This window comes from Mytilus galloprovincialis, chromosome 10 (genome assembly GCF_965363235.1).
Source record: "Mytilus galloprovincialis chromosome 10, xbMytGall1.hap1.1, whole genome shotgun sequence".
NCBI lineage: Eukaryota > Metazoa > Mollusca > Bivalvia > Mytilida > Mytilidae > Mytilus > Mytilus galloprovincialis.
Window position 1 is genome coordinate 12220903 of NC_134847.1, and position 126858 is coordinate 12347760.

The 126858-nt window shown below is 31.8% G+C and overlaps 3 protein-coding genes across 4 annotated transcripts; 1 reads left to right on the forward strand and 2 right to left on the reverse strand.

The window, feature by feature from the left end:
* Window positions 1–1607: 1607 nt before the first annotated feature.
* LOC143048973 (uncharacterized) lies at window positions 1608–18697 on the reverse strand. Of its 2 annotated transcripts, XM_076222811.1 has the most exons (9): window positions 18574–18697; window positions 14771–15269; window positions 10328–10366; window positions 9406–9515; window positions 8022–8297; window positions 5162–5266; window positions 4469–4504; window positions 3634–3768; window positions 1608–1926 (listed from the first exon to the last, which is right to left on the reverse strand). In XM_076222811.1, the coding sequence occupies exons 2-9, from the start codon at window positions 15258–15260 to the stop codon at window positions 1741–1743; spliced, it is 1377 nt and encodes a 458-aa protein (XP_076078926.1). In that variant the 5' UTR covers window positions 15261–15269; window positions 18574–18697; the 3' UTR covers window positions 1608–1740. The 2 variants fall into 2 exon arrangements, with proteins under 2 accessions (XP_076078926.1, XP_076078927.1); XM_076222812.1 differs by lacking the exon at window positions 4469–4504 and having other exon boundaries at window positions 5168–5266.
* A 3121-nt stretch (window positions 18698–21818) lies between these two features.
* On the reverse strand, window positions 21819–60596 carry LOC143049857 (uncharacterized). The gene is made up of 12 exons (XM_076223620.1): window positions 60474–60596; window positions 44538–44895; window positions 43037–43112; window positions 41233–41282; window positions 39909–40559; window positions 38422–38522; window positions 38075–38101; window positions 29636–29789; window positions 28106–28213; window positions 27114–27170; window positions 26625–26735; window positions 21819–25995 (listed from the first exon to the last, which is right to left on the reverse strand). Exons 2-12 carry the CDS (start codon window positions 44842–44844, stop codon window positions 23537–23539), a joined length of 4101 nt encoding a protein of 1366 aa, XP_076079735.1. The 5' UTR covers window positions 44845–44895; window positions 60474–60596; the 3' UTR covers window positions 21819–23536.
* A 15919-nt stretch (window positions 60597–76515) lies between these two features.
* On the forward strand, window positions 76516–111695 carry LOC143048974 (acid-sensing ion channel 4-A-like). Its single transcript, XM_076222813.1, has 8 exons — window positions 76516–76769; window positions 98934–99309; window positions 100659–100757; window positions 101806–101953; window positions 105836–105895; window positions 110293–110383; window positions 110631–110737; window positions 111543–111695. The coding sequence occupies exons 1-8, from the start codon at window positions 76651–76653 to the stop codon at window positions 111692–111694; spliced, it is 1152 nt and encodes a 383-aa protein (XP_076078928.1). The 5' UTR covers window positions 76516–76650; the 3' UTR covers window position 111695.
* The last annotated feature ends 15163 nt before the right edge of the window (window positions 111696–126858 follow it).

Consider the following 126858-nt stretch of genomic DNA (forward strand, 5'->3'; position numbering starts at 1 on the left):
TTAAACTGACATTATCAAGAAGCTTGATTTCTTGATTGACAACATATTTGTTTCGTTCGGAGGACGTGTTTTTCAACAGACTGTCGGCATTCCAATGGGAGGAAATTGTGCCCAATCGACTTGTTTCTTTATTATTATGAGTCTGACTTCTTACAGGAACTGCTTAGGAAGAAATGTAAGAAGTTAGCAATATCCATTAACTCTACTTTCCGCTATATAGATGATGTTCTTTCACTAAATAATTTAAAATTTGGTGACTATGTTGAGCGCATCTATCCCATCGAACTAGAGATAAAGGATACTACAATAACAGTTAAGTCGATCTCATATTTTGACTTAAATCTAGAAATTGACAATGAGGGTCAGTTGAAAACAAAACTTTACGACAAAAGAGATGATTTCAGCTTTCCAATTGTGAACTTTCCATTTCAAAGTAGCAACATTCCAGTCGCACCTGCATACGGGGTGTATATCTCCCAATTGATACAATATTCCCGTGCTTGCATTTCCTATCATGATTTTCTTGATAGAGGCTTGCTGCCCACAAGGAAGCTATTAAAGCAAGAATTTCCAAAAGTTGAAATCATCCCTTCGTAAATTTTACGGACGCCATCACGAGTTGGTTGACCGTTATGGAATAACCGTTTCACAAATGATATCGACTGTTCCTTACGTCGTAACTACAATCCCCTTCCCTTTCATGAATGTGAACTACGGAATTGGACTATTTATCGGATTTGTTATCACATAAGCAACACGACGGGTGCCACATGTGGAGCAGGATCTGCTTACCCTTCCGGAGCAACTGAGATCACCCCTAGTTTTTGGTGGGGTTCGTGTTGCTTATATTTTAGTTTTCTATATGGTGTCACGTGTACTATTGCTTGTCTGTTTGTCTTTTTCATTTTTAGCCCTGGCATTGTCAGTTTATTTTCGATTTATGAGTTTGACTGTCCCTCTGGTATCACTCTTCTATAGACTCATCAGTTACGCTCGAATGAAAAACGGCCAAATAAAGCACTTCACTTTTTTGATTAATAGATCAAGACAGAATTCCAAAGTATTCTTTAAATGAAGCGGACATATATATAAAATCAGAATCTATATTTCCAAATACTTTACTCAAGGCCTTTATATTCAAAAGGAAAGACATTTTCTCATAGAAGATTTTTTCAGTTCTTTTTCACCTTATTTGATCTCAATCATTTTAATACCCCGCTCCAAAGGAGGTGATATACTGTTATACTGTTTGTGTACTTTTACACACTTAGAAAGGGGGAAGGGTCCGGGGGTTGCAACCTCTTTTTTTTCTGGACGATCAATGCATTTGAATTGAGACATATGGTTGATACCCCCTTTCTCCTTGGCAGGGAACCCCTCTTTTTGAAATGGCTGGATCCGCCCCTGCACTTGCATTTAATAAATACAATCGTTAAATTATTCAAAATGTGACAGTTTAACTTTTTAACCCGCATGATTTTCACGTTACCAAAATCTCATGCAGTTCTGCACTTGCATAAAAGTTTGTAATATAGTTTGAAGACACTCTACCAAGGCTCAGGCATTTACCAGGGTAAAAAATGCCACAAATTGAATCGTATCACGTATATGCAAATGTGTGGCATTTAACTCTGTGAAATCAAATAACAAGTTATCAGTTAATTTCAATCTAGTTAATCACAAAAAACAGAATTGAATTGAAAGCTATATATAAGTGAGATTCATTATCAATGCCGACTGTTACACTTCAATAATGTTATGTTGTGTATTATGTCCTATGCAAGATTTGTTCATTTCCTCAAAAAACTGACATAAACAGATTGCCCGACGTGAATGTCTGGTGTTCCTTGGATGGCGTAGTTTTCCAGACAAAAACTTGTCAAAGTAGCTAACAGATATATCTAAAATCTTGTCCAAAGCTTCTTCCTGTAAGTAAAAAATAAAAGATGGCGAGGTATAAGAGAAACAAAAGGAACCAACGTGACATGCAAACTCATAAGTCGAAAATAAAATGATACCGACATGGCCAAAAGAAAAAGACGATAAGACAAACAATACATGACATAGAAAACTAAAGTCCTATCAACACGAACCCCACCAAAATATAGGGGTAAACTTGGATGCACAGGAAGGTAAGCATGTCCTGCTCCACATGTTTCTCATGTTAGCACAAACCAGTACATTAGCAATACAGTCTGTGGATAGATATACGAAGATGTGGTATTGGTGCTAGTGAGACAACTCTCAATACAAGTCACAATTTGTAAAAGGTTAACCATTATAGGCCAAAATACGACCTTCTAGACAATGTCTTGGATCACATGTAACAGCAAGCTATAAAGGACCCTAAAATGTCTTGTAAAACAATTCAAACAGGAAAACCAACTGTGTAATCTATACAAAAAACAAAAAATGAGAAACCATAAGAACCACATAAACTAACGACAACAACTGGACAACATGTTCTTGACTTAAGACAGATGAAAACAAATACAGCTGGTTTAAAGTATAAAGTATGACGATGTATGTCGGTCATATTTTTCTAAAAAGCATAAAAGTTGTAAGATAAGTTAGAATATTTCGTACTATTATAAGTCCAGAATACAAACAATAAGCAATGCTAAACATACTGTCTTTGTGGAAAATTTGAAATTTATAGCTGTAGCTAACTGGACGAATCAAATGCATTTACCTCTCCATTTAAAAATATATAAACAAACAAATAAAACAATAAGTAAGAGTAAGTTCAGTAACTTGCAGGTTGGGGAAAATTAAAAATTCTTTAGTTTTCTACATGTTCTAACATATAAAAGAATAAAGGTTATAACTTAAAAACTAATGCAGGAATAAAAAAATGTACTATATTAGGGACACACGGGCAAACAGTGGCGACACAAAAAAAGGTAAACTCAGACTTGTTTTCGCAAGGAGATTGAAATCTACTACTTCAAATTATTGAAGATGTAAACTATTTTATCTAAGAGTGATATATATATATATATATATATATATATATATATATATATATATATATATATATATATATATATATATATATATATATATATATGTTTTATACAAGTCGTCTAAACATCAACCCAACACTGTTAGATCTGTAAATTAACTTTCGCAAATTGTTTGTTCTTCCCTCGTCGGGATTCGAACCCATGCTACTGAGATATCGCGACACCTAATCGCCTGCACTGTAACCGGTGCGCTAAACCACAAGACCACCTGGGCTTCATAAAAATGAAGCTTTCGGTGGCCGGGTGTTACCTTTCCAGGTCAGTTTCAATCTATCGTCGTACTACAGTACATCCTATATAAGGCATGGAGATGTTATATTTACAGATCAGCTAAATTATCTATAGTAAAGGATCCTACAAACTAATGTCAGATACAGTCACAGAAAATAATTATATTTATAAGTACGTCTGAACCAGTGACAACTCTACAACAGATTTGTCCATCGGATCACCAGCAGTTATGGTGAAACATGGTTGTGTACATTATGTATATACATGGTATCACACATATATTGAGCACGTCATTCCAATTTCATTTCATGAGAAGCAAGTACCCTAATACGAGATTAAAAGAGTTCTGAGATTAAGTAACTAAGATATGTTTTACTTCAACATCAATAGCCCTGGTATTTACGCCAATCAGCGAAGTTCGTTCATTTGCTTCAGTGATGTCATCTTCATCAATAATTTTCATCCTAGTTTCATCAGCATTTCTTCTTACGTGGTGTTCGTTGATGTAATCCTGTAAAATATTTAACTTTAAAGGTGAAGATATGTTTTTTTCTCGAGGTAATTTATTGTTGACATACAACCATTTTTTTTACAAAGAGCACATGCCCTTTTATTACGTTAACTGATTGCTCAAGCAAATAGGTGAAAACACACATTTGGAAAAGATGTTCATCGTATCACACCAAGTTCGTGTCTTATAGGTTAATTCCTAAACGTAAACGACAATTATATCTATGATATATATGTATTTCAGTAGTTTTTGTTTGGTTCGATAGATGCATCATGATAAGTACAATTGATCACTTGTAGGTATTATTTGTTTATTAAGCTAACAACCTGATTGGTCGATGTCTTGGAAATTGTGTGTCTTTCTTTTCGTAATTTTTCGTTTATTGTCATTATTTTGTTTTTCTCTCTTCCTTTCATAATTTAAATTATCGATATCCCTGAAGTAACTTTCGCCTTTTTTTTTACGCGTTTGCAAGATTTTTTATATGCTTAAAATCAAGAATCACTTCACTCTATTTGAAGGATGACAACCGTCAGCTGATGATTTCATGATCGCACATAATTGATGGCAGACAATCGCAATATCCAATGAAAAGTGGCGTTACATAACAAGTTGGATTACAATTTCTTATTTCAATGTAGTTATCCGATTGTTTAGATGATCTTTTGTGGCTAACCTTCCATAAAGGCAAAAAACTTACCATACATTGACGACAGTTGTAATAAATAAAATATATCTTTTTACTGTTAAGTTGAAATTCTTAAAACAAATGTATTTGAACAGGACTTCGTGAATTTAAGTGCTATCCCATACTGATATTCATATTAAATGGAATGGTTATTCCTTGATTTTTTCATGCCGTGTGCAACATACAATGATGGATATTTTTGTTTTAAAAAAGAGCAATGTATAAACAGATGGAGAAAGCTGTTATGGTAAATTACTTTTATGAAATATGCAGTGCAGACTTGTGACCAGCATCAAATCATTGACATAAATAGACCGAAGATTTTTTTTTGATAAAAAATCAAAATGCGCATGCGCTTTGTAAAATAGTCTAAAAAATCTTTAACATCCGTTCTATTCTTTTCATTTGATCGCTTTTGTATCCCTCATTTTTACTTTGTTAACCGGAATTGGTTTTTTTCTCATTCGATTTATGACTTTTGAACACCGGTATACTACTGCTGCCTTAAAGTTTATTGTTTCTTTAAAAGAGAGACATCCAATCGATAAATACTGTTTAGATCATAAACACGAATTTTTACTATTGTCTGTGGATATTTTTGTAAGTTTTATTGGGGAATGTGATTTCTGAAAGGAAATCTGATCTTAGCACATTGAAATGTAGGTGCACTCTTAAAATTATCTGAAAATATTTTTTGAAGGATACAGTTACTTTTGCTGTCATTCTAGTTATTTTGTAGGTCATGAATATATTGGATGGCACTAAAACTCTGTTTACTTCATCTAAATGTAATTTCATTTCAACTTCTCCCTGGAAAAGAAATAAGTAAGTATGTTGTTAAGCGTATTGCCTTATGTATTCCTTGACAACATCAAAGTAAGATTTCGTGCAATGATATTCAAAACTATCAAATGAATCATTTTAAAATAGATAATGTTAATTACTTGTAGTTTTTCAAGGAGTTTGTGCCTCAGCATTGTTAGTGAATTAAAGCCTATATTTCGTTTACAGTTATTTTGAAATTTTGAAATGTCACCAATATTTGGGACAATATGGAAAATCAACTATGATCAATAATTCTGTCAGGAGTTCTGTCCCTGGGAAATGTAAATTTTAAAGAAAATTGTACTGTACGCGCTCTCGCGTGTACATATCTTGCCAGATATTTAAATAATTAAAGGTTTATTTTAATTTTAAAATTTCAATCCTGGTATCTTAGTTTAAAGATATTTATCGATAGTGGATTGGGAAACAAGTAATTACAGCTTATATTAATCCCTTTCAACTTTTCGGGTGCCATTTGCAGGGGTCAGCCATTTATCCGACGGACTATCATAGTTTCTCAAGACCATACTCGCAAATGGTGTTATGGTAGAGCCGGACGTTTTTAGAAATTTTGGTCCTCAATGCTCTTCAACAGGTTGGGAACAAACACCCTATATGGTGATTATACCTGTATAGAGGGGTATTTTTGTTTGCACTGGATTTAAAGCAAATTAGGGCAGAATAGCATTTTCTAGTTATATTTGCTATAATCTCTAGCATTATATGCATCAACATATGCACTTTACTAAAAATTGGGATAACCAGTTTTCTGCTAAAGTGACAAAACTTGCAATCTATTGTATTCCTATCTGAATATCTGATCAACAACAAAAGGAATAGTTGACCTTCAAATTTCATGTTAAATCGAACAATAGAAATTCTGTTCAGTGAGGCATAAGTGAGTAGAATTTACCTGATCATCACAGCTTTCAATCATGGTGAACAATAGATTTTATAGTTAGTCAGACAAGCATCAAACTGGGCATGTACATATTAAATTAAGTACATCAATTGGTGCATCAACTGTTCAAGGTTACTGCCATAATAAGTAGAGAATGCCATTCTGCCCTATTTTGATTTAAATCCAGTCTAAACAAAAATACCCCTCTATAGAGGGATAATTTTACCCCTCTATAGAAGGATTATCCCTCTATACAGGTATAATCACTATATAGAGGGTTTGTTCCAAACCTGTTCAACTTCGTACTTTATTTGGCCTTTTTAACTTTTTTGAATTCGAGCGTCATTGATGAGTCTTTTGTAGACGAAACGCGTGTCTGGCGTATATACAAAAGTGAGTCCTGGTATCTATGATGAGTTTATTTAGTTCCTAAGATTTTCTCCCTGGACAGAATTCGAGTCAGAAACCTTTGTGTAGTCCGATGTGCTAACTATTACACCAAGGCTGTCCTGGTATCTATGATGAGTTTATTTATATCAGCAAGTTCTAAAATCAGTGCTGATCAATTTTTTTTAAAGAGTAATGCCCCTTGGATATATTCTTTTTTTCTTTTCTTTTTTATGGAAAACTGCATTGTACGTACTCTATAACCTACATTTCTGAACGATATCTATGTACACAAAAAAATAAGGAGAAACCGAAATCATTAGTTTTACACATTTTTTTTATTTAATTCCCATGGACAGATACATTATGTGCAATTTGTGGGTACCTTTGCACTCTGTATCTAAAACTATTATGTCTTTTGGAAATACAGATTAAATGGAAACTTGCATTGTTAAGGTAGATGGGGTGTCTAAATTATAATCCATAGAATTTTTTAGTAATTTGCCAAAATGTAGTTAATGTCCTGCTGGTTTAAAAAACATTTATAATAAAAAGAATGGGTCACGGGACTTATTTTCACACAACAGGTTGTGCACAATTATCAGGTTTGGTATAGATTGTGCATGGAAAACCCAATTTTCCGCTATAAACGAAAACTACACCATAGAATTTTGAGATGAAATAAGAGAAGATAGCTCCAATATTATGCTTTCAGATAAGAAAAAGAAACAACGGGGTCACCAGACTCGTTTTCTTGCTACATAATAAAATGGGTAAGTTCCTAACACATTCTACTGTAAAAGTAACATTATCTGAATTATCTGCCCTTGCATTTGAGTTGCCTCCCCTTATTTGGCAAAGTAGGAAAAAAATGAATCAAACAATAGCATTCGTTTTTTTGTAAAATACAACTATAGATATGATTAAACATGGCATTTTCTATATTATAATGAAAATTCTTACATGAGTAATCTACTACTCTCAAAATTTGCACATTGTATCAAAGATCTAAACCTTGTTCTCTAGTATTTCAAAATCTAAGATGGAGGAAGACACCCTATCTACCTAGCTAGTACTTAGTTGCTTTCAAGGTAACATGTATTTTCCATACGATACTAATAAGAATAAAAAGTATTAAAAACTAAATATTTTTTTTTACTACACTTTGACCGATAAAGTGAGAACAGCACTTGCAACATTTGAATGTCGTTGATTTTATTTTTGGCGTTGCATCCGGGGCATGCAAACCCATCATGGGTAGTTAAGGTCGGTAAATACCCACGCGTCGTTTGTCCGCATGTCTTCATGTACTGTAAATGAAATAATCTTAGTTCAAGAAGCGATAGAAACATTGTGTTTTGAATTTTTTTCACATGATAATAAACTTGACAAAATAACTACTAATAGTAGTTTTAACTTGTGTTTATTTTAAAACTGATCAAATTTATATACCTTTCGCTTTGAAGAGTAACAATAACATGGCCAGGCGACGCCGAGTATTCCAGATATCAATGCAAACGGGATTCCAGCGAACAACATCCAGTAATCATCGTAATAAGGGACAATCGCATTGATTAACATCATTCCCAGTCCTCCAAGGAAAAAATCAATGATAAAATAGTATGCTATCACACATATTAAGCGTGTAGGGTTGATACACACACGCTGTCTAACCAGTCGAGTGGACGACACGTTAGAAACATGTTCGGTCAAAACTTCTGGATTAAACTGTAAATATATTCATAAAAATAAGATATGATAAATGCTGTACTATTTATATTTCTTTTCAAATTATTGATATAAAAACGGTATACAGTTTCACCAAAAATGAAAGAGCACAATTATTTTTTTTTCATATTTCTTCAATTCCCTACTTTATATATTTTATAATCAAACATTTTGCTAAAAATATTAACAGGCTTATAAGAATTAACCTAGCGACGAAAAGGTATGCCTTGCTATGCGTTCCATGTCTGGTGTCATTAAACGAAAAGGGAAAATGAAGGCAACGGTTGTATAGCGCTGTTCGAAATTCATAAATCGATCAAGAAAAAAAAACAAAATCCGGGTTACAATCTTTAACTGAGGGAAACACATCAAATATAAGATAACTACGACACAACAGAAACACAACATTAAAATGTAACACACACACAGAAACAAACTATAACAAAACAGTGGCCATTTCCCTGAATTGGTACAGAACATTTCAAGAAAAAAAATGGTGGGTTGAACCTGGTTTTGTGGCATGCCAAACCTCCCGCTTTTATGGCAATGTTAAATATAACATTAAAATGAGAATACTACATGACAGGAATACAATACAAATAAATAGGAGAACATATAGGACAGAAAAACACACGAATAATAGCTAACAAAAAGTACCAGGTTAAAATGTAATACGCCAGACGCGTGTTTTGTCAACACAAGACTTACCAGTGACGCTCTGTATAAAAAAAGTTCGAAAGCTAAAATAAGTACAAAGTTGAAGAGCATTGGGGACCAAAAAATCCAAAAAGTTGTGCCGGATACGGCTAGGGTTTTCTGTCTGGAATATTATTTAGAACAATTCATACTTTTGCAAACAGTACTGTAATTTTTTTAATAAAATGACTATATAATAGATATACATGATAAAACCAATAAAACACCATTCCTGAGAACCATGGTTCACCCAATACTTTTGCTCACTTTAAACTAATATAGACACATACACAACCGACACTTGGGCGTGTACCTAGAGAACAGGACATTGGTTTGCTTATCTATCAGTTATTGTAAATATAGACACATTTTTTATTATCCTAAATGTATTATTTTCCAACAGAATATTTACATCTATTCCACTTCTTCTGAGATAGTCAGGGATATACCGGGTTTGGAATGCCTCTCCACAACACGAACTCGTACTGGTTTCTTCGAAAATGGTATCAAAATTTTCGTATTCTGAAAAAATAACAAATATTACATGCACTTGTGTAGAGGTAATCGACATATGACATCCTTTTAGACACGATTTTAACAAAGGGATAAAAGGTCCAAGTATGTTAAGGTAAATATGAGGATTCATAACTTATATGTAGTTTACGCCTTTATTAAGAGAAACCGCTGCGATGGTCTCGTCAGAGCGTGCTCGTCTACAGTTCAAGCAAGAGGTTGCTAGTTTGATCTCAGGTCTGTTAAAACCAAGGATCATCCATACTGTTTATCGCAAGTGTAAAATATGCTTTATTCATTTCTTCTGTTTCTGTTTTGAAAGCTTTTTTTTTAGTGTCGGTGCTCCTTTTGCCCCTAAAATTTAATCTTAAAAATTCCTGAAAGTGTGAAGCAGAATAATAACTGTTTAAAACCTCTCGTTGTAAAAGAAGAGGCGAAAGATACCAAATATACACCAAAACTCGCAAGTACAAAATAAAATGATAACGTCATGGCTAAAAAAATAAAAAGATAAGCATACAAACAAAAGAACACAAAACACAACAAAGCAAACTAAAAATTAAGGAATACGAAATTGCAAAAATCTAGAAGATTTTAAATTATATATTGCAGATTGTTTTATCTGCTTTCCCCACTGTACACATCTGCTGTGGATTAAAAATAAAGTTTTCTCCATCAGCTGTAGGATTCGTCAATTAAATTAAATGCTTTTGAAATCTTTTAGTTTTAATCTACACATGCATTGATTTTTCTATAGAAAACTAGAAATACCTTTTTGGTTCATCTTGAAAATGAAAAAAAAATGATAAAATTATACATACTATGAAATTGTAAGAATGGTTGTGTGAAACCTGCGTCCACTGTAAATACATAAAAAAACATATTAAACATACAACTCGTCTAAAGATCAACCAAACAATGTTAGATCTGTAAATTTGCGTTCACAAATATTTGGTTCTTCCCTCGCCGGGATTCGAACCCATGCTACTGAGATATCGTGACACCTAATCGCCTGTACTGTAACCGGTGCACTAGACCACACGACCACCTGGGCTTCATACAAATGAAGCTTTTGGTGGCCGGGTGTTACCTTTCTACGTCAGTTTTAATCTAGCGTCGTACTACAGTACATGATATATAAGGCATGAATATGTTATTTTTACAGGTCAGCTAAATTATCTATAGTAAAGGAAGGATATGTCCTTGTAAATATTGTTGTGAGTACGTTAGTGACACATCTCTATTAATTCGCACTGGGAGTATACACTGATTCCACTGTATCGTCTAAGCTCTTGATAGGTGCTCCGAATAACGGAGGGATATACGTACGTTCATACATACATACATGTACACATTATGTGTTAGAATATATAAGTAATCTATGGCAAGCCATTTCACTATTTATTCGAATTTCAAGATATCTGCTATAATATATGTATATATATCTCCTTTAAGATATAAGATATTTTATATAATTTCCTTTTTATAAGATATCTCATATATTATATAAGATATCTTTAATGTTATATGAGATATTTTTAATGTTATATAAGATATCTTTTTAAAATGTTATATAAGATATCTCATAAAGTGTATATGATATCTTATACACTTTATAATATATCTTCTAAAGTTTAAAAGATATCTTATTAAGTTTATGAGATATCTTTTAAACAATTTTTATATAAGATATCTCATATATAATTTACTATTTATTCGAATTTCAAGATATCTCCTACAATATATCAGATATCTTATATAATTTTCTTTTTATAAGATATCTCATATTTTAAATAAGATATCTGTAATGTTATATGAGATATCTTTAATGTTATATAAGATATTTTTTTAAATGTTCTATAAGATATCTCATAAAGTTTATATGATATCTTAATCTACTTTATAATATGTCTTCTAAAGTTTATAAGATATCTTATTAAGTTTATGAGATATCTTATAAACAATTTTTATATAAGATATTTCATATATAATTTATAAGATATCTCATATAGTTTATAAGATATCTCATATAGTTTATAAGATATCTTATATGGTTTATGAGATATCTTATAAAGACAATTATATAAGATATCTAATAAATTATATGAGATATCTTATAGAACATTTAAAAAAAATATCTTATATAACATTAAAGATATCTCATATAACATTACAGATATCTTATTTAAAATTTAACGTTCGGAGGACGTGTTTTTCAACAGACTGTCGGCATCCCAATGGGAACAAACTGTGCCCCTCTACTTGCTGACTTGTTTCTTTATTATTATGAGGCTGACTTCATGCAGGAACTTCTTAGGAAGAAAGATAAGAAGTTAGCAATATCCTTTAACTCTACTTTCCGCTATATAGATGACGTTCTTTCACTAAACAATTCAAAATTTGGTGACTATGTGGATCGCATCTATCCCATCGAATTGGAGATAAAGGATACTACAGATACAGTTAAGTCGGCTTCATATCTTGACTTACATCTAGAAATTGACAATGAGGGTCGGTTGAAGACAAAACTTTACGACAAAAGAGATGATTTCAGCTTTCCAATTGTGAACTTTCCATTTCTAAGTAGCAACATTCCAGCAGCACCTGCATACGGGGTATATATCTCCCAATTGATACGATATTCCCGTGCTTGCATTTCCTATCATGATTTTCTTGATAGAGGGTTACCGGTCACAAGGAAGCTATTAAACCAAGAGTTCCAAATGGTGAAGTTGAAATCATCCCTTCGTAAATTTTACGGACGCCATCACGAGTTGGTTGACCGTTATGGAATAACCGTTTCACAAATGATATCGGATATGTTCCTTACGTCGTAACTACAATCCCCTTCCCTTTCATGAATTTGACCTACCGAATTAGACTATTTACCGGATTTGTAATCACATAAGCAACACGACGGGTGCCGCATGTGGAGCAGGATCTGCTTACCCTTCCGGAGCACCTGAGATCACCCCTAGTTTTTGGTGGGGTTCGTGTTGTTTATTCTTTAGTTTTCTATGTTGTGTCATGTGTACTATTGTTTTTCTGTTTGTCTTTTTCATTTTTAGCCATGGCGTTGTCAGTTTGTTTTAGATTTACGAGTTTGACTGTCCCTTTGGTGTCTTTCGTCCCTCTTTTATAAACTTTAGGAGATATCATATAAACTATATAAGATATCTTATAAACTTTATGAGATATCTTATAAACTAAATAAGATATCTTCTATAATATATAAGATATCTCATATAATATATAAGATATCTCATATAATATATAAGATATCTCCTATAATCAGTCAGGGGCATTACTTAAACTAGTAACATTTAAAATAACCTATACAAGTTATATTGAAAACGAGGCTATTTTAAATATTACTTATATAAGTAACTTTTCTAAATATTATTTTTATAGGTATCCAACTATACAGATTTTACTAGCTTTAACAAATTTTCGCAGTCATCTGGTTATTTTCCCCATGAAATATGAAATCTAATCTTTCTAAAACACTAATTGCCTTTCTGACGCACTTATCTTTCATATCGACGCTTTTTGGTCATAGTTTGGTCTCTTGGGACTATTAAAATATCATTTTCCTCAAAAATCTTGAAGGTAGACAGATATAAATAGATAGAAACTTGTGAATTAATTAAGACTTGAAGTTATTTATAATTTGTTACCCAAAACAATTACATATGTTCCTTAAATAAGTGTTATTACTAATTCTTTCAAAGATGTATAAAATAACTTATTCAAGTAATATTTTTGTCATTATTTTTAAAGTAACCCTTAATCTCTATACTCCTCTAAAATTTTAATAAATTCTTCATTTTATGATATAAAATGCTGTAAAATTTCATGAAAACTACATTTAGTCCATGCTTCTATTGGAATTTAAAATAACTCTATTGAGTTATTTTATCTTTTTTTTAAAACAAAAATTTACCTATATAAGTAACTAAAAAAATTACTTGTTCAAGTAATGCCCCTGACTGATAATATATAAGATATCTTATATAATTTCATTTTCATGAGATAGCTTATATATTATATGAGATATCTTATATCTTATATATTAGTTAAGATATCTTTAATGTAATATAAGATATCTCCTAAAATTTATAAGGTATCTTATATCTTATTAAGTATATGAGATATCTTATAAACAATTTTTATATAAGATATCTTATAAACAATTTTTATATAAGATATCTTATATAATTTATAATTAGTTATCAAAAGTACCAGGATTATAATTTTATACGCCAGACGCGCGTTTCGTCTACATAAGACTCATCAGTGACGCTCAGATCAAAATAGTTAAAAAGCCAAATAAATACAAAGTTGAAGAGCATTGAGTATCCAAAATTCCAAAAAGTTGTGCCAAATACGGCTAAGGTAATCTACTCCTGGGGTAAGAAAATCCTTAGTTTTTCGAAAAATTCAGTTTTGTAAACAGAAAATTTATAAAAATGACCATATAATTGATATTCATGTCAACACCGAAGTGCTGACTACTGGGCTGGTGATACCCTCGGGGACGAAACGTCCACCAGCAGTGGCATCGACCTTATAAGATATCCTATATAGTTTATAAGATATCTCATATAGTTTATAAGATGTCTTATATAGTTTATGAGATATCTTATAAAGACAATTATATAAGATATCTGATAAATTATATGAGATATCTTATAAACTATATAAGATATCTTATAAACTATATTAGATATCTTATAAACTATATAAGATATTTTATAAAGTTTATGAGATATCTTGAAGTAAGAATAAATAGCAAAACGGCTTGCCATAGTAATCGTTGAAGAGCCATAAATATAAAATGCATCATACGGTATATATATATGCTGACATGATGAATACATTTGACTCCGCAAACTACAGACTGAATTTAAATGTTGAAACCCGACGCAGACAAAGACACACACAATCGAAATAAACATTGCAGGCTCGATAAATATAAAGACTTATAATTTTTTTAATTTATGTATATTTGGTGAAAGAAAGGAGAAAACATTAAACTTCAATATCATACTTCATTCAATATGAATTATAGCCCATTGAGGCGTACCAATTTTAAAGTAGTTTCTATTCAAGTATTGACCACAAAATATCCTATGGTTATCATCGTCTGCTTTTATCCTATTTCGGTTTAGTAATCATATTTACCTCGGGCTTTGATCGCTGCAAGGAATTGTGGAAACCATACGACTATGTCTTGTGTGGATCGGTTTAGTAATCATATTTACCTGGGGCTTTGATCGCTGCAAGGAATTGTGGAAACCATAGGACTATGTCTTGTCGGGCATCAATCCATGTAAAGAATTCTAAATCTTCGGGAATTTCACAATCCTCCCTTTTAACAGGAATAAGTATATGTTTGTGTTCGCTGAGAGACATATGCAAGGAATAATGAACTTCAATTTTACAATACAAACTTTCGTTGTATTCTTTTGAAAATACAAGCACCGTTTTAACGGAACGTTTAATGTATTCTTTAATATTTTGAATAATTTCTTTTCCCGGAAGGAAATCAAGTTCGTGATCACAGCATTTAAATCCTCTGTTTTCTAACTCAGTAATTACATTTCTCGTCCATTTTCGATCTTCCTCGGTATTTCTGTATGAGAAAAACACATGATAGTCCTTTCCCTCCGGTAGAGGGAGTCTCTCTGGAAGAGGTGGAGGTCGTGGCTCATTAAAGGCAATCTCCGAAGAAGCTGTACTTCCATAATCCATTCTATAACACTAATCAAGGAAAACATAATAACATTTATTCTGTTTTTCGCTTTGTTATCGAATAAATAATAAATTAGTCGTTTAAATGTATGTTCTGGTGTTATAACTAAAACTGATAGATTTATTTGTACTTTGACAAAAATGGAAATTATTGATATTCCAAACTATCTTTCGGACAAAATTTTGTCTTTGACAATTTGTAATTTTACTATGTACAGTAGCTTGAATTGCAAAAGACAATATACAATTATTGACTTTTGATTAGGTTGATACAATGATTTATCAAACTTAGAAACATGATATTCACCGAGGCGAAAGGCGAGGGTGAATGTCATATCTCTGGCGTTGATAAATCATTGTATCAAATGAAATCAAAAGTAAAGAACTGTTTTATTATATGACTTTTTATCCTTTTCCAATTTTCTAGTTTTTGCTCAAGAAACTTTTAAAATTGCTCCCTGTTTTTATAATAAATGTATCATGTGCTTTTGCATTTGCTTTTGATTGCAATTGATACAATGCTATATCAACGCCAGAAATATGACATTCAACCTCGGCCGTTGGCCTTGGTGAATATCATATCTCTGGGGTTTGGCAAATCATTCTATCAACCTCATCAAAAGTCAATATTATTAAAACAAATATCATAAAAAAAAGTACTAAACAATGAATATATCATAGATCAAATTTATTCGTTCAGTGTATGTTCACTTGTGTTAATATATCTTTTGATTGAGTTAAGCCATTTTAATTGATATTTTATAGTATGTCTTTCTATGTTGTGATATTACCCTATTGTTTCAGATAAGGGTGACGGTTTGGTAGCATTAAAATGTTTCAACTTAAACCCGCTGCAATGGTTTGCACCTATCCTAAGTCAGGAATCTGATGTTCAGTAGTTGTCGTTTGTTGATGTGGTTGATAAGTGTTTCTCGTTTCTCGTTTTCTAATAGATTAGACCGTTGGTTTTCTCGTTTGAATAATTTTTTGATCTGAGCGTCACTGATGAGTCTTAAGTAGACGAAAAAATTAAATTATAATCCTGGTACCTTTGACAACTATTTACATCACTGGGTCAATGTCACTGCTGGTGGACGTTTCGTCCCCGAGGGTATCACCAGCCCAGGAGTTAGCACTTCGATGTTGACATGAATATCAACTATATGGTCATTTTTATAAATTTCCTGTTTACAAAACTTTGAATTTTTCGAAAAACTAAGGATTTTCTTATCCCAGGCATAGAATACCTTAGCCGTATTTGGCACAACTTTTTGGAATTCTGGGGCCTCAATGCTCTTCAACTTTGTACTTGTTTGGCATTATAACTATTTTGATCTGAGCGTCACTGATGAGTCTTACGTAGACGAAACGCGCGTCTAACGTGTTAATTATAATCCTGGTACCTTTAACAACTATTTACACTAGTAATTTTTGGGGACCTTTATAGCTTGCTGTTTGGTGTGGGCCAAGCCTCTGTGTTGCAGACCGTACTTTGACATATAATGGTTTACTTTTATAAATTGTGACTTGGATGGAGAGTTGTCACATTGGCACTCATACCACATCTTCTTATATCTATATATTATATAATCCACCAAGAATGTTATGAAGCTACATGAACGTGCAAAATTGTCATAATTTGTAAGGAATATATGAGGGGAAAACACGGTTAGGTAACCGGGTAACAACAAATAAATATAAAGGAGATAATGTTGATGTTTCTATAAATAAAGGCAACAGTAGTATACCGTTGTTCGAAAGTCATAAATCGATTGAGAGAAAACAAATCCGGGTTTCAAACTAAAACTGAGGTAAATACATCAACTATAAGAGGAAAACAACGAAACAACTGAAACACTGAAGTGCAACAAAAAACCAAAACGACAATGCAACACACATAGAAACGAACTATAAGATAACATATTAAAAGGGCATGGTACTTTGGCAGCTCATAGTGCCTAATAATGAAATAACACCTTCTTTACGAAAAAGTATGACCAGAGTTGTCAGATACCCTGCAAAGTCTTGATTATCACTTGAAACTGCTTTGAAACGCCCAGAGCATCATCATTTGAATTATTTTGGGAAAACCTTTCTGAAAATCAGAGGATAAGTGTTTAAAATTGTCCTATCAGAATCATATATTTCTATTGCGGACAATTTGTTTGTCTGATTGGAACAAAATGAGAATCTTCTGAAGTTTTTCATACATCATTCAAGTGTTTAAAGATATAGGATAGTAGTACAGTTACGTGAAGGACAAGGATGATATTCGTGTTACATTGCGACGCATGTTTTAATACTTGAATTTCTTTTGTCTTAAACAGTTATAAGATTATGTGATAACAAGACATCATTAATATTTAGAATAATGATTGCATTTTTTAATACGTGTGTATTCAATACATGTTTTACTTACAATAGGAATCAGTTTGAGTGGTGATACGGGGATGCTCAATTATCAAATCCCATTACTTTTGTAATCTCTTTCCAATTCCTATGTTTGTCTATCTTTTTCCCCAGACTCATTTTTTACCCCTTATATCCTCAATGCCCACTTTGTTACCCACTTCAGCCAACAACCAAAACGCGTGTCGTCTCTCTCCCAGTTTTGGTATTTTGATATAGTGAGTATGTGATTGCGAACTTTATATTGTGTTTAATTATGTCATTTCAAGATATATTTTTCTAGATTAGGGACCAATGTTTGGAATGAAGACTTTCAGTTCTCAGTGACAGACCAATCCCGCCCATCGTCCCACCTTACTAGATTTACTTATTGAAATGACCTGAGTATGCATAAAAGATTTGCAACTGGACGTTATATGCAACGCACAACCTATCAACACTTCGGGCATGCCCCTATATTCTACGTCTCATCAAACTTCATACCAACATACTTTTCAATTTAAATTTCGAAGCTCTTTATTTATGAGCCACAACTTTACCATTTCGGAAATTGAGAATACGGGAAGCAATTCGGCACTGCTTTCCAATGAATTTCTTGTTGGTTAAAACAATGACATGGGAATAAAAGTTGAAATGTTAACAGGCATTTTATGAAATTTTTTGTGTCCACAACCCCCCATATATAAGGATTTATGCACAAACATGCACGAAGTGATTTGACGATTAATATTAACAGAAAGTAAAGATAATATGGTTTAGATATATACGATTTTGTTACTAAGTATATATATATATATACACCAACAGCTAATTAAAAGTCAGTGTGTGTAAGTCTTATAAATGTTATATAAATGTCATTCAAATAGTTTAGCCTATAAAATATAATATCTAGTTTTGTACTTACATTACTTCCGTATTCTTTGGTTAGCTTCTAAATATATCCTATATGTATAGGCACTTATGTATATTATATTATGCATATATTTTTGAATTTCCGGAAATGAATGTATAGGTAAATATTGCAATGAAAACGAAAGTAAAAGGAAACAATATTCCTAATATATCGGATAATAAAACTTTTAATAATCAAATTGTATAACATTACTACACCATACACCAATAAAGTATTATTAACTAAAAAATCCAGTCAAAGGTTCGATAAGTGCAAGTAGACATGTAGACATACAAATAACAAATAAAATACATATTCTTCAGGGGCGGATCTAAAAGTTTTGAAGGTTCGTTATTCAGAAATCAGAATAAATAATATCGAGCAGATCGAGGTTAAATTTATTTGTCAAATGTTATCCTTAACTCCAAGGCAAAATTTAAAGGAGTGAGTCCACAAAACATGAAAAAATCAAACGTTTAACTACACCAACTAACCGAAATAAATAGATGGTCTAGAAGTATAGATTTTAGGTTATCAACTAAATTACGTGTTATAGTGTTCTTTTTATTTGTGTTTTTAGAAGTCAACATTTCGGTGTTGACATGAATACCAACAATGTTGTCATTTTTATAAATTTCCTGTTTACAAAACTTTGAATTTTCGACAAACTAAGGATTTTCCTATCCCAGGCATAGATTACCTTAGCCGTATTTGGCACAACTTTTTTGAATTTTGGATCCTCAATGCTCTTCAACTTTGTACTAGTTTGGCTTTATAAATATTTTGATATGAGCGTCATTGTTAAGTCTTATGTAGACGAAACGCGCGTCTGGCGTACTAAATTATAATCCTAGTACCTTTGATAACTATTTACACCACTGGGTTGATGCCACTGCTGGTGGACGTTTCGTCCCCGAGGGTATCACCAGCCATGCAGTAGTCAACATTTCGGTGTTGACATGAATATCAATAATGTGGTACCTTTGATAACTATTTATATATATTTTGAACTTTACTGTTTATTCCAATTTCAGTAATATCCTTTTGGTGTGGCTCGGTATTTTGACATCCCGCCATTGTATTATTGTGCTATGATGATTTGTTGTATTCTTTTCTTCATTTTAGCTTATGTGCTTTTTCCATACTGTTAATAGTCTTCATATGCCATTTGGTTTTCATTGTTGACATAGTTGTTTGTTTGTACAGTGATTAAGATATAAAATAATGGTGATTGCTGTACCACAGTTTTTGACATTTTTACCTCTTACTAGTATGTCCGTAATTCCGTCCCATTATGGGTATTAAGTTATTTAAATATATAAAACTCCTCCTTCAGTTTGAAAGCTAGGAAATGTTCATTTTGAAGGCTGTTTTAACATACATTGAAGATGTGCATGTGGTCAGGCTTTTTATTTTCATTTATATTTAATCTTTTGGGATATAGTCTTTTTTGGTAATTTACTCGCATAACATGTGTCTAAGGTTTCCGGATAGCCCATCCTACAGTTTGAATCAGAATGCTAGAAAGTTTTCATTTTACTGGCTGTTTGCAAATATATTGAAAGTATGTATGTGGTTAGAAGCTTGATTTTAATTAACATTTGCTCTTTTGGGAGATAGTTGAACTTTGTCATTTTTGGAGTAAATGCTTGTATAAGAGGTGCATAGTGTTTCCGAAAAAAAACCTCCTCCTATAGTGATCGATAGCCCTATGTGCTACAGTGCTAAACTTTGTGTATTTTAAAATACACTTTGCATCTGCGGGGGCATCAATTGTGTCTCCCAGGCACAATAATTATATCTCAAAGAAAGTTCTCCATTGACTTTGTTATAATACAGTTACTTCAGAGTGGAGTCCGAAGGCATCACTTTGTCAAGTTATAGCTTGTTCTTATGTCGTACTGTAATTCATATCTTCTATATTATGTTAGGTTTGGAGCCAGCAAACATGTTACCCCGCCATATTCTGTATGTGCCTGTCCAAAGTAAATAGACTGTAATTCGGAGGTTGTCGTTTGCTGTTGTACATCTCATTTGTTTTTCGTTGTGTACATTAACCAGAATGGAGTTTTCTCGTTTTAATTGTTTACATTTGACATTGCGGGGCCTTTGTTAGATTTCTATGTGGTATGGGTTTTTTATAATTTTTGAAGGCCATACAATGACCTATAGTTGTTATCTCCGATGTGATTTTGTCTCTGGTGATATTTTGTCTCCTTGCAATCATATGACAACTTCTTATTTTATATACATTCAAAATGAATTTCCAAATGCATGTGCAGAAAGTTTAAGTTTAGCTATAGTATAAATAACAGTGCGAGAATAATTTGTTTAATTCGAACTATAAGTGGAAACCAACCGTGTATCTCCAAAAACGACAAAATTGTTCATTTTGTTCAAAATCGAAAGAAAACATCAACCTTTACGGTCTTCAGGTGGCCTTAGTTGTATAAATGAAAATCCAAGCTGAGGGACATTTCTGAAGTAATCCAAGCGCAGAACAACCAGGAGAACCCCCTTGACCTGATATTTATAAAAAATGGCCGAGTGGTTTAAGAAGCTCAATTAATGTATCACCAGCCTGTCAACACGTGGCAGGTGGGATTGACTCCAATCTCAATGTACTAGGGTCATCAGTTTCCTACCAAAAGTTGGTGGTTGCCTCTGGTAAATCCAGCTTCCTCCACTAAGAAAAACTGACCACTACGAAATAGTACAATAGTGGTTAAAGTGACGTTAAACAGTTGATTGATAAGTGTTGAACGCTACTTATTTCCAATTCGATTCAATAAAAATGGAAAAAAAAAACATCAAAAAGATGTTTTTAATATTTGAAACAAAATAAGATCAAGTACTCAAACACTGGTTGCGCTGATTGCTTCTTACAATTGATAAGTGTCTTTACTATGAATTTAAATATATATTGAAGCATGAAAAATATATATTGTAAAACTATGACAAAACAGCTCCTTACTGGGTTTTTTCAGAGATGGTAACTATTTTTGCATGCAATTCAATTATATAGAACTCAACAGAGAGTTATAAAACCTAATAAGGTTATACACACTCTTTCAAAATTTTTGCAGAAACATTACTCAAGTACGAAAAAATGAGAAAAATTTACCAGGTGAACAACTTCAACAAATGAGTTATCTTCCTGTGAAGCTTCGAGGATCTTGGGTAAAAACTGCAGGAGGTGCTGGTTACACAAATTAGGTTCTCTATTTCAAACAATTTGCTTAAAAATTACTATCAAATGCTATCTTAAGTTTTTATTATTGCAAATTCACCATCTAACAAAGCGTTTTATGGATAATACATTTTGTACTATTTCTTAAAACCCTGACGCATATTGCTAAAGACATAGAACACAAAGCCACATGCAGACTATACAGGGTAAGTTGTAAGCAATATAATTAATACAATTGAACAAATCATCATATTCAGTAGAATAAAACATAAATCAAAATCATTATCTTTATAGATCAAATTGGCTTTGAAATTCTTTCTAGTTAATTACGTGATTTTCCTAACAATGTTGGTATCTATTACGGCATCTTTTAGAAATATTTATCTGGACAAAAAAAACTTTGACAGACAACTTTAAAGTTCTTCGTCCGGTCAAGAAACGTTTGACAGACAACTTTAAAAATCTTCATCTGGTCAAGAAAACTTTGACAGACCACTAAACAAATCTTTATCTGGTCAAGAAAACATTGACAGACCACGAAACAAATCTTTATCTTGACAGGCAAACTTTGACAGACCACTAAACAAATCTTTATCTGGTCATGAAAACTTTGACAGACCACTTAACAAATCTTTATCTGGACATGAAAACATTGACAGACCACTTTAAAAATCTTCATCTGGACAAGAAAACTTTGACAGGCAACTTTAAAAATCTTCATCTGGTCAAGAAACTTTGACAGGCAACTTAAAAAATCTTCATCTGGTCAAGGAACTTTGACATGCAACTTAAAAAATATTCATCTGTTCAGGAAAACTTTGACAGACCACCTAATCTTCATCTGGACGCCAAAACTTTGATATACAACTTTAAAATTCTTTATCGGGTCAAGAAAAACTTTGACAGACAATTGTAAAAATCTGCGTCCGTACACGCAAACTTATGTACAAAAATTCTATTAACAAAGTTAACGTTGACGATATAGATACTGACTGAAACGAGAGATAAAGTAAGTGCACATATGCAAAGTAATGTCTTACTGTACAGATTGAGTAATAACACTGTTGTGAACATTAAGCAAATAAAAATAAACATAAATGAAGTATGTTTATATAATAACCTATATTATAACATGTAACAACAAAATAATGATCTTGTTTTTTTGTTTTTTTGTTTTTGTTTTATATATGTCAGTTATACATGGTATATCTACAATGAAAACATCTGACTCTATTCATTATATTAAACATGATAAAAAATTGTTTTATTTCTATTTGTATTAATGCAAAACATTTATTCTTTAGAAAAAACTTAAATATTCGCTGTCCAACAAAATCATCCATAAGGAAATAAACAACCTTGTATTTTTTTTTATGAAAAATAATGAAAGCGTTCAAAATGAAGAATTGCAAATGCAATGTACCCTTCTTTTATTAAATATGATAAAATCAATGTTTGTTACGGAAACTATTCAACAAAATGGATAAAACTGAAAAATCACTTAGAAAAAGTTCTCTTATAATGTTTCACTGAATTCCAAATTATATAATGCAAACATAGCTATTAATGAAATAATGTTCACTTCATTACAAACAAATATCTGAATATGATAGTGTATCATAACAGCAACAACATATATAGCTGTGTCATTAACTATTGTTCAAACTAAATCTATAGCTTTTATCATGGAAAACATGCATTTTATTACATGATTTAGATATTAAGTAACAAGTCCCCACTTCTTTCTATTTGGATGAACATCCAGCGGAAAATTAATATGCATATTCAGGACGATTCGCTACATACACCTTGTAACCTTCCTTTGAGTTGGACTTCCATTTCTTCCAAGCATTTGAGCTTAATTTCATTTCTTTGCAAAAGTAATTTATAAGCTTCCAATCTTTTTAACGTATCTGCATCAAAATGTTGCTCCTGATCGCTTGACCTGTTAATTCGACATCTGATAAAAGAAACGCACGCTTCCCGTTCATACCATTTCAAAGAGATTTCAGAAGTTTGACTTATGTCTTCTACTTTGGCATATTTTGGAAGTATTTCTTCAAAACACTTTTCTGACTTCAATATTTGATCTGTGACATAATAAAGATCGCCCAGTACGCATACAAGGCTAGGGTAGCAAGTGTTGTTCTCCATACTTTTCATCTTCACAGAAAGATCTTCACCCCATTTCAATGCTTCGTTGCGTACTTTGTCAGTTTTCTCGATTTTTATCAAATTTCGGTAACATCTCAGTATCAGCCTTACCCATATCGTCGCAGTGAAATGATCGCTTTCATCATGCAAAACTTTAAAAACACCAAATTCAAAGTAGTTTACTACTTCGATAAGCCTACTTTTGCAAATTGAAATGCAATTATTCAAAGTGGAGGTACCCCCGGTATCTATTTCTCTTTCCTTACAAAACCAGTGTAATACGGACTGAATTACACTCCTCTCAGTGAGGACGGAAGAAAGCCTATCGGTGTTACTTTTCCCATTATCAGAACCAAAATTCTGCAATTGATTCTCTTTGATAAACATTTTTGACAAATCATTGGCAACAGCCAGATATGAGAAAAATATTTTTGCCGTTTTTATATCTCTATTATCTGAAAAATAAAGGAGCCTTCTGCCATAAGTATGTAAAACAGAAATAACCAGCTCAAACAAAAATTCTGTATTGAGCCATTCTAATGGTACTGCATATCCTCTGCGTGACAACTGAACATACTCATCTTTGACCAAATGAGTGGTTTCTGCTAGTTTCTGTTTTTCTAGTAACCTTGACAGAACTTCTACATCCTCGGCATTCCGATATCTATTGATCACATAATCCTCACTCAAATGTTTAACGGACGGCAGATGATTTGCTTTTTTGATAAATTCATCAATTACTGAATAGAGTTGTCTAGTCTTTTCAGTTAGACAACTATGTTTGCAAACGATATCCCATTTAGCTACCATTAACTTTTCAAAGTCCAATATGAATGACTTTTCTACGTTTAGTAGTTCAAACAAATTGTTTTTTGCATCTTCGAAATATTCACTTGCCTCGCTGAACATCTCATTAAAGCTGTATGTGTATCCTATTATATCTTTTAAGTATATAAGCTGTAAGACATACCCTGGTTCAACTTCTAATTTGTCCTTCATTTCTGCTTTAAGTTTTTCCAGAACGGCACGTGCATGAGGAACAAGTAAAGTGTGACGCTGAAGATCTGACTTCTGTTTATTGTCTTTGTCCATCAACAAGAAGAAAGCTCTTAACAGCTTTCGCAAGAGCTGTTCATGTGTTATTTGAAAAGACTCCATATCTGTCATATATATCTCTAAGGCTGATTTCACTAAATCATGAGTGTTAATTTGTCTGTTATCATCATGTCCATATATTGTTCCAAATGAGGAATTCTTTATTTCATAAATAAATTCGTCAATGCAGAAATTCGATGCTACGTCTGATGTTTTTGTAAACAGAACTATAGGTATCTTTTCGACTTCAAGATATTGTAGGAGAAGTATCATTTCAAATATATGCTCTTTTCCATCTTGTTTGTATTTCTTGTGCATATCCCTTATTATACTAACTAGAGAACTGAAAAGTGTTTCGTCAATGGTTTCTATTACGGCATTTGTTTTTTCAAAATTTAGCATATCCAGAGGAAAAGTAAGCTTTTCTGTGAGAGCTTTTGCTGACAAATGTTGTTCCTTCATATAAGATGTTGCAATATGCAACCCTTTCAGATTATAGCTAAACTTCTTGGCAAGCTCTAAGTAATACTTTTTATCTTCATTTTGGATACTTGAAATATTTGCTATAAACTCTACTGCTTCATCTTCTGAAAATCCATCAACTTCTACTACTTCTGTGAAAGCATCTAATTCTAATGACACTGAGGTTGTCACAATTAGCTTTATGTTTTCAACACGCATACATTTCTTCAAAAAGCCATTCGTAGCACGTTTTGAATTTGGCTTTACATCATCTAGAAGCAAGAACTGATATCCGTCTCTATCCCTGATCTCTCTTATTATGGCATCTTCTAGTTTGTTTAGTGTTTCTTTTTGAGTGTCTTCTTTTTCAATTATATTTATGTTAGGGAGGCATTTACAAAGCTCACGCAATGATTTTTCAAACATATTTGTATCTGTACATCGTAACTTATAAACGATGATGTTAGGGTTGTATTTCCTTACATTGTAGCAGTACTGTAGAGCAAGCTCAGATTTACCTGTTCCTATCAAACCTAAAATGATAATTTATAAAAACAATTAATACATTATAAGTTTAACTGATGTTCTTATCTCATAATTCGATTAAGAAGTCAAATCAAGGTGGCATAACATGAGAGTGTGAAAATACAATTCATCAGTAATATTACGCTGCACAAAATGATATTTAACTACCTTGTATCATTCATTTGTATGCTGATGTTGTATATATGTTGATGTTGACCGCACCTCGGGCAAATAAGTGACGTTGTGATCGGCTTCACGCTGTCACATAATGACCCCTATAAATTTGCAGAGTTCGAAGACTTCAAAAGGTTTCATCACGTCAAGTCAACTATTAATGGTGACGTCATCTATAAATGTTATCGTATTTCATAGTCTATTTTGAAGAAAGTTCTTGTGTGCGATAACTCGTTATACTGTTCACTACTTATCCCTACGGATCCATGGAGGGTTAGTAAAATCAATAAAATTACAATTGACGTCATTCTTTTCCTTTGAATTTGTAATGATAAGCCGCCATTTTCTAACCTTTAGAATATACGTTTTACCCTCACTACAAGGGGAAACATATGTTTTATTCATTATTCCCTTTCAGAATAATACGGATTTCTGTGTTTTCAATATAACAAGTTGTACTCACCTTTCAGAATTACACATCTTTTCGTTTCCATACATTTTTTTAATTTCTGATAATATCTTTCGGTATAGATGTAATTTTCCACTAAATGCCATTCTTCAATATTGCTACACACTGAAACAAAACAAAATTCTAACATAGAAAATGTTCATTTGTACGAATGCTGCTTCACAACGAGAAACTGTTTCAATAAACTGGACGATTCATTCAGTCTGACATGAGTATATAGTTTGAACATTCTTGGATCTCCAGACATGTTAAAATAATATAGTAAAATATGATAAGTTGATCTGTTTATTCAAATTTTGCACAAATCATCATGCTGTCAGAACATTTTTATTTGCCTTTTGAGTTCACAAACAAAAACAAATGAACGTTGTTTAGCGATTTTTTTTTCGCGTCATACTAATATGATGGAGAAAAGATTAGGAACCCACATGATAAATAAAACATTCCTGACATAAAATATTGCTTGTTTTTAAGTCTACTTACTTTCACCTACTACAGTTCTGCCTACAACAATGGAGTCATTTACCGTAGAATTGTCACCTAAAAAAAACATGAAAATCAACACATTGATGTCATAGTCCAATTTACATATGTTTTAGAGATGTTTGTAATCAGCATCAAGAAAATTATCCCACCTTATTCTAAACAGAAGAAATATTTGAAAAAGCAGTTTTTAAATAACTATTGGCTATTGCTTTTTTTCCAACTATGTTATATAAGAATGACAATTTCTGTTAAAGTACCATATACATTACAGCCTTTGTAGTATATGTAATAACCTCTACCAACAAATTAAGGATCATTCATTCCTTTTTTTATTCTAAGCTAATGCCAATGATTTGACATTTATTCAGAATTGTACTTTTATCATGCCATTCATAAAGTGATTCGAAAAGAGGGGCGAAAGATACCAGAGGGACAGTCAAACTCATAGATCGAAAATAAACTTACAACGCCATGGCTAAACAATAAAAAGACAAACAGACAATTAATAATTCACAAGACACAACATAAAAAACTAAAGACTAAGCAACACGAATCGGACCAAAAACTGGGGGATTGAAGATGCAGACAATTATTGCTCTAATTTGTGAAAAAAAGATATATAATTGAATATTCAACTGACATAAATCGAAAGGAAATTTACAGCGTCAAAACTACAATAGAAAGAGGAAGTAAAGCATCACGAACCATACCAACAACGGTTGTTGGTCTCATGTGCCACGGAAAGGTGAGCATATCTTAGGGATGTACTCGTTACACAAATATATGTTGCTTTTTTTATATTTATTGTTTATATTCAGAGGATACTAGTTTTGTACTGTTCTTCATTTTTAAAGTTTGTAATGGATTAAAAATGGTGATTTTAACACACACTTTATATTTAGATTAATTTCCGCTCATACATGTAGCTTGGAAATAAACTGTGCTTCAATAACCAGACTTCCTATATCTATGATTTTTCATCAACTTACTTATTGGCTGTCTATGAATTGAACTGAGTTTCAGATCTTTAATCTCATCACATATATTGTGTAGGTTTTCTCTAAGCTGATGTGCATCTCCCTTAGTTGCAGGGGTATCTATATGAAAATATTTGAATTTAATGTTGTTGTAAATATAAGTGAAATGACTGATTTGCGTTTGATTCAGTATTCAGAAACAAACATGTGGTATGTATTTCTTATTACCTGATCTGTGATAGTTTTAGACACTACAATCATATCAATATCATCGATGTCAATATAATGGAATTTTATGCGACTGTCATACAACTGATAGGCTTAGCAATCCACCATTTTCTACATAACGAAAATGCCTGTACCAACACAGGAATATGACATTTGTTGAGCTCGGATGTTTAGTTATTTTACTTTTTATCACACTTGTGTCATAATGTATTGGTGCACTTTAGCTTCTATAAAATTTGATAGTATTCTAATGAACAAAACATAATAAACTTAAACATTAAATGCCTTTGATACTTTTATAAATATCTTTGACGAACATTGTTGTAGTTGTTTGTTACGATGTCTGTTACGATTGAATAAAAGAGACGATTATTATGATTATATTATTACCGTGTAAAACTTTAAAGTAAATTCATATTTTTATCCTGATTGCTTAGGATTCTTCAACAGGATTTGCTTTGATTTCGCTAGATTTTGTTGTTAGATTCATGTATACATTAGTTTAACCATTACAACAATCATGTTACAAAAACCCCGTCTAAAAATTTGGCAAAGAGGCACATTGGTTATTGTAATCTTTAAATGTGATTTTGTCAGTAATAATTTGAAAAAAGTAATTATTCTTTAGCTCTACAGATTCGTACTTGATTGGCCTTTTTATTTATTTGGATGGTGAGTCACTGATGAGTCTTTTGTAGACCAAACGAGCGTCTGGTGTGCACAATTTTAAGTCTGGTATGACCCAAATGTTAAAGGCACCAACGCAAAAAAAAAAAGGAGACGTTGCAAAGATGGATCGCAACCTCTCACTTCTGCTACTTTTATGTCAGGCGAGAAAAAAAAATGAATCTGAAAACTAGTTTGTAAATAACAGTAATTTGTGAGATTTTGTCATGTGATCTACTTTTAGTTACACATGCGAAGTCTTTCCAAAAAAATCTGCATATTTAAATGTGTGAATGCGTGTGTTTAGGAATCTGGAAAAATGGCTATCCATTGGCTATTAATTAAGTCATATTATTCTACTATATATAAGTACAAAACTTTTCATTTAACGCGGATATTGAGAAGTAAAAGAGAGGCAAAATTTCGACAGAGAAATATTGCAAAAAATTAGATAACCGCAAAATTATTACCGATTTAAATGTCAATTCTGTGTATCAAATATATGTCATTAAAAGTCTTAATTGAGTATCCATACATAAGACAGTTTTAAAAATCGCGAAAAGAAATAGCAGAGTTTGAAAGGAAGGGATAAATGCGAAAAAAAGTCGCTGCGAAAAAAAAGTTGGAACTGAGTATCCGATTTTATACCTTTATATGATGATATCATCTTAGATCTCCATTGTTCGAAATCATCAAACTGTTTCACATATCCATCATCATCAACATAATAAGATTCAGGGACTGCAGTGAATACCCCTCCAGGTAGTCTACACACTTTGACTGCTATAACCTTCCTGTTTGGCTGAAATGCAGATACAGTACTTGCAACCTTAGGCGTTACTGTTTGACGTGAACTTGACTGATCGGTGAATGATCGGTGACGGATGTTTGACTGATCGATGAGTGATCGGTGATCGGTGACCCATAGGATCCGTCAGATAAGTCAAATAACCTATGTGAGAGTTACCCTGACAACTGTCACCGATCGATCAGTAAATTAAATTTATTCACGGATCGGACGGATACGTATATATTTAAAATTCTTATGTAAACCGAACTCCACAGTGTTTAACAATCGATGAACGCGGACCTCTACGAAGACACCTTAATTTACACGTTATAATTTGAATTAAAATTAGTTGCAATAAAAAAGTAAAAATATTTTAACAGAATAAGATGCTTAGAGCGTTAAATTGTTTGTGTTGATTAATATTTTCGTAATAAATATTATAAACATCAGAGACATATAATACATAATTGTATTATATGACTCAGTTAACATGAACTTATTTCTACGAAAATGGTTATTGTTGACCGCCATTGGATTTTTGAACTTTTAATAGTTTCGAATAGGTTGTTTTTCAATGAAATTAAAAGAATGTCAAAGAAATGATATTAAAAGTATGTTCCCATTGTTTAGAATTACCAAAATTAATCTTCTTTTTATCAAATATTGTACTATTTTATTTGCAATCAGTTATTTTTACCATCTTGAGACAAGTCTTCTAATCAGAATTGAGATATAATGAGAATTAAAATACTTAAACTTTTATTTTTGTGGAATAAGAATGTAGTTATTGATTTATTTTGATGCATATTATTAACTGTCATATGATTTCAAAACTTTTTGTACATAATGATTGGCTGTTTTTCATAAAATAATCTTACTTTAAGGAAAAAGATATTAAATTTTTGTACGCGTTCCCTAAAATGCAAATATTTCTTCATTTTACTGAAAATTATTGACCGCCATTGGATTTTTGTACTTTTCATAGTTAAGAATAGTTTTTTTTTCATAAAATTAAAAGAATGGCAGAAAAATCATACTGAAATTTTATTGGCATTGTTAAAAATAACCAAAATTATTCTTCTTTTTATCAAAAATGATACTATTTTATTTGAAATCAGATATTTTTCCATCTAGAGACAAGTCTTCTAATCAGAATTGAGATATAGTGAGAATTAAAATACTTAAACTTTTATTTTTGTGGAATAAGAATGCAGTTATTGATTTATTTTGATGCAAATTATTAACCGTCATATGATTTTAGTACTTTTTGTACATCATAATTGGCTGTTCTTCATAGAATAATCTAACTTTCAGGAAAAAGATATAAAATTTTTGTACGCGTTGCCTAAAATGCAAATATTTCTTCATAAATTAAAAGAATATCAGAAAAATCCTGCTAAAATTTTGTTCGCATTGTTTAAAATAATCAAAATTATTCTTCTTTTTATCAAAAATGATACTATTTTATTTGAAATCAGTTATTTTTACCATCTTGAGACAAGTCTTCTAATCAGAATTGAGATATAATGAGAATTAAAATACTTAAACTTTTATTTTTGTGGAATAAGAATGTAGTTATTGATTTATTTTGATGCATATTATTAACTGTCATATGATTTCAGTACTTTTTGTACATAATGATTGGCTGTTCTTCATAAAATAATTTTATTTAAGGAAAAAGATATTAAATTTTTGTACTCGTTGCCTAAATGCAAATATTTCTTCATTTTACTGAAAATTATTGACCGCCATTGGATTTTTGTACTTTTTATATTTTGAATATTTTTTTTCAATAAGATTAAAAGAATGGCAGAGATATCATACTAAAATTATATTCACATTGTTAAAAATAACCAAAATTATTCTTCTTTTTATCAAAAATGATACTATTTTATTTGAAATCAGATATTTTTACCATCTAGAGACAAGTCTTCTAATCAGAATTGAGATATAGTGAGAATTAAAATACTTAAACTTTTATTTTTGTGGAATAAGATTGCAGTTATTGATTTATTTTGATGCAAATTATTAACCGTCATATGATTTTAGTACTTTTTGTACATCATAATTGGCTGTTCTTCATAGAATAATCTAACTTTCAGGAAAAAGATATAAAATTTTTGTACGCGTTGCCTAAAATGCAAATATTTCTTCATAAATTAAAAGAATATCAGAAAAATCCTGCTAAAATTTTGTTCGCATTGTTTAAAATAATCAAAATTATTCTTCTTTTTATCAAAAATGATACTATTTTATTTGAAATCAGTTATTTTTACCATCTTGAGACAAGTCTTCTAATCAGAATTGAGATATAATGAGAATTAAAATACTTAAACTTTTATTTTTGTGGAATAAGAATGTAGTTATTGATTTATTTTGATGCATATTATTAACTGTCATATGATTTCAGTACTTTTTGTACATAATGATTGGCTGTTCTTCATAAAATAATTTTATTTAAGGAAAAAGATATTAAATTTTTGTACTCGTTGCCTAAATGCAAATATTTCTTCATTTTACTGAAAATTATTGACCGCCATTGGATTTTTGTACTTTTTATATTTTGAATATTTTTTTTCAATAAGATTAAAAGAATGGCAGAGATATCATACTAAAATTTTATTCGCATTGTTAAAAATAACCAAAATTATTCTTCTTTTTATCAAAAATGATACTATTTTATTTGAAATCAGATATTTTTACCATCTAGAGACAAGTCTTCTAATCAGAATTGAGATATAGTGAGAATTAAAATACTTAAACTTTTATTTTTGTGGAATAAGAATGCAGTTATTGATTTATGTTGATGCAAATTATTAACCGTCATATGATTTCAGTACTTTTTGTACATCATTATTGGCTGTTCTTCATAGAATAATCTAACTTTCAGGAAAAAGATATAAAATTTTTGTACGCGTTGCCTAAAATGCAAATATTTCTTCATAAATTAAAAGAATATCAGAAAAATCCTACTAAAATTTTGTTCCCATTGTTTAAAATAATCAAAATTATTCTTCTTTTTATCAAAAATGATACTATTTTATATGAAATCAGTTATTTTTACCATCTAGAGACAAGTCTTCTAATCAGAATTGAGATATAGTGAGAATTAAAATACTTAAACTTTTATTTTTGTGGAATAAGAATGCAGTTATTGATTTATTTTGATGCAAATTATTAACCGTCATATGATTTTAGTACTTTTTGTACATCATAATTGGCTGTTCTTCATAGAATAATCTAACTTTCAGGAAAAAGATATAAAATTTTTGTACGCGTTGCCTAAAATGCAAATATTTCTTCATAAATTAAAAGAATATCAGAAAAATCCTGCTAAAATTTTGTTCGCATTGTTTAAAATAATCAAAATTATTCTTCTTTTTATCAAAAATGATACTATTTTATTTGAAATCAGTTATTTTTACCATCTTGAGACAAGTCTTCTAATCAGAATTGAGATATAATGAGAATTAAAATACTTAAACTTTTATTTTTGTGGAATAAGAATGTAGTTATTGATTTATTTTGATGCATATTATTAACTGTCATATGATTTCAGTACTTTTTGTACATAATGATTGGCTGTTCTTCATAAAATAATTTTATTTAAGGAAAAAGATATTAAATTTTTGTACTCGTTGCCTAAATGCAAATATTTCTTCATTTTACTGAAAATTATTGACCGCCATTGGATTTTTGTACTTTTTATATTTTGAATATTTTTTTTCAATAAGATTAAAAGAATGGCAGAGATATCATACTAAAATTTTATTCACATTGTTAAAAATAACCAAAATTATTCTTCTTTTTATCAAAAATGATACTATTTTATTTGAAATCAGATATTTTTACCATCTAGAGACAAGTCTTCTAATCAGAATTGAGATATAGTGAGAATTAAAATACTTAAACTTTTATTTTTGTGGAATAAGAATGCAGTTATTGATTTATGTTGATGCAAATTATTAACCGTCATATGATTTCAGTACTTTTTGTACATCATTATTGGCTGTTCTTCATAGAATAATCTAACTTTCAGGAAAAAGATATAAAATTTTTGTACGCGTTGCCTAAAATGCAAATATTTCTTCATAAATTAAAAGAATATCAGAAAAATCCTACTAAAATTTTGTTCCCATTGTTTAAAATAATCAAAATTATTCTTCTTTTTATCAAAAATGATACTATTTTATATGAAATCAGTTATTTTTACCATCTAGAGACAAGTCTTCTAATCAGAATTGAGAATAGTGAGAATTAAAATACTTAAACTTTTATTTTTGTGGAATAAGAATGCAGTTATTGATTTATTTTGATGCAAATTATTAACCGTCATATGATTTTAGTACTTTTTGTACATCATAATTGGCTGTTCTTCATAGAATAATCTAACTTTCAGGAAAAAGATATAAAATGTTTGTACGCGTTGCCTAAAATGCAAATATTTCTTCATAAATTAAAAGAATATCAGAAAAACCTGCTAAAATTTTGTTGGCATTGTTTAAAATAATCAAAATTATTCTTATTTTTATCAAAAATGATACTATTTTATTTGAAATCAGTTATTTTTACCATCTTGAGACAAGTCTTCTAATCAGAATTGAGATATAATGAGAATTAAAATACTTAAACTTTTATTTTTGTGGAATAAGAATGTAATGTAGTTATTGATTTATTTTGATACAAATAATAACCGTCACATGATTTCAGTACTTTTTGTACATCATGATTGGCTGTTGTTCATAAAATATGCTTACTTTAAGGAAAAAGATATTAAATTTTTGTACGCGTTGCCTAAAATGCAAATATTTCTTCATTTTACTGAATATTATTGACCGCCATTGGATTTTTGTACTTTATATCTTTAAGAATAGTTTTTTTTCATAAAATTAAAAGAATATCAGAAAAATGATACTTAAATTTTGTTCGCTTTGTTTAAAATAATCAAAATTATTTATCTTTTTATCAAAAATGATACTATTTTATAAGAAATCAGTTATTTTTACCATCTTGAGACAAGTCTTCTAATCAGAATTCAGATATAATGAGAATTAAAATACTTACACTTTTATTTTTGTGGAATAAGAATGTAGTTATTGATTTATTTTGATACAAATAATAACCGTCACATGATTTCAGTACTTTTTGTGCATCATGATTGGCTGTTGTTCATAAAATATGCTTACTTTAAGGAAAAAGATATTAAATTTTTGTACGCGTTGCCTAAAATGCAAATATTTCTTCATTTTACTGAAAATTATTGACTGCCATTGGAATTTTGTACTTTTTATAGTTTAGAATATTTTTTTTTCATAAAATTGAAAGAATATCAGAAAAATACTACTAAAATTTTGTTCGCATTGTTTAAAATAATCAAAATTATTCTTCTTTTTATCAAAAATGATACTATTTTATTTGAAATCAGTTATTTTTACCATCTTGAGACAAGTCTTCTTATCAGAATTCAGATATAATGAGAATTAAAATACATAAACTTTTATTTTTGTGGAATAAGAATTAGTTATTGATTTATTTTGATACAAATTATTTACGTCATATGATTTCAGTACTTTTTGTACATCAAGATTGGCTGTTCTTCATAAAATATGCTTACTTTTAGGAAAAAGATATAAAATTTTTGTACGCGTTTCCTAAAATGCAAATATTGTTTCATTTTACTTAAAATTATTGACCGCCATTAGATTTTTGTACTTTTTATAGTTGAAAATAGTTTTTTTTCATAAAATTAAAAGAATATCAGAAAAATCATACTAAAATTTTGTTCGCATTGTTTAAAATAATCAAAATTATTCTTCTTTTTATCAAAAATGATACTATTTTATTTGAAATCAGTTATTTTTACAATCTTGAGACAAGTCTTCTAATCAGAATTGAGATATAATGAGAATTAAAATACTTAAACTTTTGTTTTTGTGGAATAAGAATGTAGTTATTTATTTATTTTAATACAAATAATAACGTCACATGATTTCAGTACTTTTTGTACATCATGATTGGCTGTTCTTCATAAAACATGCTTACTTTAAGGAAAAAGATATTTAATTTTTGTACGCAATGCCTTAATTGCAAATATTTCTTCATTTTACTGAAAATTATTGACCGCCATTGGATTTTGTAATTTTTATAGTTTGAAATAGTTTTTTTGTTCATAAAATTAAAGGAATGTCAGAGAAATCATACTAAAATTTTATTTGCATTGTTTAGAATAACCAAAATTATTCTTCTTTTTATTAAAGATGATACTATTTTATTTGTAATCAGTTATTTTACCATCTTGAGACAAGTCTGCTAATTAGAATTGATATGTAATGATGTACTTTTTATTGTTTAGGAGTAGTTATCTTTTTTCTTAAAAAAAAGACTCAGAAAAATATAATGTAATGTTGTTTGCATTGTTTAAAATTATTTCTATTTCTTGTTAAAAAATACAGCAGTTATTTTTGTAATTTGTTATTTTAAATGCTTCGATTGTGACGAGAATATAGAAAGTCCGTGATCATGATAAGTTTTTTAAATGCTTCGATTGTGACGAGAATATAGAAAGTCTGTGATCATGATAAGTTTGTTTTAGAAATTTTATGATGATAAAGATACAAAAATTTAAAATATTGAAAAAAAATAGACTACATTTTTCAATAACTGATTCTTTCATTTTATTTTTCCCGAGAATGTTCGGAAAATAATAAAATAAAAACCGCGATGTAGACACCGTTTTAGAACTCGCCGGTTTTGAAAATATATAACCTAAATAAAACGAAAAAGACCATTCTTTAATGATGATATTTTAATTTAGGTTTTATCTGTACATTTCTTTTCATTTCAATTCATAAAACTTTGCTAAATAATTAATAAACAAAATGTATAATTGAACGTTCGATTTTCAAGAGTCGCCATTTTAATTAGATTAAACGAAACTAAGATTCCGTAATTTGTATTAGTTTATCATGTGACGTATTAAAGTTCAATCCGTCATCAAGGTCGATCGGTACTATCCGTCCGATCAGTCCGATCAGTCAATTACTTTTACTATAAGTCTGACGGATTGCTGACGTGAGTTTGACACGAACTTGACTGATCGGTGACTGATCGATGACCGCTGACTGATCGCTGAAATAGTTACGCCTAAGGTTGCAAGTACTGTACAAGCCCCCCTTAAGTCATACAAAATAGGTCACAAATGTTACACATGTTTAAAGTTAACGACACATAAGACAACGCTTTACTAAAAATTTGAATAGTAGTAATATTTGGTTTTTAGGACATGCAAAACTGTTTTTTTTCATCTATGGTTTCAAATAAATCTTTATATCAAAGAAAATTGTTTGTTGATAAAAATTCCCAATACATTTTAGTTTATTTAACCCCTGTCATTGATAGCGATATCCATATTTGGAACAAATGTTTCGATTTTATTATTTCCAATGCTCTTCGGCGTCGTGTTTGAATTGGCTTTCCAGAATGTTTTTATCCGCTTGCAATTGATAAGCCCGGTATAACTGATAATTTTTTCAAAACTAATGGGTCGTTGCCCGTACTGGTTGACGTTCAGTGTCTGAGCACTTTTATGTTTACATTACCTAACTTGAATATGTTTTTTTTTTTGTGGGTTCATTGTTAATGAAATTCTGTTTTTCTTCCCAAATGTATAGTAAAAAAAAATTAACGGTACCAATTTTCTTGCACCAGATGCGCATTTCGACAATACATGTCTCTTCAGTGATGCTCGTGGCCAAAATATTTGAAATCCAAAACTTATATAAAAGATGAAGAGCTATAATCCAAAAGGTCCAAAAAGTATAGCCAAATCCGTGAAAGGAATCAGAGCTTTGCATGAGGGAGATATATTCCTTAATTTATATTAATTTCTAATATTTTGTAACCATTTTGTAACAGCAAATTTTAATAACACAAAAAAATCCGTATTTTCATGCCAGTACCGACGTACTGGCTACTGGGCTGGTGATACCCTCGGGGACTGATAGTTCACCAGCAGAGGCATCGACCCAGTGGTAGTAATAAAATTAACGGTACCAATTTTCTTGCACCAGATGCGCATATAGATTGCAATAGCCGTATTTAGCACAACGTTTTGGATTTTAGTTTTCAATGCTCCATTCTGCTTAATTACTGTTGATTTTAATGAAGATGACGTACGAGTCTTTTGTAATAGGTCATACTCCTGGTATGTTTGATGACTTTTTATTTTGTCTAGTCTATCGATTTAATATGCTTCAAAAACATGTTCTTGAATCAAAATACTGCTAGAAAGTTCTCACCATGATAGCGTTCCCTTCTCCATCTTCCTGTAAAAGTAAAAGCTTAAGTTATATATCTATGTAATAATCTACAAAGCAATACAATGTTATACCCAAGAGCGCTTACATAATATTTGTTATTAAAATAAATGTATATATATGTTTAGTTAAATTATATAAAAATATTCAGTTCTTAACCTAAATAACCTTCGTTTATATAAAAAAAGAAGATGTGGTATGATTGCCAATGAGACAACTATCCACAAAAGACCAAAATGACACAGACATTAACATGATTAACAACTATAGGTTTAGCATGTTTAGGTTGTGCATGAAAAAATTCAAAGGATGAACAAAATTAATCATACCTCTATATCAAAATATTGAATATCCCAATGTCTTTTTCTTGTTAGTTTTGTGATAGATTTACCGCAAATCATTCCTCCAATTTTAATTTCAAGTGCAGTTTCTGAAATTAGCAAAAAGTAAATGACAATCCAAATCTTACGTTATTCATACAATACATTTATTTTCCTTTTCTGAATATACACCATCTATAATTTCCTCTTTTCGACGGTCTCGTCTCTCGAGTGCGGGAGGTTGTAGGTTCAGACATGGACCAGATCAAACCAAAGACTCTGAAATTGGTAATGGACTTAGTATACTTTTCTGCTTGGCACGCGGCATAAATGAGCAACATCAAATACTGGTGGCTCGGAGTCAGAATAATGTGTCTGGGTACGATTACATGTCTTTCTGTCAAATTTTACTTTGCGAACTGGCACGTTATATATATATATATAAATCTGACCCAACGTGTTAATCTAATACAAATAGGGTTAACAATTCTTGTTCTCGTCCCGAAAACGCATCTATGTTGCTGCTGGACGTCAATATAGTTTGCCTTGCTTATAAGCTAAAACACATTTGTATTTATAAAAATCACAAACAAAAACGTAGTTCATATATCTGTAAGGCTGAATAAAAACAGGTGTGGTTGGGTACATTTACATCTTGCAAGTTCTAATAATATTGATGAATCGCTGTTTAACGTTCAGCACCAAATTTGATTTATATTCAGGACGACAACATGTCAATGTACAAATGCAAACCTCTGGTTCAAAATGGAGACTTCAAATTGTCATAAACTAAAATGACATTAAACTCCTACTCTAAATTTCTATTTGCTTTGATGTGTAAATTAAAAAGTTGCTGGTCCTCTACTCAACAAGACATTAACTTGGAACTAGTGAATTGAGTTATCTTTGTATGAATTAAATAAAATTGGAAAATAATATCCCACATATATATATAAAGTAACACTTATTATTAATCAAATAACAAAACAAAATCAGTTTCATTCCGAAGATAAAAGAGAGGCCAAAGATACAAAAGGGACATTCAAAAACAAACTGATAAAGTCGTGACAAAATACGAATAGAAAGACCAAACAGCAAACACACAGTAAACATAAGACCCATTGGTGGCCTTCGGCTGTTGTCGGCTCTATGGTCGGGTTGTTGTCGCTTTGACACATTCCCAATTTCCTTTCTCGATTTTATTATACATAAAACATAGGAAATCAAAGACTGAGGAACAAGAAACACACCTACATCTGGGGATAATCACCTGTGCTCCGGAAACCTTAACAGGTGCTGTTTTAGATGCGGAACCCGTCGTATTGATCATGTAAGTACAAACTAAGGACTTCGATAGGTCACATTCAACGGCAGGATTGTAATTATGACAATTGTTACATATATGTTGTTATCCATAACGGTAAACGTACACGTTGTAATCCATTTCTATAAATGAGAGAAATGCTTAAAACATAAGTGTATATAAAAGTACTTACCAATTTCGTCATGTGTACAGTTTGATAAGTCAATACCAATCACGATTCCTTTTTTGTCTTCAATGCCATAATAAACAACACCACCTTTGTGATTCCCAAATGCAGAAATGTAATGGGAACACATGTTTGCTATCGTATTTGGAACTTTATCTCCGGTTATCTGCTTGAATTGTGTGTCAATATTTTCATTTCGTAAACCTTCAACTACATGATTAAGTTTATAAGTCCGATTTTGTATAGTTGGTAATGGACCAGTTGGTCCTTCTTGCCTTAAAATTTCCACTGCTTTTGTATATTTTGCTGGATCAGCAGCTGACACGGAGGGAAAATATAAATACATATCAAGTGTACATAAATCAGTTGCAGGTGTAACAGAGAGTTCCAAAACCTCTGAGTTACAATCTCCTTTCAATTCAACATAATCAGCAATGTTGTTGAAAAAAAATTCTTTCATTTTCTTCTCAACTTTGTCATACCAATCATCAAGATCCTTCGATTCGACTGTTTTGCAATGTTTATTTCGTAGAATCAATGTTCTTTTTTGATTATCCTTAATATTAAGGCAAGCACAAACTAATTTCAAAACTGTTTTATCAATCTGTTTGTCTTTGAGATTTACCAGAACTGCATCATTGACATTGATAATCTTTTCTGAAAATAAGAACAAAATCTGAATAAGTTAATAACATCTGTTACATAAATACAATTGAGTAAGTGTACAAATTAAGGAACAAACAACAAATACACTACCAAGAATTTACTCACGTTTTTTTATGTGTACATTTCGACCCTCGTATATATCAGTACTGTTCGACAAGACTGAAAACTTGTAATGTATACTTTCTTTTAATTCAGTACTGCTTATTATTATACAAAAACGGTACATTTACTAATTCTATAAAGTCAGTGGTTGTCATTAATTGCTGTCAGTCATATTTGTTTTCTTTTAGTGTTTCATCATAACTCAGGCAGTTAGTCTCTCGTTTAAATTGTATCACATATTATCATGCTGGGGCTTTAATAGCTAACTGTACATCCACTTCATATGGTCTTTTGTGGATAGTTGAATTATTGGCCATCATACCTCATCTTCTTTAATTGTATTTTTGAAAATTTGAAAGTATATGTTGAAATGATTAACAACTTGTATTCATATTCATATTGTCCTTTGTATTGTAAGAAACATGTTGTGTACTATTATTTGGCTGTTCATTTCGTCTTTTTTCAGTTTTGGCGTTGTCAGTTTATTTTCTATCTGAGAGTTTGACTGTCCCTCTAGTATCTTTCATCCCTCTCTTAAGAATCATGTAATAAACATAATTACCTTGTTTTGAAACCTGTTGGTGAGTCACATATGTATTTCCTGATGAATTCCTACAATCAAAAATATTCAAACAAAAACTCTGAATTCATTAAAATGATATGCATCGCTTTTGCAAAACTTTATTGACCATAGACTTATAAATGTGAATTGATGAATTGACCTACATGTGTTCTTCTCAAAAGCTGTTCGTGAATTTCAAACAAAATGAATATGCAACTGCTTTTTCGGTAACGTTACATTAACCCGACAATTGTTAAATTAACCCGATAAATGTTTGATTAAACTACCAATGCAAAATTTAATTTGATTGAATACCAATAACCATTCATAACTCATAACGTCTTTACTAATAATGTGGTGCGCTCAGACGGGAAACCATTTGAAATCAAAGATATTCTATCAAAACCAATGAGACATCTATCAAGAGCTTTCTATGATAAGGGAGAGGAGTTGTAGCCTTCTGATGAAGAAACTTTCATGTACCTAATATCAGAAGATATTTCTGGAAAACTTAAAGCTAGGTACTTTCAATTAAAAATGTCATGATGGACATCTGAGAAAAACGTCTCCATCCAAGATGGTAGTTTTATTTTAACTTATTGAACAATGGAAAAATATTCATATAATATAGGTATTTCGACGGATAAACAATTTTCTTTTTCGGTGGCCTATGTTAGTACTAGAGAGCTTCAGCTTTCAATTGACATCCGTTGTACGTCAACATAAACATGATAATGGCAACATAATCATAAATCGATTGAGACAAAACAAATGAGGGTTATAAACTAAAACTGAAGAAAACACATCAACTATAAGAGGAAATCAAACGAAAAAACGGACCACAGAAGGGCAAACAAAAAACATCCCGCTTACATATATGGAAACGAACTATTTGATAACAACTGCCATATTACTGACTTGGTACAGGACATTTAATAAAAATGGTATGTTGAACCTGGTTTAATAGCTAGCAAAACTTACCGTTGTATGACAATGTTAAAAAAAATATCGCTGAAATGACAACAATACAGGACAGAAAACCAGAAAAAAACACACATACTTTTTTGTCAATACCACACTAGGTAAATATATTTTAATCTGCTAATATTGTTCTACATCAGGAATAAACAACCGTAGATGCATCTGCCAACACAATTTTAATGTTTTGGTCTCAAATGCTCTTCAACTTCGTACTTTATAAGGTCTTTTTTTATTTGAGCACCACTGATGAAAGAGTTGTAGATAAAACGCACGTCTGGTGTACACAATTTTTGGTAATTATGATGAGTTTGTGTTAACATGGTATGCGCAAAGAGTTGTCGTTTTGGTATCGATTTATCAACAAAAACACAGCTATGTTGTCTTATTCTAGACAGTTGTTTAAAACAACTTTTAAACTGATTTCATCCTTGGAAAAATATTAAAAATCAGAATCTCTTACTCATGAAATACACAAGAAAACGAGTAAGTTTCTTAAGAAAGTAATTACTAAAACCGTACTTAATGTGCCCAAAATAAACTTATTTTTAAATGTTTGTTGAAGTGTTTTGTTTGTATTGAACACTTATATATGAGTATTGCTAGTCTAAAATATATTTATTTTATGAGAACAACATTCTGTAACTTCTGACCAAGCAACAGTTACTTCGAAAGTCTCCCCCAAAATATATCTTCTTCTTGAGAGATTAACATCAGTCTATGGGCTAAATAAACAATGAACAAAATATACGAGAAAAATTGTGAGTTTCATTCAACAATAACAGATGAATAGATAGTCACAACATGCATTGGCTCTTAATCTTACCCTTGGGCTGCTTTTCTATTTTTGTCTAGTTCCCTTTTTTCTGTTGAAGGATTCACAGATTTACTGATCTTAAACCCTGTAAATATCATAAAGGAATATAAAAAAGACAGATTATAGATTGCAGCCATAATAATCAGGCAATTAAGTTAGCTGTTTAAAAGGATGCTCTTCAACAAATGTGGCAAGCACTCAGAGCGTTGAAACCTTTTCGTTTAACAGCTCAAGTCTGTTTGTGTAAGTGATAAATTTGTCCTGGTAAAATATGTCTGGGCGGACAAATACTACTAGTATAAATAGCCCATGGTTACAAAATTTACTTGTATATTTAGTCCGATGTTAGTAATTTATGTCCCCAGACTAATTTCCTTGGAAATCATGTCCTATGAAGTACTTTAATAAATTCGGTTACATATTCACGAATGTAAATTTTAATTTCTCCAATATGGTGTAAGAGATGCGTATCTATATTTTGGATAAAATGAATGTCCCCAGACTAACTTTCCTAGGAAATCATTTCCATGTCATTAATATTCCTGGGTCGAAACGTCCTTGTCCTTGGTTTTAAAAGGTGAATATAAATGTAATGTTTGATATTGTTAAAGAGTTGTGTATCACATTTTTTTTTTAATAAAATCTATGATTCCAAACCAATTTAGAAAATTTTGTCCTAGGTAAAAATGTCCATGTCCTTAATTTTAAAAGGAAATTTTTATAAACCAAGGAAACTCAATATTTATCATGTTTATGTTTTAATATTGTTAAAGAATTGTGCATTAACTTTTAATAGAATTCATGCCCCAGGCTATAATTTCCAAGGAAATCATGTCCACGTATTTCTATTAACATTATAAACAGACAGTCATTGAAACTAGTCTAGCAATATTTTATGATTTTTGACGGAGGAATTTCCAATAATTCCTTTTGGATGTAGCACGTCTTTTCATTGGGTGAAAGTTTTTTCTGTATCAGATCATAGACATAATTTTTTCATGTGACCGTGACGTCATCAAATGTTCATCATGATATATTGCATGTATTGCTTAAAATAGAATTTAGAAATACATTATATAATGAATGACAATAATAAGCTTTCTGTCTATAAAAATTAAAAAGTGGTTTACACTGAATAATCCTCGTCTATAATATAATTAAGGTGTTATTTTACTGTCATGACATATAAAATGACATGATCTAACAATTGACGAGGAGTACCCAAAAAAACTCCGAAGTTTCATCTGGATGAACTATGGTAAAGAATTTGTTTTATAAAAATACGAATTTTCTAACAACAGCAGTCAACCTCATAAATCGAAAATAAACTGACAACGCCATGGCTAAAAATGAAAAAGACAAACAGACAAACAATGGTTCGCATGACACAACATAGAAAACTGAAAAATAAGCAACACGAACCCCATAAAAAACTTAGGGTGATCGCAGGTGCTCCTGAAGGCTTAGTGTATAGTGCTATGAAAGAGTAAATACTTAATGTGTTACATACCTCCTGGGAAGTCTCTGTTCTTTTCTTTAGGTATTGTTCTTTGTCGTTCATATTGCTGTCGGCTGAAACTGTCAGTTATATTATATGCCGGGTACTGACTATGTATTCCAGAGTCTTCGGGAACTCTAATTTGAGTTATGGGATTACCATCAGCAGTTGTGAGTTCATTTTGATGTCTTAAACTTAAATGTAGAGTATTATCTGTTTCCTCACTGAATGTTGTTTGAATTTCTTGTGAGTCCGTATGATTTGAAGTCGTGTCCTTCATATTGGAATTGTTGATATTGTCATCAACGTCTGTCTCCATTTTATTATTTATTGTTATTTAGAATTGCAATCACTTGGCTTGCAAATTTCCCTAAAATAAATAATTGTGTGCTTATGAAATCAATTCGTTTTTACGTCACAATTTGTTATCGAAATTCCTTTAATTTCTGAACAATCAAAACTGTATTTCTGTGATACTTCATTGTGTATAAATAAAGGCAACAGTAGTATACCGCTGTTCAAAACTCACAAATCTATGGACAAAAAACAAAATCAGGGTAACAAACTAAAACTGAGGGAAACGCATTGGATATTAGAGGAGAACAACGACACAACATTAAAATGTAACACACACAGCAACGGACTAAGCATTAGACAAAATCCGATGAGAATAACCAATATAACATCAAAACCAAATACATGAATTTGGGATAGAAAAGTACCGTGACACGTCTTATAGTAATGTGAATTCACACTCAAATATAGGAGAAAACAAACGACAAAACGGAAACACAACGTAAAAATGTTACACACACAGAAACGAACTATGATATAACAATGGCCATTTCCCTGACTTGGTACAGGACATTTTTAAAGAAAAAAATGGCGGGTTGAACCTGGTTTTGTGGCATGCTAAACCTCGCACTTACAACGTGTATGAATAAATACCTGCTTGGCGTGCACATGTGTATATATTGCTCTAAACGGTAATGAATTATGTAACTCCAAAAGGTGCATGAGAAAGGAACATCTACCATAGTGTACAAGATTGATAAACAAATGTGTAATCTGCTGATCTGAAAAGATGACACAGAATGTGTGTACTTACACTACAGTTCGAATTTGAATTAAAAAATAGACACTGTAATAAAGGCTTTTCTAATTCTATGGAAATTTATCCCTTTCCGAACCCATTGTATATTAAAGTTTAATCAACGTGTGGTTGCCGGTGATCTCAGAAGATCATTGGATGATGTTAAGGGTCATGACCTTTTTAGCTAACTTGATGAATCAAAATATGCTATAACAGGTGTTAATGAAATTGACAACTTCGTGCAATGTGAAAGGCACTCGGAGGGGATTTTCGGTTAACAAAAAAAGAAAATGTCTCGATTGGATAAATGATCATAAATCCGATGGCGAGGACTTTAGAATTTATAATTTAACTATCGAAATTGGATAAATCCGATAATCCACTCGTATTAATGTAAGAATTTCTATATATTCTATTCATCTCAGCTAATTATGCAGCATTTGATGCTTTGCAATATATTCCTAGAATTTCTTTAATAAAGGAGTAGGTTCAGTAAGACCCCTATTTGGCCCCAAAATATAGCAGTCTTACAAAATTGTGAAACTGTAATCTTTTAGCTATTTACAGGAAAGTATAATGCTTCTGCTACATAAATATGGTCTGTTTTTGACAATACAGTGCACATATATCGGGTAGTAGCATCATTAAGTCATGCTAAATTACTGAAATCTTCACAATTTTAGCATTTTAGTTAAATTTTAGACGGTTTCCGTCTTAAATGAAAGTGGCCGCATTCGTGTTCATTCATAATATTGAAATGTAAGTTGTATTTGATGATAATACATACCATATATAAAGGTTGAGGATAAACACGGATGCGGCCACTTTCATTTTTGACAAAAAAACATCTGAAAAGTAACGTGTTTTGGCATATCTGATAGATTTTTTCTATTTAAGGTTGAATTGGAGCGTTTTTAATGACTAAATAAGTTAAAATCTTTCACATTAACTAATTGAATCAATTGAAATAGACACTTAAGTGTTTATAAAGTGTACAAAATCATTCGCTAGAATAACCTGAAATTTGCCAAAATCGACCCTTACCGGACCTACTCCTTTAAACTGCAAGTGAACAAAGGGATCTGAATCCCTGTGTTGTTTGCCTATTCCCCATACTTCATTACCGTATAGAGCAATAGGCACAACAATCGAAACAAAAATATTTTTATTCTATTCTTATATAATTACATTAGATGTATGTTTCATTCACGGGTGTCATTCGGTTTAACGAGAGAAATGATCGTGAAAGAATATTTAACGACGGTCAAGTATTGAGAGACGATCGTGAAAGCTCTGGTAACGGATCGTGAAAGACATTTAATGAAAATTATAGGCCAGAATCTTTGAAAAAATCGCTTAATTTTCAAAACGCGGAACAAATCCGAACAAAAAAATATGTCTGTCAAAATGGTTTAACTTCCTCAACATAACTGTGAAACAAAATAAAGAAAATATGCAGTACTTTATGAAAAAACACAGAAGGTGTAATGCATGTCTATGAAATTTATTACAAATATCAGGCTTTTTGTACCTATAATGGTCATATTTCAGTTTATCGTGATATATTTGAAATTTAATCTTTGGTGTATCTGATAGTACAGCAAAATTAAGGTATGTTCTTCCCTTAAAAGCATTAATTTGTATATGAAAACCTTGAATTTGTTGACTATCCATCAAACTTGATCGCGAAAGATCAGGCAACGCATTATTTTGATCGTGAAAGATAATGCGTGACCAGATTTATAACTAGTAATCAGAAATCAGTTTTTCTTTTACCATTTGATAAACCTGCAACTGGTTGAAGCCTGTAACTATTTTGATAAGGATGAACATTAAAGGTATTATTTTTTTCTATTCAACACTTTACCTCGAAAGTTAAAAAAACAGCAATTCAGGCAGACCGACACTATTTAGCCAATAATATGGATATGCAACGTTTGTTATACACTTATCCAGGAATTACTTTTAGCCCGATAATATACTTGGAAATTTCATTTTTTTCAAATAAATATACTTAAAGTATTAACAAGCGGTTCTTTTATTTGAGATCGTAAGTTATATTGATGAATTGTATTTTTTATGCATTTACTATTGATATTGTTACAAATTCATTTAAATAATGCCGAAATAGGAATCATAGCTGCCGAGATCTAAAATAATGTCTCCCGTGTATCTGTTACCCCCTTAGAAAACTTGAAATAGGAACCAGCTCTAGTTCGCGCTATTTCCGAAATCCGTAATATCAAGATGAAGTTTTCAACAATATTGATGCTGTTTAACTTTTTATTATTTCTTCTGATGAAAAATGTCAACTCTCACAGAGATGAAAAAGAAAAGGCATGTATTAATTATTAGGGATATTTTTTAATTGATAAAAACCTTGCACACACAATTCAGAGCTATTAATCATCATAGTGCAAGTAATATGCCGAAATCGAGGATACACCGTGTATACATATAATACATGAAAGAAAAATAGCAGATCGATTGGTTTGTGCGTGCTTGTATTTAAATGAACTCATGGTAAGCTCATACTAGTATATTAATTATTTTTTCCTTTCTCAATAACTCTACAATTTAAGTTTACAAAAACGACGGATTTTTTTTAACTTAAAAACGTGTTTTCTCATTTAAATGTGTATTTTGCTATATATGGACTTTCGTATTTTCCTAGAATAAAAATCAAATAATTTAATAGTATACAGTGTTTACAAAACAATTTTGAGCTAAGCTATAAAGGTACCACCGCTCTAAACCCCTTTTGTTTGTTTTAATGTATCGAAATAAGCAGTATAGGCAACTTAATTAGCCTTCAAATAAATAAAGTGAATGGAGAGCCATTAACGACCTTGTAATCTAGCATCGTGTTTCAAACAATTTAACTTTCTTCAATAGTTTATCATAGTTACGATTAAAACTAAGTACACTATGCGTTCCCCAAAAAAAATCTAACAGGTGTCAAGTTTAAATTCTGTGTACTTATATAATCTTAAATATTATATTGACATCGCAGTGTTAACTATGCATTCCTGTAAATGTTTAGCAAAATCTTCTGCAAGGTTACTTTGTAATACTTAATTTTCTATAGTAGTTTGAAATATTAATTCATAAACTTAGTTTTTAAATTACTATGTAAATGCTATAGAAAAATAATAATATATCCCAAAGTTGTCTACTTTTAAAAAAAGATATTAAATTAATGTTTCAATTCCTGACATACAATCGTTTTATTGCTGCTCCTTCTGAAATCAAACATTAGCAAAAGTTCGCATTTGAATGGTTTGTATATTTAAATATCAAATTGTTAAATTTTCGGCACACTTCGAACGAAAATCTAGTCTTTTGTTTTCTCTGAAGTTACTTCTTATCCCCTATTGTACTTCGTATTGGAAATCAATGTGACTGATAATATATTTTTTTTCAGCGCCTATGTGCATGCAAAATTAAATTGAGAATGGAAATGGGGAATGTGTCGAGGGAGACAACAACCCGACCATAAAGCAGACAAAGGCAACCAATGGGTCTTCATTGCAGCGAGAAACTCCCACACCCGGAGGATTTCTTCAGCTGGCCCCCAGACAAATATGTATACTAATTCAGTGAAAATGGACGTCATACCGAACTCCAAGTTATACACAAGAAACTAAAATCAAAAATCATACAAAACCAACAAAAGCCGGAGGCTCCTGACTTTGGACAGGCGTAAAAATGCGGTGGTGTTAAACATGTTTTTTGAGATCTCAACCCTCCCCTTAAATACATTATGCCAATGTAGAAAAAACAATACATTTGTACAATTTTACTTTGGTCTATCTACTATTTAAAAGTAGTATGTACATAACAGTCCTATAAATGATAAAAGATCGACTTAATTTATGAACTATACAGTGGCGGATCCAGAAGTGGGGGCCCACTGACTGACCTAAGAGGGGGCCCGCTCCAGTCATGCTTCAGTGATTCCCTATATAAGCAAATTTTTTCCCAAAAAGGGGGGCCCGGGCCCCCTGCCCCCTCCTAAATCCGCCTCTGCTATATAAGCCTTTAAAAGATCTCCCAAAAATATAATTCGAGATAACGACTTTGAAAATTACGATAGGCCCATCACGAGTACGGATTAAAATCGTTATCAGTATTTGTAATTATTTATCACACATTATAATTATAAAGATAATGAGATGTGATAGATGTTATTGTATGATTGCCAATGAGACAACTGTCCACCAGAGTTCAATTGAAGTGGATATAAGCAAACATAGACCACCTTACGACCTTCAACAATGTGAAAAACTCATACCGTATGGTTCGCTATAAAAGGCTCCAACATGAAAAATGAGGAACAATGAGCGCTCTACTTTTTTCTAACCTGGGACAACATACATTAACTCAATGTGTTGTAACTTTAAGCGTCTGGTTGCTTGACTCAAACCATTGACACGAGGTAAAACAACACACACTAATGTATTCGTGATAATGAATCTGTAGAATAAGTTGTTACTGTTTTTTGTAATGAATATGTATGCATGTACAAATGTATGTATGTATATCCCTCGGATCACCTCTCGAGAACTACGAGGGTAAAGTGGAATCCGTGTACACTCCTTATCAAGGACAACCACCACTTCAACACCCGGGAGTGGTTGGACACCGGGCAGAATCGTTTATTATGTTGGAGGAAGCCGAAGTATTTGGTGAGAACCACGGGGCTGCTCGGCGGGAACAGACAAACCGAAGAGTTAACAGCAGAACGAGATATCCAGGTCAAAGTCGGGAGTAACTTTTACTTACCGAGGCCCCTTAGCAGAATATTTATAGAGTAAATTTCATCCCAGATTTATATAATTCTTTTAAACGGATTAATAAAAAAAACCCTGCATGCATTGACAAAATTAAGAATTATAAAATTCTGTGATTACCGTAATTTCTAAGATTCTTCACCCCAAACCGTGAAAAAAAAAAAAATTAAATCCGTGATATCGGACCAAAACTATAGTCTATAGAGGTCCTAAACAGGCTTCTGTTGTTACCGTATCTTATATGATTCTCGAATTACAAATTCGTATCATATGTATAATGTATATTATCTATGACAGGCTAAGCTCGTATAGTATATACATATTACTGCCTGTACATCTAAACATGAGCCAATTAACTTTACGAAAGCCATTATCTGTATTATATAAATAATTTGTCATAATATCAGCCCAATAATGTTAGATCTGTAAATTTGTGGTAGCACTCTTTTGTTTTTTCCCTGCCCGCGATTCTAACTCATGCTACTGGAATATCGTGGCACTAAATCGCCTTGCACTATGGCCGATGCGCTAGACCACTCGACCAACTAGGCTCTATAATAATACGGCTTTCGGTGGCAGGGTATTACCTTTCCTCGTCAGATTTTTTTATCTAGCGTCGTAACACAGTACTTTAGTAAATAACGTCCAGTGGCAAATATTTCATGCGTGTTCAGGACGAGAACACGTTAATAACAAATGCAATAGGTAGATCTTGTAAAAGAACCCATCCGGGATGATTGACAGGGAAATTTGGACTGCCACTAAAAAATTGAGCTATATTGGATAGGGACAGAAATTTTGCCTTTATTATAATATATATGTACATTTTTGTAGGTTATTAGATTTTAGCATGTCATGATAGGTTGTTACAATGTTATCTAAACATTCATATTGTTTCATCTTAATTCGTACAACAGCAATAACATCAAACAAGGTATACTAGTATTAAAGATATTGTTTCAGACATTGTTTGGTTTGGATGCAGTTTGATCATTGAAAAAATGTAATTGAAGAGGTTTTCGTTTTCTAAATGTTGTATAAAGCTTTTTTAACTGAATCCATGATTCGAAATAGATTTATTCAATGATACAAGGGGTGTCATTTTTTGGTTTGATCATTTTGTATAAAATACACGGGATAAAAAAAAAGTAACTATAATTCAAATTTGATGACCAATTGGTTGTTGTTTGCTTAAATAACAAACAAAAAAGAAGATGTGGCACGAATGCGAATGAGACAAATTGCCATCCAAGTCACAATGTGTTAAAAGTGAACAATTATAGGTAAAAGTTCAGCCTTCAACACGGAGCATTGACTCACACCGAATTCCAATTGCAATTTATTATAAAGATTCAAGAGAGAAACTATCAACAATACAGAGTAGGCACGTTTTGCATGGTATGTCGACTGGAATGAATGGTTTTGAATTTGGACTGGCATAATAATAATAAAAAAAAAATTAGGAGTATATTAATACATATTTTCTCTTTTTAACATATTTCCGGGATAAGGGTATCGACATATAATTTAAAATGTATGCATTTCTATATAGATATAATCTTTAAAAAAAAAAATAGAATTGTATGATTTTTATTTAGACATAAGTATACACATCGTCGCTTTATGTATATGACTTGAAAGTGAAATGATTTTTATATTGAAATTATACTGTCCGCGAAATTAACCCCGTAATTTTAAATTATATGTCGGTACTCTTATCCCGGAAACATGTTACAATAACATTAAATATAAAACCAGATGCTCCGCAGGGCGTAGCTTTATACGACCGCAGAGGTTGAACCCTGAACGGTTGGGGCAAGTATGGACACAACATTCAAGCTGGATTCAGCTCTAAATTTGGATTGTGATTAAATAGTTGACACAGCATAGGTTTCTAACACAAAATAAATGTGTTCTAATGAACTTAAAATTTTTGTTTTCTCTTAGAGCAATTCACTATGCTGTTGAATATTAATCCTCTCAAAAAAATGTTTGAAGAAATTTTCTTTTTTATTTATGAAATTTCAAATGAGAAAAATTGAACCCAATTTTTTTAATCACATCCCCCTTTCCCTTATTCCAAAACTAATCTCAATTAAAATTTCTAATGGAGTTTGCAACAATAACTACTCATTTAAATACATCATAAAATATTAAGATGTAAAAAAAACTGCTTGTTATCACTGAATGGTAAAGATTATTTTAATTTATCAGTTGGTAGTAAAAAGTGAATATACATTGTATATTGTATATAACAAAGATTTAAGTTGATTCTGGACAAAGAAAGATAACTCCAATTAAAAAAAAATCTTGCTTTTGCACAATATTTTGCAATTAGATATTTCTTGCTTACTATTCTGGACAAAGAAAGATAACTCTAATTAAAAAAAAATTTGCTATTTCACAATATTGTGCAATTAGATATTTCTTGCCATTGCGCAATACTGTGCAATTGAAAAGACTTGCTATTGCACAATACTTAATATAATAATTTTAGATCCTGATTTGGACCAACTTGAAAACTGGGCCCATAATAAAAAATCTAAGTACATTTTTGGATTCAGCATATCAAAGAACCCCAAGATTTCAATTTTTGTTAAAATCAGACTAAGTTTAATTTTGGACCCTTTGGACTTTAGTGTAGACCAATTTGAAAACAGGACCAAAAATTAAGAATCTACATACACAGTTAGATTTGGTATATCAAAGAACCCCATTTATTCAATTTTTGATGAAATCAAACAAAGTTTAATTTTGGACCCCGATTTGGACCAACTTGAAAACTGGGCCAATAATCAAGAATCTAAGTACATTTTTAGATTCAGCATATCAAAGAACCTAACTGATTCATTTTTTGTCAAAATCAAACTAAGTTTAATTTTGGACCCTTTGGACCTTAATGTAGACCAATTTGAAAACGGGACCAAAAGTTAAGAATCTACATACACAGTCATGACAGTTAGATTCGGCATATCAAAGAACCCCAATTATTCAATTTTGATGAAATCAAACAAAGTTTAATTTTGGACCCTTTGGGCCCCTTATTCTGTTCGGACCAAAACTCCCAAAATCAATACCAACCTTCCTTTTATGGTCATAAACCTTGTGTTTAAATTTCATAGATTTCTATTTACTTATACTAACGTTATGGTGCGAAAATCAAGAAAAATGCTTATTTGGGTCCCTTTTTGGCCCCTAATTCATAAACTGTTGGGACCTAAACTCCCAAAATCAATACCAACCTTCCTTTTGTAGTCATTAACATTGTGTTTAAATTTCATTGATTTCTATTTACTTAAACTAAAGTTATTGTGCGAAAACCAAGAATAATGCTTATTTGGGCCCTTTTTTGGCCCCTAATTCCTAAACTGTTGAAACCAAAACTCCCAAATCAATCCCAACCGTTCTTTTGTGGTCATAAACCTTGTGTCAAAATTTCATAGATTTCTATTAACTTAAACTAAAGTTATAGTGCGAAAACCAAGAAAATGCTTATTTGGGCCCTTTTTGGCCCCTTATTCCTAAAATGTTGGGACCAACACTCCCAAAATCAATACCAACCTTTCTTTTGTGGTCATAAACCTTGTGTTAAAATTTCATAGATTTCCATTCACTTTTACTAAAGTTAGAGTGCGAAAACTAAAAGTATTCGGACGACGACGACGACGCAGACGACGACGCCAACGTGATAGCAATATACGACGAAATTTTTTTCAAATTTTGAGGTCGTATAAAAAGAAGATGTGGTATGATTGCCAATGAGACAACTGTCCACAAGAGACCAAAATGACACAGAAATTAACAACTATAGGTCACCGTACGGCCTTCAACAATGAGCAAAGCCCATACCGCATAGTCAGCTATAAAAGGCCCCGATAAGACAATGTAAAACAATTCAAATGAGAAAACTAACGGCCTTATTTATATAAAAAAATGAACTAGCATTGCTGTTACTAGCCACTTTTCCCTGCATTTCATATTTTCCCTTCATGTTCATATTTCGGAGATAAGAGTACCAACATATAATATAAAATTACAGACTAAATTTTTGAGATTGATATGGAAAATGGTAAAATTAAAAAAAGAATAGCACTGTTTAGTTGCTATTTCGTTTAACTGTGTATTGAAAACACAGTTTGAGGTAAATGATAATATATTTATGTTTGCTCGAATGCCCGTTTAGAACGTACAAATATTCACAAATGTATGATGTGGGTACCTTGAAAAGAATATGATTATTAGAAAACAACTTAGACATCGGAGATACTATCCTGATAGAAAGTATAGGATGTGTGATATCTTTCAAAGACACAAAATCAGCATGTGCAAAGCAAAACAAAAATGCAAAGGAGTAAGATTTTAGTTTGCATCAAAGTCACAGTGAGGCCTTGCACACAGAGCAAAAAACTAAAAAAAGGAGCATATACATAATTTATCTTTTTACATATTTCCGGGATAAGGGTACCGACATATTAAATGAAATTGTAATCGAAATTTTTCAGGTAAATATCTATTAAAGTATAACCTATATGAATATATACATACAAGTATGTCATTTTGAAGAGAGGTGAAGACATCCGAAAGCATCGAAGTTACAGCACGCTTGTCGCTGCATCACAAGTTTTGCATTCATAACATATTCCGGGATAAGAGTACCGAAATATGATTTTTCAGACTGATATGGAAAAAAAAACAATTAGCAGTGTTAATGTGCAGTTCAAGGCGCATTTACTTTATTTATAGGATGCTAGCAGTTTCATAAGTATACCAGGGAATTTGATTCATTCAGAAAGAAAGGAGAGAAAAACAACAGCATCAAAGAAACTGTCAACTTTTACTTAATCATACATGTACTTTTCTTTTATGAAAAATATTGACGGGCTAAGAGTACTAACATTCAAAATAAAAAAATGTACACTAAAGCCAGACTAATTCAGTTGAAAGCATAATCTAAATATTAATAAGGTAGTCTTATCTATATGCATTAAATTGTTTCCTTTTTCGTACGTATTTTTAAACGGAGCTTATAGGATCAACAGATAGTATATTTTCCATATAATTGTGAGTTGAATACGTAAAATAATTTGTGAGGAGTGTTAACAGATTTTATTTTGTTTTATTTATATAAGCCTTAATTTATTGTTGATTATTTATAGATCCAACCGATCATAATTTTCTATATAAAAGGCACACTTCGCGAACAAGTCAAAAATCATCATTTCAGGGGGTCAATCTTGAAAGGAGTCATTCAAAGAACCATCTGATTATTAGGTGGAAATTGCCAATTGAGACAGCCATCTTCTAAAGTTCAAATTAAGTGGTCGTATTTGCAGATTGGGTATTCATCACCCCCCCCCCCCTTCCCCCCCAACAAAAAAAAAAGAAAGCTACAAGTCTATTTGCCGAATGATGCATGATAATGAGTTCGATGTTATTTGAAACCTTGCAGAAGTCGAAAATGTACACCTTACAATCATAACAACAGACAGTTATCATAAAGCTTAACGATTTCGCGATACGGACTGAATTTTCATCCATGAAATGAGGCAAATTCGGGGTCAGGTGAATCCTGTATGACGGACATGTAGTTTATAGGATCCAATATACAAAATGTGGGTATCCTATAACTCGTGATAAGTAAGTACTTCACATGACAATAAAAATCTTCATCCTACAATCATCCAACTATTTTATATTTCATTTTCTGAAAATATTAATACTTTAAAATGCTTAAACCTATTGAAGATGTTGACCTATATAGCTTTTTATCAATACCAATAACAAATATTAATTATGATATAATTGAAGAATAATTTGAACGTCTTTGTAGCATCAGATCTTTCACGATCCTTTTCACGATCTTCAAAAATGCGGTACGTGATCTTTCACGATCCGAAAAATCATTTTTTGTGTAAAAAGGTCTTAATTTACCAAGTTTCAGATTATGTTTATACAAAATAACTATGAGAACCATCTTATTAATTCAAATATAATGCCCTTATTTGTATTTAAGTAGTTTTTCTAGTCGAATTTGTGAAAAAATCATGTTTGTTTACATTTTTTATGTCATTGAAATGTCGAGAAGCAATCCGCCTTTTGTTGTTTTGTAATAAATATGTACTATTCTCACATACTGATCATAATGTTGAACCATTTTGACAGACAGTTTTATTTTGTCGTAAATTTATCTGTGTAATTAATTAAATTAGAATATGTATTGACCTTTCAAATGTCTTCTCGATTAGATGTCTTTCACGATCGATCCGTTACCAGAACTTTCACGATCGTCTCTCAATACTTGACCGCCTTTAGATCACGGCCGACACTCGGCTAACCGAGAGATTGGTCGGTTAATCTATATTGAGTATGCGGCTATATGGGAGATTGGTCTGTTAATAGGGTTGGTTATACGTCTGTTAAGAGTAAAACGCACAATTTAATGTTAAACTCTATTAAATATAAAGATTTTTGGCATATTATAAGAACCAAATCAAAAAAAGAAAACTGTCTGACAAAATGATATCTATCATAGAACATTTTCCACTTGTAAAAACATTTCATAGTCTACGCAGTTTTTAGTAAAATCAAAAGGCGTCGCGCAAGTATGTAGTATGTATGCTTATACGCATAGCATTTTTTTTTAATAAAAGTCGGAACAAACAATTTTAGATACCATTTAAAGGACACAAAATAGTACTTTGGTTCTAAAACATAAATTTACATTGGTAAACATTTCATAATTGTAATAAAAAGTGAATATTACCACGTTTTAGCGAAAATTATGGGAGTAAAGTCTGTTAATGGGTTGGACAATTGAAATTGTGTCAGTTAAGAGTAATTTAGCCACAGTTATTTTTGCTACCTTTATATTTTCCTATAGAAAAAGTTAAGAATGAGATGTTCCTGAGTAAAAAAAAAAATGATAATACGATGCAACAGTATCCTACGGAAGCGAATTAGCGCAACAAATTCTTTTTTCAATTTTTCGTCCTATATTTGCGTTACAACGCAAACCTTTTGCGTTATAATGCAAACCTTTGCGATAAAACGCAGACCTTTGCGTTGTAACGCAAACCTTTGCGTTGTAACGCAAACCTCAAATATCTTGATTTCAATTGTTCATTAAGGTTTGTAAAAAATGTCCGTCTGTCATTCATTTCGGTTGTGATTTACTAGTAAGAGCATTTTTATTTTGACTTTCTTTGCATTTTATTGAAGGGTCTGTCACTTCAATATTATAGGGTTATTGCATGAATATTGGGGAATATTGTCCCGAGTAGAATTTTATATTGCACGAGCTTGCGAGTGCAATATATGTTCTACGAGGGACAATATTCCCCAATATTCATGCAATAACCCTTTTATTGTATAGCAATATAATATTTAAAAGTAAAAATTGGTTTAAACTAAGATTTTGTCGTTGATGACGTCATGAATTTTGAAGATTTATTGCACTAGTGCAATATTAGAATTTATTGCACGTTAACTTTTGGTTACTTTCTGTGGGAAATATTATATTGCTATACAATAAAGTGTGATATGGATTGGCCGCTGGAATACGCATGAATTTATTATTAACGTTTTCAATCAGCCTCAATTTTTGTGTCTGTTCAAAGTAGCACGTTATCAAATCCGACTGAAAGTGTCTTTCTAATACAACACAGGGTACATATAACGTGTTGTCATTCTCATATGCACATGATATTTGTCACTGGACGTTTAACCCTAATTCGTAAGCATCGTCCAATTGGTTCTTTATTTCTATTACTTAATCATATGTTGTTTACAAATCATTCTCAAGTAGTAAGTGGAAATGAGCGAATGCAGCTACATTTGGTCATCTTGAGTTTTAATACATTTTATTCCGTTTAGCTCCTTTCTTCATAAGTGTAGAGGAGAACGGCAGTTGTCCGCATGTAAACTTCTAGCATTTGTCACCAATTAGAGTACATCGAAATCTGTTACTGTTTCAACACCCAGGGATGTTTCTTAAACAATTATTACTTTTTCTCTCTTTTTTAGCAATGCATCACTCTCTACTGTCCTTATCTATTATTCTATATTCTGCTACTCCATCCAGATTATCGTGTATACCATGAGGGTTCGGATTTGGGGTGGGGGGGGGGGGGGTGTTTATTTCTGTATTCTTTAAATTGTTATGTCACGTTTCCTCCGTGACTTTTTTTCCTTTAACCTTTAATTTATCTTACTCATTATTCTTTCTCTATTCTTTATATTTCAGCATCCCAATATATTCTACTTACTGATGTTTAGTTACATTACGATGTTTATCTCTGATCTATATACTGGTTACCAATGTAGATGACAAATTGGTGTCATTCATGACAATTAAACAGAATCCACATGACATATGCGACCATTCTTGGATGAAATTAACATTACTTTAATATTACACTTTTTGAAACCGTTTTTATCAATTTTCAATTTCCATTGTTTAAATTGTTCATTGTTCATGTGTTGTTTCCGTATATTTTATGTTTCATTGCTCATGTGTTGTTTCCGTATATTTTATGTTTCATTGCTCGTGTGTGGTTTCCGTATATTTTGTTTCATTGCTCATGTGTTGTTTCCGTATATTTTATGTTTCATTGCTCATGTGTTGTTTCCGTATATTTTATGTTTCATTGCTCATGTGTTGTTTCCGTATATTTTAGCCGCTCGTCTTGAGCCTACCCATTTGATCCGATAACACCCCATATAGCAATAAAATTATACTTTTATTGCCATTCATAACTCTTAACAGACCAATTAACAGACTGGGTTTTATACATCCGACCCATTAACAGACCAGGTTTTAAATAAAGATTGATTTATGTCACCAAAATACAGATTTTCGTGAAGATTTTTCACATAATGATTTCATTATGGTTAACAAACATAATGACTGTCTTTTCTCGATGTTCAAAATATTGCATGCACGTAAAATCGTAAATTCAACCAACGTGTCATTTTGTGTACAGTTTGTGTGTGTAAAATATGTATAAATTTATTGATGAGTAACCCGCCTTTTCATTTTATACATCGTACATTGAAGCTAGAAAAATAATAATTACACCACTGGATTCAGTACATTGAATTGTTTTGTTAGACATGAATATTTTTTATGATAAAAATATATTTAAAAAGTTATACAATGAAACATGCTGAACTTTCAATGATTTTCTCGATAACACCTGATTAACAGACTTTAGCCAACCCGATTAACAGACCAACTGCCGATATAGCCGCATACTCAATATAGATTAACCGACCAATCTCTCGGTTAGCCGAGTGTCGGCCGTGCAGATATTCTTTCACGATCATTTCTCTCGTTAAACCGAATGACACCCGTGTCATTATAGAACGTAATTCTAATTTCCTTAAGCAATTGCATTAATCAATAAAACTTATCATTCATGATAACAGGAGGTCCTACAATAAATTGTACAGGTGAATTAAATAAAAAAAATTGATGAAATTCGTGTTTTTATGATCCTCGCTTAGAAAATGTTATTATGATAATTGAATGCTTCTTTTTGTAACTTCATAGGGTTGTAAAAGCGTTGACCGTGCGCACACTTTTAGATAAAGGGCTTCCAAATGTACGCTGGTCAACACTTTTACAACCCTATCAAGTTACAAAAAGAAGCGTTCAAGACTTATTTGAATACGAAGATTTACGTGTTACATATATTTTACAGAACAACCGATCAATGCACACACTACACTAATCCACACTACAATTATTTCTAGAACTGTTACGTGTGTTTTTTGCCACGTATTCAAGTATTGACTCACACAGGTCACAGTTACAGATTTGTAGCAAGACAGCAATTAAAATAAAAATTTTCTTGTAATTCTGTTTGCAAGATTAATTTAGAAATAACTTTGAAATTATAGTCCAATAAATCGTTGCAATCAATCGTTAAATAAAAGAGTTACATGCATGGTCATGAATATTTAATCAAAGCAGTTGACAAAATAAAAAAATACTTTAAAGATAATAATCAACAGAATAACCGTTATCATATGTCAGAATCTCATTAGATAAATGAAACTTACTTATTGATGTTTTGTGTAGAAGTCAATGTTGCTACTCGCCATTGTTATGCAATTGAATTCCACGTAGTTTGTTTATTTTCAGTAGATTACGTAATTTCTGAAAAGTCATTAAGTAGAAAGTGAACGTGTTAAGAAAGTACGAGTGGCCGTTCATGTCATTTGCGCGATTATATTTATAATAAATAATATGAAATAAATCTGATGACATACTTCGTACACTTTGTTATTTTGTTATTTCTTCATCTTCATTTTCTTCGAGTTGATAAGTATATCATAACATTGTAGCTATGTATTTATCAATTTATTCATAAATCAAGATCAAAAGAAGAAATTTAAACTGTCAGTTGAAACAGACAAACACATTTTTGATATTTTGTAAATTATATTTAACTTTGTTTAAGTGTATATTAAAACGTTTAATCCCGCTGCAATTGTTTGTCAGTAGTATGATGTTCAGTGGCTTGTTTGTGGGGTTCATAAATGTTTCTCTTTTCTCGTTTTTATATAGATTAGGGGTCATAATCAACAGAATAACCGTTATCATATGTCAGAATCTCATTAGATAAATGAAACTTACTTATTGATGTTTTGTGTAGAAGTCAATGTTGCTACTCGCCATTGTTATGCAATTGAATTCCACGTAGTTTGTTTATTTTCAGTAGATTACGTAATTTCTGAAAAGTCATTAAGTAGAAAGTGAACGTGTTAAGAAAGTACGAGTGGCCGTTCATATATGTCATTTGCGCGATTATATTTATAATAAATAATATGAAATAAATCTGATGACATACTTCGTACACTTTGTTATTTTGTTATTTCTTCATCTTCATTTTCTTCGAGTTGATAAGTATATCATAACATTGTAGCTATGTATTTATCAATTTATTCATAAATCAAGATCAAAAGAAGAAATTTAAACTGTCAGTTGAAACAGACAAACACATTTTTGATATTTTGTAAATTATATTTAACTTTGTTTAAGTGTATATTAAAACGTTTAATCCCGCTGCAATTGTTTTTCAGTAATATGATGTTCAGTGGCTTGTTTGTGGGGTTCATAAATGTTTCTCTTTTCTCGTTTTTATATAGATTAGGGGTCATCCATAATTGTCAACCATTTTCCAAAGTGTACAAAACGTACAAAACGTACACTTGGGGGGAGGGGGTTAAAAAATCAACATTTTTACCGTACGCTTTTTTTTTTTTATTTCCAGAATTTATTTCGTTTCCGTAGGGAAGGTCGATGTATAAAATCGAGAATTTGCTTGGGTTTGTTTCTCTTCTTATTTCTTCTTTATTATTTTCACTTGATAATTTTTATTTCGATATCATAATTCTCCTCAATCCGGATTGAACGATTAAAAGATCAAATCATATGAAAACTAAATATTTCAAAAATGAAAACTTGTAAAAAATTTAAACAAAAAGTTTGCAAGCATTTCTCAGTACCCCCGATTGTCAATTTCACCTGCTTTATTATGGATTGCTATCGTTTCACTCTGTTTAATAAACAAAACTAAATTCTTTGAATGTTTTGATTTTGGCAAGATGCCATTTTGTGAAAAGATTTTAAACTGGTCCTTCTATTAATTTCCTTGTAATGTATTCCAAAACAGTAAACCAGTAAACCGGAAGTAAACTTATTTTTCGTAGAACAAGCCTCCTTTAATTAGGAGCACCTCAATATGAAGTTTAACCTTAACCTTAAAAATTATCCAATATATGTACACGTTACAGTATATATACATAAACGATAATAGTGCCATGAATGGCATATTTACGGGGACCTTTTAAATAGAAATACAGGCGGGAAATTTAAAAACTTAAAATGTTTTAAAACATTACACTTTTATTGATTGCTGTCTTGAGCTCTGATTCCATCAACAACTGTCAGTCCATACTTTACCAATGCAATATAACCATGCATTTCCCTTTCTTTGATTCTTAGCATAGTTTATGTGCCCTTTTGTTAATCTTTTGCATGCTCTAGGTGCCCTTTCTCATTGGAGTTCCCACTGTGTAATAGGGGAAACGCTAATCTTTGAACTCTTTTTTCTAACAAAACACAAGCATCACAGATAGATGTCATCAAATAAAACAGTCAGATATGTTTTAGTTTATTTTCAATGCAAATTTCTATATTAAACTAAAATATAATAAACAGGATCTTCTTTTTATTCAGAATGATTGATTCCTCTCTTGAAATCTGAAAATGGATGATGTACACTTTTTGAGGGAGGGTGGGGGGTCTGAAAAAGTGTACGTTTTGTACACTTTGGAAAATGGTTGACAATTATGGATGACCCCTTAGACCGTTTGTTTTCCAGTTTGAATGCTTTCACACTAGAAATTTTCGGGGACCTTTATAGTTTGCTGTTCGGTTACCTGACCTATAATTGTTTACTTTTTAAATTGTGACTTGGATGGAGAGTTGTCTCAGTGGCACTCATACCACATCTTCCTATATCTATGAATAATAACCTTCAAAATTACAGCACAGATACAGTTACGAATACAGAATTTAAAAAAAGGGGGTTAGCTGTTCACACAGTTAGTCAAGTAAACAGGGACTAGTAAATGGCGAAACAAAAAAATAATATCATTATGTAACAAAACTAAACAGTACAAAACAAAATATGGAGAAGCCGAACGAAACGAAATTGAATTCACAAAAAAGAACCGGAACGAATGAACATAAATTAAACGATTTATTTTAAGAATTCCATTTTCCTAATTTCAAAGATCGATCTGTACTAAACACCATCTTATATCCACGGGCGTATAATTTTTACACCAAAAAGCTAATTTTCGCTACATTTCAGGTATGATAATTGTTTTCTTGTCTTGGGGGCGTTAGGCGGGGGTTGGGGCAGATTGGTTGATTTATTTACTCTACCGTTACGTATGAATTTTTGAAGACCATACGCGGTGGCTCAGAGGTTACTCTGTTTGACGTTTATATAAAAGGAAATCATATATCAGTTCCTGTTATCTTTATACTATATATAGATTCAAACAAGAACAACTGAGTTTTATGATGCAAACAAATAGTAATGATTAAGTGTCTCAATCGTATGACTAATTTCAAACTACAAAAGAGGGGCATTAAAACTTGTAGATCGACAATGAACTGACAACGCTATGGCTAAAACAGAAAAAGACAGTTAAATAATAATACACAATACTCAATATAGAAGTCTAAAGACTAAGCAGCACGAAAATAATCTGTGAAAGGGATATTCCGAAACGGTGAACCAACTCGTGGTGGGTTCTGTAAAATTTTCGAAGGGATGATTTCAAATTCACCATTTAGACCTTTTTGTTTAATAGCTCCCTTGTGAGTAGTAACCCTCTATCAAGAAAATCATGATAGGAAATTCAACCCCGGTAATATCAATTGGGAGATTATAGATATATATATATAAGCCCAGGTGGTCGTGTGGTCTAGCGGGACGGCTACAGTGCAGGCGATTTGGTGTCACGATATCTCAGTAGCATGGGTTCGAATCCCGGCGAGGGAAGAACAAAAAATTTGCGAAAGCAAATTTACAGATCTAACATTGTTGGGTTGTTGTTTAGACGAATTGTATATACATAATGTACACAGCCATGTATCACCATCATTGCTGGTGATCCGATGGATAAATTTGTTGTAGAGTTGTCACTGACTCAGACGTACTTATTAATATAATTATTTTCTGTGACTGTATCTTGCATTTATTTGTAGGATCCTTTACTATAGATAATTGAGCTGATCTGTAACAAAAACATCTCCATGCCTTATATTTCATGTACTGTAGTACACCGCTAGATTAAAACTGACGAGGGAAGGTAACACACGGCCACCGAAAGCTTTATTATTTGTGAAGCCCAGGTGGTCGTGTGGTCTAGCGGAACGTCTACAGTGCAGTCGATTTGGTGTCACGATATCTCAGTAGCGTGGGTTCGAATCCCGGCGAGGGAAGAACAAATAATTTGCGAAAGCAAATTTACAGATCTAACATTGTTGGGTTGATGTTTAGACGAGTTGTTTATATATATCCTTTATCTCTAGTTCGATGGAATAGATGTGTTTAACATAGTCACCAAATTTGGAATTATTTATTATAGGTTTGTTATGCTTGGGAGTAGTTCCCTGCCTTTAATCTGTTTGGCTCTGACAGATGTAACAAGAATGTCTTAGATACCAGAAAGACTAGACTAGTTTTAAACTATTCACGTGTGTTTTGGACGCAAATGAAATATGGGTTGTCGCGCATATATACATTTTTTTTTTATTTGCAAACTGATAGCCAATTGTTGCAAACTACAAAACATCGTAAATTATACATGACTTAACGGTTTAAAACACATTCATGCGGAATCTTTTCGCTACAATTTGTTTACTGAAAAAAGACCCTCCAACATGTGACCTACCCTTTTACTGTACTTGAAGTCGTAAACATATTTTTTCCAATACAACATATCTTTCCGCAATAGTTCAAACACCTTTTATATTCTGAAATTCTCAATACGACTGATCTTTCCGCAATAGTTCAAACACCTTTTATATTCTGAAATTCTCAATTCGACTGATCTTTCCGCAATAGTTCAAACACCTTTTATATTCTGAAAGCTTGATAAGTTTAATTATTTTGTTCCTTCTGTCGTTTAACAATTCTGTTGAACTATCTCTTATTTAAAGGAATGCGCGGGTTATCTAGTGTGCACCACATTTTTAATTTTATTTTTTCATAGACAGAAAAAATATTATAGTTTTTTTTTTTATAATTTAATTCAAAATTCCATTTTAAACCGGAAAAAACTATGAAAAAAACGTTGATGACGTCACGATCACATGACTAAATTATGTATTAATGAGCTGATAAACACGGTGCATTACTTTTGCGCGCATTTTTTTGACAGGTAAACTCCGGTAAAATACAGATAATAACACAAACACGGTGCATTACGTTTGCGCGCATTATCATAACATTTGCGCGCAAAAATCATTACGTTTGCGCACAGCTTTTTGTTACCTTTGCGCGCATTTTTTTTTACAGGTAAACTCATGTAAACTCAGGTAAAATACAGATAATAACACTTATTTATTTACTAATTCGTTCAATTATTAACAAATATAAGTACCCCTTCTGTTAGTCTAAGTCCCCTGCTCACCAACGAGGAGTTGGAAGTGGGATATCGAGCAACGGACTAATTTCATAGGTCTGGCTGCCGTTTCATAAAACGATCGTTAGCGTACGTTTGAACGTTAACCAAACGTAACGCTAAAATTCCGTTTCATAAAACAATCGTACTTTGCGATGGTCGTACATTGCGTGTGAATCGCGAACGCTATTTGCGTGTGATTAAACCTGTCTCAAAGCGATCGTTAAATAAAAGATGGCCATCGCTTTGCATACTTAGGGGTACAACCGACGCCGAATTTTAAGACGACAAAAGGTTTTCAGGGAAAGATTGAAATCAGTGACAATTTAAATGACACTTATATCATATCTCGCTAACGTCTTGGTAGACAGGGCTTATTTAAGTTTGCAGAAACGCTTTTACCACGCCTTGAAAGGACGATTTTGGTAAATTTCTCCAACTCTGACCTCCGTTCACACTGACTTTCGAGTAAAGTAAAAGATAATTTGCATGCTATGTACTTACAATTCATATGTATAACAAGTTATTTCAACAGAACAATCAGAAATATTTGGACCAAACCATTTGTTTGTGATATATGAACAAAAATGTCTAGACAATAAATTTTATACCAATGTTTACTGTTGACGCTACTAAAAGGTGTCTTCTGTCACGTCCGCGTCTTTGGCAGGGAGTGCTTGTTTGTCCAATTATAATAACTCCGGTTGAAATATTATATTTTCTTTTTTTTTGTTATTTCGAGGGCATTTGAAACTATCTAAATCTATCAGTAGCTGTTAATTAAAAAAAAAAAAAAAGCAGCAATCTTTAATGAAGATATGGGAAGAGTATATTAAAAAAAAACTTGTCAAATATTTTGATACTGCGCGGGATTCAACATTAAGGTTCGATGGATACCAATTTTCATGGCTTTCATGGGTACAAGTGAACCAATATTTTAAGTCAACGAATTAATTTTTTTCTATAGGCTTTGTATGCATAAATTGTCAAAACCACGAAATCAATAGATGAAAAATAAACATAAAATTGGAACTTGGACAATCAAAATTCGGGTATGCAACAACACAGACCGGTCCTAAATCCTATTAAAATTGTTTCAATCGTTAGTCTATATATAATAGAAATAGCTTTTGCAAATGTTATTATTACTATCATATGAATATGAGTATGGTACGATAGTCAAAAAAGGAACAATTACCGAACATATTAACCTAAATACTGGTGCTTTAAAGTTTTAAACAATGAGAAAAAAAAAACGAAATAAACAATTAAAAGAAAGCCATTTAGTTTAAATATATCTCATCTGCAAAAGTAGCAAAATGGATATAGATATGAACAAAGAAAAACATTTTATAATGACGATAACCGAAAAGGAATACATGTTATACAAAAATCAAAACTCTTTCTCTAGCGATGTTATGCTGCTGTCAGCGTAAAAGTGTAATGTTAACTGAAAAAATAATCCATTTATCAGTAAACTACATGATTAAAAAAAGCCTTAGATGTTATTTCTTGGTCTTCAAGATGAGCTTCTGTCTAATTTCCATAACAATCAAGGAAGGTGCACAAATTTGTCATGTCAAAAAATGTAATCCAAGACTTTCTGTAAATGTAAACTGTAATATTCAAAGTCCATTCATCAGAAATATACTATCATGTATAAACGAAAAAAATAATTATATTTTCAAACATTTGCTTCAGACATTTTAAAAAGTCATTCAAACACTTCAGAAAAATTTCAACCCTAGACTGTATCTACTTGTTAATTGTAAAAGAAAGTCTATTTACCAGTAAAAAACGGAAAATGAAAAAAAAATATTTTCCAACGCAATCTGAATATTGTCTTTTGGTCATAAACATGATAAACATGATAAAGAACCTTCTGTCCAATTTCATGAAATTATATGAAGAGCTGACAAAGTTACTGATGTTTCAAACAAACTATAACCTGAAAGACTGTACCTACATTTGTAAATGTTGACCCGACGATGACGACGTAATCTATTATTGGTATGTCCCGCTTTATTAATAAATTTCACAGGCTCGACAAAAAGGGTGGAAATTCAATGTACATGTACAAGACTGGTCTGGATTGGAATGAGAGAATTTAAGAATTCATCATTTTTTAAAAATTGAATGTTTTGAATCGTTGTATTATTCTGACATAAGGTTGTAGGGACTCAGAAATGTAATGTATACATATTTACAAGAGAGTTGTCTCATTGGCACTTATACCTATCTTATATATATTTCCTGAAATGTAAGGTCACCATCAACAGCCAAGTGTAGCTCAAATGATTCACGCCATTATTCCGACAGCCCATTAGTCCGACAGCCCATTTTTCCGACAGCCCATTTGTCCGACAACCCATTAGTCCGACAGCCCATTTTTCTGACAGCCCATTTGTCCGACAACCCATTAGTCCGACAGCCCAATATTCCAACACTTTTTTAGACGGGCATTATAATGATTGGGTTAACATTGAGACATTACAATACAAATATAATATAATTATCATTATATCACCATTATATCACGATAGGTCTTAGTCAGAATCGGAGCGAAAACAAAATAGAAAGAAACAACTAACGGTTTTGAAATCAAATAAAAGTATCAAAACATGTTCTACACAAAACAAAAGAACTTACAATAAAATCTTGAGTTAAAACTTTAATGATAGAAAAAGGAAGACATTTAAAAATACCTAGAGAAAAAAGACTATGCACATCCTGTAATACAATGGAGGATGAAGCCCATTTTATTTTATACTACAAAAAAATTGCTAAACTAAGAGATAACTTTATAGGAAATGTAGTTAAACATATGCCAGATTTTATGTCCTGGCAAGAAAATGAAAAAAATAAATATCTTCTTTGTCAATCAACCTCAAAAGAAGTAGAAAGCTTAGGGTCCTATTTTAAACAGGCATTAGAACTGAGGACAGGGGACTTTTGATTTATTTATAAAATATATTTATATATCATATAGATAGATTGTTTTGCTTTTTTGCTTTTTTTGTTTTCATGGTTTTATTTGTTAAATGTATTTTGTGTATGTTTATATTATTTGTCACAAACTTATTGTTCAGAGTTTATATGACAATAAATATTTGAATTTGAATTTGAATTAAAACAAATTCCGAAGATTTATCATGTTTATCTAACTTTTTAAAGTTCTGATCGTTATTGGAAGTGCTTTGTACTTTTTCCGTATTTCGTGGATTCACATTCCCGAACATGATATTCATAAAATCGCACGGGTGGCGTATTTGTAGAAGCTGGAATTGCTCTTCTTTTTGGAACACATATTTCGTCATATGTGTCATCTTATTTTCTTTGGACCTGGATTGAATTTGTGTTTTTATTTTCAGTCTCATTTTGACTGACGCTACATTAGTGCTAATTTCAGCGACAAAATTAATTTAAATAAAACTCAGACAAGTGATATCAGGGGTAGAAAGTGTTGCGACCAAAGAGGGCGGGTAGTGTTATCCAATTCTGATATATTTATTTTTGTAGTTTATATAGGTGAAACCTCACTCCCCTGATAGAGGTTTCCAGATTTGCTACCGTACCAACCGTAGTACGAAGTGGGAGCCGTCATTTAAATTTTGAAAATTATTGATGTATACACTTTATATCAACAAATGTTTTAGGAATCATATGCAGAACTGTTTAGAGAATTTTTAGCTGTAATTTGGGACTAATTTCATGTGGTTTCTTCTTGTATTCGTAGAAAACAATAATGTGTGCACTCGATTATGCTTTCAAGCAACCGTTGCAAGTAACCGTCGGTACGAAAGGTTTATAGTTAAGAGTTATTTCCCAATGAAACTACATAGATACAAAGGAGCTAAATTACAAAACAAATTTAAAACTTTATAAATTTTGTTTGTAATAACTTTATGTATCATTATAAAATGTTAAAGTTTTGTATTTATTTTGGTAAGTTGTTAGAAAACATGATCAAATAAAATGTATTTGAACGAAATAAATTGACCTTAATAACAAAAGAAAAATGACAAAATTAATATAAAACCAAATCACTGTTCTGTCAGTGCGCGACAGGTCTGTTACACTTGTCAAGAGATATAAGAATCAAGATAAAAAAAGTCCAGAGAGACATAATCAGACATACTTCCAAAAAATTTATACTCTGTTACAAGAAACCGAAGGTGTCAAAACGCATGATTTCTTATTTCTGTACTGATTATGTATGTCATTATACTTAATAACATTGCCTTGTGATAATTTTGTGTAATATGTAATATATCTGTTGTAAATATATGTTGAAGAATTGATTAAAGATAATAAAAAAAAAAATCAGACATCCGGAATGAAGTTATAAAAAATACAAGGTCGTTTACATCTTCAATTTGAACAATTATGCATAGAGATATGGCTGATATCGTATTTACTTGGCATCCTTCCTTTTTGGACAATTATCTTTACCGTCGGGCTTAAAGTTTTTCTTTATAAAAAAAACCCCTCATAAAATTAATATGCTCTATAAATTTTAGAAACATGCCCTTTTTAATATCTTTTTCGCAGTAAGCCGAAAGAGAAAACTCAGAAAAAATGAAGTTAAACTATTTTTTAAAAGTAATATCGTATTCATGATACTAGTACATATAAACCTGAACCAAATTACTAGAAACATTTACCAACCGATGAAAATGATCCTTAATTTTGAGTCCATAAATCAGTTGTAAATGGTGCAAAAGACATTATATAGCAACACAGTATTTTCCGTAGAACATTACGAAGAGTTAGAAAGACATATTCATATTGCATTAGACTAAGTGTAAATATAGCGTCAAATTATGGCTGTTATCAGTGAACAAAATACGCTGTGTTGTATGAAGTTTTTCTGGCAATGCTGTACGACCAAAGGATTAATGGATGGATATTGGTTTAATATTACCCCTCGTAGATTATATTATACTACTCGCAGGCATGTGCAATTTTACTCGCGACAATATTTACAAATATTAATGTAATAACAATATCTAGTGACATAATAATAATAAGCTGACACGATGAAGTAACATCGTGATGATAAATATTTCTACTCAAAAAATGGTTTTCGTTAGTGTCATAAAATTTATATTCTTACAATTAATATAATCAACAATTTTATTAAAAGTTCAGTGACAAAATATAAGTAAAAAGATAGATCGATAGTTTTACAATGTGTGTTGCGTTTTATGAAAAAATGTTGCTCAAATGATCGAAAAGATAGCTTAATTAATAAAAATTTATTTTAATGAGAAATCAACACAATTTTGAACTCATTTTTGCCATTAGCACGTGTACTAGTTCAGTGACGCATCCAGAACTTTTCATAAGGAGGGGGGGGGGGGGGGGGGGGCTCCATCCATGCTTCAGTGATTCCCTATATAATCAACCATTTTTATCCCCGAAATACGGGGGAGGTCCCCAAGCCCCCCTTCCCCTGGATCCGTCTATGTAGCCATTAACGACCCCAGTAAGGTTCAAGTAAGATATTATTAAGTAATTTCTAATTATTCCAATTTATATTTCAGTATTAGATTTTATTCTAATCCTTTTCTTAATATACAAAAACAGAATAGCTATACAGAAACGCAAATCTATATTTAGAATATAAAGGTCGAGGCAACTCAGTGCCAGTAAGGACTGTTTGATTCATTCTCTTGGGCACAGAATAAATTTTATCGTATAAAATCACATGCAAGGTTTTCTAGAAGCAGTGAAATCGTAATAAAATAAAAGATAACGGTTTTTATCACTGATATGCAATTTTGTTTCTCTATTTTTATCATGATACATACAATAATCTCATGCATTAAATGAAACCTCCCAAACAGCACCAACGGTTGTGTTACGTACCAACCGTACCTGATACGTAGCAAATCTGGAAACCTCTGATACGCGAGAGGGAGAAACCGAAGATCTCAGTCTAATGAAAAAATATAGATCAAAACAACAACAAAGAGCAGTGAACTAGAACAGCACAGAATGACAAACGCCGAAATATAAAGATCAATAAAATACCGAGACCCGTAAAACGAAAGAGGGACGAAGGCAAGGACTGCACAGGTGTAATAAGTATGTGTATAAACTCCAATATACTGAGACAAATATCCCGCATGAGAAGAAGAATCGAAATGAAAACGGATAATTACAAATATTATAGAGAACGTAGTTGGTCTTTTTAGAGAAAATTTACACATATACTAAAGACAGATGCATTGTCGGAATAACGGGCTTTCGGAATATTAGGCTGTCGGAGTAATGGGCTGTCGGAATAGTGGACTGTCGGTGTAATGGGCTGTAGGAATGATGGTTGTTGGACTAACGGGATGTCACCATATCGGCAATGATATAGCATACATTTGTACATCTTTCTAATTAATAAAATTTATTTCGCTTCATTGTGAAAATGGAACATAAAAATTGTGAAAACGTTATTCATGCGAAAGCCATGTAAAAGAGGATCGTAATGGGTGTACCTTTATGACGAATAACGGTGAAAAAATTCTTGCAAAATGACATGAACTGTAATGTCCGGTGCATGACCATTTTCTTAATGACGTTTAAAAAAATCGACTGCTTTTGATAATTTTTTGTTTCCCAAAATAACTGTAACGATTAATTATTTAATATCTCCGAATCTCGAAAATACGGTGGCATTATGCGGCTACATGTATGAAAACGAGATAACTATCTTGTGGGAACGACATATAAAGTCTATAAGTCTGTGGTGCACTGGTTGTTGTTTTTTCCTGTATATCATATTAATTGTTTACTTATGTGTGGAAGACCTAAAATTTACGTCATTTGGTCTGGAGTGGTAGTTGTCTCATTTATAATCATACTGTATTTTTGTTATTGTAACGAAGAAGCGCCAAGAAGCGACAAGAAGAATAAATTTAGCGGCACGAAAACTTAACCTAAAAAATATTTTGATTTACGGACAGTAATAAAGTTATTTTCCTTCTTTTTTTATTATATTGATAAATATTTTGCTGTCATAATATACTTTTAATTTGTACATGTACTTGTGTTTAAGAACAATTATATATTTATTTTATAATTTTTGTAACAATCTCTTTGTCTAAAATATAAGAAACTGACTGCATGCAAAATGCATTATTCGTAAACCAATGTCCAGAAAAGAAAATATTAATAAAACGTGAATATTTTTTGTGTATTGACTCTTTAATCTCTTGAAACCATGAATAAAGCAATAACAGAATACATCTTTCACATAGAGTACCTATCCTATTGAAATAGTATGGGTAATGCTAAAATAATTAAGTTACACCAAAGGATTAAACGAATCTCTTATTTGATAATATGAATATACTGCAATTTAATACCGCAGTCCTACTAGGCCACGATCGCACTACGATCTGTGAAAAAAATGCAAATTTCAATGATCGTAGTACGATCGTGTAGATCACAGTAAGGTCGTATCACGTTCGTAGTGAGGTCTTCAAAATCGTGATGAGCGTGGCCAACTTTGAACATGTTCAGAACAATCGTGGTGCGGTCGTGGCAAAATCAGGTTGTACAACATGTAGTAGAAGCGTAGTGAGGGCGCACGAAGATCGTAGTAAGATCGCAAAGGTCGCTGTACCATCGTATCGAGAGCGTGATTCTATTTGGATATACTGCGCTACTTTCTCACAGCGACGCTATTACGACCTCGCTACGACCATCACGTTCTCACCGCGACCAAACTACGCTTCCACTACGACCATACCATGCTGTTCACGACCATAGTACGATTCTAGCACGCCCTTGCCGTCCTCATCACGCTCTTCTTTCGACCTGACTACGTTCACACTACGACCATCATTCTCATTGTCAGTTTCACATAAATCATATAAAAAGCTGCCTAAATTTGTTTGTCTGATGTAATTATCTATTTGCTCTAACGGCTCAACCATGCTTCTCGTTTTTATATAGATTAGACCATTGGGTTTCCCGTTTAAATGGTTTTACACTAGTAATTTTGTGGGCTCGTTATAGCTTGCTGTTCGGTGTGAGCCTACGCTCCGTGTTGAAGGCCGTACCTTGGCCTATAATGGTTTACTTTTATAAGTTGTTACTGTACTTGGATGGAGAGTTGTCACATTAGCACTCATACCACATCTTTCTATATCTATTGACACATCTGTGTTATCTCTGCTATCGTTCACTAAAATATCGTCATTTGAGCTTTAGGGACCAGCAATAAGTTGTTATTTAGGTTGGATTGGTCGGTCCGACATCTCTGCTTGATTAGGATTCGTTACTTAGTTCCCTTTGCCTCTACATCATCCCCTACCACCACGCTCACGTCTTCTTATAGATTTTAATGGCATGACTGTATTGTTTCCGAGAAATCTACGTTTTGATCAGAAATAAAAGGAATGGAATTTTAGTGATATGGAACACGATGTTAACGTTGTTGCTAAGAACGTTGTAAGCTTGCGGTATGAACGTAGTATAATCGTGGTAAGAACGTGCTATAATCGCAGCAGAAGCGTGGTAAGATCGTGTTGCAATCGGATATGGTAGTATGGTCGTAGTGAGAACGTGAAGAGCGTAGAAAGATCTTAATAAGCGTAGTGAGGCGTAATGAGGACGTAGCAGCATCGTGAATGCCCCAGTCCCACTAGACCACGAACGCACTACGCTCACCACGATCTAAAAAAAATTAGATCACGGTGAGGTAGCGGTATGAGCGAACGACAATGTACATTTTCGTTGCTTTCGCGATGCTACTACGTCCTCATTACACTTCTACAACGACCCCGCTACGATTATACCACGTTCTCACCACGCTTATTCTGCAACCTCACTACGCTTATCAAGACCTTTCTACGCTCTTCACGTTCTCACTATATGACATAGATTCATTAGGCGGGCAACGCAGTCATATAGATTTGTACAAAGATTATTTGAACCGTGAACTATAATCAAATTTAATGAGATTATAAACAAAAGGAGCTGAATTTTTTTTTTTTACAATTTGTAAATTGTAAATTTTCTATTTTAAATTTATCTGATGAAAATAGGGAATATTCATTAACACCGTCTCAAGTAGATAACATGGGGTCCTACAGAGGACACTGAACCATTTACTGTAACTGGATGAGTGTGTATATATATATATATATATATATATATGTGTGAATTTCCGTCATATTGTCTACTTAGGCAGCAACCATTTGATTTTCTGGGGGGGGCTATGGTTTTTTTTCTGTACAAACTTTTTTTTTCGCCTGCGGCGAAAAAACAATCTATTTTTTTCGCGACAAGTCGAAAACATTTTTTTTCTTTCAATTTTAGCATTACATTTAGTGGCAGCTGAGGGTGAAACAAACAATTTTTTTTTCTCAGAATCAAAAACAAATTATTTTTTTCTCCAAAAACTGGAAACAAACTTTTTTTTCCAAAAAAAACCATAGCCCCCCCAGAAAATCAAATGGTTGCTGCCTTATTTCGTATTTGTCACAAACTTAATGTTTTTATGGCAACAAATATTTGACTTGAATTGCATTGTGGAAAACTTGATGTTTTGTCTTGTTAATCTTTACTTAAATATAAAAACAAGATGTTTTATGATTGCCAATGAGACAACTACATTGACACAAAAGACCAAATGACACAGAAATGTATGTATGTAGCTATAGATTACCGTAAGGCCTTCAAATATGAGAAAAGCACACATTTATGTACAAATAAAACAAAAAACAAGTTAAGTACATTTTAATGTACAAAAAAATGAACGAAAAATATGTAACACAGCAACACACGACAACCACTATATTACAGGCTTCCGACCCAGGAAGGCACACACAAAACGTGGCAGGGTCAAATATGTTAGCGGGATCTCAACCCTCCGCCTATCATGGGATTGTGGAGTAACAGTACAACATAAGAAAAAACTATAAAAAATCAGTTGAAAAAGGCTTAACTCATCAGATGGATACAAATAGAAACACGTCTAACAAAATACATAGTTGACCTTGCCGGGTACTTGTACAGTGAAACCTGTTTAAACCGAACCTCTTCGGGACTTATGATTTTGTTCGGTTTTGACCGATGTTCGGTTTAATCAGGTTGACAACGCATACAATTTGATATGACGGTGCTTAAGAATAAGTTTGGTTTATACAGGTTTTCGGTTTACGCAGGATTCGGTTTAGCCAGGTTTTACTGTACATCCAAACAAAAACAAAAATACACCAAGTACAGAGTTGAGAATATTCACAAGAACAATTGTACTGACAGCTAGTTCAAAGCCAATAACAACTAAATTAATAAACAAAAATTATGTTGATAAAGTCTATAAAATTGCTATAAAGTTGCTTTTATCTTAGAACTGCTTTCTGTGTAAGGATTTTGGCTTGAAGGCATGGTTTGTCGGACGAGGCTATTTTGCCACATGTGGAGTAGGATATACCTACCCTTTCAGAGCACATGAGATCACCCCAAGATTGTGGTGGGGTTCGTGTTGCTTAGTCTTTAGTTTTCTATGTTGTGTCTTGTGTACTACTATTTGTCTGTTTGTTATTTTCGTTTTTAGCCATGGCGTTGTCAGCTTATTTTCTATCTATGAGTTTGACTGCCCCTCTTGTATCTTTCGCCCCTCCTTTGTTGGTGAACTGACATAATTTTCATTGATTTTCTTTTATTTGATCAATAATTATTATGTATTACTGATATACAAATGAATGATTAGAATACCAGTCCCAATAGATTCAAAAGCCGGTCAATAAACTTTCAATTAATTATTTAATTGTCTAAAATTTTCTGTTGTATCTTGATAATTATCCCTTATTATGATCATAAATCATAAGTAAATAATGTCTGAAAGCTCGATATTGTTCTCAAAATTCAAAGAGGGAAAGTTGATTAATTAGGTTCGATGATTGCATTCGGTTCTTAACTTACTTTGTGAAGGGACCGACATCATACAGCGTACTATTTACGAGCGGACAGATAAATACTCTTTTACGTGATTTCATTTATTGAACCAACCACTTCGAAAATGGAGAAAAAAGAAGATTCCGGACCAAGTTTGTGGACAAATTTTACAGAAACCACAGGATTTCATGGTTTGAACAAAATGACGTTTGATAAGAAATATCCAGGACGTGTAGTTCGAAGGTAACAATTCGCTGTTTCAGAATCTAATGCATTCGTGGTAATACTTTCAAAATCGAACACCAAATTACGCCAGCATTGGCTTATACGCGGGATGCAATTTTCATTTTGAGGTACTAACAATTGAAATTACCCGTAATTCTTTAGATTTTGAAACAGCAAATTGTTTTAATTTTTATGCATTGCATTTAAATTTTTTGAAATACAGCATAAAAAAACCCAATAAATATAGTAGTCGTATGCTGTTACCATGCATGTGAACCATAGTCAGATATTATACTAATTTAAAAGTTACTATTGTCGCGAAACGTGCATTAATAACTGTACTTTACATATGGTTGTAATCTTGCCCTTTTAATATCATAAAAGTTTGAAAGATCTTTTTATTTTATTAAGACTGTATTTGCATTAACGGAATTGTGCTAGAAATTGATTTTTCGTCAAAAGAAAATCAAAAGAACTTGTTTGTCAACGATGTGACATTTGACACTACAATCCCGTCAACTTTTCCCGAATGTGACTTACCGAATTTAACTTATTACCTGGTTGTACTAATATGAGCAACACGACGGTTGCCACATGTGGAGCAGGATCTGCCTACCCTTTCGAACCATCTGCATGAGATCACTACCAGATTTGGTGGGGTTCGTGTTGCTCAGTCTTTGTTTTAATATTATGTGTTTTGTGTACTTACGCATGTCTGTTGGTCTCTCTGAGGTTGATATTGTCTTTTTTATCCATGGCGTTGTCAGTTTATTTTCGACTTATGAGTTTAAATGTTCTGGTATAATTTGTCTCTCAGCTGACTAAAGTTGTTGTCAATTTATCTAACCATGTAAATTATGTAGGAAAGGATTTCTCGGGGAAACTATATGTTTAATGGTGCTAAATATAGGAAAAACTTACTCGTAAAATGGTATAATCTGTAAATTGTGCGTGGTTGGAATATGTGTTTCGTAGAAAAATCATTCGCACATATTTTATTTTCGGAATGTTATATATATATATTTCATATTATCCTTAGTTACGAAAACTGACAGCTAGTCGGGGAAAGGGAGTTGAATATGGTTGATCTAGAATAATAGGACGCTCCTGTTTCATAAATTGCAAATGACAGGACCCTAGCTATCAGTGATAATTTGTATTGGGATATGGCCTTTTTGGAATTATCCCCTTTGAGATACGCTTATTCAATTTAAATAAACTTATCATAGATACCGGGATTTAACTTTGTATTTACGCCAGACGCGCGTTTCGTCTACTAAAGAATCATCAGTGACGCTCGAATCCCAAAAGGTTAAATGCCAAATACAGTACAAAGAGCTTTGAGATCCGAGATTAAAATATTACAATTCAGAGGTTGTATACCTGCAAACAAGACAGATGTCTACAAGAATCCATATTACGTGGAGTTAAGCAAAAATATGTCACCGTAATTTCTGGGTTTCATGAAAAATCGCCATAAAGAAATAATCCATAATGCCTTTCAACATAAAAATGGTACCATACGCTATAAATTTATTACTTTGTGATTTCATAAGGCATATTTCGTTTATAGTGACAAACAAAAAGGTAAAACATGCTACACAGAAGAACAAGTGGTCAGTATGCTGGAGTTTCTTATCGACCACATATTTGTTGATTTTGGAGGTAGACTTTTCCAACAAATTGCCGGCATTCCTATGGGAACAAACTGAGCCTCTTCTTGCCGACCTCTTCTTATTTTCTTATGAATCGGAGTCCCTCCAGACACTTGTCAAAAAAAAGAGGATCAATGACGCCAGATTATTTAATTTCACTTTCAGATATATTGATGATGTTCTTTCAATAAACAATACGAACTTTCCTGATTGGGTTCCATTAGTATATCCCCCAGAACTAGAGATTAATGGAACAGACACGGCTATCTCCGCCTCATTTTTAGGCTTATATCTCGAATTTGACTTACACCAGAATATATGACAAACGAGACGATTTTAATTTTGAAATTATAAATTTCCCCCACCTTAGTAGCAATAAACCAACTTCACCTGCATACGGGATATATATTTCTCAACTTATTCGATATTCAAGAGCTTGCAGCTCCTACTCAGACTTTGTAAAACGTCATCAGTGTCTGAGTAGAATGTTGATGAACCAGGGGTATGTCAAAGAACGTCTCGTCCTTTTTCTAAAAAAGTTCATCGGAAGGTACCAAGACCTTGTTGATAAATATTCCGTATCGACTTCACAAATAATACACGATGGTCTTGATGTATAAATTCTGCGTACTGATTTTGTTTCATTTGTCCTTGTTCTATTATTAATATTACTTACTGTTGAATGGTTTTATGTGATATCCGTTTGACATGGCTCGGTACTTATGCATCTCGTCAATGTTTTTGTATTGTCTTTCATTTTTTGGTGGCGTGCTTTGTATATGCGACATTTTGTATTTCTTTGGTTCTTATAACGTGACCCTGTACTTTAAAAGATCCCGTCAGTATGATATTGTTCTAGTTTATGTCATTATGATATATTTCTATTATGAATTACAAAATACGTTGAACCATAAACGTCAAAATCATTCAATCGCGTAGTGGAATTAACTATTTTTGGATTCTTATAAATTCTGTATATAGCTTTTGGACTATTATCAATCTCGGTCTGTTTCTGAAATTTTTTCTTAAATACTTTTGATTTTTTAACCCTATATGCTAACATTGCCTATGTAAATTTTAAAATTGTTTGTATGCACATTGAACGACAAATTTATGTGACGTATAAAATTTTCTGACGTCAGACACACAAATCAATGAATGTTTTTGTAGATAGATGATTTGTGTTCTGTTAAATTGTTCCTTTTAAAATTTTTACACGATGATGACTGATGTACCCATATTTTGACTATTTTATTTATTGTGTCTGTTTAATTAACACATCAATGTAAATATAACGGAATTTGATGAGACTGTCATCAAAGTGAGAGGGTTAGATCTTTAAAACCAGGTTTAATCCACCATTTTCTACATTTGAAAATGCCTGTTTCAAGTCAGGAATATGACCGTTCTTGTCCATTCGTTTTTGATGCGTTTTGTTATTTTATTTTGCCATGTGATTATGGACTTTCCGAATTGATTTTCCTCTAAGTTCAGTATTTTTATGATTTTACTTTTTGCTAGAGTTGTTTTTCAGAGTAGTACGTAGACTTGTTCGTTTCTCGTTTTTCGTTTTGGCCATGGCTTTGTCTGATTTAATTTGACATCAGTTGTTTTATTGTTGCCTTGATATATTAGATATTATGGGATACGTTACTGTATGAGCTAGAATTTAACCATTTCTATAAAACTTTCAATCAACTTGTTAAATACTATATATCTGAAAAATAAGATATATAGTATTTAACCAGTTGATTAAAAATTTAAATTTATAGAATATCTCGGAATTGGTATAAATCTATTGTTAGACTAGTACAACGTTCTACTAAAAACACAAAATAGGGATATTAAATTAACACACAATCAATTATATAATTCATCGAATCAGGATAATTTACAAAGTATTTCCTATAAATGTTTTAATTATTTAATACACATTGCAATAAAAACGAATGACTAAGCAAGATTTATATATCATCAAAATCTTCGGTAAATCAATTCAATCCAATTCAAATCTTTATTGTCATTACACTAGAGACACAAGTAATTATTCTTCGAAAAGAGATTATTTTCAAGCATATCTTTTAATTAATACTGTTTGTTTAAATTATATAATACTCATTGTAATAAAATCGGCTGATGAGCAAGATAATCTTCAAAATCTTGAAAACCTTTCCAATTACATTTCATTGCATGTGAAATAACACAACAAACTGAAAACAAACAATATCAGCAAGATCATTATCAAGTAAATATTCCCCTGTCTTAAGTTCTATAAACAGTTTTAAAAAGGAACCAAGCTTATTTAACGAAATGCGTGATCTTGGGTTGATAATATTATGTAATTTTATTGACTAGTACTGAAGATTCATTATCACGGGTGTCATTCGGTTTAACGAGAGAAATGATCGTGAAAGAATGTCTAACGGCGGAGAGACGATCGTGAAAGCTCTGGTAACGGATCGTTCTTCAAACTTGGTCGTGAAAGATCAGGCAACGCATTAATTTGATTGTGAAAGATAATGCGTGACCAGACTTAATACTAGTAATCAGAAATATGTATTTCTTTTAACATTTCATAAACCTGCAACTGGTTGAAGCCTGTAACTATTTTGATAAGGATGAACATTAAAACTTTTTTTTTTCTATTCAACAATTTACCTCGAAAGTAAAAAAAACCAACAACTAAAAACGTGTCTAAATAAGTGTGAAAGATTCAGCTCTGAGAATCGGTCAAGTGCAATTTAGGCAGACCGACACTTTTTAGCCAATAATATTGATATGAAACGTTTAAACCTAAAACATGTTCTTGGATTAATTTGCACTTCTCATAAGTGCAAATTGGAACCACACTTTTTTTTGTCGTAGAATCATCAAATTTGGCAATAATGTACCTCTGGGGATAAATAACACAATACAAAAATAAATTTGATATGGCTCGCCCGGTTCGGCAACTGGAGCGAAAACAGTGACAAAATCCTGTAGGATATTTTTTTCTCCCATAGGATTTTTAAAAATCCTACAGGATTTTGAGAAATCCTATAGGATAAAGTCATAATCCCGTAGGATATTTTAAATATCCTATGGGATATATAAATCCTATCGGATTTATTTATCCTATAGGAAAATTTATCTCCTATGGGATTAAATTAATATCCTATGGGATTTAAAATCCTGTAGGATTTTCAAAAAAAGTGTTAAATCCGATAGGATTTTTTTTATCCTATAGGATTATCATGAAAGACTTTTTGACAGAAACTAATGTCCCTTAGGATATTTTTTTCTCCTAAGGGATTTATTTTGTCCTGTGGGATGTTTTTTCTCCCATGGGATATTTTTTTCTCCTACCGGATTTTTTTCTCTCCCTTAGGATAAATTTTGTCCTGTAAGATTTTTTGTTTTCCCTTAGGATTTACTTTGTCCTATAGGATTATTTTTTCTCCCATAGGATTAAATTTTGATACGTTTTGTCATCTAAGATGGATTCGTCAGTTTTGTTGGTATCTTACAAACGTTAACAATTGTTGCTACTACGATATTGATCACTACGTAGCTACTACGATATTGAACTCAATCTTTGTATTTAGCCTAGCTGCTACATAGATATTGATACCAGGGATCAGTTCAATATCGTAGCAGCTACGTAGCGGCTATGTAGCTGCTATCAAAATCTAAGTAATAACTAGTCTATAGCTACACGTTCAATAGTCAATATCTACGTAGCACTAGATAGGGTTGGGTTCAATATCGTAGCAGCTACGTAGCGGCTACGTAGCGGCTACGTAGCTGCTATCAATATTTATGTAACAACTAGTCTATAGCTACACATTCAATAGTCAAAATCTACGTAGCACTTCGTAGCTGCTACGATATTGAACTCGACCCATCTACGTAACCGCTACGATATTGAACACGACCTTGGGTTGTGTTCAATATCTTATCGGCTATATAGGGCTATGTAGATTTATGACTTTTGAACGGGTGGCTAGCCTAGCTGCTACATAGATATTAATAGCAGCTAAGCTAGCTTCTCGTTCAATAGTCATAAATTTACGTCGCACTACGTAGCTGCTACGATATTGAACGCAACCCTGAAAAGGGTCGTTATAGTTTCAATAATTATCGAAACGGATACATGGAAATATTACTTTATAGGATTGTGCAAATCTTGCCTTCGTATATGGTTTTCATGATATTAATTAGTAATGAGTCTGTTTAATAAATGTTGTTTGTTTTACGTCCTGTGGCAAATATTACATGTATGTTCATAACGAGAACACAATAGGTAGGCTTTTCATAGCAAATATAAAAGGTCGACTGAGAGAATGGACATGGAACATGGAATGGTAATGCAAAATGAGGATATATTGAATAAAAAACAGAGCTGCCTCAATTAATTGTGCAAGAGTACCAAATGTGCAGAAGTCTTCCGTGCATGAAATTTATGCTTAAATCGACCATCGTTTTTCAAGTACAGTTTTTAATAATATCAACTGGTTAAATGCATTTTGATGGCTTAAATAAAAGGGAGAGTTCTTTTAGATTGGATTATTTATAGCACTTTAGTTTTTTTGGTATGATACTATATTTCAGATTTCTCTTGGTTATGTTTTTGCACTTAGTGCGGGAAATCGTGGGTTCAAATCCCGGCCTGGTCAATCCAAATACGTCAACATTTAAAATTGCTGTTCCTCCGCTAAGCAAGTGGAATTAATAATTTAATTACACCTCTCCTCCATTACATGATATATCTGTAAAAAAAAGACTGGTATGCTCGAGTGGCTAAATGATGTCCAAATGCGGAGTGTTACCTTGTGAACTAGCACGTTAAAAATACTTCTCGACACTATCAGTCTAGAACAGGGTTCATATTCAGTATAACATTTGGAACTTGAATTTGTCTCTGGACAGGTCTGGATATAAGGCATATTCAACGTTCATTATATATCTACTAAATCGTTAATAAATAGAGAAGTATTTTCCTTGTACTGATGTTTACGATGGCCGAAGTAAGCCGACAAAAATACAATTTTAACTTTGTATAGTACTGTACAGAAAGTTTGCACATAGTACTTTCTTGTCGTTTTACTTCCTGGTTAAAAGATAGTACTCTGTACAGAAAGTTGGTACATAGTACTATCTTGTCGTTTTACTTCCTGGTTAAAAGATAGTACTCTGTACAGAAAGTTTGTACATAGTACTATCTTGTTGTTTTACTTCCGGGTAAAAAGATAGTACTCTGTACAGGCAAGTTTGTACATTGTACTATCTTGTTGTTTTACTTCCGGGTAAAAAGATAGTACTCTGTACAGAAAGTTGGTACAGTGTACTATCTTTTTATGGGATCAGAAAGTACAAGAGCAGAGTTTGTGGAGACTAGCTATTTGATTTATCGACGTATTTTTATCTGGTGTATTTAAATAGCCCATCCGAGCTCACCCATGAGAATGAATGTCAGGCCCGGTGTTTGGGTGTTTGGCTTGGGTGAGCTCGGATGGGCTATTTAGATAAAAAAAACAGGCACGATTTTACCGGCAAATTAAATAGAAGAAGATAAACTGTGCATCTGAATATATTACGCTAGTTGTTCCTACTTAATTTTTGGACAATTATATTACTATACAAATGTAAGTCTCATACAGATTTTGCGCATGACAAGTTTGCACAAAACGAGCAACAAGAATGAGAGATTGGGGATCAACCTGGAGAACATACGTCTATATTGATATTTCTAATTAATTTACACAAATTTTTCAATACACGAATATTTTTTGAAATAAATAAAGTGCCGAATGCATATCTATACCACATCTTCCTATATCTCACACTCACACCACATCTTCCTATATCTATAACTTGCCTTGGGTATACTTTTTATGTCCCTATTCGTACAGGAAGTCCTGTGTTGTTATTTAGACGTACAGATCCACAATATCTGACACACATTTGCAAAACAGGTCATTTGTAATATAAGCTGGAAAAATTTCATAGTTTTAGAATAAAGCGGAGCATCGCAATTGCGTTAAAAATTAATATTTAATTTCCTACCAAAAGATATTGGTTTTTGTTTTCAATTCTTTCTCAAATTTAGATATAGAGTTGACACTGCAATGTCTTGTATCAGGTTTATTCCACTCAGGAACTATAGAAGGAATAAACGATTCAGGGAAAGCCTGCAAAATGGAACCACAATTCAAAATTTTTGTGTTTACTTTGCCTTTGTTTTATTTTGAATCTAAGGAAATTGCTATGTAAGCTTCTTTGTTTATTTAAAGAAGCCAATTTTGAGATACAAAGTGAGAAACAAAGCTTTTGCGATTTCATTTCCTTATTTACAACACTAGAGTTTACAGACTATCATTATACCTTGAGAGACATATGAGAGTATGTGGCGTCCGTGGGGTTCTTCAAATTCGATTACAGAAGTAATATAGAAAAACTCCAAGGGGTAAATACTATATTACGTTTTTAAAAGAGAATATAAATCATAACTGTCTTCTATGAACGATAACTTTAAAACTGATGTCAATGCTTTTTTTTTTAACAATTCATCTTTATTCAACAATTGAAGATGAATACCATTTTATTGTATAATGTAATAAGCAGTGATGTAAGAAATATAATTCACAATGTGCATGGGAGAACTAAATAATTTAGTTAACTTAATCATATGACTCTAAAGCCCGTTCTGTCATTATTAAGGGACGCTAAAGAACTGGACAACTGTGGAAATATAAGATTTTAAGATTTGGAAATAAATGAAATTGGTGTCACAAATGGTATGTCTGCTTGTATTTGATTTTTTTTTTTAAATATATATGATGCTCTTATACACAATTATTAATGGTTGTTTTACTTCGCTTAGTTATAGCATTTAACAAATAACTCTTCGTATTCTTATTTTCGGCATCAAATAAAATTTATAATGGAATATTTTTTAAAAGACAAGGAAAATGAAAAAAAATATATACAACAAAAATAAGCAAAAGGAGATGTGGTATGGCTGTCAATGAAACACCTATCCACAAACGTTGAAATTGAAGTAGCTGTAAGAAATAAATAAGTCATATTTACAGTCTAAAAATGTGTTTAGCCGGGGCCTGAACATCAAATTACACATATCTATACTTGTAATGCATTTGTAAACAAGTTCGTACCCTAAATATGTTCCTCTCCTAAACATGTCGAGGAAAGTGTTTAACCCTATATGTATTTAACCTGACCACATGTTAAAGATAAACATGTTTGGTACTGCCTCTTATAAATAAGTGAAACATTCTCAGTAAATCACATCAGAACTTAGGTCAGACTAAAACCTCACTTAAACTGAATATATTTGTTTTTGTAGAACAGGAGTTTAGTATCCCATAAAACATAAATCATTATATAGAGACATAGGCAGCAAAGATAGTCATTAGAATCTTTTTGCATTTGCCTGTGTTCTATCCTTTTAAAAACCTTGCGGTGAGGCATGGTTTCTGACATCAGAAAAAAAAGTGAAGTATAGGCCACTGGACGTTAAGCAACCAAGTATTAAACCTCACCTTTCCGTGAAGTGTTTACAATTATTTGTATTTTTAAAATAAAAAAAAAGGATAAACATTTCCAAAAACTGAAAATATTTGAGAAGACGCTATTACCTTAGAAGTAAAAAATTTACCAGACAGAATAAACACGGCAGAAACAAACAAACGAAAAAAAACCAAGAGAACAATTTGAAATACCATATACATGTTAAAATCGGTATATACAAGCGGATTATAAACGGGACAGGGTTGAGCGAACATGAATTTCTACTGATTACACTAAAGGTGGCAATCAACCGATTGAAGCACGTGTCGAGAAAATATTAGATAACTTTCTAATTAAAAATGACATAATTATAAAATTTGATTTTATGATTTTTTACAAAGTCTTTTTCTAGATGCCATATCCGTTGTGATAGTATCTTTCCATCAGGTCATTAGTGTACAATTTTGTTCTTAGTGCACTAAGGAGGTCCTTTGTAGTATTTCTACGAATCCTAAGATTTACATGTATGCTGAGGGAAAAGTCGCACATGTTTTTACAAGTAGGACGAAAGTCACAAAAATGTAATCAAAGTGTACACGTTGGGAAAAAGTCTGTGAGAAAGGTTTAAATAATTTTATTTAACATCTTCATATTTTTTTCTGCGAAATCATAACTTTGCTAGCCGTTAAGACGGAACGATATTCCATACCGCAGATACCATTTAATGATAGACTTTGTAAATTTTGTAGTTCGAACTGTGTGGAAAACGAAATACATGTTTTAATGGTCTGTCTTTTATATACAGACTTCGATATGAACTTTTTAAAACATCACATGAACATATTAACTTTGACAGAATGAACACAGAGAAAAGATGTATTGCTCATATGAACTGTAAATACAAACAAAAGTTTTTAGCTCGTACAATAAATAGTTTTTTTATTAGAAGAAAAAAGTTTTTATGAAATTATGATTTACAAACAATATATCTTCAGTATTATTTTTGTCTTTCTTTGTGCATATTTGTTTCTTACATAAAGGTTACTGTGAAGTGTTTCAAATAAAATCCCAAGTTTATATACCTTTATTTTCTTTTGCAAAGATAATTTCAATTGACAATTTTATTATAATATCCATCATCAGAATATTAGCATTTTAATAAAGATTTTATTCGTTTATTTTGTTAATTATATCAGGGACATATAATACATATGTATTATATGTCTCTGCTTATATCAAATGTGGATATTATTTTAATTTCATCAAAGATTTACTAAACAAATCCTGGATTTCATTGATAAAGATGTGTGTGTAACTATACAAATCCTTGTTGTAACTAATTCATAATTGTATATATTTTAATTAATTTTATTGTAAATTTAGTGTCTCGTAATTTTATGAAGGCTGGCTATCGATTTTTGTTTTAACTGTAAGACCAATGTGCGACACTATAATGAAATAATCAATATATTCATCTTTTATATTTAATCTCAATTACCAGATTAAAATTTCACACCTAATTGAACATTGCAGATGTACGCTGACCACTATGTGTATATACCAAGAAACTGCTAGGTGTGAAAATAAGATGTGTCAATTGTACGAGGACCTGTACGGGGGTCCTTAATTCTATAATTGTTCAGTCTTTTTCTGTGTTCTTTATATATATAAGCACTTCGTCATTCTCTATTCCTTATCTTTTTCTCTATGTTTCTGTAGTCATCATTTATTTTCCTTTATTCGGCACTTTTAACCCATTATTCACTATTCATCGACCCCATCCTGACCCTCTTTTTTAATGAACCGTTAGCAAATACGTCTCGAAGGTGGCAGCATACATCACAGTCCACGACATTATAAACTAGTAAGGCACACATACTGCTGGTGATCAACCTTTGATTTATAAACTAGAATAAATATACTAAAAAAAATTAAAGATAATATATATTTTTTACAATTTCGTTCGTCCGTTTTTTATCGACAAATGGTTCAGGTTTTTTTTCGCAGTTTTAAGTAACGTTATAATATATATATTTTATAGAATAGCTTAAAAGCAGATACACATCTTTATTTCGTGTCAAACCATTTCTTGGAACTTGTGAAGCTTTTTATGATAAATGGAATATTTTTTTTCCCGATTGACCTATTGATATCCATAATTTGTTTTATAAACCAATTGAAATACCAAACACATGACGAAAAAACAGTCGCCGAAAAAACATATTCATAGTCAAACTGTTTGTACACACGTGCGTGATTAGCGGTCCATGGTTGAATGATCATGAATTTCAATCGATTACACAGATTGCAATCAATATTGAACGTGGCATGTGTCGATAAAACATTAAATTTTGTAATTCTTAAAGATGTTATTAATATAAAATATTGAATTATTTATTTTGAAATAGTTTACTTCTATAATTCATTCCCTAGTGCCAATTATATCATATCGTCTGGTCCCTTGTACTTGCATCACTTTTTATTAAAATTGTCATAAGAATCTTTCGACAATTTCGATCACACAGATGAAGCTTTAAAAAGTTGAAAAATATTTTCACGAGTCCAACAGTTGACGTGCTTTCTTTATCATGTTTAAGCATGCGAAAATGTATTCTTAAAAAATCTAAGAGACACAGAAAACGTAATACTACTAGTATACGAAATCATTCAATTTTGCATAAAGATGATAACTCTAACTTTAAAAAAAAAACGTTCAGAAATATGAAAAGGAAAAGATGGACTTCTTTCTTGACCAAAATACAAAACTAGTAAACGGTGAATGTATATGTACTACTGTAGACTTTGTTATGATGGCCTTTAACTTAATAAATATTTATTTTTTATTATTTCAATCAACAGGTATACCTTAATTAAATTTTTTCCGGAATAGTAATTTCTTTTTCTGGAAAAGTAATACCAATTTGCGGAAACGTAAAAACGCCGCTACTTATTTCGGAAAAGTAATGCACGAAAATGCGGAAACGTGAAATTGGACTTTTGGAAAAAAAAAAAAAACTACTTAAGGACATGTTAGCGCCGACATGAGTTGTAAGAAAAGATTTCCAAAACAACCATATCATTAAGAAGGAATGTTTACATGCTATACTCTCGTACTAGTATTACAGGGTTCTTGTGGCGTTCACCTTAGACACACATCTTTTTAACAATGTTTAACAAGAAAATCCCTATTTAGCGGACAAGCAATTTTTTTTCTTTCTGTTATTGAATATCGAGAAAGAAAATAAATCCCGAAATTAATTTGGAACTTTGATACTCAATATTTTCACAGCAAAATATTCACAATTAGTGTTCGTCCAGTGGCATACATAACAATCTTATTTCTATATGCAATCAACAATGAGCAAAACCTAAAATGTGAAAATTCCTTGATAACCTGAATTTTCTTAATTATTTGCCTACAATATATAAGTCACTGTTTAAGAAAAATAAAAAATAAAATTCTGGGACTATTATATTAACGTTAGTATAATAGTCCAAGAATTAAAGTGTTGATAAAATAAGAGCCTCACATTTGAAAGTTTTAAAACATTTCGAAGATAAAAAAAAAAAAAGTAAAAAAATATACAAAACAGACTTTTTCGTTCATTTTTTAACATGAATGAGGCAGTTAGTTTTCTCGACTGAATTGTTTTACATTGTCATTTCGGGACCTTGTAAAACAGACTATGCGGTATGGACTTTGCTCATTGTTGAAGGCCGTACAGTGACCTATAGTTGTTTATTTTTGTGGTCTCATTGGCAATCATACCACATCTTTTTTTATATATTTAAATCATTTTACAAGACATCAAATTGTTATTTTGTGTTACTGTTGCAGACAATTCTTTTCAAATATTAAAAATTATTTTAATTAAATGGAATTTTGCATTTGCACCGCTTGAAAAAAATAAAAACATATAAAGAAGCAACATCGAAATTCTCTGTACTTTAAGCGGCATTTTCACATGAGTAAAATATAAGGTCAACGTTTGAAACTTTTTCAGTCTTGTTCCGTCTTGTTCCATAACTTTCAGTCTTGTTCCGTCTTGTTCCGTATTTTTCAGTCTTGTTCCGTAACTTTCTACCCAGTCGTATAAACGAATCGTCGACAAGTGCGTACATTTTTTGGAACAACGTCAAAATCGTTGTTTTATTAGGAACGTTGTGTAACGCTAAGTGGCACCAATACCGTGCGTAGCGTTAATATAAATCTGTGATTTTACTATGTCCACAACTTCGATGAACCAAAGCAAGTTAAACATCGACCTGTATCTAAATCAAATTGGTTCTCTTCTTCTTCTTCGTCTTCTTCTTTTGGTATACAATAGTCTATCGACATTCGATGATTACATACTGTTGGCATACGTGGACTAGTCTATTTACAAAACTTTTACCCCAATTTATTCAAAATATATGTTTTTTTCTTATGTGTAATGTATACATGTATATATTTTAAATTGCGCTATAGTTCCGTAACTTTCTACCCAGTCGTATAGACGAATCATCGACAAGTGCGTACATTTTTTTAAATCAATATTTCTGGTATGTTCCAATCTGTCCTTCACTATTGACATCGAGTATATATTACATTTTCCCAAAGTCAACCTTGGAAAAAATATTTAAATAGATTGTAATTTCATCAAATCTTATTTTTTGGGTATTATTTATATTTTTATTTTACACCAGAAATGTTATTTATAAACAAGCGTATGAGTTTAGTTATGACAAGTAAGACAGAGTTGTATATTATACATCTGATAGTTCAAAATGGAAAGTTATAAGTTATCGGCCGTGTACACTGAATATTACCTGCAGAAGTGAAACGATGCATGAACTTGCAAGTCCGACAGGAAATCGCTTGAATACCTGGAAGTGTCACCTCACACCCCTTACAATACCTTTGGAAGTAATACCTTAAGCCATGCTGGTGATCAGATGAGGGAAGATCAGAATTTATTTGAAAAAAGTTTATTACTTTAAAGAATTATGAACAAATTATATTTTCGAAAACAATTTTCACGGAACACTTATTCATGATTTCAACTTTGACTCTTTACTTAATTCCAATATTAACAGTTTAAAAACAACAGACCATGGTAATTTAAAAAAAATGCAAAAATTTTCCGTATAAAGTTAGTTAGTCGAATAAAACAACAGTACGATTGACAAGATATCGACACGCAGTTACGACTACATCCTTATTCTTTCAAAAAGAGATTCCCAGGCAACCTCAGAATATAAAGTTTCAGGTTTTGTAAATATTAGTAGACCTGTTACTATTCTTGCGGCCTCTAATTGCAAATTTTCTAATTTCCAAGGATCCGTGTTGAAGGCTGTTCTTTGACCTATTCAATTTTTAAATAAAATATGTTTAAACTAAACGCAGCCTTGGCTATAAAAAGCCTCAAATGTTGAAGGCTATTCTTTGACCTATTAAATTTTTAATAGTCTTCAAATTTCAACAAAATTCCGCGTAAGGGACCACAACTTGGAAATGGAGATAGGTTTTTATAAAAAAATAAAAATCAAAGAGAACACAGAGTGTGTAAAGTTTTAAAATTTTTGATGGATACGAACATTTTTCTCCATTGCCAAATCAACTGTAATATTAGCACTCATACCACTAATTATATTTATATTTATTTTCAGCATAGAATATCTCAGTTTGTTATTGTCGACATTTCTATTACATTTTCTTGATAAAACTTTTTAATACATGTATAAACATTTTAACAAGCTCACCATATTCTAATTTAAGAGTTGGCGCCCATCAAAGCCATGCACACGAAAATATTTATAGGAAGAGAAATAAAACAAAAGCAAAATGATTTGTCCTTTTAATCTCTGAAATTATCAGCAATAATGTTTTTTTTTTTAAAGTTTTAGTTACGAATGATATTCTGGGTGTTAAGGAGTCCTTAGTGCACTAAGGACTGATAACATGCCACTAAGAACTAGATGGAGAGCTGTTACATGCAATTTCTTTTCATATTACGGTAGAAATTGAAATTTAATGCATAAATTTCAAATTTTATAGAAAAATAATAATAAATTAAGGAGATATTCAACATTATTTAGACACGTGCCTGTTTTTCTTTGATATGCCGAAAATCCATGAACCGTTTGACACGTGTCAAATTACATATTAATTGATTACACGGGAATCCCTTTGGTAAAGTTGGATACTAATAAATGAATTGTTGTTGAAATTTTATTAACAAAAAAATCTGAATGAAGAAGTATTTTCTCAAGTGTATATTTCTTGTAAATAATAAATTTGTCACCAGAGAAATATATCTAATGTCGGATTTTTATTTGATGTTCATATTAATAAGTGACTGAAATACAAATTTTTATAGATATTTAATTCACATTTATATATATTTTTTTTAAAGTACGTGTTGAAGTTTGGATAACCGGCAGATGCTTGTTGCGTTTTCATTAAATTCATCTTGTTATTGGGCTGTGATAAGCCCGGTAGTACCGAAAAATTAATCTAATATTTCGTAGCGTTCTTTGTCTCTTGAACCAATTTTATTTTTCAGGTGGTCGGACACATTATCTATAATGTGTTTTGTACCCGTATCTCTATTCTGTTTATTTTTTCTTGCAAGCGTGCTTTAATGTGGTGACAGGCGACGACGGACATGCGTTTGAACAATAGACTGGTTTGGAGCTGGAACACTTTAGTTTGTTTCTTATGGTGCACTGTTCAAAATTTATTTTCATATATGAAGACATTTTAAGAAATGTATAACTGGACAAAACGAAACCAATAAGATAATGCATTTTTACTACATGCAACACACTAAGTTCATATATGACCCGTTTGAGTAATATATTTCGGGCCTTCAACAGTGAGTAAAGCGCATAGCACATAGTCATTATTTCATAAATTATTTCGTACGATATGTTAAGCAGACAATTTGTTAAAAACAATACAAATCGGATTTCCTTCTGACATACTTGCCACAGGCATTTGTCTCAGAAAAAAAATTCCTATATACCTTTTCTGAGACAAGTGCCTGTGATACTTGTTCTTCTTTAAGAAAAGTAGATTTAAAGAAATTATAATTGAAAATATTTCTGCCGGCTTTTTCTTTTTTCGCGTGATATATTTAGGTTTAAATATTCTGATTATGTTGCATTACAAAAAATAATTATTTACACATCATGTGGTAAAGGCATATTTTCAAGGCATTCATACGAAGCATTCTCTTTCTCTGTCAGAATTATATCTTTAGCTCTAAATTTACACATACTGAAAAAAAAATTCGTGAATACTGTACTAAAAACTGTGGAACATTTTTAAAACATTTGTCTCTTTTATATATTTGAAAATGAAACTTAATCTGACTTAAAATCGGGAAATGATTTTTTTAACTTCTTTTACTTTTAGAAGAATAATAAAATGTCGAAATATACAAACAAATAAGTACCGTATGAAGCCTTTGTAAACAAATATCAAGCTGGTTGAAAACTAGTGGTTTGGATAAACCCCAAGAACGACACATAATTTTCTCTCTCTCAATTCCATCGTATTGTTTTAGTGAAACCATTTGTATATATACACGCATCTTTGTCGAAATTAAAATAAAAACAAAACACTTATCAATATATATATTTATTTTGTCTTCATATCTCTTACATAACAAGCTGACCACACTCTAACTTATTAGTCATTTAGTAGGCGCACATCAAAGTCGTGCACCTGTGGCAAATAACTTTGTCGGGAAAGAAGTAAAACAAAAACAAAAAAATTATTTGTTCTGTAATCATTTTTCACAAGAACAACACATTTAATTATAAATATTAAGCATACATTTTTTTTAGATACAATTGTTTATTACCTAAAATAAAAAGATTATGATTGTTTAATGAATTGTTTTGTCATTTGGCACGTGTCAAACGGTTCATTGATTTTCGGCATATCAAAGAAAAACGGGCACGTGCCTAAATAATGTTGAATATCTTGTTTATTTATGATTATTTTTCTATAAAATTTGAAATTTATGCATGAAATATCAATCTCTAACATAATATGTAAAAATAATACACACAACAGCACTCCTTCTAGTCCTTAGTGGCATTGTATAGTCCTTAGTGCACTAAGGAGTCCTTAGCAGGTTTAGACGTACCGTGATATTCTAGCCTAACGTGTTGATGTGTCTGTTGTCAGAGATGCACATAGACCTAGGTGAACAATACTGTCTTTAGTTACATCTAGTGTTTAGTTCCATAAAATTTCAGTTATTATCAAATTTTGTTGAAGAATTTATTGGTGAAAGTTAATGTAAATGTTCAGTTGCAAATACTACATGCATATTGAGGACACAATAGAAGAAGTATGGTTACTGGCAAATCTATCCAGGCATCTCCACAATAAAAATATTTTCACGGAAAGCAAGCTATACTAAATAAAAAAATAAAAAACACTTATGGACGATTTTCAAAGTTGTTTAAGTAATTGTAGTGTATTGGATATACCCGTTGGACGCATGTTTCTATCTTGTCATTACTTTCAATGAAAAGCTGGTGGTATTCTTAGCTCCAACACCATGTGTTGTTTTAAAATTGCTTCTGATTTTATTCACAGTTTTTTTTCAGATGGTGTCACAGTCATGTCTCAGTACCCAACAAGTCGGTTGAGTACAGGAACCCCGATGAGTTCAAAATGATGAGTCCTCTATGCAGAAAGAAAATTCCGCACATAGAGGCGGGCCTCTTTTGGTCACTAAACAATAATGAATAATAGTTCAGAGAAATGGTTGCTACACTAAACACTAAAATGCACTTTTGAACTTAAATTGAAAAAAAGCACATGAGATTACCAAAGGATAAAGGTTTCTGCTTTGAGACAGGCGATGGATGTATACTCATGACTTTCGATATCTCAACCGGCCCCTATTCCTTTAGCAAATGAGGAATAAACAACCACAATGCATTAAACAAGAGAAAACTCGATTTAAAAGAAGCCAGAGTCAAATGTAGAAATAGGTAACAGAAGAAACTACGCAAATGGCAATAATAAACATAAAATAACAAACGGACCAGTAGCAGTAACTCAATGCAAGCTCCATGTTTGAAGTACACTTATCGGTAATTTGTGTCATTGGTAGAAAAATTAACAATTCTTAAACAATAATATCTGGGAATATTTGGTCTGCTCCAATAAAATAATATCCTTACCTACTACAAAAACATATAAAACTATTCTCTGTTCTTTGGTTGAGTTCACAAATAGATTTTTCTCTAAGATATTTCATTCTCCCATAGGATATTTGTTTCTCCTATAGGATATTTATTTCTCCTATAGGATATTTCTTTCTCCCATAGGATTTTTTTCTCTCTTATGAGTTGCTTTGATCTCCCATAGGATTTTTAATCTCCCTTAGGATTTTTAATCTCCCTTAGGATTTTTAATCTCCCTTAGGATTTATTTATTACCCTTAGGATTCTTTTTTATCCCACAGGATATTTTTTCTGTTATGAAATCCCTTAGGATATTTATTAATCCTATCGGATATTTTTAATCCCATGGGATTATTTTATTAGACTAATATCCTGTAGGATAAAAAATATCCTATAGGAAATGCTTTTATTTTTCCTAAGGGATTTTTTTAATCCTAAGGGCGAAACTATATCCTATAGGATATTTTTATTCGCCTAAGGGATTATAAATCCCTTAGGATTTAAATATCCTGTAGGATATAAAAAATATCCTATGGGATTAAGACTTTATCCTATAGGATTTCTCAAAATCCTGTAGGATTTTTAAAAATCCTATGGGAGAAAAAAATATCCTACAGGATTTTGGCACTATTTTCACTCCAGTTGCCGAACCGGGCGAGCCACACCAATTTTTTTTTTGTTTTGTGTTATTTATCCCCAGAGGTACATTATTGCCAAATTTGATGATTCTACGACAAAAAAAAGTGTGGTTCTAATTTGCACTTATGAGAAGTGCAAATTAATCCAAGAACATGTTCTAAATGATATCTATCAAACAAAAAATTACAGCAAAACAGCATCTTTTATGAGTAATTTGAGATTGAACGATAACCAACATTTTGTGCAACAGTACTTTCTTAAGTTCTTTGTATACAACGCAGATGTGGATTGATTTAACCATATACTACAGACTATAGAATACCAGAGCACAAATGCTGTAATGTCTCGTCTGCTTTACTTATGATAGTATATTTGTCGAACGTCTATAATATCAAGGGTTTTACTAGAAGTGTCAAATGCGCTTAAGATTGCCAATGATTCATAAAAAGAATTCAAGGTCAGAATACCATGCCATACAGATCTCTACAAATATCCTGTACACCAAATAAATGTGTTCCTATTCTTACAGTGCCTTAGAAACTGACAAATGTAAAAGTTATGCTTGGCCAATTAATTCGGAACATAAGGTCGAAAGTATATGAACCCTGACCGACAGCCAGACATAGACATCTTACTATCATGCAATATATCAAATACAATTGAAGTCATCATAGTCATATATGAAACATGCAGACAGACATGTACACCATACAAGAAATACCTTGGCGCTATAACATATATACAGGGATATATCCAAAAGGCTAAACAATATAAAACGAACATTGCCGAATGATGCATGGTAATGAGTTTGATGTTATTTGAAACCTTGCAGAAGTCAAAAATGTACACCTTACAATCATAACAACAGACAGTTGTCCTAAAGTTTAACGAATCCGCGATGCGGACTTGACCACAAATTGAATCTTCATCCATGAAATGAGGAAAATTCAGGGTCAGGTGAATCCTGTCTGACGGACATGTAGTTTATAGGATCCAATATACAAAATGTGGGTATCCTATAACTCGTGATAAGTGAGTACTCCACATGACAATAAAAAGAATCATCCTACAATCATCTAACTATTTTACATTTCATTTTTTGAAAATATTAATACTTTGAAATGCTTAAACCTATTGAGGATGTTGACCTATCTAGCTTTTCTCAATACCAATAACAAATATTAATTATGATATAATTGAGGAATAATTTGAACATCTTCGTAGCATCAGATCTTTCACGATCCTTTTCACGTTCTTAAAAAATGCAGTACTTGATCTTTCACGATCCGAAAAATCTATTTTTGTGTAAACAATTCTTTATTTACCAAGTTTCAGATTATGTTTATACAAAATAACTATGAGAACCATTTAATTAATTCAAATAGAATGCCCTTATTCGGATAAAAATAGTTTTTCTAGTCGAATTTGTGAAAAAAATCATGTTTGTTTACATTTTTTATGTCATTGAAATGTCGAGAAGCAATCTGCCTTTTGTTGTTTTGTAATAATTATGTACTTTTAAAACTGAATATTCTCACATACTGATCATAATGTTGAACCATTTTGACAGACAGTTTTATTTTGTCGTTAAATTGTCTGTGTAATTAATTAAATCAGAATATTTATTGACCTCGCATATGTCTTCTCGATTAAATGTCTTTCACGATCCGTTACTAGAACTTTCACGATCGTCTCTCAATACTTGACCGCCGTTAGATATTCTTTCACGATCATTTCTCTCGTTAAACCGAATAACACCCTTGATTATTATACGTTGGATACTAATTTTCGTGGATTTCGTGGGTACAGCTGAACGACGAAATTAAATGTTCAACAAATATCAAATTTTCTATAGGCTTGTATGCAGACTTCGTCAAAACCAATTGATAAAATAACCACGAACATGTAAGTTTTCCTCAATCCACAAAAATTGATATCCACGAACATTAATGTATATCATTTAAATCTAAAAATTGTGTGTTCATAAAAAAATGTATATACATGTATGATAAGTTATAATATAAATATAAAATTTTCGAATTTTTTTGTTAATATCTCAATATGAAGAGAAATGAATTTCATCTCAATTTCTTTTAGCAATCAATCCACACAACATCAAAATAAAAGAAAATTTAAAAAAAAAAAAATGATTTGTCATTTGCAAATAATTACATTAGATGTATGTTTCATTATGATACTTTATTCTGATTGGCTAACTGCACGTGTTATTCCGTAATAAAACTTTTCATTCATGATAACACGTGGTCCCACAATAACGTGCACAGGTGAATTAAATAAAACAATAATAAAATTCGTGTTTTCATGATCATTGCTACAAAAATGTAATTATAAGTATTGAATGCTTCTTTTTGTAACTTCATAGGGTTGTAAAAGCGTTGATCGTGCGCAAATTTTTAGTATGAAGCGCTTCTGCGCTTCATAAAAAATGTACCTCGGTCAACTCTTTTACACCCCAATGAAGTCACAAAAAGAAGCATTCAATTCTTAAATAATCAATCCCAAATATTTTTGTTTTAATGAATTAATCATCGTCCAAATTATCTTAAGCATGTGTAATACTTAGGTGAAATAAAAGAAAAATATAGAATTTAAAATATGTCAGATGAGCATGAGTTAAGGAGCAAAATATTCTGAAAATATTTTTAGATAATGGAGATAAAAATGTCGGGTAAAAGGCTGACTTAGACTTTTACCTTATATTTTCATTGGAATTATTTGGATCTGAAATCGAAAGAAATGAAATCTAGAATCTGCTTAAACTTGGTAAATGACATTTTATGAAAATATATTGAAGTCTTATATGAAAAGAAAAATGGGTGTTAGATTTGGTTTTGGAAAATATTTCACCCGGTATCGTAAGAAAAAATAAACCAAGGAGCAAGAACATCTGATAAAATTTCGTACAAAGTAAACCTGACCTAAGTTCATTCTTAGGCAAAAAAAAAATGAATGTGTGTGTTTCCTATTACATCTTTGAAAAAATAGGGTAGGTAGGTAGGGATTTCTTTTTTTTACATTGAGAGGAGGGACATTCTGACTTTAACAGTGCTTATTAAAAAATGACAAAAACAACTTTAGGGTAACCCATTTTAAAGCTAAAAAATAGGATGAGTACCGTAATAAGAAACACACATCTTTTTTTATTTGGCTTTAACACATTTTGCAGTGCAGTCTGGGCAGTAGTTTGGCTAGTGTGTGCTACCGTTCTCATCTATATTATTGTTACTCAGCTAATGAACTATTACAGTTATCCATCACTTTCTTCAACGTACCTTCGTTTTGACCAACAACTTGCGTTTCCGGTCGTAACAGTGTGTACCAAGAATCCAATGGATTTTAACAGCGTATCATTGTATTTCGATCAATCTTTTGTGGGTCACTCGGAAATACCAGTGGTTGAATATACAGATTTTTACTTTTATGAGACTGCTTATATGTGTGGATGTGCATGTAGAAGATTTAATGTCAATGGAACGTTTTTGACAAGTCAATATGGAATATCGTCTGGTTTGTTTCTTGAAACAACATCTACAGAACTGCAGGTATGTAGAATAAAATGATATCATAGATACTGTGCCACAGAACTTTAGGAATTATGGATGAGACAATTCAACTAAAGGCATGTTTTATCAAACTGTTTAATGTCAATGTTTGAAATATGCTGAGTTAAATTGCAACATATATTTGCAATTTTTTATTTCAAATATAAACGTTCACTTACTTCTAAACAAAACATTTTTGTAACAAAGAAAATAAATGATCAGGTGTAAATAGAGAATATCATATGGCGTTTTCAATATCGCATCCGTATCAACCCGAGACACCAAAATATTCCAAAGAGCTCTGCTCGAGGGATTATATTGGTTGAGGGTAGATACGGTGTGTGTTATTGAAAAAGCCATATCATATACACTTTATTATATACATATACCTGAAGTAGATGTTTTTTTATGTGACATGACGTCATACAGATAAGAAGGTTTGACATGACGTCATACAGGTTAGGTGAAAAATTTTGTCCTGCATTTTTTTTTAGTTGTAATCTCTGTCCTGCCTTTTTATTTTTCACTCTATTCAGTCCTGCCTTTTTTTTTATTAGTTTATCCTGACTTTTTTTTACCTAAATTGTCATCCTGCCTTTTTTTTTTTGCAAAGTGTCTCATCTTGCTTTTTTTTTTTTTACTCAAAACTCCTGTCCTGCCTATTTTTTTCAAATTTCATCCTAGCCCCCCCCCCCCCCCCCATAAAAATCAAATGGTAGCTCCCTTACAAAGTAAAAACATATATCAGACGAATTCTACAAGACCACGGACATTAAATCAATATCTTATAACCGTCAGCTTCAATAGACAAACAAAAAAACCTTTGCACATATAGTTTCAGCGTAAAAACATAGACCGATTGACGTCATAGACCAGGAGTTTGAAACGTAAACCATTAAATTGTGTCTAAATTGAGTAACACATCAACAGGACAATGATCTCAATCGCAGTATGATTTTTACGACGAACAACTTTAATCCTACAATGTAGTAAAGTATACAGACGAAATGATTGTTAACAGACTGAAAGAGCAATGGATGAGTTGTTGGTAACTGTTAATCCAGAAATTTTACATATAGATGCTTATATTTAGACGAAAAACACAATGGAATTGATTTCTCAAACCAATAGACAAATTAGGTTATATAAGATATGAAGAATTATGATAATCGGTTCATGGCCTTTAAAAAAAAAAAAAAAAAAAAAACAAGCCCTATAAAATTCTATTGTTTGCGAGGGCAGATTTTCGATTTTTTCATTTGAAATACTCAAGGAAAACAGAATGTTGATGCGCAATGCTCCGCTGTTCCTCATATTATCAAAAGAATATTTTTGTTTGTGTTGATCAGATTGCCATTCATGATCCTCAAGAAGATCCAAATATGGCGAGGGATGGTAGAACTGTGAGAAATGGCACTGAAACATTTATAGAAATTCACAGGAGAGAGGTCAGAATTCGATATTTAAGTTTGAGTCAAACTATAGATCTATACTTTTAAATCATTGCTTCAGTGTGGTATAGTTGATGAAATTACATTTCTGACAATATGATCAAAACCCTTCCATTTTGATTTATAAGGTTTACAATGTGAACCATCTGAAATACAAAAAATGTTTTTTTTTTTCATATGACCACTACCGACCAATTAAAGGCCACTGGCAAACATTTATTTTAGTTTAAACATATATTTATAGTGGATTAGAAAACGAGTTTTGCAACTTATATGAATCCCTTTCCATGTTTCGAAATTTGCAAGGGTGTCTTTAAAGTGCAAAGAGATATGTCTCTCTCTTAACACGAGTCATCCATTTATCGTCCCTTCCGACGGACTATCATCGTTTCCTCGAAACCACACTCGCAAATGGTGTAAAGGGAGAGCCGAAAATTTAGTCCCAAAAATTTTCATCCCGGACGGGAATTGAACCAGGAACCTTTGTGTTAGTAGTCCGATGCACTGACCACTACACCACGGCTCTCTTTACAAATTCTTTAAAAGGAAGGTTCAACTAAGGAGGTTACATATAACCTCCTTTATATGTAACCTCCTTTGTTTAACTGAATTAAGGAGTTGCATTGTCATAAATTATGAATAAAAGAAAGATGCGAGATAACGTTGATGAGACAGCAGCATATGATACGACGAAATGACCATACATTCTATAAATGCAATACAGATTATTGCTATTTTCCCGCCATTACTGGATATAACAAAAGTTCGCTTAAAATCTGACGTCACAAGAGAAAATGTCTGACACCACAAAGGAACAACTTCCGAAGCAAGGTTGTCAGTTCTTCGAACTTTCCCGAAGTCCTGCGTTTATGAGCTTCGGTCCTTGATTGGAAGTTGCACAAATGAAAAGAGATCGTTGTATTTACTTTAAATAAAAATATTGACACATAACCTCATTTTTCAACAATGAATTATTCAATTCATATTTAAATTTTTAAAGACGCATGTGTGTCAAATTTATTAAGAAATAAGTTATATATTACAGTATAAATCTTTACCAAGTCCATACATAGCGTATGGAAATCAGATTTGTATAGACGACGCCAATTACAACTTTGTTGATTGCAAACGTAAATGTTATAACGAAATGTTGATGAAACGGTGTAGCTGCACGATGAATCCTTCTCCAACAGGTACTATTAGTAGTTACTAAATTAATGCATCATAAAAGGAAAAATACGGTAAATCGTAATGAGAAAACATTTTCTGAACTAACCAACTTATATCATAAGATAACAAAGAGCTTATGTTATACACATTGTCCCAGAGAATATCATCACTGTACGTTGTTTTCAGCGCCCCTGTGTTGAAATGAATAGACATGATGCGGTTATTTTCTTTTATTTTTATATATATTATTTATTCTGGTATCACCTAAGTTGGACAAAGGTATACAGACAAACATATTAGTTTACATTACATTGCATATATGTGCATTTGTTGAGGAAGCATTAAATATGAGTTTTTTTACAACGGTATGATCAGTATAGCCGACAGGTTAACATCAGAGAGAATCCAGTTTGTCATTTATAATTCTAATAAATTGGCACAATTTTCGAAGTTTAGATTTCTGTTTTTGGTTCATAATAGCATTAAATTTTAAAACATTAAAGTTCGTTAGGTATTTCTTGTCAATAAGTAGTGGAGTAAGTTCGGTATGGGCCCTTTTGGGACACACATATATATATTAAGTGCCTTTTTTTATAACATAACTTGTCGAGTTTTTTATTCAAAGCGTTGAAACTCTTATAATTCCCTACCTCCAGGAATAGATTATTTTTTTGAATCATCAAAGCCCTTTATAACTACAAATGTACGTTGTTGAAGCATAATCCAAACTGTTTTGATTGGACGCCACTCATGTATCTTATACTAAAGAAATGTGCATACTAAATCGTCAATCTGGTATCACTACGATGTTCATAATTGAAGGGCAAATAACCGCCCGCAAAAGGACTTTAATGCAAGTTTATTAAGAATATGGAGAACCAACGGAAACCATCATGATATTTCATATAATGGAGGATATCTAAGAGTAAAGGAGAGGATTGAAAACTTTAGGATTGTGTACGTTGGTGCTCAGTGATGTCAATTTTCTTTTCAAACAGATATAAGAAGATGTGATATGAGTGCCAATGATACAACTCTCCATCCAAGTCACAATTTGTAAAAGCAAACCATTATAGGTCAAAGTACGGTCTTCAAGGCTTCAACAAGGAGCTTTGGCTACAATGAACAGCAAGCTATAAAGGGCCCCAAAAATGAGCAGTGTAAAACAATTCACAAATCATTACAAAGGTGTAGATTTTTTCACTTTTCGTCGTTCATATAAAAAAGAAGATGTGTGGAATGATTGCCAATGAGACAACTCTCCACAAGAGATCAAATGACACAAAGATTAACAACTATAGGTCACCGTACGGCCTTCAAAAATGAGCAAGGCCCATACCGCATAGTCTAATTTAGGTCATAGTCTGTACAAACCTAAGTACATTATAAAGATGACCAGATACTACAAATCATTTCACATTTTGGATAGGCTTCAACTTTGAAGATTACAAATTCTAAGAAAATGAGAAAAAGAAAAGGTCCTCATCATACCTTGACCTTTCATAGTGTAATACAAAATGCACAAGTGTTGTACTTGACTTTCAGCCTATGTCGTCTGGACTTTAGCTGGCCTGGTAAAAACGAAAAATTCCAAAATAACTATATTTTATTACAACTGAAATCTCATGGCAACTCTTATAATAACAATTTCAAATAAATGCTTACAATATATTTCACAATATATAGTTAATCATACATAGATATTATTGTCAAACTGTAATAAATATATAAAATGTTTCCTTTGTTTAACGTAATACGTAAATATTTCTATTCTGGAGATCAAGCCTGCATCGGTACGATTTCATAATATACAACAGGCTATTATTTGAACTTGGAATTGTTTTCAAATATGGAATTTGCATAATTTCTTGTGTTTAAAATTTTTAATAAATTCCATGTTTATTTGGTATCATAATCTTTTGAGCGGTTAATAACACTTTCCATACAATGTATTTTGGTTAGATAGTGTTGTGCGCGGCACAGTACATTATATCGAAAATATACTATTTTCTTTGTGATAGAAAGTGTTGTGCGCAGCACAGAACATTTCAGTACAGAATAAACATGGAATTTATTAAAAATTTCAATAACAAGAAATCAAGCAAATTCCATAATTAAAAATAATTCCAAGTTCAAATAATAGCCTGTTGTACATGAAACCACAAATATTTTCTTTATGTTCTGTAAACTAAAGCGACAAACAATGATTTCTCTAAACTTGTTCAATATTAAATATAAGCAAATAACAGAATTATACTTTACTACAAATAAATTATGCAGCAAATTCACAAATCTCATGTATACAAATTTGCATGGAATAATGAATATTTATGAAATAAATAACATTTAAATAAATAAAACTAAATTAAAAAGTAAATGTAAAATGTAATTTTCATAAAAAGAATGCTTTAAAATATTAAATATGAATTACCTAGTAAAAACGAAGAATTTCAAAATAACTATATTTTATTACAACTGAAATATCATGGCAACTGACGAATAGCCCAAAACACTAGCTTAAAAAGGTCGTTGCTCACGTGCTTAGAGATCCCAGATTTTCTTCGTTTTACCAATGAAAAGTCTCGTTACATGATTGTTTAACTGACCACGTGATTTCAATTGGTCACTCATAATTTTGTCTTGCCGTCAACCAAGCTGACACTTTGATTTTCGTATACCTATGTTGTAACAATCTATGCAATAGACAACGTTCGAGTTCGATACATTTCCGTCAAAAACTCTGGTTTTAGTGAACGTCATTTGTGCGTTTAGGGGCGTCGTCACTTCCATTCCAATGTTGAGCGAGTGGTTGGAAAACTATAATTCTATATTGTACGAATAATTCGGCAAATTGAATTTTCAAAATTGACAATCAGCATTGCTGTCATTAGGGAATTGTCAGTAAGTACCTACAGAACAACCATTATTTCTAGTTTATCCTGCACAATGACGATCACCAAGACGCTTGATGAACGTAAATAGTGCAGGGATACAGGCGACCCCCTCTACTGGTAAATGACGTCATAAAGGCGCGTATAATTGACGAGTTTCTTTCGGTGACGGATGAACTCGAAAGTGGTCTATTGTGACAATAGGCTTTATTGCCTACACTCTTTCTTTAATTCAAAATATATAGCATGTATAATTAATGTATGAATAATTATCAATATTTGTCAAACATTTGTCCAATCTATTTTCTTCTAAATTGTCTATTTTTACAAATTCATTTTGAGAATAAGAAACAAAATACTTAACAAAAGAAAGTTTGTTATAGATATATTTTAAAATTTCCAATTTGAAAAATAGGAAATATAACAAAAGTACAAACACATGGGACCTAAGTTGTTTTAAGTTTTCTTAAATTATATCGATAGTTTTAATAATTTTTATACTTATTTTTTTCTGGTTAAACACTTAGGAGTAACAAGTACTATTTTTGTTTTAATAGGTTTGTTTTTGATTTTTGGTTGCTTAACGTTCAAAGTTTTTTTTTGTGAAAAATATAAACGTATATATATATATATATATAGAGTATGACCACTGTACGTAATCAACGTACTAATATTTGTCGCCTTTTGATCGCAAGTTGAATCTATGAAGGGAACGTTAAATCTTGACCCAGTACACAACAATCTAGTCGACAGTAAAATGTTCACAGACAGATAATGTTGCTTCAAAATGCATACCGCTCGCTGAAAACAAAATAAAACTCGAAGGCCGCAAACATGACCTGATATACGATATACATGTGCAATGGTTCTTTTACCTAGCTGACCTTATTCTTTCCTTATTTGTAACGTATTCTTTCCTTATTTGTAACCTTATTTCGTACTATATTCTGAATTAGGCCTCTTGGAAATGTTTTATAACCGGAAGTTGACATTTTTTTTTATTTTCCTTATTAGGAAATGAAACATATTGTGTGAAGGATTACAATGCCAATACTTGTGCCGCAGAACTATACGGTAAGTTTTTTTTTTATAAAACGATATATTGCTACCCAGTATGGTAATGCTATGGTTTCAGTGGTCATGTTTTGTTTCATAATTCGGACATGATCACCACGCATACTGAACATGGATTCCATGAAATTTAAGTTGAGGTTATGCTCTAAACAACAATAATGACAAATTTTAATTTTGTTTTTAATTTTCCGAAAAATAAGTTACATTTTTTGTTGAGATAAAATGTGATTGAGCAAAAAATGGTTCGTCAATACTGAGTTTTGATACCTTGCTATGTATTACCGCAGTGCCACTAGGCCACGATTGCACTACGATCTGGGAAAAAATCATAATTTTGACGATCGTAGTACGATCTTGTAGATCGCAGTAACGTCGTATCAAGATGATGATGATCGCGGCCAACTTTGAACATGTTCAAAACAATCGTGGTGTGGTCGTGTCGGAATCAGATCGTAGTAGAAGCGTAGTGAGAGCGCACTAAGGTCGTAGTAAGATCCCAAAGGACGCTGTATCATCGTAGCGAAAGCGTGATTCTATTCAGAGAGATTGCGCTACAATCTCACAACGACGTTATTGCGACCTCACTACGATCATCACATTCTCACCTCGACCCAACTACGCTTCCACTACGACTATACCAAGTTTAAACACGCTGTTCAAGACCATAGTACGATTCAAGCACGCTCTTGCCGCCTTCATCGCGCTCTTCTTACGACCTGACTTCGTTCCTACTGCGACCATCATTCTCATTGTCATTTTGACATATAAAATATATTAATTATCTACAGTTTTCGTTTGTCTGTATGTAATTATGACTTCTTGTCCATTTTCTCTATCGGCCCACCCATGCTTCATTTCGGGGCCTTTTATAGCTGACTATATATGCTGTATGGGTTTTGCTCATTGTTGAAGGCCCTACGGTGATCTATATTTGTTAATTTCTGTATCATTTTGGATTTTTGTGGAGAGTTGTCTCATTGACAATTATACCACATTTTTTTATATTCACACATATGTGTCATCTTTGCTATCGTTCACTAAAATATCGTCATTTGAGCTTGATGGACCAGCAATTGGTTGTAATTTAGGTTGAATTGGTCGGTCCGACATCCCTGCTGGAGCTCCCTCTGCCTCTACATCAACCCCTACCATCACGCACACGTGTTCTAGTAGATTTTGGTGATTTTTCAGAGAAATTTACGTATTAATCAGAAATAGTAGGAATCGAACTGTATTGAAATGGAACACGATGTTGACGTTATTTCTGAGAACGTAGTAAGATAGGTATGCACGTAGTATAATCGTGGTAAGAACGTGCTATAATCGCAGTAGAAACGTGGTAAGATTGTGTTACAATCGGATAACTCGTAGTATGGTGGTTGTGAGAACGTGATGAGCGTAGAAAGATCTTGATAAGCGTAGTGAGATCGCAAAATAAGCGCGATGAGAACGTGGTACAATCGTAGCGGGATCGTTGTAAAATCGTATTGAGGACATAGTAGCATCGTGAAAGCAACGAAAATTTACATTTTCATGCCGCTCATACCACGACCTCACCACGATCTGAATTTATCTTAGATCGGGGTGAGCATGGTGCGATCGTGGCATAGTGGAACTGGGGATATGCTAGGTTCACACTGCCGATCAGATCAACTCGACTAAGCCCGATCAAGACAAATTACGTGATCGGGAGACAGGTCTGACTCAATCCACAAGAATGTTCGGAATAGTCTACCTTGCTCGTCATCGATCTGACTTTCTACCCGAGAGTTTTTTTTTCAAAAACAGTCGAGTAAGGATCGAGAAGCAAGTCACTTGAGAACAGATCGAGAATTCGTCGAGTAGCGATCGAATTGATCAGGAAAGGATCGTGTAGAGATCGAGTTCGGTCGGAATACAAAAAAAAAAAATACCAATCAGTACTCGATCTTTTCGATCTTTGCTCGACTAATGTACGATAATTTCCAGATTAACTCGACCAATGCCCGATCGCTTCCAGATCACTGCGACTTGTATATTTATATCATCCCAGGCAAACTCGACCAATACCCGATCCCTTCGCGACCACATTCGACCACTCTTCGATCTCTACTCGACCATACACGAGAACACATGACTGCTACACGATTTTCTAAAAGTGTGTGCATATATGATTAACTCTCATAACTATGCTTCCGCAAATATATATTGGCAACATTATGTTTAACTGTACAAATATTCATTTATGTACAACACGTGTCTTTACTTTTACAAGGAAAGGTAACATTTTAAAAGAGAGACAAAACACACAAAAAGAAACAATCAAACACAGAGGTCGAAAACAAACCGACACAGCCATAGCGAAAAACGGTAACCGACGAGAAGACAAACAGCCGTCCACATAACATAGAAAACTAAAAACCTAGCAGCACACGAAACCCAACAAAACCTTGGATGATCTCAGAAGCTCCGGAAGGGAAGATAATCCGGCAATTTTGGCACGGCGGATTTTTCAAATATTAGAGTAATTGTGCAATAAAATTCATTGTTAGACTGCTGATGGCTAAGTTATCTTTCAAAGTTGGGTTATAAAAACATCAGGATTATATTTTTTCTGTTTTATGGGCTATTTTCTGTTTTGTCTGTCCGTATTTTTTTTTGCCCAGAAATGTTTGTAGCATAAAAAAAAAGAAAATGTGGTACAATTGCCAATAAGACAGTTCTTCACAGAACACCAAATGACACAGAAATTGTCAATTGTCGCTGCAAATGCGTCTACAGTTAGTCGTTCGTCGTTTGTTAGTTCAAACGATGCATTTCTTTCTAACTTTAACATTAAATCAATTATCTAAACGTGTTCGTGCTTGTCATAACTCAATACACTGTCTAAAATTACTCAAAACTGCAATCCCCTCTAACCAAACGATGCATTTGTTTCTACATCTGTTATGTTTTAACAAACTATAACAAACGGCACACAACGTTTACCAAACTTTGGTTAGAAAGAAATGCACTCTTGATCTCTTTATAGATATATGTAAAGTTGTAAACTGTTTTAGAAAAGGTATCACTCAAGGAGATTGAAATTTTACTTTGGGTCAAACTTTGTGGAAATATGTGTCATCTTTGCCCTCTTTGTGCAATATTTTTTTGGCAAATACATACAGGTTGTTGCCATACAGCAAACGGAAAATAAATATCTTTAACCATTCAACTACTGGATATCAAATCTATCAAAAATAGTGATTACATACTTATGCACATATTTGACAAACAGTACGCTTTTATTTGTAAGAAAGCAAGACAATTGGGATGGTATAGTTTATGTATATTGCTATCTAACAAAAGTACTAATCTAGTGACAAATCTCATTTTGTGGTGTCATTTCCAAAAAAGAGCAATAAAACATATCAGTGTCCACTATGAGGACGTTTTTATAAGCATTGGGTTCCTCTTTATTGAGTAAGTGCCAGTCTCTCAAACTGCCCACACAGTAGTCGTCGTGTCAGTCACTGCCTCACCTAAATTTCTCGGCGCTTCTTAATGTGTACACCAGCTTCTTCGTCTTTTATGCATTCTACAAGCTCCTGCACGCCTCTTAACCTGTCTCTCCGAGCTCTTACCACCTTGCCCTCAAATTCAACTGCTTTATTTCTATGTAGATATTTTAAATGTATGATTTTACTGTGTTCATGGGACACCAATAATGTCCCAGCTAGCATATTTACCATTATAAAAGGTCATGTTTGGACATATGTGAGTGCAGACGGACAGGGCAGGGAATAAAAAATTCGGACGTTTTTATGATAAAATGTATATACCCGACCAATTCCCGATTATCCCTACGACCCATATACGATCAGGTCGATCTGGTTTGGTCGAGATCGGGCTGAGATCGTGAATAGTTGATTAGGTCTAGCTAGTCGAGTAAAGATCGTGCAAAGATCGTGAATTGATCGGAATTATCGAATACATATTCAGTTTGTTGTCGGGATGGAGTTGTGATGGAGTCATTAAGGAGTCGTGAATGGTTGAGTCAATGTCGTGTACAGTCGGATGGCGGTCGGGTAGAAGTCGTAAACAGGCCCGATCAAGAATTTGGTTGAGCTTGGTCGTGGATCGAGTTGATCTGATTAGCAGTGTGAACCTATCTTTAAGGACATGGGGACCAGTCTTTACTAGGAACAAAATCTCGAAAACTGAAAAGTCAATAGAAGTCTGAAATGAACAAACCATTTTTTGTTTTAATTCTTAGACATGCACTTAAATAAACAATTGAATATAGACGTACTAGACAACTGTTATATCTTTACTGACAAGAAGCACAATTGAATGGGGTACATACACAAATTTATAAACGAAACATGTTTTTTTTTATGACATACATTTATTCAGTCCTACATTACTTACTTTTACAGGGGCTATATTACAGTCGTCAACATTATGTGTTTGTCCTCCAGAATGCCGGGTCATTAAGTATGACCAAGTATTATCATCCGTAGCGAATAAGTAAGCATATTAATTACTTGGGTTATAATTTAGGTTTGGCACCATATAGTCTTAGTGATATCAGAAATTGTAATTTTTTTAATATACATGTAATGTAACATTAAAATAAGTAATTTAGTTTGTTATTTTGGTTTGGAATAATTCTTTTTGGAATTATAATCATGTTTCGAAAACTTAAATCAAAAACAAACATGTCTATTTTTATTGTATAAATTTCAAAATCTGAAAGTTATGAATTATATTGTAGAAATGATTATCAGAGCCACTACCTGAGAATTCGGATATATCTGAAAGATCTGTCAACTACAGTAACAGAACAAGTTCCTAAATACGACGGTGTTGCGTCATTGTTAGGTAAATAAGATAAACTCCTGACAGAACAAATCTAATTTTATTGGCATATTTTAATCTCAGCAAAGATACCAAAGTTATAATAAGATGTTTTGTATACCTTACAGTCCCGTATGACTTGGAATTTGTTTTTCGGTTCTCCTTGCTTGATCTCTAAAATAATCCACGACGAATTCGAAGGTGCTGTACAATACCTTATATGGCTTGTCATTTTGCAGCAACAAAGGACTTCATACCCGGGTAAAATGAATAAATGAAGTTGTTTTCTCTCGATTAAGTTCTGACTTAAAGAAATGGGGACCCTGATATTAAATCATCTTTTACAAAGTTTTTATAATCCGTTTTTTAGTCAGGAAAAAGACAGTTGTTTTCTATACGTTTGAAATGTTTAAGCTTTCAATTTTGTCATTTGATTTCGGAGTTTTCGTTTTGACTTTGATGGAAGTTCAGTATTTTTGTTATTTTACTTTTTTCTAAAAGGATGATGTCAAATTTCCAATTGCTAACTGTCTTGTTTTCTATGTTGTGTTTGAATATTGCAGTTTGTTTTTGGTCTATTTTCTTTTTTCTTTTTTTACATGGTGTTGTTAGTTTATTTTCGACTTATGAGTTTGAATGTCCCTTTTGTATTTTTCGCCTCTTTTTCCAAGCCAGGATTATGACAGCTGTTATCCATTTTTATGATGTGTTTTAGCTTATAACTTTGCTTTTTGCTAAGGGACTTTTCGTATAGAATTTTTCAAGGAGTTCTGCATTTTTGTAATGTTACTTTTTACATTTTAATGAACAGAAATATATTATTTTGTAGCAAACCTTGGAGGACAGATGGGGTTATTTCTGGGTGCCAGTATCCTTACCATTACAGAACTGTTGGAATTTATTATATTTATCGTGTGGACTTCTATTCATCGTCATGCGAAAGGAAAAAATGCTGTTCAAAATATATCTAAAGACATTTGAATCAATCCAATAAACTTTATTTGCAATATATTGACTTTCTACTCAAATATGTACATATATATGTTTATATTGACAATGGTTACAGAACTCTGGAATCAGGTGAAAAGTACAAGTTAACAAAGTCATATAGAATATGTAAGATAAAGAAAATTGAAAAAGAAGAATTGAAATTAGAAATTTACAATGAGATTTTGATACAAAGTAACAAATGAAAAAATATACCAAACGTTAATAAAACCCTTTTAAACCGACGAAGTTACATTTATTGGCTTAGCAAAGGTTCTGTGTTGAAGGACGTATTTTGACTTATAATGGTTTACATTTACAAATTGTGTCTTGGATGGAGAATTTTCTCATACCACATCTTCTTATGTCAAATAAGAAGCTTTCAAGCAGATGTTGGTTATAAACATGATCAGGTTTAACATTTCTTTCATGTATACACGTGGAACATGCTGTATTGAAAAGCTAAGAAGAAAGTTATGTGTAAAGTAGTAAGGTTATACTAAGTTTCAGATAATTAATTATCGAAAGGATCACTGGCTGATTCTGCAGACCCTCTTTATAGACTAAACGACAATCCAACATACTCTGCAAAACCTCTCGACAGACTAACTGACTTTACAAATAGTTATCAAATGTATCAGGCTTAAAATTTAGTACGCCAAACGCACGTTTTATTTTCATAAGACTCATCAGTGACGCTCATACCAAAATGGTTACAAAGCCAAACATGTACAAAGTTGATATGCATGTCAACACCGAAGTGTTGACTTCTGGTCTGGTGATACCCTCGGGGAAGAAACTTCCACCAGCAGTGTTATAGATCCAGTGGTGTAAATAGTCACCAAAGGTACCAGGCTTAAAATTTAAGACGCCAGACGCGTGTTTCGGCTACATAATATTCACCAGTAACGCAAAATAGTTAGAAATGTAAACACTCTTGATAAACAAACATTTATCCGTGTTAAAGGCCGTACATCGACCTATAATGGTTTACTTTTTCAAAATTGTTATTTGGATGAAGAGTTGTCTCATTAGCACTCAAACCACATCTTTCTATATCTATTTATACTTTGTAAACCCTTTCAACCATCTCGATCGTTAAAAAGTCTATGTAAAATCTCTTAATAGACCATCAGACTCTGCAATCCCTCTCGATAGATCAACAGACTGTTTAAACCATCTCAATAGTTCAGCAATTACTTAAAATCCTCTCAATAGACTTTGAGTTTCTGCAAACCAACTAGATGGACTAATAGACGCTGCACATCCTCTCGACTATCTCGGTAGACCAACATACTCTGTTTACATTCTTGACATAACAATATACTCGTAAACCCTCTCGATAGACCGACGAATTCTGCAAAAAAAACTAGATAAACTAATAGATTCTGTAAACTCTTTTTACATATCAACAGACTCTGAAAACACTCTCTATAGACTTAGAAAACTATTCAAAACCCATACCCGATTTCAATACAATTTCAACTTTGAAATTTAATAATCTGTCAATTGAATCGCCATTATTATACTATTCCTTGCCATATGTGTCTTATCTTCCTGCGAAATGGTCTATGGTAACATGAAAACTTAAATACTGAATATAGAAAAAAAAAAAGAAAATGTGGTATGATTGCCAATACTATAACTAATTACCAGAGACCAACATAACGTGTATGTTAGCCGGGACAAAATATATTGACGATAGTATACTTTTCTCAGATGCCGTAACAATAGGTCACAGTTCGGGCTTCGACAAGAAGCAAATCCGTACCGTATAGCAAGCTATAAAACTACCCGTCATGACAAAATGAAAAATATTTCAAACGAGAAAAACCAACAGCCTGATTTATGAACAAAACAAGAAAAGAAAACCAGATATGATATAGAGCAACAAATGACAACCACAGCATTACAGGCTCCTCTCTTGCACGGGGAGTGTACATATATTTCGGCTTACATACAGAATAGACATGTGCCATGTAATCAACTAACTAACTTACCAAGTTTTAAGCATGCGTCTAAAACACTTCATGCATTCAACGAAAACACTCGAACCAGAAAATAAGACAATACTGATTTATTACTTTCTTGTCAAAATTTGGAATTTAAATTTTAAGAAAAAGGTTAAATTAACATTGGTTGGTTTTTAAAGTAACTTTCAACTCTATTGGCTATTTGTTGGTATCATTGTTTTGGTTGTTGGATGAAGCCGGATATCCGGGGAAAACCTTCGGAAGGAAAGCTAGCCAACCTAGACAAGATAGGAGTTCAATGTACCGTTGAGGGTCCGAACGCGCAACTTAAAAGTTGACTGACTAGTGGAACTGTAGTTAGGCAACTCGGTCACCGAGAACCCTATTTCATTAGATAACACCATTTAAAAAGAAATCGATTGAGATTGAAAAAAAAACACACCATCAATTATATGTGTACGAAAACTTTTAGCCTATACACAAATGCTTAAATTCGGATTTTGTAAACTAAGTACAAAGATAGCATATAGTATGCATTTGACGTGAAGCATCCACAACAATTAGAGTTCAGAAAAAAAATCATCGACTGTGGATTGGCGTAGTGAGCTATTGTTAATACCTTAGAATTCTAGTTCAGGAATTCTCAAGTGTTTGCATGTTGAATTCGAGACAGAGAATCGTATGTTTTGTTGTAAAATAGATGAATTGAATCCACTATCAAAAATGATACATGTGCCTTGTGGCAAACCACAGTACTCATTGGAATATATAAGTAAAAAATCGTTATGTACGAAAAATGCACGCCGAGAAAGGATTATTTGCAATCACGGTTAAAATGATAATTCTAGTATGCAGAAAAAACAGTATAATTAACCAATTTGAAAGTGCTTTCGTTTTGTATCAGGGGGTTGTTACATAAAAGTTTACATATCTATGTACTGGAAAATGAACAAGGAATCAAAATGGTGGGGCGGTAATTACCTTGTTTTCTTAATGGGTTTGAACCCTGACGTCCCACGCTTTTCCAAGCAGGTTCTAAAAAGACCGTCAGACGTCAGAACAATCTTGGACAGTTCGTCTACAACCAACCATTTATATCATTTCTCAAAGAACACATATGAAACAGTTCGCATTTACAGTTTTAACCACCAAACATTCCATTATGTGTAGATATATTTTTGAAGACATCTCGGGCAAACATTGTCTATCAAGTTATTTGAACCGTAGAAACCAGAGTAACGGGACAGACAACATTCTTCATTTGTGAATGCTGTTATTTTTATTACTTCTCCCTTTGATGTCATGATAACGTTTTTTTTCTTCGGGTATTTTGGTTTCTGACACGAAATTGCACTTTCTTTAATTATAATATTGTTTTAATCGATAAATTTGCTGATATCGACATAGACAAGACAAACGAGTACCCACTAATTTGTGTTCACAAAATGTCTGGAATTTGCTTTTCACTAAACTGTTATGATAGACAAGTGCTGTGTTGAATTTTTAGTTTTGTTTTTACTTTATAATCATCCCGTAATAGTTCAATAGTCACATGCAAAAATAGGTAAGTGGCGGTACCAGCATAAAAATGCATTACATATACACCGATTGATTCAGTTTGTGAGGGAAAATGTCATATGGTATATAATAGAAACTCTGATTTTCCAATAGAGTTAGCAATGACATTCTTAAACAGTTCATTTTGCATGCACCAGGGCAATCAGAAAATAGGAAAACAAATCATTTGAAATATTTTATCCATGTTCAAACCTTTCAAAACAGATCGAAATTGTATTCATTATTGATGTTCCAACTCATAAATAATCCTACACACTTTCATTTAAACACTTACAACTGCATTTTCTATTACTTATATTTTTATTATTGGTGTATTTGAAAATTGTAAATGTTTTGTAATGACCCTTATCACTAAATTAACAACTGTAAGATATTTTTTACTACTTTTATATATTTAAGACAAATAGCAAATATAAATTAAAATTTATATTTTTAGCACCAATATTTCGTTAAATGAAATTGAATACACTGCATTTATAATTCTTTTTCAATAACATATGATACAATCACTTTAGAACCACCTACTTAAACATTTTTAATTATTGAAAACTATTATTCTGCATTGTCACTAATATCATGTATTAAATATGTAATTGATAGACTTTTGAACTTCCCCTAACGTACCTTTGATGCAAGATATATATAACCGTCCGCCCTTGATAAGCCCTCAATGTGTATTCCTTTAAAATGTGTTAGTGCATTACGTATAATTATAAAATCGATACGCTTTATCTGCGCATGTGTATTGCCTTTAAAAACTGTTGTTGTTACGTTGCACATTTTTAGAATTTTGATCTTTTATGTTACGTTTTATTTAAAGTTATAGTAACAAGCACGTTTGAAGCGAGTGGCATTTCACATACAACAAGCCATGTAAAGCCAAAGGATGTTATTGATCCCAAGATAATAATTAAGACGGTAATATTTATTTAAAAGTTAAATGAACTCGTCAATGAAATTGAATGAGTATTACCTTTATGTTTTCTATTTTTAGACAAAATGGTTGACATGAATTTGAAAGTTATAATTCATTTTTGTTGAATGTTAGTAAAAATGAAGGCATACGTAAGCTGTTAAAATGATAATAGAAACTTTATTATCGGATAAATGGTGTGAAAATAAATCGTTATCCTTTTGAGAAAGATGGATGCTGGAGTGTGTAATATTTAATTAATAGATGTTCAGTACAAAACCCACTAAACCAATATTCTTATTGCATATGTACCTTTATTTCAACTTAGATGTTTCGTTGTTTTTAGCCAAGGTCCTACACCCTCAGATCACATTCTTTTTTGTTTGTTACACTTCATTTTTATCAGCTGTAATTAAAAGAAAATAAATATGGCAAGTCGTTTTATAGTAGTTTCATTTCCAAGATATCTTATGAATTTAAAAGTTAAATGAACTCGTCAATGAAATTGAACGAGTATTACCTTTATGTTTTCTATTTTTAGACAAAATGGTTGACATGAATTTGAAAGTCATAATTCATTATTGTTGAATGTTAGTAATAATGAAGGCATACGTTAGCTGTTAAAATGATATTAGAAACTTTATTATCGGATAAATGGTGTGAAAATAAATCAGTTATCCTTTTGAGAAAGATGGATGCTGGAGTGTATATTTAATTAATAGATGTTCAGTACAAAACCCATTAAACCGATATTCTCATTGCATATATACCTTCATTTCAACTTAGATGTTTCGTTGTTTTTAGTCATTTTTATCAGCTGTAATTAAAAGAAAATTACTATGGCAAGTCGTATTTATATTAGTTTCATTTCCAAGATATCTTATGAATTTAAAAAGATCTATCAAACTAAATAAGATGTATCATCAATTTAAGATGTCTTTAAAACTAAATAAGACATACCATTCATTTAAAAAGATATCTTTCAAACTAAATAATAAGGTATCTCATCAATTTAAAGGGATGTCTTTCAAACTAGATTAGATATGATATCTTATCAATTTAAAAGATATCTTTAAAATTAAAGATATATTATCAATTATAAAAGATATCTTTCAAACTTTATTAGATATTTAAAAAAAGAGATATATTTTCAACTAGATAAGACATCTAATCATCTTTCAAAAGTTATTTGATAAAAAATAAGATATATTATCAATTTAAAAAGACATTTTGTAGACAAAATAAGATATCTTATCAATTTAAATGATATCTATATGTTAACTTAGACTTATCTTATTAAACAGTCTATAAAGATATCATATTTAGTTTGTTAGATATCTTATCAAGCTAAAATGATATATTGATTGTTTTACAAGATATCCTGTAAACTTTATAGTATATCAAAATTCATTTAATTTTTAATATATTTCATAAACTTAATTCAAAATTCTTTTACTAATTACGATATCGTATAGTCTTAATCAGATATCCTATAAACTATATAATATATCTTGTTCTCCCTATGCTATAGGATTTTTTTTGTATATGAAGTTATTAAGATATCTTATTTACTTTATAAGTTATTTCATATTATTTAAAATCAGATATGTTATCAATTTAAAAAGACATTTTGCAGACCAAATAAGATATTTTATCAATTTAAATGATATCTATGTGTTAATTTAGACTTATCGTATTAAACAGTATACAGATTTCATACTTAGTTTGTTAGATATCTTATCAAGCTAAAACGATATATTGATTGTTTTTCAAGATATCCTGTAAACTTTATAGTATATTTAATTACATTTTATTTTGAATATATTTCAACTATATAATATATCTTGTTTTACCTATACTATATGCATTTTTTTTGTATATGAAGTTATTAAGACATTTTATTCATTTCATAAGTTATTACATATTTTATTAAATCAGATATCTTATTTATGAAATAAGATATTAAATAAATACAAATATCTTATAAGCAAAATAAGGTATCCTAAAAACTAAAATGATGTCTTAAAAACTAAAATGATATCTTATAGACTTATAGAAATATATATATAACCAAATATTATATACTTCAAAAGATATCTTCAAAACTAAATAATTTATCTGATATACATGTATGAAATAAGATATTTTATATATTAGATAAGATATCTGATAAATCAATGACATGAAATATCTTTAAGTTAATAAGATATCTTATCAACTGAATAAGATAGCGTATATGCTGTTAAAGATATATTATAAACAAAACAATATTTTATTATGTACTTGTCTAAAAGATATCTTTAAGATATGTACTATATCTTGTTTATTTTACAAGAAACCTTACAAGGTTTAGAAGATATCTTTTAAATAATAATATCTTTGAGATTATAAAGGATATCTTATCAACTTCAAATTAAATAAGATATATCTATTAAAATACAAGATATCTTATATGATTTATTTGAGATATCATTTTTACTTGATAAGATATCTAAAAAATAAAAACGGCTTGTCATTAACTACTGGAATGTTTTCAAAAATTTAGAACCATACTATTTTATAACATCAAAGAGTTTTCTCTTCTGTTACCAATTTTCATCAGGAGAGAAAATTATTCCTAAAGCTTACAATTTTAGCTCCTGGCAGTCAATTACCACCACCCCTTTTTTTGTCTCACACAGGCACACACGACAGAGTGTAAAGGCTTTGCGCGGACCCTTTGAGATAATTTTAAACCGATTCAAGACAGAGGTTATGTCTGATTCATGTTGTATCTACATGTATATCATGATATAATTATAATAAAATCTTACAAATTAACACAGAGTAATGATCACACTTGTTTATTTTAACAGGTTTAATTCCCATAATCACCCAATAAGTAGAACATAAATCATTTTAAAAGATTAGTCATTTCCAAAATTTGTACACAATATTCTAATTTTGTAATACAGAAAGCAGGTTTTTCCATAAACCTGTCTTGAAATTTGCATAATATTAGAATAGTAACTAATTCATACGAAGGTTAACTATTAAAACCCCAAGATTAAAGGACATTTTGTAAAAAACAAATCGCAATGCAATAGATAGATATACAGAGATGGGGTATGAGTGACTACTAGACAACTCTCCATCCAAGTCACAACTTGTAAAAAGTAAACTATTATAGATCAAAGTACGGACTTCAACACGGAGCCTAGGCTCACACCGAACAGTAAGATATAAAAAGTCCCCAAAAGGACTAGTGTAAAACCACTTAAACAGGAAAACCAACTGTCTAATCTATAAATAAAAAAATGAGAAACGAAATACCTTTATAAACAACATCAACAAACGACAACCAATAAACAACAGGTTCCTGATAAAAGTGTACAAATGTATTAAGAAAAAAAACCCTGAATTTTAGAAAAACTACCTTAGGAATAGATAACCTAAGCTGAATTTGGAAAAAAAAATTATGAATTTTTGGTCCTCAATGTTCTTTAACTTCGTACTTTGTTTGACCCTTTTAGAGTTTTTGTATTTGTGCGTCAATTTAATTCTTTTGTAGACGCAAATACAACATTTAATTCCTTGTATCTATGAAGAGTTTGTTCAGGCTTATGATTGACTTTGGTACTGAAACACCTTTTATGATGATTTATATAATACGTATGTCTGCAAGAAAGCTTTTTGTTGACTGCTCTTGTGAAACATTTTTACACACGCGAAAGTAAGTCGAAACCGGGTTTTACGACGGTTTTGATAGCTATCCACAAAACAAGGTTAAACCCACAGTTTTTGCTTAAAATTTCCTGTACCAAGTCAGAATATGGCAGTTGTTGTCTAATATGTCGTTTGTTATTTGTTGCACTTCAGTGTTTCTGTTGTTTCGTTATTTTCCTCTTATAGTTGATGTGTTCCCTCGGTTCTAGTTTGTGACCCGGATTTGTTTTCTCACAATCGATTTATAACTTTTGAGCAGAGGTATAATACTGCATTTATTGCAAGACACTTAAAAGATGTGTTGCTTCATGAAAACACTATGACTCCATTTCTGAACACAAGATAGATAGTAGTTTGAAAAAATGCAAACACCATACTATTATTTAGTTCACTTTGCCATGAGACCATTTTGTGTCCAAAACAATAATCGGCAAAACATTAAGACACTATCAAACAGCAAACAATTTTCAGTCCAGTTTTAGAAGGAATTATTGCATTTGAGAGAGGATATTTACCATTTTTCTTTTTTGAACACGCCATCCCCCTCCCAAAGATCACAGGTCGGATAATACCTTGTTTACTAACGTCTTGGAACCAAAATTATAAATTAATTGATGTTTGTTTAACGTCAATTCAGTGCAAACATTTTCTGTATAAAGACAAGAATAACACGTTTATATGTAAAATTTGCGACAAATATCAGTCTTGAAAAGAACTCCTTTTATCGACAGGTATTTGTTTTCGCAAATACCCATCTAGAACATTATATTTCTTTTGAAAAGCTGTTTTTTGATTTTTCCTGCATATACCATGTTTTTTTTATTTTTTATTCATTTACAATATATTTGATTTACTGTGTGTCTTTGATCATTATCATGGATTACAATAATCACTTTTTATAGAAACCCCTCTTCTATCTTATAATTGCAGCTATGGATATTGTCAATTCAGACGGAGACATGACCAGTGATCAAACTCAGATGAACTGCACTCAGAGTATTGAAAATGGAACAGAAGTGGATGAAATTAAAGGTAATTTGATTGTTTAAAAACTATTTCTCCCCACTATTAAATTATTTTTTCTCGGCAAATGATTATTCGAAATTTAATTATGACGTCAAATTTGCTAGGTTTCTTCTGAAAAAAGTAAAAAAAAACCCAAAAATATCGAACTAGCTTCCAGGAAAATGCATAACGAAAAGTCGCTTATCAAATGGCAAAATCAAAAGCCTAGACACGTAAAACGAATAGATAACAACAGCAAATTTTCTGACATGGTACAGACATTTTCAAAGAAAATGGTGGGTTAAACCTGATTTAATAGCTAGCCATACTCTCACTGGTATGACAGTCACATACAAAATTTCCTATTGTGACGTCAGAACAAAAGGCGACAATGCCTGATGACGTCACATATAAGAACAAAACCTTCTGCAAATCCTTAAAAAGGAGGGATAAAAAACACTAGATAAACATCTTCCACCACTATAACTGGTGTATTAAGATATTTCTTAACTCTCAACAGTTTAATTTAAGTTATTTTAAATAATCGACAAGCCTCGAGCTTTAAACATCAGAATTTTACTTTCTAGATGTGGAGAAATATTGTATCACACTGGTTTCAGCAATGGAATTTATATTTCTTCATTTGAGTTTGAATTGTCACAGACAACCTTGAATCAAATAAATACTGTAAATTTAGAAACCAGTGCATGCATTTATCACTGCGATTTTGTCATTTCAGACTAAAATGCGACTTTGATTTTAGCGATATTTAGAAAAGTACTGTGTGATTTCTAATAAAAAATTTCAAAATGCGAGTTTGAATTATTGCTATTATAACCTTGTCGCATATTTTGCAATAATAAAAACATCGCAATAATTTCTGAATTTACAGTCAGTAATGATATGCCAGCGTTAAAAAGAATAACTTCTTCTGCAAGATTTTCATAAGAATTTGGTATCGTAACATCGTAACATTGATATACTATTGTGTTTATAGCACATACTAAACGGCTACACTGATAACCTTTTCTATCTCCAAGAAAAACAAGCCCATTCTTACTACGAAATTTATGTAGCCTGGAAAAAACAACATATCGTGCGTATTTTGTTTAAGAAATTAAGACATTGAGTGAGTGTACCAGCTGCAGTATAAACATTGACATGTATTGTTAAATATTTTCTAAAAGTAGATACCAGTTATACAATTAAAAGATGCTGTGTTTATATACCAGTGCCTTTTTCAATACAATACCAATATGGTTTTTTATATTCGAAGGCGTTATACACTATGCAGGAGTTTCTCAAGAAAACTGAAAAGATTCTAGCATTATCCTTTAATTTCATGTGCCTTGGTAAAGATGAAATTTTTCATTGAATGATTTGAAATGCTTAATATTTAATTGTTGAACGCATGTGCTCCTCATACAAATAAAACAAAATAAAATATATCACACACAAAGTTTAGTCTGGTCCAAAAATAAAGTAAAACATTGATTAAGATAAACATAACAATAAAAACTGTATTCTATAGATTTCCATTTCCACGACGACACAAGTTTCTGTAAGAATATTAATCAACTCGAACTTTTTCAAACTTTTGATTACATTTCAGGTTACGACACAAGCTTAAATATGGAGAAAATAACTCCCGAAAACAAGCATGAACAAACAGAAATAAACGAGATTTTACCACAAATCGCCATCACGGAAAGCAATATTTCGTCAGCAGAAGTTCCTTTGAGCAGGATATATGATAAAAGTGCTCCTAGCATCAATAAATCGAATGACAACAACGTCCGACCTGAAATTACAGAGATGGATGCAGTAGCTGAAAATAATCCAAGTGAAAGTGAACCCATAGCTCTTCACACAAGTATTCAAAATTTTAAGGAAAAAGGTGCAATACCGAAGAGAGACATTGGAAAGTCCCTGCATAAAACAGGTAATCAGTTCTTTCATAAGCTCAAAAATCATTCGACATTACTCATCCCATACCTTATAACAGTGAAAAAACTCCTCAACCATTTCAGGCTTATTAGTTGCTGTAACAGACGCGCGTTTCGTCTAAAAAAAATTGGGAAACACAAATTTACAGTTAAACATCACTTGTATTAAATCTGTTACTTTATAAAGGTACCATATAACAAATGAGATAACAATAAGTCAGATTGTGTCCGTAACGTTACACTCATTCATAACTTTTGGAAAAGGTGGATATTATTTTTATCGAGACAAACATTATTTTTTCGAAGTCATTCAGAATCTTTATCATGTTATCTAATTAACAGATACAAATGTTTGTGTTCCGCTCTTTGGTCGGGTTGTTGTCTCTTTGACACAGTTCCCATTTCCATTCTCAATTTTATAGAAAACTCAATATTTAATATTTTTTTCACTGAATCAATAACATGATATGCAAATTAATTATTGATATGTATTCACCTGATCGACGTGACATATATTCAAGCATGCCAGGCAGCCATAACAAGGTCTTAGTTAATACGGAATTTCCATTGTCATCCGAACGATTTGATAGCAATATGAAAATAAGGAGATTTGGTATAATTGCTTATGATACAAAAATTCAACAAAATTCACATGAAGTGGATGCTATATATCTTTTAGGTTAAACATAGATAAAACACAAAAATGAACAAGCTAGTGAAGGGTTAATTGGAGGTACCAGGATAGGTAAAGGGGTGTTCGAAGGTAATTTCTCAGAGGAAGAATGTAAAAGAACATCTCTTCAGCAATAATGGTATAACCCATATGGTATATATGCCGACGTAGATTCAGGTCCTGTGTCATTTGTTCTAAGTCTACGAAGACGATCTCCATAATACTAGAGTTTGTAGTCTCCAATAAGGAATATCATCATTGTGCACAAGGAATATGTTGAAGACATTTCTTTGTAGACTTTTTTAAGTTATGGCTTGTCAAGTATAAATGTACCGTTACGGTATTTTATAAGTTATAGCTTGTAGGATACCAAAGTTTACCATTAAGGATGTTCGCTTGTCATGTTTTGGAATTTTTGTCAGATTTTCGGAATCCTCTGGTTTTATCCATTTGAATGCCTTACAAAATTTTGCCCATTGACGCCCATTTTTCTTTTTATAAATCTTGTACATGTATAATTATAAGCCATCTGTAAAAGTCTTATAAAATCCTTGTTATTTTTCAATAATTTTTAAGTACTAAAAACATGTCAATGATAAAGCTATGAAAAATCAAGAGAGAACCTTTTCCCACCAAAATTTCAATGGCTTATTTCTCGAAAACAAGCACATAGACTTATATTTTTTTTGCTCTTTTGGTTCCTTTAATAATCCCCTATCAATATATACTTGTGTTATGAAAAGCTTGTTATTTTGAAACTGAGTAGCGAACCTCCTTAAGACAAGTGAATTCGTGTTCTTTGTATCGCATTGAGCAAGTCGTACCACGTAAGGTGCACAATTGTACCATTAGGATAAGATTGGACGTCACCAAGGCCAATTTTTTTTGTAAAAATATTGATCAGTTGTACATATTTTAGGGTGGAAAGGTTGTAGGGGGAGAACAATTGAATTTTTTTAATTTTATTGATAACATTTAGAGAATTAAATATTTTGTAAAGTTTGTAAAAAGGATATTTCCGATCAGGTATCGAACTGGTAACGGATCTTATACATATATATATATATATATAAATAAATACAAGATGTGGTACTATTCCAAATAAGACAACTCTCTGCCGAAGAGCAAGTGACACAAAAGGTCACCGTACGTCTTTCAACAATGAGCAAAACTCATATATTTTGTATGAAAGGCCCCAAATTAATAAAAACTAAACCAATTTAAACGAGAAAACTATAGGCCAGATTTATGTACAAAACAATGAATGACACAAATATGATATATAGTAAAAAGACAACCATGCACTGAACTAATGGCTCCTGACTTGATATAAGCACATATAGATTATGGTAGGGTTAAACTAGTTTACTGGCGCTAAATACTTCCCCTCTGTGGCAGTCTATTGCTTTACTGAAAAGTGACTTTCCCCTAACATATAGCAGTTTGTACTGGAATTTAAAATAAAACATATATACTATCGGAGTTTTTGATATTAACATTTCAACGCAATTAACATTATCTTTTTTCTAAATAGAACAAATGGTAGATAAAATACGGAAAGGCCGTTCTAAAATAAAAGTTGATACTGACCAAAAGGAGCAAGACATTCAATGTGATTTAAACAAATCCGCATCTTCTCATCCAGACAATGGAAATGTAAAAGGTAAGTCAATCATACGTAAATATATATTTTAAATTTGGCAAGGAAAAATCACAGAAAATGATTAGACAGGTTGCTTAGTTATGTTTGCTATTCTTGATATTGACTTTTTGTCAGAACTGCAGAATCCATGTAAAGCCAATTAAAACAGTGTACCCTCTACCCCCTCCTTTTCTTTTTCATAACTATATTACATAGAGTTTAAAAATTCAATTTTAAAAATCTTATAAAATCCTTGTTTATGTGCCGTGTTTCTTTCAATCAAAGATATATATGAACGAACAATGACCTTCCCCCAGCTGATTTAAGATTTAATGTATGTTGGAAGTATCTCCGTGTTATTAATCAAACCTGTTATGTAAACAGACCCAGAACGACTGATGAAGTAAATTCAATTAAGATAATAATAAAAAAAAAAAAAATTTTCTAGAAAGTTTGATTTGCACCCATCCAACTCATTTTTTGAGGTCAGGAATTTGATATTTCAAATGTATACATCAAGACCTTTCATTTGATATACAACAACCTTATCTAAAAAGAAAATTTATTTTTTGCACTCAATGACCCCACTCAACCAATTTTTGGTGGACTTCAATTTAAAATTTGAAATGTACGCTTTATGTTCTTTCATTTGATATTCGACAACCTTACAATCTAAATAATTAAAATGTTTGCACTAAATGACCCCACCCTTACCCCTGGGATGAAAAAGGGGTTTAAAATTTTCATTTTTGAGAAGAGTTTATTGAGACCTTCAATTTGATATATCAAATGACCCCATTTGACAAAGTGCCAAAAATGATGCAATATCAACTATATAAATAGAAGTTATGAAACTTAAAAAGTCAATGCAAAACATGATAATTTCAAATCGATTTTTTGGGGTTTTTTTCATGGAAAGTTTTTGGTACTTGGTCAAACATATAACAATGTTAAGCTCTTCAATTTCCGAAACATTTTAGGTGGTAACCTGTTGTTGATTCAGAAATACATGCCTCCGCTCGCAAAATTTCAAACTGCATTACCTCTAAAACGACAATAGATATCTCAAATCTGATCAATGATAAATGATCTGCACTTAAAGGACATCATTGTAGAAATTTTTTGGGACAATTTCAAAGTTCATCAAGGTCACAATGAATCATCAAATATATGATGCAATACCAAACTTGAGAACCGGAAGTCGTAGAGACATGGGACTACTACCATTCAACTCAAGACCACTTGATCTGTTAAATGTCACAAGGTCAAGGTCATAGTACTCTTTGAAGGTCAAGGTGAAATTTCATCATGACCTGACATTGACCTCAAATTGAAGGTCTTAAAATACTGTTAATTTTTGCAGTTTATAGTAGGTTGATATCTGTTACCTTTTCAAAGATATAAACACAATACTATACTTTTTTTAATTATCTTGATGCAACTTTTATACAGACGGTCGGACATTATTGAGCGTATGTATAAAATGTAGAACTCGTTAAGAGGAACATTTAATACACAGTATGTATGCAGCAAACTCTTATCGTTTTCTTAATATGTAAGCTTGAAATTGCAGCATATTTTATTTTGCACTCAGTAACCTTTGACCTTGAGTGCAAATTAAAGGTCACATGAATTAAAGAATATTGGTGAAGGTCCCAAGTCTCTACGACTTCCGGTTCTCGAAAATTCCGAAAATGTATATTTTTTCAAGGGGAATAACTCC

Coding starts and splice junctions, on each gene's coding strand:
- LOC143048973 (XM_076222811.1), bottom strand. CDS start 15,260: ATGGATTATGGAAGTACAGCTTCTTCGGAGATTGCCTTTAATGAGCCA. Junction 10,367..14,770: donor TGCAGCGATCAAAGCCCCAG/GTAAATATGATT, acceptor ATGTATTTACAG/TGGACGCAGGTTTCACACAA. Junction 3,769..4,468: donor ACAACTGTCGTCAATGTATG/GTAAGTTTTTTG, acceptor AATATTTTACAG/GATTACATCAACGAACACCA.
- LOC143049857 (XM_076223620.1), bottom strand. CDS start 44,844: ATGGAGACAGACGTTGATGACAATATCAACAATTCCAATATGAAGGAC. Junction 38,102..38,421: donor TTCAATATTTTGATATAGAG/GTATGATTAATT, acceptor TTACTTTTACAG/GAAGATGGAGAAGGGAACGC. Junction 27,171..28,105: donor AATTCATAGACAGCCAATAA/GTAAGTTGATGA, acceptor TGTTTTTTTTAG/GTGACAATTCTACGGTAAAT.
- LOC143048974 (XM_076222813.1), top strand. CDS start 76,651: ATGGAGAAAAAAGAAGATTCCGGACCAAGTTTGTGGACAAATTTTACA. Junction 76,770..98,933: donor CCAGGACGTGTAGTTCGAAG/GTAACAATTCGC, acceptor CACATTTTGCAG/TGCAGTCTGGGCAGTAGTTT. Junction 101,954..105,835: donor GATGAATCCTTCTCCAACAG/GTACTATTAGTA, acceptor TTTCCTTATTAG/GAAATGAAACATATTGTGTG.